Here is a 144,179-nt window from a genome sequence, read left to right as displayed (position 1 = left end):
GACTGATCTCCTTTAGGAAGGATGGTTGGATCTCCTTTCAGTCCAAGGGACTCTCAAGAGTCTTCTCCAACACCACAGTTCAAAAGCATCAATTCTTTGGTGCTCAGCTCTCTTCATAGTCCAACTCTCACATCCATAGATGACTACTGGAAAAACCATAGCCTTACCTAGATGGGCCTTTGTTGACAAAGTAATGCCTCTTTTTAATATGCTATCTAGGTTGTTCATAATTTTCCTTCCAAAGAGTAAGTGTCTTTTAATTTCATGGCTGCAACCACCATCTGCAGTGATTTTGGAGCCCCCCAAAATAAACTCAGCCATTTTATTTTTATAAGCAATTTCCCCATCTATTTGCCATGAAGTGATGGGACCAGATGACATGATCTTAGGTTTCTGAATGTTGAGTTTTAAGCCAATTTTCTCACTCTCCTCTTTCACTTTCTTCAAGAGGTTCTTCAGATCTTTAATTTCTGCCATAAGGGTGGTGTCATCTGCATATCTGAGGTTATTGGTATTTCTCCCAGCAATCTTGATTCCAGCTTGTGCTCCATCCAGCCCAGCATTTCTACTGATGTACTGTGATATAAGTTAAATAAGCAGGGTGACAATATACAGCCCTGACATATTCCTTTTCCTATTTGGAACCAGTCTGTTGTTCAATGTCCAGTTCTAACTGTTGCTTCCTGACTTGCATACAGATTTCTCAAGAGGCAGATCAGGTGGTCTGCTATTCCCATCTCTTTCAGAAATTTCCACAGTTTATTGTGATCCACACAGTCAAAGGCTTTGGCATAGTCAATAAAGCAGGAATAGATGTTTTTCTCGAACTCTCTTGCTTTTTCAATGATCCAGCAGATGTTGGCAATTTGATCTCTGGTTCCTCTGCCTTTTCTAAAACCAACTTGAACATCTGGAAGTTCACAGTTCATGTATTGTTGAAGCATGGCTTGAAGACTTTTAAGCATTACTTTACTAGCATGTGAGATGAGTGCAATTGTGAGGTAGTTTGAGCATTCTTTGGCATTGCCTTTCCTTGAGATTGGAATGAAAACTGACCTTTTCCAGTCCTGTGGCCACTGCTGAGTTTTCCAAATTTGCTGGCATATTGAGTCCAGCACTTTCACAGCATCATCTTTTAGGATTTGAAACAGCTCAACTGGAATTCCATCACCTCCACTAGCTTTGTTCGTAGTGATGCTTCCTAAGGCCCACTTGACTTCACACTCCAGGATGTCTGGCTCTAGGTGAGTGATCACACCATTGTGATCATCTGGGTCATGAAGATGTTTTTTGTACAGTTCTTCTGTGTATTCTTGCCACCTCTTATCAATATCTTCTGCTTCTGTTAGGTCCATACCATTTCTGTTCTTTATTGAGCCCATCTTTGCCTGAAATGTTCCCTTGCTATCTCTAATTTTCTTGAAGAGATCTCTACTCTTTCCCATTCTATTGTTTTCCTCTATTTCTTTGCACTGATCACTGAGGAAGGCTTTTTTATCTCTCCTTGCTATTCTTTGGAACTCTGCATTCAAATGGGAATATCTTTCCTTTTCTCCTTTGCTTTTCACTTCTCTTCTTTTCACAGCTATTTGTAAGGCCTCCTCGGACAGCCATTTTGCTTTATTGCATTTCTTTTTCTTGGGGATGGTCTTGCTCCCTGCCTCCCCTACAATGTCACGAATCTCTGCCCATAGTTCATCAGGCACTCTGTCTATCAGATCTAGTCCCTTAAATCTATTTCTCACTTCCACTGTATAATCGTAAGGGATTTGATTTAGGTCATACCTGAATGGTCTAGTGGTTTTCCCCACTTTCTCCAGTTTAAGTCTGAATTTGGCACTAAGGAGTTCACGATCTGAGCCACAGTCAGCTCCCGGTCTTGTTTTTGCTGACTGTATAGGGCTTCTCCATCTTTGGCTGCAAAGAATATAATCAATCTGATTTCAGTGTTGACCATCTGGTGATGGCCACAGGTAGAGAATTCTCTTGTGTTGTTGGAAGAGGGTGTTTGCTATGACCAGAGCATTCTCTTGGCAGAACTCTATTATCCTTTGCCCTGCTTCATTCTGTACTCCAAGGACAAATTCGCCTGTTACTCCAGGTGTTTCCTGACTTCCTACTTTTGCATTCCAGTCCCCTATAATGAAAAGGACATCTTTTTGGGGTGTTAATTCTAGAAGGTCTTGTAGGTCTTCATAGAACTGTTCAACTTCAGCTTCTTCAGCGTTACTGGTCAGGGCATAGACTTGGATTACCTTGATACTGAATGGTTTGCCTTGGAAACGAACAGAGATCATTCTGTCATTTTTGAGATTGCATCCAGGTACTGTATTTTGGACTCTTGTTGACTATGATGGCTACTCCATTTCTTCTAAGGGTTTCTTGCTCACGGTAGTAGATATAATGGTCATCTGATTTAAATTCACCCATTCCAGTCCATTTTAGTTCGCTGATTCTTAAAATGTCAGCGTTCATGCTTGCCATCTCCTGTTTGACCACTTCCAATTTGCCTTGATTCATGGACCTGCATTCCTATGCAGTATTGCTCTTTACAGCATCAGACCTTGCTTCCATCACCAGTCTCATCCACAACTGGGTGTTGTTTTTGCTTTGGCTCCATCCCTTCATCTTTTTGGAGTTATTTCTCCACTGATCTCCAGTAGCACATTGGGCACCTACCCCCCACCCCACACACACATGTGTATATATATATATATATATATATATATATATATATATAAAACTTTATATATACATATATATATAAAACTTTAAAAAATCAGGTATTTTGTATATTTTTATATAAGATACTTCCTGTTGCTGCTGCTGCTAAGTTGTTTCAGTTGTGTCTGACTCTGTGCGACCCCATAGATGACAGCCCACCAGGCTCCCCTGTCCCTGGGATTCTCCAGGCAAGAATACTGGAGTGGGTTGCCATTTCCTTCTCCAATGCATGAAAGTGAAAAGTGAAAGTGAAGTCACTCAGTCCTGTCTGACTCCTAGTGACCCCATGGACTGCAGCCTACCAGGCTCCTCCATCCATGGGAGTTTCCAGGCAAGAGTACTGGAGTGGGTTGCCATTTCCTTCTCCAATAAGATACTTAATTTCTTTGTAATTCTTAGTACAGAAATATGTCCTGTTCCTGGGCCTTTTGCTTATGATTCTCAAACTGTGTGTCATGACATGTTTAAGTCCCACAGTTTTGACAGCTTTTAGTGACAGTTAACTTGAGGCTATTTCCACCTGAGATGACTGAGAATTGAAAAACACAGTCTTCAAGTTTCAAGCATATGAGGCTTCCAGATAAGATATTTTCCCTGGATTGACAAATAATACATTCGTATTATTTCAGTACCATCTGACTCCGATTGACTGGTGGTTTATGTTTGTAATCACCTCTTTTCAGAAAAGGGAAATTTACGTGACTTCCTTCTTCCTTCCTACACTTAATTCCATGAGAGGAAGAATTTGCCAGTTTCCTGTTTCTCTATTTGTTCTAATGCTCGATTGGGTGGAAGACAAGAATAGGTGTCAATAATCGCTAATATCAGATTAAAGGAATTAAAAGCCAAAGCAGCTAGGATTCTAAGGAATATCATAGAACTAAAGGAAAGCACAGACTGCCTGTCAAGTGATGAAGACTCCCTGGGCCTTAAAACAAGAGGGGAAGGCATCACCCAAGTGTAGGATTACCAGCCTTCAAGAAAGTGGAAAAAGAGATGTGTGTATTTTTTTTTACTCTCAAATGGCCCATGAAGTTGATATAGGTTTTAATCTGAGGATCATTTCACTTTTTCAGTTAGCAGAGCTTCGGAGAAAACTGAAAACCAGTAGCAGAAAGGTAAGTGAATACTTTAGACAACGGCCTACAGAGGAAATTAGATGTTATCTCTATCAGAAGGAAGTGTTAACACTGGTAGAAGTAGATATAAGATGCTCAGATCATCACATAAGATGCTAATCAAGGAGGACACTGGACATGTCTGCAATGAAAGGGCTATATCCTTAGTATTCTCTTCTCTCTGCATCCTCATCTCCCACCCCCTCATCCATTCCCACCACAGTGCAAGGGATTGTATATAGAACACAACCCAGGGAACCACAGGAAGCAAAAGCTAATTGGCATGCATTTTCCTTTACACAAGATAACCAATAGAAAAAAAAGAACTGGTTGGTTTGTTTCAAAAGGTTTGACCTGGAGTACTATTTTATGCCATAAAAAAATCTGACACTTCGCCTTGCTGATCTAGAACCATTGGTGCTGCTACAAGGGTTACTACCATAGTCCCCTGGAGTATCTTTGTAGAAAGGCAGCCCTGTTCTCTGTGAAGGAACTTCATAATGCAACACTAAGTTTTCTCATATTATCTGCCAGGTCTTCCGTATTTAAATTCATTTGGGGTTCTCTGCATGAGGTTCTTTCAGCACAGTTTCTGGCAAACTCATGACCTAAAGCAGAAAATAAAATTCAGTGTCTCTTAGGTTGTTTTTTTTTTTTTTTTTGCTTGTTTGTTTAAAGTCTGTTGAATTTGTTACAGTATTGTTTCTGTTTTTATGTTTTGGTTTTTTTGTCTAGGAGGCATGTGGGATCTCAGCTCCCCCACCAGGGATCAAACCCACACCCCCTGCATTGGAAGGTGAAGCCCTAACCACTGGACCAGGAGGGAAGTCCCTTTTTCTTAGTTTTAAAGAAAGGCCCTCTCCCAATCTGGCATCACTCAGGCCCACACAGAACTGGAGGCAGGGGAGGAGTTGGAATCATTTCAACCATCACAGAGCTCCTGATTCCTAGCCTATAAGGTAGGATATTGCAGCCTCACCCTCTGGGTTTCAAAATCAGGTATAGAAAGAAGCATATCTAATCTAAATCTAGGGAATTGTAAGAGGCTTACCAACACTGTGTTATTTCCTTCAATATCTTCCTTGAATTTGATCATTCACTCTTTCACTGTGCCTACTTATTTATCTCTCTGGTTCGACTCACCTCTTACTTCTCATCAACTATTCGGTAATCCCGCTAGTCATCTTACTGGAAACAAAGTGTTCTAGTTTACTTGGATTGAATGGGAGCATAAGGTACTCAGATTGTAGATTGCTTCCAAAAAGAACTTTGCTTTTTAACTGACCTAAATATGAGGCCTAAGGTCTTCAGATCTAGAGATGTTTTATCTTGCTTTTCCGGGTCCTGCTAAACATTCTGCAGGTCTGTAAACACCTGGGGTGGTGACAGCCTTCTATGCATGGAGACTAAGGTCTGTAGAGGATTTAAAAGCAGTAATAAAAACAACTAAAAATTAGTCTTCTTTAAATCATTATCACACAGCAACACTCTACAATGATTGTACGGGAACGGGGATGGCCACCTCTCTAGTCCTGCTCTTGCTAAGCCATTCCTCTTGGGTCCTGAACCAAGATCCTTGGGAGAGAATGGCATTTTCTTTGATGGTTTTCCAAAACTTCTTTCTGGTGTCTAGCCCTTGGCATTCACCTTTCAGATCCTCTGATGACCTATTTGAAAGTCTCCATACCTCTCTCTGTGGGACTTGGTATCCTCTGTCCAGACATGTTTTCTTTCCTCTGTCTTAGTTATCTTATTGAAAAGGCGAGGTTCAAACTGGCTTCCCCTTTAGTTGAGCAAGCCTTCTTGCTCTTTGTTCCAAACGAGCTTGGGACTTACTTTGCCCTTAAGCCAGTGGCTTCAAGTGTGAATTTCGTATAAAAAAAGCCTACTCATATTTGACCAGTCCCCTTCCATCATACCAAATGCACCTTGACCTTGCCCTCTTTGCAAGCTATTATTTTCAAAATTGCTACGAAGATCCTATTTTGGTCACTTTTTCCTCCGTGGAAATCATCTTTGATTATTTAAAAATAACTAATGAGAACACACCGCATAGCCCAGGAAACTCTACTCAGAGCTTGGTGTTGACCTAACTGGGAAGGAAACTCAAGGAAGAGGGGATATGTATATACATATACCTAGTTCACTTTGCGGTGCTGCAGAAGCTAATGCAACACTGTAAACCAACTTTACTCCAATAAAAAAGAATCATCAAATACAAAAATCCAGCTACATGTTTAACCAGAAGTTTAAATTTATTTATAGTTATAAATTTAAATGCTTATAGTTATCTAGTCATGGTATCAATAAACCTAAGAGTCTGGAAATGCAAAAGCAAATTTTTAGGAATTATTATTCGTGAAAGTACATATTTCCTCACATTTTATCTCTATAAAGCATAGTAAAATTGTTTTACTTTCAAAATTGGTACAACATAAAGACAAATATTAAGAGATGATAATAAAAAAGAACCAGAATCAAGCAATCATTCAATAAAAATACCTAAACCAGAGTTTCTCAGATGGTAGTCATTCACATACCACCTTCACAAACTTTCTTGTATTTAATTTCCACTTAAATAATTGTTCACTTAGTAACTGTCATAATCTTGGTGCTTTCTGTCAGTAGGTCACATGCCATATTTTGGAAAATCTAGCCTAATCTAAATCTACAGTATCAATAATAGACATTGTTCCACCAAGAAAGAGAAAACTTCTTTCAACATACAATATCGTTTTATAGAGAAATAATTTTTCTAGAGAAAAAAATTATATTGATGTATTCATTTTGTCGTGACTAATATATACTTAATATTGGTATTCATGAATGCCTTTCTGACAATTAATAGGGAACTGGTGAATGAAGGAATATATTATAAAGAACAAAAGACTAAATTAGCAATGTGTCTTCTCATGGAACCCTTCTGATTTTTTTCCCTTTCCTCAATACAAAATTTCTAGGAGACTCAAGCCTCTGAAACACCTAGTCTTCTGATTAAATTATCAACTAAACCCTCTGCATGACATAAGTGATTTTTTAATCACTTAATACTTTCACTTTTGATTCACTTTGTTGGTATGGTTTTGAGTAAACTCTCAATGACCCAAAGATAAAGTTGAATAATTTGTCAGAGGATCATTGAGTAGTATGTAGAGAATAACTATATATAGAATGCTTCTGAACTGTGGTGCTGGAGAAGACTCTTGAGAGTCCCTTGGACTGCAAGGAGATCCAACCAGTCCATCCTAAAGGAAATCAACCCTGAATATTCACTGGAAGGACTGATGCTGAAGCTGAAGCTCCAGTACTTTGGCCACCTGATGCGAAGAGCTGACTCATTAGAAAAGACCCTGATGCTGGGAAAGATTGAGGGCAGGAAGAGAAGGGGACGACAGAGGATGAGATGGTTGGATGGCATCACCGACTCCATGGACATGAGTTTGAGCAAGCTCCTGGAGTTGGTGATGGACAGGGAGGCCTGGCGTGCTGCAGTCCATGGGGTTGCAAAGCGTTGAACACAACTGAGCAACTGAGCAATATATAGAATGTTCCATTTTGCTGAGTATCACTTACTGACATGCTTATTTGTGTTTTATGCTTTCAAAATGTTTCTTTTCATGAACTCTAAATGGTAAAAATAAAATTCTCTCATCTGTTCTTATATATATATAACCTTATATATATATATATAACTATATATATATATAAATAACCTTATATATATATAAATAATCTTTTCTATATGTATAACCTTTGAATCAAAGAATGATCGTGGGAGATTTTCAGAAAGTGGTAGCCTTCAGTAACTATTGCAAAAGGTAGGAAATTGAGTTTTTCAGGTGTTCAGTAACCTGAGTCAAGATCAAACCATGAAATAGTCCATTCTAGTTATCTTGCTCTTCAGAATCCATGTAATGTGTTTCAAAGACCCAGGAGAGTTGAATAGCTTTTGAGGCAAAATGACTAGATTTTTTGATTCCCCAAACTGTATTAGGTTTCTCATCACTCTCATGAGAAAGGGTAATGCGGACCGTTGGCAATGAAGCCAAAGAGGGAACGAACAATGTCCTGACTGTCTTTTCACCTGAATAGTGAGATGACACACAGGAATCCCTGGGTTAATATGGTTTCTCAAGCTATAGCCTCTCAACTTTGAGAAAGCAACTTTACTTCACTATTTTTATTGCTCAGTTGTGCCCTTACTACCCAAACATTGTCAAGGTTAGACTCAAAATCAGTTACACTACATGGGAGGCACATAATCCCATTACTTAGAATGTACTTTCAACCTGGTTGTAAAAAGTGAGAGAGATTTTTGTGTAATGAGTAAAATAGTCTTTTGCCATTATTAAATCATAAAGGTTAAAAAATGCAGTGATGTTATATGAAGACAGAACTGAATAGAGAATTACATTACAATGATTACATTTGACACCAGCAAAAATGCATGTAATAGGTAAGCATAAAGCATTCCAAGAAATACTGCAGCTTTGTAAATTGAACTGGAAAATGCTTGCTCAAATGATATGATTAATTCTGATTTTTAACCCTGATGAAAATTATAGATTTGTAAGGCAAACTGAACAATGACTCTAGTATAGAACCTGGAGTAGAAGGTACCGTATTACTAAGGTGATCCAGATTTCTGAGGATTTCAAGATTGTGTTCTAAAAGATTCAGTAGACTAGAAGCTGAACTCCAGGTAACTAGGTGGCATTCTCTAATATAGTGTTGCATCCATATATGAGGGCTAGAGGTAAACGTTTACCCTTTGTTTGTCATATACTAACTTTAAATCTTCATTTTTAATGTAGAAAATAATATAAAACTTAACAAAAAAAATAAGTGAAATAAGAATTGAATAGCTACAAAAATTTAGAAATCTTGGAAATGAAAACAATAGCATTATGGAAATGGAAACCTTGAGAGGTGGGGAAAACTAGAATGAAGAGAGACCAGTGAATTAGAAGATGGCATCGGGAACTCATTCATAACTCAAAGAAACAAAAACACATAAAAGGGATGAATTAGAAAATAAGAAGCTCTAAAATGTGTTCAATAGGTGTTATAGAAGAACAGAAGGAAGTAGCAGAGAAGTCAATTTGTGAAGAGAATACTGAGAATTTTCCTAAACTGAGGAAAAATTAAAAGTACTCTGAGGGTCAAAGTGATACCCTGCAGGGCCCTTTGGACACAAAGCCTTTCTGGGTCTCCCATTTCTTTGATTATAGGAAATAACCTTCATTCAGCCTCTATGATCTCCCGATTGCTCCAGTGCGCAGATTCAAGCAGTTTACTTGGAAAAGGAGGAGACTCGAGACCAAGAAGAAACAAACAGACAAGAGCAGCCTTAGCTCAAGGTCCTATTTCTCCATCAATGGATATGCACAACAGTATCTTTGAGCTATTTTGCAGACACTGAAACCCCCTTCCAGGTGGGAGAAGTCAAAGATTAATAATGGTAGACTGCTCACAAGCATGTAGAACCCAGACCAGTCAGACCTGAAGGTTGATGAGGCTGACTCCCACTTATCTCACCACCAACCCATCAGAAGAATGTCCACAGGCTGATCACGCCCTCTTTGAACAAATACTGTAAAAACTTCTCACTATTTTCCCCAAGTTGGGATACGTGGTTTTGAGGGCATTATCATGCTGGGTCTCCTTTGCCTGACAAGGCAATAAAGCTATTCTTTTCTACTTCACCTAAAACTCCGCCTCTGAGATTTTATTTGGCACCCCTGTACAGAGAAGCTGAGCTTTCGGCATCAAAAGTACAAATAAAAGTTAAATTTATGCCTAGGTATTTTCTAATGGAACTGCATATCCGTTAAAGAGAAAAATCTGAAACTGGATGCCATGATCATAGTATTCTGAATGTTGAGCTTTAAGCCAACTTTTTCACTCTCCTCTTTCACTTTCAAGAGGCTCTTTAGTTCTTCTTCTCATTCTGCCATAAGGGTGGTGTCATCTGCAGATCTGAGGTTATTGATATTTCTCCCGGCAACCCTAATTCCAGCTTGTGCTTCATCTAGCCCAGCATTTCTCATGATGTACCCTACATATAAGTTAAATAAGCAGGGTGACAATATACAGCCCTGACATATTCCTTTTCCTATTTGGAACCAGTCTGTTACTCCATGTCCAGTTCTAACTGTTGCTTCCTAACCTGCATACAGATTTCTCAAGAGGCAGGTCAGGTGGTCTGCTATTCCCATCTCTTTCAGAAATTTCCACAGTTTATTGTGATCCACACAGTCAAAGGCTTTGGCATAGTCAATAAAGCAGGAATAGATGTTTTTCTCGAACTCTCTTACTTTTTGATGATCCAGCGAATGTTGGCAATTTGATCTCTGGTTCCTCTGCCTTTTCTAAAACCAACTTGAACATCTGGAAGTTCACGGTTCATGTATTGTTGAAGCCTGGCTTGGATAACTTTGAGCATTACTTTGGTAGCATGTGAGATGAGTACAATTGTGTGGTAGTTTGAGCACTCTTAGGCATTGCCTTTCTTTGGGACTGGAATGAAAATGGACCTTTTCCAGTCCTGTGGCCACTGCTGAGTTTTCCAAATTTGCTGGCATATTGAGTCCAGCACTTTCACAGCATCATCTTTTAGGATTTGAAATAGCTCAACTGGAATTCCATCACCTTCACTAGCTTTGTTCGTAGTGATGCTTCCTAAGGCCCACTTGACTTCACACTCCAGGATGTCTGGCTCTTGGTGAGTGATCAAACCATTGTGATTATCTGGGTCATGAAGATGTTTTTTCCACAGTTCCTCTGTGTATTCTTGCCACCTCTTATCAATATCTTCTGCTTCTGTTAGGTCCATACCATTTCTGTCCTTTATTGAGCCCATCTTTGCCTGAAATGTTCCCTTGCTATCTCTAATTTTCTTGAAGAGATCTCTACTCTTTCCCATTCTATTGTTTTCCTCTATTTCTTTGCATTGATCATTGAGGAAGGCTTTCTTATCTCTTCTTTCTATTCTTTGGAACTCTGCATTCAAATGAGTATATCTTTCCTTTTCTCCTTTGCTTTTCGCTTCTCTTCTTTTCACAGCTATTTGTAAGGCCTCCTCAGACAGCCATTTTGCTTTATTGCATTTTTTTTCTTGGGGATGGTCTTGATCCCTGTCTCCTGTACAATGTCACGAATCTCTGCCCATAGTTCATCAGGCACTCTGTCTATCAGATCTAGTCCCTTAAATCTATTTCTCACTTCCACTGTATAATCGTAAGGGATTTGATTTAGGTCATACCTGAAAGGTCCAGTGGTTTTCCCTACTTTCTTCAATTTAAGTCTTCATGATCTGAGCCCCAGTCCACCCGCTGTCTTGTTTTTGCTGAATGTATAGAGCTTCTCCATCTTTGGCTGCAAAGAATATAATCAATCTGATTTCAGTGTTGACCATCTGGTGATGTCCATGCATTGAGTCTTCTCTTGTGTTGTTGGAAGAGGGTGTTTGCTATGACCAGAGCATTCTCTTGGCAGAACTCTATTATCCTTTGCCCTGCTTCATTCTGTACTCCAAGGACAAATTTGCCTGTTACTCCAGGTGTTTCTTGACTTCCTACTTTTGCATTCCAGTCCCCTGTAATGAAAAGGACATCTTTTTGGGGTGTTAATTCTAGAAGGTCTTGTAGGTATTCATAGAACTGTTCAATTTCAGCTTCTTCATTATTGCTGGTCAGGGCCTAGACTTGGATTACCGTGATATTGAAGGTTCACCTTGGAAACGAACAGAGATCATTCTGTCATTTTGGAGATTGCGTCCAAGTACTGCATTTCAGACTCTCTTGCTGACTATGATGGCTACTCCATTTCTTCTAAGGGTTTTTGTTCACAGTAGTAGATATAATGGTCATCTGACTTAAATTCACCCATTCCAGTCCATTTTAGTTCGCTGATTTTTAAAATGTCAGCGTTCATGCTTGCCATCTCCTATTTGACCACTTCCAATTTGCCTTGATTCCTGGACCTGACTTCAAGGTTTCTATGCAATATTGCTCTTTACAGCATTAGACTTACTTCCATCACCAGTCTCATCCACAACTGGGTGTTGTTTTTGCTTTGGCTCTGTCTCTTCATTCTTCCTGGAGTTATTTCTCCGCTGATCTCCAGTAGCATATTGGGCACCTACCAACCTGGGGAGTTCATCTTTCAGTGTCCTATCTTTTTGCCTTTTCATACTGTTCATGGGGTTCTTAAGGCAAGAATACTGAAGTGGTTTGCCATTCCCTTCTCCAATAGATCACATTTTGTCACAACTCTCCACCATGACCCGTATGTCTTGGGTGGTTCATAGTTTCATTGAGTTAGACAAGGCTGTGGTCCATGTGATTAGATTGGTTGGTTTTCTGTGATTGTGGTTTTCAGTCTGTCTGTCCTATGATGGAGAAAGATAAGAGGCTTATGGAAGCTTCCTGTTGAAGAGACTGACTAAGAGGGAAACTGGGTCTTGTTCTGATGGGCAGGGCCAAGCTCAGTAAATCGTTAATCCAATTTTCTGTTGATGGGTGGAGCTGTGTTCCCTCCCTGGTATTTACCTGGGGCCAAACTACGGTGGAGGTAATGCAGATAATGGTGACCTCCCAGGCATGGACTGCTACACTCAGTGTTCCTAACCCTGCAGCAGGCCACCGCCGACCCACGCCTCCACTGGAGACTCCTGGACACTCACAGGCAAGTCTGGGTCAATCTCTTGTGGGGTCACTGCTCCTTTCTCCTGGGTCCTGGAGTGCACAAGGTTCTGTTTGTGCCCTCCAAGAGGCTTAAAGCTTAGTTGTTGATAAGAAACCTGAATGCATTTTAAAACTGCATTTGATTAGAGGAGAAAGCAACAGTCATCACATTTTTTATAAACACAACAGTCTTGCCAGAGCTTCTTCTTTGCCCTTGGATGTAGGGTATCTCCTCACAGCCGCTCCAGCGACTACCGTCTTACTGGGGATTCTCTGACCTTGGACGTGGGGTGTCTCCTCACGGCCCGTCCAGCCATTATTCAGTCATTAAAAAGATCAAATTAAAATCATGTCAGTTTCTGTTATATTTCCACCTAAAAGAGAATATCAAAATCAGAGAGGTAGATACAAAATGATACTAATATTTAAACCTAAAATGATTCTGTGAAAAACAATGCCCACTCCATTCTTATGTGATTGTATGCAATTATAGGAGAAAGAACCCTTCATGGATCATAACCTTGTCATGGTGAAGGGGCTTATAGAACTCAATGAAGCTATGAGCCATGCCATGCAGGGTTACCCAAGATGGTCGGGTCCTAGTGAAGAGTTCTGACAAATCATGGTCCACTGGAGGAGGCCTGGCAAATCACTCCAGTATTCTTGCCTCAAGAACCCCATGAACAGTATGAAAAAGCAAAAAGATATGACACTGGAAGATGAACCCCGCAGGTCAGACAGTGTCCAATATGCACAGGGATGAAATGGTTAGATAGCACCACCAATTCAATGGACATGAATTTGAGCAAACTCTGGGAGATAGTGGAGGACAGAGGATCCTGGTCTGCTGCAGTCCATGGGGTTGCAAAGAGTCGGACATGACTGTGACTGAACAATAACAACTAGAAGAAAATTATGGAAAAATATATACAACATTAATTAGTAAATAGTTGAAGGAGGTGTGATAGGTACAGAAACAGTGAAGGAGATGAAAGTGTTAGTTCATTTCAATTATTACACAAAAAAATAATTTTGATCCGAGTTCCTCAGGAAAGGCTAAAATTCCTCAGGAAAGGCTCTGAAGCAAGAACACAAACTAGTAGGAAGGGCCCCTATGGGGCACAAAGAAAAGGATCTTTTGTTGTATTTATATAAGGTGACAGAAGGGTCTATCTGGTCCCCACGAACAGACAGACAGGCAAACATCATTTGTCTAATATGTTAGATGGTCCAACTCTGCCACACCTTCCTGTGAAGAATGCGTATGTTTTCATTTCTTCCTGTTATTTTACCTTTGTTTTTAATATGCATTTCTGATTAGAAACATTTACTTCCTTTTATAAGTTGATCAATAAATAGGAAGAAAGTCATTAAATGATTCCTGTCGATGTACAGTTTTGTTTTTTTAAAAGAAAAAAGGCAAAAAATTTAAAAATGCACATTTTTCCAAATAAAATCTTAATTCTCATGTGTCAAAGGTTGAGAATAGAAAGTGAGAAGGTAGAGTCATTGACTCTAGAGAACTCTTTTATCAAATTTTGTTATGAAATGAAGCAGAGATATGAGTCAATGGCTGGAGATATTGGAATTAAGTCGGACACGACTAAAGTGACTTAGCACACCTGTACGCATTTATACATACATAAATGAGGCTGCTTTATTTTGAAAAGGAAATAAAACTGTATTTATCTGTGGTTATCAGGGCCCAGAAAGGGGGCGGAGGGGAGGCATAGAAGATCAAAGCTCTCTACGGCGGGGAGTTTCCAACCTCACTACTTCTTTCTAGTTTGCTTACTCCTGGTTTTTGAGATGCTTTAAAAGCTAAACTCAGCAAGAAATGCAACCCAAAGATGTGACTAAAGTTTAACTGAACTGGTCAAGTTTCATGTTATGTATATACTTTAATATAACCTTTTTATGCCAATAAATGTGTCATGCGTAAATGAAATGTTATGCTGGCCGAAGGCTTAGCAGTATTGGTCTGGGTCTCAGATGGGTGGTTAGAACTCAGCCTCTCATGATTTCTTTGTCCAAACATGCTTATTCACATCTAGGCGCCCCATGGTTTTGTTGCTATGCTTATGTAAATTTATTCGAGAATATAGGTATTGTTCAAGGCAAAGAGCTAAGTATCTAATAATCTATTTCTGAAAAGTAAAAGCAAGTGAAAGTGAAAGTTGCTCAGTCATGTCTGACTACAGTCCATGGAATTCTCCAGGCCAGAATACTGGAGTGGGTAGCCTTTCCCTTCTCCAGGGAATCTTCTCAACCCAGGGATCGAACCCAGGTCTCTCTCATTGCAGGCAGATTCTTTACCAACTAAGCCACAAGGAAAGCCCAGGAATACTGGAGCGGGTAGCGTATCCCTTCTCCAGCAGATCTTCCCAACCGAGGAGTTGAACCAGGATCTCCTGCATTGCAGGCAGATTCTTTACCAACTGAGCTATCAGGGAAGCCCAAATTCATAAAAAGGAACATGATGGGAAAACACTGGGATTCCACTAAGATGCTTTTCACCCATCAAATTCTTCCTAAATGGTGAAGATCCACCAAAGCATCTCATGCTTTTATCTCAGAAACCAGTTTAGTTTAAATCAAGACTTAGGGATGGTCAGCGCTTGCCACCAGCCACAGGTCACTATTCAAATTTGGATTTAAATGTTAAGGTTAAATAAAAGGAAAAATTCTGCTCCTCAGTTGCACTAGCCATGTGTGAGTGAATAGCACAGACATTTCATCATCGCGGAAAAGTTCTATTGAAAGTGCTCATTCAACCATGGAAAGCTCCTGTAATCCTCAAGATAATGGCAACCCACTCCAGTATCCTTGCCTGGAGAATCCCATGGACAGAGGAGCCTGGTGGGCTACAATCCACAGGGTCGCAGAGAGTCAGACATGACTGAGAGACTTCACTTTCACTTTCAAGATTGTTTCTGGTCCAAGGGATGCATAAAGAAACAGGAAATTTTGATGCAGCCTCAGAACCACGTTGGACTTCAAACAGACCCCAAACTAGAACTCTGAGCTTTCCCAATCTGGCCCTCACTCAGTGTAGACCCACATCAACCGTCAGAGTTGAGAAGGAGGATACACCGAACTTTATGCCTCAAATGACATAATAGTGTCTGGGAAAATCTTTTTAAAACTATGAAGTGCTATGCAAAAAATATTCTATTTCCCTAAGCAATTGCATTTACTTTGTTGTGGGAATCTCCCTAGGTTATTATATTCAGTGTTGGACTCTACAGCTTGAGACAAATGCAGAAAAGTTGGAGGCAGTTCAGAGGAGACCCACAAAGATGATGAAAGGTTTGGAAAATAAAATATTGTGGTTAAAGACAAAAATCATTTATCCTAGGAGAAAATTTTACAATTATCTCCAAGCATGTATTGTTTATTATATGAAGAATGTTGTCCAGCTACATTTAAGAGATATTATGGGCAGAATAGAAGAACTAGAGCAAATTAAGAGTGCAAGGGAAATTTCCTGATGGTGGCTGAGCTGGAGCAGGCTACTGAGAAGGTTTAAGGAATCTTTTCTGGAAATATTTAAAAGCAGAAAACTCCATATAAAACATTTTTTGGTTACTGACTCCTGAGGAAAGCAGTCAGAGATAATTCATGATGCATATACTGTAACGTTTTATACCATGTGCAAATCTGGTCCCATTTGGGTTGGCCCAGGACTTGAGTCTGGCTCATACCAAGTCAGACTTCCCTTGTGCCTTCGGCTTCCCTTGTGGCTCAGCTGGTAAAGAATCCACCTGCAATGCGGGAGACCTGGGTTCAATCCCTGGGTTGGAAAGATCCCCTGGAGAAGGAAAGGCTACCCACTCCAGTATTCTGACCTGGGGAATTCCATGGACTGCAGTCGGATACGACTGAGCAACTTTCTCTTTCATACCAGGCCACCTACAGCCAGATCAATAACTACAATGAGGGCCCCATTCCACTGGGGGACTTTATCCTGGGAATGATGGAGAGGATAGTTTATTGCCTCCCCAGAATCCTTTTCTTATAACGTAACTCATTATTTTTACTGTGGAATCATCTCTGACCTGCCCCATAGAACCCAGGTCCATTTAATCATCTGGTTAACTCCCCCTGGCCACAGTGATTTATTCAGAAATAACAAGCATCACAAGTAAATCCAACGAGACTCAATTCCAGGATTTTTTTTTTCTCCTAAACTGTTGGGAGTAGAGAATCTCTTTATTGTCTTGTTTGGGGGTGTGAGACGATGAGCCTCTTTCTGCTGCTGCATGGAGAGTAGAACTGTAGTGCTCCTGAGAAGCACTTACATTCCATTTCTCCCGAGCAGAAGCATTTGAGCTCCTGCCGGGGAACAAGCAGCTAGAGACACTGAGCGAACCCTTAGCAATGGAACCAGGGAAGGAAGGGGGACGGAAGGGGCAGGCCAGCTGCTCTTCAATGCACGGACTTTCCATCCATCCCTCTCTTTACGGCAACTCACTCTCTCACATTCAAGGATCCTTGACCTCATCAAAGTTCTTTGGAACAAATATGTGCTCATAACTATGTGCTCTTCTCCTCCTAAACAGTTTCCTCTGCCCCTTAATTCAGTTACTACTGCACCCTCCTTTCCCTCAGCCAAACATTTACTGAAATTTCCCAGCCATGGATGTCCACTCCCTTGTCTTTTGAGTATTTATTTTTCTTTGCCATCCTTTTTTGAGTATTCTTATCCCTTACCATCATTGTAGTGTGGTCTTAGGAAGGAGATAGGTGTTCTTTTGTCCATTCACCATCTTCAAAGAATTTTTATGGTGACCGCAAACCAAAATATCTAAAAAGAAGCAAAACAGAATGAGGATAAAGAAGGAGAATTAAAGTTAAGACAGTGTTTGTTAGTTGTTGTCCTGACAAAATGACAGGGGGTTAAGATGGTCTTACTCAAGTGGCTCCAAAAACCCACCATGTCCTTGCATATCCTCAGAATAACAGCTAACAAACACTTTGGAGAGGTTGGAGAGCAAATCCTTCTGGATTCTGGCAGAGACCTTGTCTGTAGATGTTTGTAACTACAATTTTCCCCTGGCCCAGTGAGAGTCTTATGTAAGTTAATTTGGTTGTCTGGGTTTTTTCCCTCTACTTCTGGATTAATTTCAGTTCTTTTCTCTTAGGCAGTTTTTTTACTTTACTTAACCCATGTTTAATCACTAACAAGTTCAAAGCACTGTGTTTTGTCCTGAAGAACAATGATGAAGACTTAAATCTTGCTTCAATTTTTTGTTCACTCTTTTGGAGAAAATTAGTCTGTATATTGCAAAATACAAGAAGAGAAGTCTTTCTGAAAGAAGAGGGCATGGCAGAGCAGGAACTGGAGATGAGGTGGATAAGTCTTTCTGAAAGAAGAGGGCATGGCAGAGCAGGAACTAGAGATGAGGTGGATAAGGCAGTGGTTAAAGGCAGTAAGAGGAAATATTTGGAACTAGTCAGTCCTTTGGTGTCAAAAGGGAACATTGGTGTTTCCAGATTCCTTTTTAAAAGTTCATCTCAGTAGCAGGATTAGTATTAGGGAGACTTACCCAGATATGTGCTACTGTGCTCAGTCGTGTCCGGCTCTTTGTAACTCTAGGGACTGCAGCCCGCCAGGCTCCTCTGTCCGTGGAATTCCCAGACAAAGAGTACTGGAGTGGGTTGCCATGCCCTCCTCCAGGGGATCTTTACCCGGGGATCGAACTTACATCTCTTATGTCTCCTGTGTTGGCAGGTGGGTTCTTTACCACTGATGCCACCTGGGAAACCCACCCAGATATGAGGGTGGAGACTTTGTCTGGTGAAGGTATTATTGCTGAAAGACACACTTTCATTCTATTTTTGATCGATCATCTACAATCTTTCATGACCTTCAGTTTCTTATTTAAAAATCTTAAGGTTGTCCTAAAATTTTATTGTTTGAACCCAAATTCTGGCTTCTGAATAATCTTCCCACAGTCTTCCTATTTCTACCACATCCTATTCCCTGAACCATCAAATTCTTTTACTTTAACCTTGATTTGGATTTCTGCCCTACTTATTTCAGTGCACACCTTAATCACATTTCTTTCTACCAATTTATTTCTAAGGTTGAAGTAAAGTTCAAATTAAATGTAGCAACGCAAAAACTTACAAAAAAGGAAGAAGACTGCAATTTCTTATTGGTGTAAAAGATACTATTTGCAGATCAAAGCATACCAAATATGCCCTAATCCATGAGTGGATTTATATTAATTTTATTTTTTCAAGGATATCCTAAAATGGGATGTTTTTTTTACCTAAATGAATCATTCTACTGTTATGATAATAATAGCCCTCCCAAGCTGAGAAAGCCCAGGTTTTTTGATACTATAATGTACTGCAGAGTCATCCCTCTATCATATAATTTGGACAACAAACTTTAATTTTGTTTTCCTTTATGATTAAAAAGACTGTCTTAAAATTGGCTGACTTTTTGAAATGGTCGAGAATTCTTCATTTTTGTTCTCTATCAGAATCATCCAAATTTGTGCCCAAAGAAACCTTAATTATAATGATATAAAGTTTACTGAAAAAAAAATAATACTATGCAAGCAGTATTTTCTCCTATTTCACATTATGAAAAGTGGTAATATTAGTGTGGCATGCAAGGGTAAGCTGTTGAGGCTGCTGTCAGTCAGAAGCAATAAACTGAGTAGTGAAAGGAATCCTACAGACTGATGGGACCTGTATTTCAGGATTCAGGTTCAACACCAAGGATCCCCAAAGGGAAGCTTGGGGTGCACCATAGGCTTTGGTACAATCGTTGCCTAAAACTCCATCCATTCTTTTCTATTGCTGCTGCCCACAATGCATGACATACAGGATCTTAGTTCCCTGATCAAGGATCTAACCTGCATCCCTGCACTGGAAGTGTGGAGAGTGGAGTCCTAACCACTGGATCACCAGGGAAGTCCTCATTCAGCCTTCTAAATCAGCACATCTGTCTACCCCACCTCACATCCTCAAAACCTTGTGTTTTTGCTCAAAATGGACCAGGCATATGTGATGTCTTTTTCATATCGGTTTAATAATTTTTAAAAATCAAAAGGAAATAACAGGTGAAAACAGAATTTTACTATTTTACATCAGGGTACTATTACTGCATTATGCATTGTGACTTTAGAGTTAGGCCTGCTGTGAGGGGTCGGTGATAAAATTGTTGGGTATTTAACAGTGATCATATCAACCGTTAAAAGTACACATTAGTTCTCATTGTGGTATCACCCTTGTGACTTAAGTTGTATGAATCATCAAAAGCCCAGCAAAAGGCACTATGAATTCCAGAAGTGTCTCCTCTATTACCCAGGAGACCAATAAAATTCCTTAAAATTTTTGTTCATTACCTTCTACTGACTTAGGTTTGTAAAAGATGCTATCAGTTCAGTTCAGTTCAGTTCAGTCACTCAGTCGTGTCTGACTCTTTGAGACCCCACGAATCGCAGCACGCCAGGCCTCCCTGTCCATCACCAACTCCCAGAGTTTACTCATACGAGTTGGTGATGCCATCCAGCCATCTCATCCTCTGTTGTACCCTTCTCCTCCTGCCCCCAATCCCTCCCAGCATCAGGGTCTTTTCCAGTGAGTCCTCTTCGCATCAGGTGGCCAAAGTATTGGAGTTTCAGCTTCAACATCAGTCCTTCCAATGAACACCCAGGACTGATCTCCTTCAGGATGGACTGGTTGGATCTCCTTGCAGTCCAAGGGACTCTCAAGAGTCTTCTCCAACACCACAGTTCAAAAGCATCAATTTTTTGGTGCTCAGCTTTCTTCACAGTCCAACTCTCACATCCATACATGACCACTGGAAAACTCATAGCCTTGACTAGACGGACCTTTGTTGGCAAAGTAATGTCTCTGCTTTTTAATATGCTGTCTAGGTTGTTCATAACTTTCCTTCCAAGGAGTAAGTGTCTTTTAATTTCATGGCTGCAGTCACCATCTGCAGTGATTTTGGAGCCCCCAAAAATAAAGTCTGACACTGTTTCCACTGTTTGCCCATCTATTTGCCATGAAGTTATGGGACCGGTTGCCATGATCTTAGTTTTCTGAATGTTGAGCTTTAAGCCAACTTTTTCACTCTCCTCTTTCACTTTCATCAAGAGGCTTTATATATATGCTATAAAGACAATGAAAATGTATGCTAGTTTGAATCTGCCTGCAATGCAGGAGACCTGAGTTCGATCCCTGGGTTGGAAAGTTCCTCTGGAGAAGGGAATGACAACCCACTCCAGTATTCTTGCCTGGGGAATTCTGTGAACAGAAAAGTCTGGTGGGCTACAGTCCCTGGGGTCGCAAAGAGTTGGACATGACTGATCCACCAACACTTGTGATTGCAGTTGGACAGTTCTGTCACAAAATAACTCCCATTTCATTGGACAAAAGAAAAGAAGGGAAAATGACGAAGGAGAGGAGAGTCATAGTGGTAGAAGAAAGGGATATCTTTTTTCCCTTTTCAAAAATTAATTATGTAATAGAAAAGAAATGCATACTCATTATGAAATCTTTAGATAATAAGTAAAGGGAGACTTGTTTCAGGTCAAATACTGAAAAGGCTCAAAGACTTTTTTTTTAAATAAACAAATAAGAAACATAGATGCAAAATTCTAAGAAAATAGAATGATGGCTAGAATGCATCAAGTTTTGGATCCTAGACTCAGTGCAAAGCAGTTTTCCCAAACGTTCCAAGCCTATCTAATCCTCAGAACAATCCAGTGAGGCAAGCATGTTATCTTCATCAGATAAATGAGAAGACTGAAAGTAAACAAAATTAATTGGCCAGTCTGAGGATGCACAGAGCCAAAAAAAGATAGAGCAAGATTAGAAAGTTGGAAGGACCAATGTAAGTGCCCTTCGTCTTGACTGCATTGCTATAGGCCCATCATTGCAGGAAATATATGGCAGAGAAGTCAAATCAGCTCACTATACTAACTTAACAAGAGAGTGAACGAATGCCAGCAATCCCCACACTATGTTTCACACTGGACTCTCCTGGGGAGATTTTAAGACTCCTAACACCCAAGCTTCATCCCATATTCTTTAAGGCATAGTGTCTGATGGATGGAGGAAACCCAGTGTCAGTACTTTTAAAGATTCCCAAGCTTGCATGCTTAGTTGCTCACCATGTCCGACTCTTTGCAACCCCATGAAATGTAGCCAATCAGACTTCTCTGTCCATGGAATTCTCCAGGCAAGAATACTGGAGTGGGTAGCCTTTCCCTTCTCCAGGAGATCATCCTGACCCAGGAATTGAACCTGGATCTCCCACATTGCAAGTGGATTCTTTACCCTCTGAGCCACCAGGTGACCTCTGAACACAGAAAAATTTAGAAATTACTAACTAATGCTGATTCTGGAGGTTTTGACCTAAAACTCTTCCTGCTGTTCTAAGTGTCACATAGGAAAACCACTGGACTGAAAATTCTGGAGCTGGACATTCAGCTCCAGACTAAGACCGCTTCCCAATTGTGGAAACCTCCCCTTCCAACTCCACTTTCAAAAACATTGATATACATTATTCAAGCAATGAGCTATGCCCAGGCGAACTGAGCATATTTCACAGCAAGAAATTTCTCATACACTAGAGCAGTGATGGCTAAGTGTATAGAAAAGTGTGAGAAAACATTTGACAATTAACAGTTATTTTGATACTGCTAGACAGCCAAAAGGTTAAATGAGGCCCCAAACTCTACGTGGGGATCTAATTATCCCAGTGGATGTCTCCCATGAACAAATTAGTCATCAAATGGCCTCTTGTCTTGTTTCATGAACTCCAGTATATTATAAATGAAACACTTATTTAGGAAACTTCTTTTTGCTATCTTTTGTAGAAGGCAGGGACTGAAGAAGACCTTACAAATAATCCAGGCCAATGATTTCAGTGTACAACCAAGGAAAATGAGGCCCCAGATTGCTGCTTTCTTCTCCTATCAAAGCAACAGGGCCCTCGGGACTTCATGCTCCAGTTAATATTATCTTGGGGAAATAATGTGGGGTTGGCACAGTGCCAAAAAGGGAGTGTCAAAAGGCTTGGCAATGGCAGTCTGTCTGGGGAGGGATGAGGAAGTAAAACTATGTGTTTTGCTTCCCTGGGCAGGTGATGCATTCTGCCCGGTATGACCTGAACATAGAATTTTTTTGCTTTTTAATGTTACAAACATTGTCTATCAGAGCTCTCGCTCTCAGAAGAGGCTGTGCTACAGATTTTGGGATTTTCTGTAGCAATGCAGCAACTTGCCTACTCTAGGGCTTTCAGAGGAGATGACAAGGAGTCCAAAGCCCTTGCTTTGTGACAATTCTCCCCTCACCCCCCCCCCCCCCCCCCCCCCCCCCCCCACCAGCCATTATCCTCCCACAGATCTTGAGGTCTCAGGAGGGTGGGCTCCTTCCTCAGCCTCAGTTCCTACAGATCTGGAGTGCCTACCAAGGCCGGGACGACTTGTGACCTCAGAACTGCTGTGGGCCCTGGGCCTTTGTTTGCTCTGCATCCTTCTCAAGAACCCAGACGACTGAGAAAGGAAGGGAAGAAAAACTCAGCCTTGGGGTGGTTTCCGAGGATTCTCACCCCGATCCTTCCACACAATTATCATTACCTGGGGCTTCCTTGGTGGCTCAGACAGTAAAGAATCTGCCTGCAATGAGGAAGACTCGGGTTCGATCTCTGGGTCAGGAAGATCCCTGCAGAAGGAAATGGCAGCCCACTCCAGTATTCTTGCCTGGAGAATCCCTTGGACAGAGGAGCCTGGCGATCTATAATCATGGGGTGGCAAAGAGTCAGACATGACTGAGCAACTAACACTTTCACTTTTTTCATATCATTACCTATATCCACACTGGTCTCCTAACTTTAATAACTCAAATTTTTTAAACTACATTTATTCTCTTAAGAAGATCTCTATAGAGGAGGAGAAGAAGGAACATAGCTTTTCCCTTGAATTACTGAAAAAAGTATAAAGAATAGATACTTTATAGAAGTAAAATCTGTGCCTTAACATGGCCAGATAAAATGTATCCTGGCAAACCAGTTCATTAATGTCTGTCCTGTGTGTGTTAGTCGCTCAGTTGTGTCCAACTCTTTGTGACCCCGTGGACTATAGTTCTCCAGGCTCCTCTGTCCATGGCATTCTCCAGGCAAGACTATTGGTGTGGGTTGCCATTTCTTTCTCCAGGGGATTTTCCCTGCCCAGGGATCAAACCCAGGTCTCCTGCAATACAAGCAGGTTCTTTACCATCTGAGCCACAAGGGAAGCCCACCAGTAGATTATTTCATTACAGTGTTAGAAATGCTTCATTTACTCCCCATAAAATACTGTGGAAGAAGATTACACTGTTAGAGAGAGGGTAACTGCAGGAGAGTGGTCTAAAATAATAGCAGTTTTAGAAGTCAAATCTCAGATTGTGTTTGCACTGAATGTATGAATGAAATTTCTGGCCTCTTTTCCACATGTAATGTCAGTCAAAATGGCTCTTCCAAAATATATCAAATTTAATTGGTTTTATTTGTGTACATTTTGCATTGATTCCACCCATATGTGGTCTTTAGGATGCGAGAATCAAGTAGGTTCTCTTTTCTGTGTCTGTATTTAAGCATTTCTAAAACTTGTAGGTAAAGTGTCCTCTCTTTTAATTCCCATATCTCCCTCCCCCTCGAGCCACAAATAGAAAATTTATCCATCTGCAGCTGAAAAACTCCCATATCTCTTGTTCTCCATTCCTACTGCTCTAGGCAAATGTCCATCACCCCCAAAATCTTCTGAAATTTTAGATTCATCTATCCCAAACCCATCTTTCCTCATGCCAAAACCTTCCCACTGTTATTCCCTTTGGCTACAATGCATTTGTAACAGGAACGAAAATTTGCTGTAGAAAAAGATGACTCAAACTTGCTTTCATAATATAGGACAGCTGGATGAATTATGACTTTTTTGTTCAGAATCGTTTACTTATATGAAGGCAGGCCCTGGAGCTCAGTCAGGATTAGAATAATTGACATGATAAAGACAAAATGCTCAGTAATTAAGGATGTAAAAGAAAAATTTTTCCTTGGAAGCCAGGGGAGATAAAGAGGTAGGAGTCCTGCAACTAGAAAAGAGGCCTTAGAAAAAAGATTTAAGTAGAAGGTAAGAAAAGACTAGGGAAAGGAAGAGCAAGTGAGAACATTGTTTTGGTGAGGATGTCTGTGGATCTTGAGGAAAAGTGACATGTGTGATTGAGAGGGGCTTGGAGAACTCTCTTTACCTGGTCAGAGAACCTCTTTTTTTTTGTACCATATATTATGAAATGTATAAGATTCAAGGCTACCTGTGTAAACTATAACACAGAAAAAAGTTCACCTCTGTAAATTACTATGTTAATTAAAAGGAAGGACATTCACTAAAAACATTAATCATGAGTTGGGAACTGAGAGAAAAGAGCTATCATATTAGTAATAAAAACCATTTATTAGTGCAACATGTGGTAGAGGATTTTCAATAGAGAAGATGGAAAGAAACTTCACTCTGGAGGAAGGTTCCACATAGTACTAATGGGGGGATATGTCAGACTACACTTCTTGTAGGAGATTGAAAACCTGGAACAAATTGCCCCAAGGTTAGACTATATCCACAGACACTTTTCTGAATTTTGTGAGGGGTGCCTTTCTCCCCCACTCATCAATGTGTCAGAACTGGAAAGTTCCTTGGAGTAGTCCAGTTACATTAGGAATCTGTCATATTGACTTCTCTCTCCTCCCTCTTTTCTTTGTTCTTTCATTCTTTAGAGAAACATAGGGCAGTGGGAAAGAATAAGCCACTCTTTAAAGAAATCGAGCCCAATTTCCCCTCTGGATTCTTAAATAGTATTGAAATCACTTCTTTAATGAAGTAAGTGAATTGAAACCTTGATATGATTTTGTTTTGGGTTTTTTTTTTTTTTTTCTTTGGGTAGGGTTTTAAAAATTACTTATTTGGGGGGTCTCAAGTGAAATAGAGGCAACATAAAGACACGGATTTTTGTCTCATTGTTCAATACTCAGCATCTAGAAAAATGTTTAGAAGATAGATGGTGCTAAACTCTGCGTGCTGAGTGGAATAAATGAATGTTCATATGGCCCCATTATCCTCAAAGCCTGTGCAGATGGCTGTTACATAGGACAGCCCTGTGTTACGGATGCTTCAGTGACTATAAGAGGCAGAGCAGCGACGTTATACGGTGTGATTCAGGGCGAAGGTGACAGTTGCAAGAGCTAAGAGCATAAGCAGGGATTAAGAGGGAGCAGAAATGATGTGGAATAGGAGATCAGGAAGACTTGGGGAGGAGGAGAGACCTTCCTTCCTCCAGAACATAGATGGTGATCTAAGCCAACTGCTTGGGTTGGAGGGAAAGGTGACCCAGAAAGGCAGGCGAGGTAAGCTGAATGAATAAATTGTGAAACCATTTTTTCCCTGTGGACAAACTCCCGGTCAGTCTAGATCTTTATCTAAGCATGAGATTTGGAATCAGGGACAGAAACCTCAATCACGTCAGATAAAGGACCAAGGGTAAGTTGCACCTTATCCCACTGTCAGTTTTTAGCCCTAGACCAACACACCTATACCCCAGGGATTAATGATGATGAGCTAACGCGTCATCTAGCCTGCCTGAACCCGCCTTACTTTTTCCCTGAATTGTTCTCTATCCCTGGTCCAGGCTCTGCCTAGCTCTTGACACAGTAGAACTAATTTCAAGCCTACTTTGGTCTTTTTAATTTGATACCAAAGACAAAAACAGTAAAAATAAACAAGTGGGGCTATGCCAAACAAAATTACTTTTTAAAAATTATCTGTGCATTTTATTTTGTGGTTGTGTTGGGTCTTCACTGCTGCTCATGGGCTTTCGCTAGTTGCTTTGATCAAGGGCTATTCTTCTTTGAGGTTCATATGTTTCTGATTGTGGTGGCTCCTCTTGTTGCAGAGCAGATGTTCTAGGTGGGCAGTATCCCAACCTTCCCCCTGGTAACCATAAGTTCTTTCTCTAAGTCTGTGAATCTGTTTCTGTTCAGTAACTCATTTCACTTGTATCATTTCTTTTTAGATTCTGTGTATAAGCTATACCATACAATATATCTCTTTCTCTGTCTGACTTACTTCACTCAGTATGACAATCTCTAGGTCCATTTATGTTGCTGCAAATTCTTTTTAATATTCTATTGTAAATATGTGCCATATCTTCTTTATCCATTCCTCTTTTGATGGACATTTAGATTGTTTGCATGTCTTGATTATCATAAACGTACATGTAGAATCTTTTTTTTAAAAAAGTCAAACTCATAGAAACAGGGAGTAGAAAAGTGGTTGCCAGAAGCTAGGGATGGGGGAAATAGAGAGAGGATGGCAAAGGGGTACCAACATTCAGTTATAAGATGAATAATGTCTGTGATTCAAATGTTTAACAAGGTAACTATCAAAACACTGTACTACATGATTGAAACTTTTTAACAGAGTAGAACTATTGTTCTCACATAACAAAAAAATGTAAATATATAAGGTGATGGACGGATGTGTTAACTAACTTGAGGGGAGGAATCCTTTCATTATATATATATGTGTGTCAAATCACCTTGCTGTGATTGATCAACTTATTGATTTCTCAAAAAAATATGCTTGATATTATTGTTAATTGTGAAACCAACCCAATGTAGAATTAGAATGCCCCTTGGAGATCATTCAGACTAATACTCTTACTCTATAGATGAAGAAACATGTAGAGAAGCTGGGTGACTTTCAAAAGCCATGAAATGAGCTGGTAGATGACCCAAGACTAGAACCCAGTCACCTAACCCCTAGTCCAACATTCTTTCTGCTTTATCATGCTAATTTTCTGAGAGAACTGTGAAAGTGAAAGTTGCTCAGTAGTGTCCAACTCTTTGAGACCCCATGGACTATACAGTCCATGGAATTCTGCAGGCCAGAATACTGGAGTGGGTAGCTGTTCCCTTCTCCAGGGGATCTTCCCAACCCAGGAATCGAACCCAGGTCTCCCGAATTGCAGATGGATTCTTTACCCGCTGAGCCGCAAGGGAAGCTCAGAGAGAACTGTAGTAGCTCACAATAGAAAAATACTTTTTAAAGCCTTATTGACAGCATTCTGCAGTTAGAATGGCTTAGCTGATTCTTTTTCTACCCTGAGCACCAAAACTTTTGATGTAATATTAAAAATTATTTTTAAGCATTTACTAAACTAATGTGCTAAGAACTTTATATTCTGCTCTTTGGTTACAAGCAATGGACAATGGCAAACTTTCCAGGTGGCGCCGGTGGTAAAGATTCCGCTTGCTAGTGCAGGAGACATAATGAGACATGGCTTCGATCACTGGGTCCAGAACATCCCCTGGAAGAGGTCACGGCAACCCTCTCTAGTATTCTTGCCTAGAGAATCCCATGTACAGAGGATCCTGGTGGGCTATGGTCCCTAGGGAGGCAAAGAATCAGACATGACTGAAGCGACTTCTCTCTCTCTGTCTCACACACACACATAATAGACCATGACATGGCCATTTAAGCAAGAACAGTGCTCCTAACAATCAAACAAAACAAAGCAAAAGTTGAAAAATCAGGTCTTAGAAAGGGCAAGAAATAGAATGCCTCCCAAGATCTAAGTAGCAACAATTCTCCTAGAAGGCACACTTCTCAATGTGTCTCTATTCAAAAATCAAATTTTTGGAAAGAGATTATGGTCACCCTAGCCTTGATAATATGCCCCTACTTGACATTACAGGGTGGGGTCCTATGATTGACAGCCCTCCAAAATCACAGGTAGTAGTAAAGAAGCGGAGCCTCAAAGGTGAGATGCTGCATGACCAAAAACAAAAGTTCCCCATTCTCTTGTTTAATCCTGCCAACATGATGCAGTAGGTTATATTATCCCAGTTTTACTAAGAAGGAACTTGAGTGTCAAGAAAGTTCATACGTGCCCACTAGCAAGTGTCTAGGAAGTGGCTCTCATATGTCTAATATTTCTCTTGGCTCAGTCCTGAAGCTCTGTCTCTTTTTTGAGCACTGTCTCCTACATTTTTGTTCCCCTCTCTGGATGGCATTCCCTGTTGCTGAGTTAAGGAGTTAGGGTAAGATAGAATAGGATCCATTTATAGGAAAGGTCACTTACAGATTGAAAATTCTGGGGTGAAAATGGTATGCACGACCATGATGCTCTATTTCTATTTCTGAAACAATCAAGTCTTCCCTCATGGCAGGATTATGATTTAACCCCTTCACATCCACTGCAGGGTGGGTATGGTAATGTGCAATTTACCTTGGATTTGCACAACTCATTTCTGTCACTGGATGTGTTCCTACCTATCACTTCAACAGAAGGTGGTAAAATTTGATAGAGATAAAATTCTGTGCTTTTATACATTCAGAGTGATCGTTAACAGCTCCTCTGGGACAAAAATAAAAAGAGCGTAGGTTGGGGGAAAATATAGGTCTACCCACAGTTTTGCAAGAATTTTTCTGTTTCTTCCCAAATGGTGATAATAATCAGCTCAGAATTGATTAGGTTTAATAGATTTTTTAAAAAATCTCATCTAGCAAAAAATCACTTTCTTTTAAGGAGTTCTGTGCTTCAAATTTTAATGGCATAGCCTTTTAGCTGTTTACTTTGGATTATGTAAAGACTAAAAATGTATGCTAGTTTTTTAAATCTCTAATTACTTGGTTTAATTAATAGAGACAATTTCACAGCATAGATGAAAACCAAAGTTTTTATGAATAACTAATTTATTTATCATGGGAATTAATTTAATTGCCTTTTTCATGCTTAAAACAGCTTTATAATCTTGGTTAAGTAAGTTGCGATATAACCCATGGTATATATTGCAAATGATGCTCACTTATTTTTTGTTATTTTTGGCCTTAGTCAGAAATTGTACAATACTTCCATTGTAAGGGCAATTTTCTACATATAGCTTCCATGCTGATGAGGATGGCCTCTCATGAGAGAAAAGCTCTTTAAAGGGTATTTAACCTGGAAATTTAGAATGAAGTGTTTGAATAGCAATTGTGTTGTCATCTCCAACTGTACTTTCTTTGTTTATGTGCTTATCCTCCAGGGAAGATGTTACGTTAGTCATGGTAGTCTTTTCTTTAATGATTCTTTGGACAAATATTTATTGAGTGCCACTTGGTGTATTCCATCTCCAGTGGACCATGTTCTGTCAGAATTCTTCACTATGACCCATCTGTCTTAGGTGGCCCTACAGGGCATGATTCATAGCTTCATTGAGTTAGGCAAGCCCCTTCACTACTACAAAATTGTGATCCAGAGAGGGGAAGTGGAAGCAGTGACATATTTTATTTTCTTGGGGCTCCAAAATCATCGTGAACAGTGACTGCAGCCATGAAATTAAGAGATACTTGCTCCTTGGAAGAAAAGCAATGACAAACTTAGATACTATATCAAAAAGTAGAGACATCACTTTGCCGACAAAGGTCTGTCTAGTCAAAGCTATGGTTTTTCCAATAGTCATGTGTGGATGTGAGAGTTGGACCAAAGAAGAAGAACTGATGCTGAGCACCAAAGAACTGATGCTTTTGAACTGTAGTGCTGGAGAAGACTCTTGAGAATCCCTTGGGTTGCAAGGAGGTCAAACCAGTCAATTCTAAAGGAAATCAACTGTGGCTATTCATTGGAAGGACTGATACTGAAGCTGAAGCTTCAATAGTTTGGCCACCTGTTGTGAAGAGCAGACTCTTTGGAAAAGACCCTGATGCTAGGAAAGGTTGACGGCAGAAGGGGAAGGAGGCAGCAGAGAATGAGATAGATAGATAACATCACCGACTCAATGGACATGAATTTGAGCAAACTCTGGGAGATAGTAGAGGACAGGGAAGCCTGACAGGCTACAGTTCTTGGGGTCACAGAGAGTCGGACACAATTTAGGGACTAAACAACAACAACACTTGGTTTATGGCACTATTCTATGTCCTAAGAAAATGGTGATTGAACCAGGCTAAGTGGAGCTTAAATTCTTATAGCAGATAAACAAAAAACGAGCAAACAAATAAGTACTATAAACTTACTATTAGTACCATGAAGAAAACAGAGTAAGGAACTAGTGAGTTCTTAAGTGGTAGGTCAGGCAAAGACTCCCTATTGAAAACCGAGCAGAAAACTGAATGATGAGATAAAGCAAAGATCTGAGGGAAGAAAATGCCAGGTAGAGATAAGAGTATGTGCACAGACCCTGTGGCAGGAGCCAGCCTGGCTGGTTGAGGGACAGCAAGAAGGTCAATACACCTGGGGCCAAGTAAACAGGGAAGAGGAAGAAACGAAGTCAGGGAGATAGAAAAGTACCTGACTTTGCTGACTATGTGAACTTTGTACAGGAGTTTGGTTAGAATGGAAATGAAATGTGTATAGACTATGAAAAGCAAACATTCTGTGATTATCATAGTGTATTAGTCAATCTGGAACAGAATTTCTTAGTCTGGAACACCACAGCTACACTTCAGGCTCCCAGTCAGCATTTCCATGGCCTGCCGTTAAATAAGCCCACAGCCAAGGGTACTCAGGCACCTAAGGAAAACCTGCTAGAGAGGCAGAGATCAAAGCAAAAACAGACGAGAAGACAGTGCAGAAGCAGGAGAAATGCTCTTTTGAAACACCTCATTAGAATCTTGAGGATGGTGGGGAAGTAAAGTCCTACAACAGAACCACAGCAACCTAGGGCAGAAGCATAGATGGCATAGGTGGCAGAAATGGAGATTCTAGTTTAAAAAATGAGAATTGATACATTATCTAATGTGATGTACAATATTGATCAGAGATTCACACTTCTCTAGGAAAGTTTGAGAATGAATTAATTATGAATACATAGAAAACTAAGCAAATGAGAAAACAAGACAACTGTTTTAAAAGAAAAAATAAAATTTGGCTCAGCTTCAAACAGAATTTACTTACTCAAATGAACTAAATATTGATTTAATTCTTAGTATTGTAGGAAGTATCCTGTATTTTAATGAGTTTTGTCTTGAACAGTTGGGAAAACTGATACTAAATTAAAACAACCAAACTAGTGTATCAATAAAAGAATGACATTGAAAACTGAATTCTGTGTATATGTGTGTGTGTATGTGTTTGCATTTATGTGTGTGGTGTGCATTTATGTGGGTATATGTGGTGTCATCTGCATATCTGAGGTTATTGATATTTCTCCTGGCAATCTTGATTCCAGCTTGTGCTTCTTTCAGCCCAGCATTTCTCATGATGTACTCTGCATATAAGTTAAATAAGCAGGGTGACAGTATACAGCCTTGATGTACTCCTTTTCCTATTTGGAACCAGTCTGTTGGTCCATGTCCAGTTCTAACTGTTGCTTCCTCACCTGCATATAGGCTTCTCTAGAGGCAGGTCAGGTGGTCTGGTATTCCCGTCTCTTTCAGAATTTTCCACAGTTTATTGTGATCCACACAGTCGAAGGCTTTGGCATAGTCAATAAAGCAGAAGTAGATGTTTTTCTGGAACTCTCTTGCTTTTTCGATGATCCAGTGGATGTTGGCAATTTGATCTCTGGTTCCTCTGCCTTTTCTAAAACCAGCTTGAACATCTGGAAGTTCACAGTTCATGCATTGCTGAAGCCTGGCTTTATTTTTAATCACTGCAGATGGTAATTGCAGCCATGAAATGAAAAGACGCTTACTCCTTGGAAGGAAAGTTATGACCAACCTAGATAGCATATTAAAAAGCAGAGGCATTACTTTGCCAACAAAGGTCCGTCTGGTCAAGGCTATGGTTTTTCCAGTGGTCATGTATGGATGTGAGAGTTGGACTGTGAAGAAAGCTGAGCACTGAAGAATTGATGCTTTTGAACTATGGTATTGGAGAAGACTCTTGAGAGTCCCTTGGACTACAAGGAGATCCAACCAGTCCATCCTAAAGGAGATCAGTCCTGGGTGTTCATTGCAAGAACTGATGCTGAGGCTGAAACTCCAGTACTTTGGCCACCTCATGAGAAGAGTTGACTCAATGGAAAAGACCCTGATGCTGGGAGGAATTGGGGGTAGGAGGAGAAGGGGACGACAGAGGATGAGATGGTTGGATGGCGTCACCGACTCGATGGGCATGAGTTTGAGTAAATTCCAGGAGTTGGTGATGGACAGGGAGGCCTCGCGTGCTGCAGTTCATGGGGTCCCAGAGAGTCGGACATGACTGAGTGACTGAACTGAACTGACTGATGAGTGTATGTGTGTATATATGTGTCTATGTGTGTATGCATATGTTTGTGTGTGTATGTGTGTGTTTATGTGTGTGAGTGTGTGTGTGTGTGTGTGTGTATGTGTTCTGGGTGGGATGAGTTTCATATACCAAAAAAACTAGCAAAAAGAGTTGAAAATTTAAGTTAGTGGTGACAATATCTGTAAGAAAAATTTGTTATTTTTAAATTGCATTTGAACTCTAGACTGTGCCAAGTTTGTCAAAAATGTTTTCTGACAAAATAAAAACTCAAGGTCACGGGCCAAACAAACCTGAAAACTAGCTAAGGTGGTCACTGTGTGCTCCTCCCTGGGAGTACTAAGAGCATCAGTAAACACAGAGACTACAGGTCTATATATTTTTTTTTAATTTTTAAAAAATTGACCCTTAAAAGAAAAAAAAAGCTAAAGTACAGCATCCACAAAATTGAGAGCAGTCATTGACAACTGCCAAGAGTCTAAGGTGCGGAGTCTCTTACTCCATGAAAAGCAAATCTTTACTGTAGATTAGAATTTTTAATTTAAAATTTGACTCTAAGATACTTAATGGAAAGTTCAAGGTATATCTGTGAAACAAAAACTTGAATAGATATTAAAGTTTAGAGGGTTGAATGGAAGCTCCCAAAATGATACATCCAAGACCTAATTCCCAGAATCTGTGAATGTTACCTTATTTGGAAAAAGAGTTTTGCAGATATGATTAAGGATCTTGAGATGAGGAAATCAAATATCCAATTATCTATCCAATTAGGCTCAAAAGTCAATGATGAGTATCCTTATAAGAGACATACAGAGAAGAAGGCAGACACAAAGAAGAAGGTGATGTGAAGATGGAGGCAGAGGTTAGATGGATAACACATGTAAACACAATTTGTAATTCTTCTCTTAGCATTAAGTGAAAGCAATTGATAAATGCCTGATTGTTCCTCCACCAAACACCAAACCTGCATACCCATCCAATCTATAACCCCTTATTTTTTCCTCTTTTTCTCTTCAAAATTAAAGTTCTCCTTTGGTTCTCAAGCTTTATCTTCTCTTTACCATATTTCATGTATACAGACATCAATGTGTGGTTGTATGACGAAGTACTTTATTGAGAATGGTGTGGGTTCCACACTGTTTAGAGAGAATCTAAGTGGAAAAACCTGCTTGTGCACTGAATTAGCCAAATAAACTCTCCTAGGTGGCTACCTGGTCATCATGCACATGCGGGGTTCCTTTAGGTTGGTGCAAGTTATGGAGCTTAGTTGCTCAGTCATGTCTGACTCTTTGCAACGCATGGACTGTAGACCGTAGACTGTAGCTCTTCTGCCATGGGGATTCTCCAGGCAAGAATACTGGAGTGGGTTGCCATGCCCTCCTCCGGGTATCTTCCCAATCCAGGGATCAGACACAGGTCTCCCATATTGCAGACAGATTCTTGACCGTCTGAGCTACCAGGGAAGCCCAAGATACTGGAGTGGAGCCTATCCCTTCTCCAGGGGATCTTCCCAACCCAGGAATCAAACCGGGTCTCCTACATTGCAGGTGGATTCTTTACCAGCTGAGCTACCCAGGAAGCCCGCAAGTTATGGTGAGTAAATAAACAATTAGAGCAAGAAAACAGAAGATTTACTTTACTTCCATAAGTAAATGCCAAGTATTTCCCTAAGCAAATGCTTTTAGGAAGAGAGCCAATATTGTATAACTATAATGATGAATCTAGTAAATAGGAATGAAAAATATACAACCTACAAAAATTAATTAGCTTTTAAATTGGAGGATAAAAGTTTACCCCCTTTCAATGGGATCTAATGAAACTTAAAAGCTTTTGCACTACAAAAGAAACTATAAGTAAGGTGAAAAGACAGCCGTCAGATTGGGAGAAAATAATAGCAAATGAAGAAACAGACAAAGGATTAATCTCAAAAATATACAAGCAACTCCTGCAGCTCAATTCCAGAAAAATAAATGACCCAATCAAAAAATGGGCCAGAGAACTAAACAGACATTTCTCCAAAGAAGACATACAGATGGCTAACAAACACATGAAAAGGTGCTCAACATCACTCATTATTAGAGAAATGCAAATCAAAACCACAATGAGGTACCATTACACACCAGTCAGGATGGCTGCTATCCAAAAGTCTACAAGCAATAAATGCTGGAGAGGCTGTGGAGAAAAGGGAACCCTCTTACACTGTTGGTGGGAATGCAAACTAGTACAGCCACTATGGAAAACAGTGTGGAGATTCCTTAAAAAACTGGAAATAGAAAAAAAAAAAAAAAACTGGAAATAGAACTGCCATATGACCCAGCAATACCACTTCTGGGCATACACACTGAGGAAACCAGATCTGAAAGAGACACGTGCACCCCAATGTTCATCGCAGCACTGTTTATAATAGCCAGGACATGGAAGCAACCTAGATGCCCATCAGCAGATGAATGGATAAGGAAGCTGTGGTACATATACACCATGGAATTTTACTCAGCCATCAAAAAGAATTCATTTGAACCAGTCCTAATGAGATGGATGAAACTGGAGCCCCTTATACAGAGTGAAGTAAGCCAGAAAGATAAAGAACATTACAGCATACTAACACATATATATGGAATTTAGAAAGATGGTAACGATAACCCTATATGCAAAACAGAAAAAGAGACACAGAAATACAGAACAGACTTTTGAACTCTGTGGGAGAAGGTGAGGGTGGGATGTTTCAAAAGAACAGCATGTATACTATCTATGGTGAAACAGATCACCAGCCCAGGTGGGATGCATGAGACAAGTGCTTGAGCCTGGTGCACTGGGAAGACCCAGAGGAATCGGGTGGAGAGGGAGATGGGAGGGGGGATCGGGATGGGGAATAAGTGTAAATCTATGGCTGATTCATATCAATGTATGACAAAACCCACTGAAAAAAAAAAAAAAAAAAAGTTTAGCCCCTTTCATTTCTGTTGAACTTCGAAACAAACTTCACATGCATAATTGACAACAAAAACTGTTGAAACATGAGAAACTATCAAGAATATAAATATTAACATATCTTTACTTTGTTCAAAGTCTTAGTGATATAGGTGTGTTTGGTTAATCCTGTACAGATTGTATAAAATGAGAGTTAGGTCAGGTCCAATATGTCTATTTTCCAGATCCTATTGACAAAGATGAATTCATCTCATTCATCTCATTCACTTCCTCATGAATTATGGGATCAGGAGTTAAACATATTTATTGAAATATATTAATAGTCAATTGAAAGACATAATTAAAAGGAAAAAGTAGATGTTATTAACCTTTCTTATTCTCCTTCCTTTAAAATTTCTCCCATGTGGAAATAGGAAAAAAACAAAACAAAACATAGCTTTAAGCAATTATAATAAATTAGCATAGTTCATGATTTGAGTAACCTTCTGATTGATTATATGCTTTAAACTTAATTCCATCTTTTAAGTGCACAGATGCTGTGAGATAGCAATCTCCATTTCTTTTTATTTCTAAAAATCTATTATTTTCTGATATTGTGTAATCTCTCAATTTTGATCTATGATGAGTAGGAAGATACATAGATTTTACTTAATTGATTACCTTTTAAAAAAATTCTAATGATGGCAAATAGAGTTGTATTAGAGGCTGATACAAACTCATATTCACTATTTCCTGAGGGTACACTTCAGTCAATGCCAAGTTCACTTTCCTGGAGTGACTGGAAGGCTTGTCCCTCCCTGAGCTATCCTTTCTCCTTCCTTTTCTATTACATTTCCTTCAGGTGTTGGCTTTGGCCTCTGCTCTTGAACTTGCAAAGTTGATCAAAATTTCCTGCCTTGAAAATTACAATCTCAAGTCCCCTCTTACCTCAAATCTTCCCCCATCATATTGTAAGCTTTTTGAGGACTTTGATTTTTACATGTTCTTCTCCGAATTCCCAATTGCTTCAGCTGTACTTGGTACAAATAGATATCAAATAAACATATATTCAGTAAATGAATTCTCACAGGCATTATTAGGGTAACTAAAAGAACTTTCTCTTGCTAACATTTAACAATTTGCTTAAAGACCATGGGGAGCCCAAATGGAAAAGACAAAGAAGATGAAGAAACAGAAAAACCCATCCTAGTAGAATAATAAACCACTTCTGAAAAAGGCGTCATCAACCAGCATCTGGGAAGATAGGTTAGGTGCTTACTGGGTGTGGGTATATTGATTGATCACAAATATATCACAGACCAACTAAGATAAAGTAACATATATGAAATTTGAAACCAGAACTCAGTGGAAATGCTTTAGGGTATGAGTACTTGGAAAGAAAATTGACAGGCGAGAGATAGTCTTTCAAAAAGATGGCATCACCAGAAGCCATGTGGCTGCCAAAATATTAGGCCAAGATATTTTCCTAGGTAAGTAGTGAAGAAGCTACATCCTGGAAAGCTGAGCTCATCTTAATGTCTGACAGTCTTCCTAAACAAGGGCTCCTTCTCTTCCTAAGCTCTGGATTAATTTTCATGTAGGAGAAATATTTTGGTATTGAGAGGGAGAAATCACTAAAATAAGGTAAAAACATTTAGATGTAGTTATAGTAAAGAAGAAAAGGTGGGGGAAAGCCAAGGCAGTCTAAAGTCACCTGGTAGAAGATTTCTTTATCAGTTGGCACAGAGCTCTTAGGAAAGTGAGAGTTGCACACAGTTGGAGACCAGCCCAGTGCCGGGTGACAGACAAGAGCATCAATTCAAAAAGAAAATGAAAAAGCAGGCTCCTGGAGGGACAGAGATCTCCACTGACTCACCTACCTTATCTAGCTATGGGGACAACACAAAGACATCAGCGGCGGGCTTTCTCTGGTTGTGAACAGTGGGATATTCTCTAGTTGCGGTGCACAAGTTTTTCACTGTGCTAACTTTTCTTGTTGCTGAGCACAGCTCTAGGGCATGCAGGCTTCAGTAGTTGTGACACAGGGGCTCAACGGTTGTGGCACCTGGCCTCTAGGGCAGGAACTCAGTAGTTGTAGTACCCAGTCTTGGTTGCTCTGAGGCCTGTGGGATCTTCCCTGATCAGCAATCAAACGCTTGTCTCCTGCATAGGTAGGTGGCTTCTTCACCACTGACCACCAGGGGAAGCTCTTTATTTGCTTGCTTTAAAATCTGCCATTTTACTCTGTGACACCCATTCCCTGACTGTTTCTCTGTTACTTTTCTTTATTTCAATTTTTCTCTTAGCCTCTTAACGAAGTCATTTTATCATATTATAATAAAACTTGCTCAGAAGTTGCGCAGGATGAAAGAATTTTTTCTTCTCCTGCCTAGATCAGAAGAAGCAGGGAGTAAAAATAGCCTAAAGGTTGGTTTATGGTGGTGGCAATATGTATGGGATTCACAGAGGGAAATGATGGATGGGATCTATGGAGGAAGCAGAAGTTAACTGTGGTAGAATGAGCCTCAGGATCTAGATTTTAATGGTGGTGTGTGCTGGGGGGCGGGGGTGGGTGTTATTGTCAGATTGTGTCTTTCTATCTACATTCTCCTTTTGTTTTTCCTTAAAGGACATGTTAAGAGCAATAGAGAGTTGAAGTATAACTTATTAAATGTAACTCCAGTGCCTATTTAAGGTCACTGAACCTTGACAATGGAAAGTGACTATGCAAAACATACAAAGATGTCAAGGATTGACTTTTAATAGTCTGGAGGCTTATCAAAATGATTAAACCAAACCTAAACATATCAGGTATGCTTAGTAATATTTTTTTCAATACAATCGGTCAAATGTGTGTTAATAACCAACCACTTAGCCTTTGCAGTATGGCCTTTATGAAGCTTTCATAAAATGTTAACTCTATAAAATGAAATTCTGAACATGATATCCTTTGCACTGTAAGTTGTGGAGAAGTATTTTAAGAGTGTTATATGAGAAGCAGTCTTACTTCCAGTCCACCAAATTCATCTTACCTCAAGGATGCTCATTGGAACCTGGAAAGGAAGTAGGATATACAGTGGGAAATCTGGCCAGTGGGGTGATTTGCTTAGCAGTCTGTTGGTAATTGAGAGAGTTGTGCAGGTGACTGCAGTCTGATGTTTATGGATGGGCTTCAGGAGGTCCCTATATCTTCTGAAATGATAGGCATGTCAAACAGGGAAAATGCCATTTTTAAACCATAACTTCCTTCTAAGGAGATTGAAAGAAGTCAAAGGAAACCACAAGTTCTCAGAAAATGCTTGATTGCTGCTTACAGAGCAGGTGGTCCCTTTGTTGGGCTAAGCACCTGTACAATTTCTTTCAATATTTTTTCAAGGGAAAAAGATCTATGGTTTTCATCAGATACTCATCTGTACAGAGAGGCAAAGAATTTGACAAGGAAAGGAACTAAGAAAGAGGACAACTTGATTTTACAGAGTATTTCTGGACTCTCCTGATACATTTTTTTTAAATCTCCATGTGTGTGTCTCTCTCTCTACTTTTTTTTTTTCTTTACAAAGATCAACATCTCCAGGAAATTAAGATTCTTTTTTGTCATTTCCCCTTTTTCTTCTTTCTAGATATTTGTGCTTTGACATTGCTGAAAAGATCTTTTCAAAACCAAGATGACTCATTCCTTTCCTTTAATTTTTCAGTTTTGAAAGATTCTCAGCCTTTTCTTTTTGAAGCTCTCTTCACAAATTTCCATTAGACTCTGGACTCATGAAATCCAACTGGATAACCTGTGTCCCTTGAATGTCTGCATGTGGCTGATACATGAGTTTATGAAGGGTTTAAGCCTGTCTTAAGCCAATTTGCTCATTACATCATTTAGATTATCTGTTATAGTTACTGATAGTTGCCAAGACAGGTGATTGAAGGCTAATATCTACAAATTTGTCAACAGTGCATAATGAAAGTGAGCCTTAGACCGAAATCTGCCATATATACATTTATTAAACAAAGATTTATTAGCGACATGGGCACAAAACAAGATAAAACTGTTGACACAAACGCTTCTATAAACTCTGTGAAATATCAGTTCTCTGTACTCTGAAGCAGTATGAACACAACTTGCTTAAGAGATTCATTTGATTCTGACACAAAATTCTGGAGACAGAAACATTCTAGAGGCGGTAACTTTAGGGACCATCTTTCAGAATACAAGTTGTATGCGTGTGTACTCAGTCACTTCAATTGGGTCTGACTCTTTGTGACCCTATATACCCCATGAGGCTCCTCTGTCGGTGGGATTCTCCAGGCAAGAATACTGGGGTGAGTTGCCATTTCCTCCTTCAGAGGCTCTTCCCAACCCAGGAATCGAACCCACATCTCTCATGTCTCCTGCACTGGCAGGCAGGTTCTTGACCTCTAGCGCCACCCAGGAAGCCCAGAATACAAGTTACTAGAGCCTTATATCTTGTTCATACAATGGGAATGGAATGGCCCAAAATGTTTCTTCTAATACATATGTCACAGAGCCACTAATTCTGCCAATGAGTGAATACAGTTTATAAGATTTGTTGTACTGATCAGCAAAGTCTTTGGTGTTGATGGGAAATAAACACATCTGTCATCTTTGCAGTACAGCTGCTTCTAGGGAACTACCTTTCATAAATGTGAACAGGTAACTCCAAGCTTGTCTATTTCTGATTAAGGCACTGATTACTCTAGAGTCCAGCTCAAATTTAAACATGTGTGTGGTAACAAACATGTTAGCGCGTTGTCAAATCTGAAGTGCTTTACAGTAACAGACAGATGTCACAGCAGCCGCTTAAGCTTTCCCCTCATTCCTGAGATGCCCACACACGACCTCTTCTAAGCTAAATCGGCTTCGCTGCGCCTCATGCAAAGAGGAGCTTTGGGGAAGTTGGGAGATGAGAAGATTTCGTGGAAGGAGGGGTGCCCAGGTTAGGAAAGGTTACCACAGCTTGAGAGCCAAGAACAAGGAACCTATCAAGGACCACTTAGCAAGAAGTGTCCCAAATCTCAGCCCTGGAGGCTTACCATCCACTCAAGTTCACATTGCAATATATTGGGTTGGCCAAAAAGATGGAAAAACCGAATGAACTTTGTGGACAACCCAATACCTAACGTGTCTGATCGCCTTCCTCTCGGATTAGCTTCATTTCTAACTGGTAAATTCTGGCAACAGAGCTTTCCAACTTCTCTGTCATCTAAAATCATAATCTTGGTACATTTCATCTTTGCAAGTTTTCACATCCATTCAATCCTGAAGGTTGTCTGGTCTCTATTTATGGTATTTCTCAACCTACAACATCATTTGTGCAAAATAAAAAAGTTGTGCCTTGTTCAAAAAGCAAAAAAAAGCTACTCTGAAAGGAACTAAGAAGTCTTTCTCTTTCTCTCTGTCCTGGTGTTATTTTCATTTGTGATTCAATGAAGCACTCCCTCAACATAGGGTCACTTGGGCCCTGGCTCTTGACTACTAGCAGCCAGGTCCACTGTCCCATTAGCTGCTGGATCACATTCCAGGCCCCAGTTGAGATGAGGGAAGCCCTCTGCCCAAATCCTCAGTGGACGATGACCCATGAGATTGTAGCCTCTGTGCCAGGACACGCTTAGGGCCTGAATTGGAGGAATGAGAGAGCTTGCTCCAGTGGGGCTGCCCACTGAAATCACCATGCCCCTGCCAGCTAGGGGCTGGGCCTCCAGGCCCCCTGTGAGATGTGGTGGAGCACGCATACGCATATGTAATGCTCTCTGTGCCAGCAGGAGGCCCCACTGGGGCAGAGGGTGTAGTGATCACTTTGCCAGGGCAGGACGAGAAAGCTAGGTACAGCCTAGGCCGCCAAGGGTAGGGGTAAGTCTGGTGGGAGAAAATCCACTCTGGGGCAATAAGGAGGCTTGGGGACGTGGGTGGTATTACAAGTGAAACTTGCTTCCTTGCCCCGTCAGATTTCACTTACAAAACACAGATTCAAAGATAAAATCGTTAAGAAGCCACACTGAGGAAACCAGAATTAAAAGAGACATGTGTACCCCAATGTTCATCACAGCACTGTTTATAATAGCCAGGACCTGGAAGGAACCTAGATGTCCATCAGCAGACAAATGGATAAGAAAGCTGTGGTACATATACACAATGGAGTATTACTCTGCCATTAAAAAGAATATATTTGAATCAGTTCTAATGAGGTGGATGAAACTGGAGCCTATTATTCAGAGAGAAGCAAGTCAGAAAGAAAAAAACCAATACAGCATACTAACGCATATATATGGAATTTAGGAAGATGGTAACGATAACCCTGTATGCAAGACAGCAAAAGAGACACAGATGTATAGAACAGTCTTTTGGACTTTGTGGGAGAGGGCGAGGGTGGGATGGTTTGGGAGAATGGCATTGAAACATGTATATTACCATATGTGAAACGAATCTCCAGTCCAGGTTTGATGCATGAGACAGGGTGCTCGGGGCTGGTGCACTGGGATGACCCTGAGGGATGGGATGGGGAGGGAGGTGGGAGGGGGTTCAGGATGGGGAACACATGTACACCCATGGCAGATTCATGTCAATGTATGGCAAAACCAATACAATATTGTAAAGTAATTAGCCTCCAATTAAAATAAATAAATTAAAAAAATTATAAACAAACAAAAAAAGAATTTAAAGACAGTGACCACAGAGCATTAAATTGCAAGCAGGTCCTTGTGACTGTGGGGCCCTATGATGCTTAGTCGTATATATTGAGCATGTCAATTTGACTGGGTCAGTTGGGTGCCCAGATATTTGATGAAACATTATTCTGGGTGTTAGCATGAGAGTGTTTTAGGATGAAATTAATATTTAAGGGATTTCCCTGGTGGTCCAGTGGGTCCATGCAGGGAAACCATTTCAATCCCTGGTCGAGGAACTAAGATCCAACACTGTGTTTTTATTTTGTATCTAAGTCGTGTCTGACTCTTTTGTGACCCCCTGGACTATAGCCCACCAGGCTCCTCTGTCCATGGGATTGTCCAGGCAAGCATACTGGAGTGGGTTGCCATTTCCTTCTCCAGGTATCTTCCCGACCCAGGGATTGAACCTGTGTCTCCTGCATTGGCAGGCAGATTCTTTACCAGTGAACCAGCAGGGAAGCCCAAGAGCCCACATGTCACGGGGCAACACGGGGCTTAGTTGCAACTAGAGAAACACCCTCTCTCCACAATGGAAAGCCAACCCAGCCAAAAAAAAGGAAAAGAAAAAGAAATTAACATTCAAATCTCTGTGTGTGTGCTCAGTCATGTCTGACTCTTCGCAACTCCATGGGCTATAGCCTGCAAGGCTCCTCCATCTATGGAATTTTCCAGGCAAGAATACTGGAGTGGGTTGCCATTTCCTTCTCCGGAGGATCCTCCTAACCCAAGAATCAAACCCATGTCTCTAGTGTCTCTTTCAAGTCTTTACCACTGTGCCACCTGGGAAGCCCCACTGTAATCTGTAGATAGGAGTAAAGCAGATTGCCCTCTCTGATGTAAATGGGTTTTATCCACTAGGTTGAAATTTGGTTAGAACAAAAGGTTAACCCTTCACTGAGTAAGAGGTTTCATCTTGCTTGACTTCCTCCAAACTGGGAAAGCAGCATTTTTCTGCCTTCAGGTTCTGCCCAGGGCTTAAATCTTCTGGCCTTGGGCCCGGAAATACACTAGTGGCTCTTCTGGGTGCCTAGCTGGCCAGCTCACCCTGCAGATTTGGGGACTTAGCCTCCATAAAAACATGAGCCAGTTACATATATTATCCTATTGGCTCTGTTTCTGGGAGAACCCTGACTAATAGAGGCTCTATGTGCCTGAGTGGTCCCCTGTAAAGCCTGCCTTGGGTATCTTCCATAACCTTCAGTTTCTTTTGATTCCCACCTTTGCCAGGTAAGCTCAGAACTTTGTCTCTTCTTGTGAGTTTCATGCCAAAGCTCCCAGCTACTCTCATTTGGGGCACTTTCCTGGCAGAGTCTCACAAATAAAATCAATCACTGTCACCCTCTTTCAAGAAACATCCATGGTTCTCCCTTGTCATAAACTTCCTTTATTACATTCACAATCCTTTGAGATCTAACCTCAATGTAAAACTTCCCTCAATATCAGCCATTTCCCCTCATTAATTTTACCTCCTTCATACTTACATTTGGGTACTGAGGTCATTTCTACCACAATACTTTTGCCCACATTTTTCTTCAACCCTGAAATGAAGCCCACTGCCCTTTAAGGCCCAGTTTAAGCTATTTGGGCTTCTCTGATAGCTCAGTTGGGAAAGAATCCTCCTGCAATGCAGGAGACCCTGGTTCAATTCCTGGGTTAGGAGGATCCTCTGGAGAAGGGAAAAGCTACCCACTCCAGTATTCTTGGGCTTCCCCCGTGGCTCAGCTGGTAAAGAATCCAACTGCAATGCAGGAGACCTGGGTTCAATCCCTGGGTTGGGAAAATCCCCTGGAGAAGGGAAAGGGTACCCACTCCAGTATTCTGGCCTGCAGAATTCCATGGACTGTATAGTCCATGGGGTCACAAAGAGTTGGACACAACTGAGTGACTTTCACTCACTTAAGCTATTTTTATTTATTTCATATAGTTCATGAGAAATCTACCTAATGCCAGTTTACAATGGACTAGCTTTCTTGAATCTCTTGTACTTGATTCCTCTTCTCACTTGTATTTATGCACTTCTTGAACTACTGTTGTTAAGCTTTGGCAAGTGTTCTCCCTATAATGTGACTACAAGTTATTCACAGATACCATGGTACATGGATCATCTTTCCTAGGATAATGTTATATTCCTATTAGGAGCTCAAGGAATATTCTTCAAAGAATGAATGGATAAGTTAACTATGGCTCATAGGTTGAATGGTGCCCCCCTGAAAATATATCCACATCCCAAACAACCCGTGCACTTACGAAGGTGAGTTATTTGGGAAAAGTCTGGAAAAAGTTCCTTTGTAAATGTCTTATTAGACTGATGCAAAAGCAAAAGCAATTGAGGTACAAACATAATTGTGGTTGACTTTTGCACCAGCTACAATTACTTTTGCACCAACCTAATAAATTAAGGATCTTGAGATAAGAACATACTGAATTATTCGGCCCTAAACCCAAAGACAAGTATCCTTATAAGACACAGAAGAGAAAACACAGGGAAAAAAAAAGAAAGGGACAGGTGAAGATAGACACATTGATTAGACCGATACATTCACAAGCCAAGGAATACCGGAAGCCACTAGAAGCTGAAAGAAGAAAGGAATTCTCCCCTGGATCCTTCAGAGCGAGCTCAACCCTGTTGGCCCTGATTTCTGAATTCCAGCCTCTGGAACTGTGAGATAATCAATTTCTGTGGTTAAACCACCTAGGTTTTGGTCATTTGTTACGGGCAGCCCTAGGAAACTAACATGTTCATCTTTCCCGTGGGGTGTTTGTCGAATTCATCTCCATGATGTCTGTGTATAATAGTAGAACCATTTTTATCTCAGAAGCTAAAGATACAATTGCCCTAGGCACCTCACATAATGTGTACTACTTGAAATCTTTAAAACGACAGGTGCAAAATTCTTCCAGCTCTTTCAAAAACTGACATTCAAATTACATGATTTTTCAAGAATGCTGTCTAAATGACTCATGTGTATTCTAAAACCTTTTATTTTGAGATCATTTTAGATTCACATGTAGTAGTAAGAAATAAAGGAGAGAGCTGGTGTACCCCCTACCCAGTTGGTAAAATCAAATGGTAACATCTTACAAAATCTTAGTGCAATGTCACAACCAGGGTATCAGTGTGGATACCTGATCTTATTCGGATTTCCCCAATTTTAATGATAATCCCTTGTGTGTGTATTTAGTTTATGTAATTTGGTCACCTGTGTTGGTTCATGTATCTAACACTTCAGTCAAGAAACAAAACTCTTCTGCTACAAGGATTCCTCAGACTGCCCTTTTTTAACCACACTGGCCTCCATATGTCTCTGCCCCCCTTATGTCTCTGCCCCCACCTATCCTATCTTTAGTTAGTTAGTTAGTTCAGTCACTCATTCGTGTCCATTTCTTTGCGACCCCAAGGACTGCAGCATGCCAGACTTCCCCGTCCATCACCAACTCCTGGAGCTTGCTCAAACTCATATCCATTGAGTTGGTGATGCCATCCACCTATCCTTAAGGATAACAAATTGGTGAATCTCAAGGGCATTAAGCTGAGTGAAAAAGCCAGTTCCAAAAGGCTAGATACCATATGATTCCATTTATATAACATTCTTGAAATGATATAATTATAGCAGTAGATAATAGGTTAGTGTTTGCCAGGCAGTGTGTATTCTCTTGAAAGTAAAAGTTATTCAAAATCTCTCAGAAGACTTAGTTATCCAATACAGCAAAGTAATTCTGAGACTTAATAAAATATTTGGGGAAATCTTTTGTTTGCTTGTCATTATTTTGATACTGGGTATACTCAGTTCTTGCTTTGGGAAGTGCACTAAAATGCCCAATAAGAAGCCTCTGAAATGGATTATATGTTAAGCCCTTTGGTAGGGAAAATGACCCACCTTGTATGAGAGGTTTTCAGAGAGATATGATAGAACTAAACAACAACAAACAAATGAACAAACTGTGGATGGAGATAATCAGTAAATAATCTATAATAAGAATAGAAAAGTATTTTATTCTAGCCAAACTGGGAGCTACAGCCCAGGAGATACAGATTCAAGAAGCACGTTAGTGTTCTATCAGACTGCAAATTGGGTAGCAGGGAGAGTTGTAAAGGCAAAAATCACAAGGTTACAGTTACTTACAAGAGTTATAATTGGAGCTGGCAAGAAGTAAGAGTGCTTATTAAGTAAGGATTGGTGGGGGTCTGAGACAGTTGCTTGGTTACAAAGGGAGACCTTGAGACCTTAAGGTTGTAGCTGGTGACTATTGGCAGATATAATTTTGAGAACAGCTGGTGATGTCCTTGATACAGTTTGGAAAATTCATGTTCTCAGTGATGTAGGAACATGGCTGAACTCACATCCACAATGGGCACCTGGCTCCATTTTGAATGCCTGAATTGAAGTTATTCTATTTTGATTTTTAAATACATTCTTTTCTTTAATGGTTACAGTAGATGAGCAATGCATGTTCAACAGAACAGAAGACAGGCTATTCTAGGCAGCATAAAGTTCAAGCCAACACATGTATAAGCCAGAATGACTTCCTTATACCTCAACATGTAAAAATATCTTCCATCAAAACAAAACAAAAGGCAGAGACTTCCCAGGTCCAGTGATTAAGATTCTGCCTTCCAAGGTAGGAGGTGCGGGTTCTATCCCAGTTACGCAACTTAGATCCCATATGCTGCCAGGTGTGGCCAAAAAGTAAAACAACAGCAACAAACACCAAAAATGGACAAGATTGCAGAGCAGGTACAATAGTGATTACATAAGAAATAAAGTTATGTCTCCAGTAAAGAACTGAGAGAGAAAATTTGGCAGATGAATTAAGGATTTGAGAGAGTAAGTAATTTAGGTTAAGATAGAGGTACAGACAGCTAATGACAAGCCATGTGGCCTCTGGATTTCTGGAGGAAGTTAAATAGACCTGCGATGAGCTTAACTACTTAGGTCTATCGTTGGTGATGGAGAGATGACCGTTCTGCTGGGTTGGATAGTGGCAAGGGGGTGAGGAGATACAAGGTGTCATCTCCTATGAGTCAGAAAAGCTGTACGTGAAGCAGTAGTACAGAAAATAACAACAGAGGCTTGAAAAGATGAGTCCCAAGAGTTTCAGGGAGAACCAAACTAAGGCCATGCAAAGTTCCAGGACAATTGGCAGTCTGAACTGATAAGCACATATGCTGCGTGCTAAACCACTTCAATTGTCTGACTCCATGCGACCCTATGGGCTGTAGCCTGCCAGGCTCCTCTGTCCATTGGATTGTCCAGGCAAGCAAACTGGAGTGGGTTGCCATGTTCTTCTCCAGGGGATCTTCCCAACCCAGGAATCGAACATGCATCTCTTATGTCTCCTGCATTGGCAGGCAGGCTCTTTACCACTAGCGGCACCTGGGAAGCCCTGGGAACTTAAAAGCGATCTCCTCAAAGTATTGCAATCAGATAAGTGGGACAGTGGGGCATTTAAGAATTCTCTGAGACCATATATGGCAAATGAGTTTTATCTCCTATACTAAAAACCATACTAAATATTTTCCACTACTAAACAAACAAAAATACAAACTTTGTCAGGGAATGGCTATTGTTTTCACTTATGGGGTGGAAAGTGGCTTTGACAGAGGAAGCAACTTGCCTAAGGTCACTTAGCAGCTAGTGACAGACAGAGTCAGCAACTATTAATAAATTCATCTGTCTGACTCCAAATCCAACCCAACTACCCCATCTCAATGATGGGGTCAGGGAGGGGTGTCCTGGAGGTACAGAAGAGAAAGGGAATTTAGGAAGGTGATTTTATTTTGGAATCTATGGAGACTAAATCCTAAGGAAATCAGTCCTGGGTGTTCATTGGAAGGACTGATGCTGAAGCTGAAACTCCAATACTTTGGCCACCTGACGTGAAGAACTGACTCCTTGGAAAAGACCCTGATACTGGGAAAGATTGAAGGCAGGAGGAGAAGGGGACGACAGAGGATGAGATGGTTGGATGGCATCACTGACTCTATGGACATGAGTTTGAGTAAACTCCAGGAGTTGGTGATGGACAGGGAAGCCTGGCGTGCTGCAGTCCATGAGGATGCAAAGAGTCGGACACAACTGAGCGACTGAACTGAACTGAACCTGATAGAAACTGAAGGTTAAATCCCCCACTCCTGTCCTTTTCAAAGTGAAGTGAGCAATTTCCCTGGCTTTTGCTTCATGAATAGAGATGGAAATTTTGACTATTGGATAGAACTCTACAAAATACCAGATGCTATATTTGAGCAGAACTTCTCTGGGTAAATAAATTACACTTAAAAATATGTACCAAACCTCATTGAGGCCGCAGCAATTCTACAAGAAACATTTCAAAATAAAAGTGCAAGAAATGAGGAGGTTAGGGACTCATAAGTGTCCTTTGATACTTAATCAGGATACAAGTTCAGAATAGCTCAGATGTAACATATTTGGGTGGGTGGGTGGGGGGTTCGGGACTGAAGAAACTGCAATAGAAAATGACCTAAAATTATATCAAGTTCATGAACTTGTACCATGTTCACTTGGGTAAGTAGATAGATTCCCTTCCCTATCTATGTCACAGGTGTGCCAAGGAAAGGCTTTTGGCACATACAACCTTGCACAGATCACACAGGCTGGAGGATTTGAAAGTCAGTGGCATCGTCTGGGATTCTAACATTTCTAACTTATTCTGTGGATAGGTGATGTTGAAGTAGTACACGTTAGGGAAAAGGTTCAACGAATTTAAGAGAGCACGTGTTGTCGTTCAGTTGCTAAGTCATATCTGACTCTTTGCGACTCCATGGACTGTAACACGTCAGGCTTCCCTGTCCTCTATCTCCCAGAGTTTGCTCAAATTCATGTCCACTGAGTCGGTGATGCTCCCTAACCATCTCAAAAGATGAGGACTCTCATCTTTTGGAATCTTCTACAAAAAGAACACACAAAAATGGCAACAATGCATGGAGTAGGTTTTATTTCATTTTATTCTGCTTGGTTTGCTACTTGTATGTCTGTAGACATCCTGTAGTTACATGGGAATTTTGGCCTCCCGGAGTGTTGCTGAATTATCTTTAGTGACCACTAAATCCACTAGAAAACAGGTCTTAATGCAATACTAACCATTGGTTGATATTTTGTTACCCATATTCCTGTGGCTTGGCTCAAATCAGAGCAAACAATGCATTTCAATTTAATGGAAACTAGAGATCTTAATGCTTAATAAAAATACCACAGTCACAGTGAATCCTTTCGTGCTTGGACTAAAGGATTTTTTTATTCGGTTCTTAATCAAATATTGAAGTTACAGACTGAAGCAATTATGTTTTAGGAAAATATAAAATTTGCTCAGTATTAATTTAGTTCCTTATTCTCAGAGGATTTTTCTGGTGGACATTTTTTTTTTAATGAGACTTAGAAGTGTTTTTAGATGACTTAATATGAGGATTATTCATTCATTTACTTAGAATTATATGAATGTTAGGGGTGCAGTCACATTTTTCCATTTTCTCTGTGGCTGTAAAAAAATTATTTTCTCCCAAGGTCTGATAAATATATTTTAAAAATATCTCATAGACATGTGTATCATGTTCATGTAAGATATGTGGGGGGTGTGTATGTGTGTGTGTGTGTGTGTGTGTTTAAGTTGATTTCTGACTTCTGTATTTTTACTTGGCAGTACAAATAGGTAACCTTGCCATATTAGACTTTAAAAAAGTATTTTTTAGATTATGATGCTGAGTCAGAAGTTTTTCTAGCCAGTAATACTTTATAAGACAGAATAATAAGCTATTTTTCTGAAGAACCACTAATAATCTTAATAATTGTTTACAATACACACTTGTACATACTTTCAGGGAAAGAGAAAGTTTTTTGGCAGTCATGAGTCCATCACATATTTTAGATGTGGGTTACCATATTCAGTATATTATTTAATATGATTTATAACCAAGACAAAAGTGCCAAATTTTCCCACACTGAAAGAGCTATTAAAAGACCTAGTTCAAACCAGAACTTCCTAGGGAGTAGAATAAAGACATCATTAAAAAATTCAAAATTTTATGGTATCTATAATTTTCTTACATGTTGCTAGAAAAGTAGTAATAGATGGAAAACTAGAGTCCTTCTTTATGTAAAAATACATTTGTTATAATGATTGCATTGTATTTTACATATGTTTCATGGTAAATTAAACAGCTCATTTTGTATAGATGGTGTTTCTTATGTATCAAATGTACATCACCTACACAAAATGAAGACAGTCCACCAGGCTCCTCTGTCCATGGGATTCTCCAAGCAAGAATACTGGAATGGGTAGCCACTTCCTTCTTCAAGGGATCTTCCAATCCAGGAATCGAACCTGGATCTCCTGCACTGCAGGCAGATTGTTTAGGATCTGAGCCACCAGGGAAGCCCTATGGATCAAATGCAGTGTCTCAAAATCTGTGGGCATGCCAGCTTTTTAAATGATACTATTTTGCTTATATAAGGTTTTAAAGTGATCAGACTCATAGAAACAGAATACAGAAGAGTTGCAATGGACCAGAGAGAGATAGGAGGATGTGGAGTTATTGTTCAATGGGTACAGAGTTTCAGTTTTTCAAAATGAAAAGAGTTCTGGAGGTGGAAGACTGTGCTGGTTACACAACAATGTGAATGTACTTAAAATCACCAGAGGTACACTTAAAAAAGCTTAAAAGGGTAAATGTATCTAAGGAAAGGAAAGGAGGGGAGTTTAGGGTGAGGCATTTAGGCAAAAGTCCATGTCACTCACTAGGCCAACACAGGCTGTGAAAAAGAGAAGTCGGGAAATTTGGCTTCTTTACAGAGACACCTAGGAGTAAACCTGGCTCCAACGGATGGCCGGTCCCACTTAGGGGGAAAGGAGTTGGTGGGATGAGAGGAGGAACACGCGTGTCTTGTGGATTTACCCACAGGCTGGAGGAAGTTTGAGAGGTTTGGGTCTTTTTTTTTTTTTAATTGTATATTTATTTATGGCTGTTCTGGGTTTTCATTGCTGTCTGGGCTTTTCTCCAGTTGCGGCAAGTGGGGACTACTCTTAGTTGAGGGGCGTGGGCTTCTCTGCTGGCTTCTCGCGTTGCGGAGCATGGGCCCTAGGGCACTCAGGACCCAGTAGCTGCGGCAGGTGGGCTCAATGGTTGCAGTTCCCGGGCTCTAGGGCACAGACTCAGTGTGTGTGTTTGCGACCAACAATAGCAACAACCGGCATGTGGGATCCTCCCTGACCTGTTTCTCCTGCATTGGCAGGCGGATTCTTTACCACTCAGCCACCAGAGAAGCTCGGTTTGAGCGTTCTAAATACACATTTTTGTGACTATTCTGAACAACACTTTCTAAGCCACGTCTGAATGTGGTATTTAACTCAGTGTGTAGGTATCGCATTTGACACTTTTTATTATTTTTTGCTTTTATTATTCTACCTCTGTGTTTTTCCCCCACGTGATAGTCTTTAAAAGCTTGTAGAGTTTCTGGCCATCCCTCTACAAGTTTGGGGTGACAATCCAATATGAGCATGCTCTAATATTTTAATGTAATCCCTCTCCTAGGACTAGGCAGCTTGCATTTATGTATGTGTTTATTTTTATTTTTTGTTTTTTTTTTTACAAACCTTTCCCTCCATGTTTCAGGGACCTATTACTACATTAAAAAAAAAAAAAAAAAAAGACTACCAGGAACTTAGCAACTGATAGCAGCAACAGTGATTTCTCAAGACTGTGTGGGCTGGCTGGTTTGGACGGGGTGGTTCCCACATGTTGTTGTTTGGGGTCATTCCTGGTGCATTCAGCAAGGAGCTCCACTCAGGCTGGACCACGCAGATGACTTCACTCATCTGCTGACTCAGCTGAGTGGTTGGATGGTTTGGCCCTAACCAGGCCTCTCTTTCTCTCCACGGAGTTTCTTCTCATTCAATAGCCTGATCTGAGTTTCTTTATGTGGTGACAGGATCCTAAAAATAATGGAAGCTTCAAGGCCATTCAAGGGAAGTTACCCAGCATCATTTCAGCTGCATTCTATGGGTTAAAACAAGTCCCAGGGCCAGCCCAGTTTCCAGAGGAGGGTCACAGATTCTACATCTTGATGGTAAACATGGCAGGAATTTACGGAAATGGGAGGAATCATTGGTTGCTGTATTTGCAGGCAATCTCTACTCCGTATACAGATCGTTGTTGTTGTTTAGTCACTAACTTGTGTCTGTCTCTTTTTGCGACCCCATGGATTGTAGCCCATTAGGCTCCTCTGTCCATGGGATTTTCCAGGCAAGAATATTGGAGTGGGTTGCCATTTCCTTCTCCAGGGATCTTCCCAATCCAGGGATCGAACCTGCAATTCCTTCATTGGCAGACTGAATCTTTACCACTGAGCCACCTGGGAAGCCCGCATATACAGATAACTGATGCCAAATGAAATATTCTGCTTGAGAATGGGTCCAATTAATATTCTGAGGCTTTGCATCAAGCTTAACCTTTTGCAATATTATGTAATTCTTATGTGGGAAATTGTACATACAGTATAAGCTACAGTTTTATGTAAAACCTTGCAGCCATTGAAGAGGGAATGAATTTTCTTTTCCAAGCATAGACAAAGGTGAGTTTTGAGGCTTGAAATTTTGGGCATGGGGGTTTGAATCTTGGCCCTGTCACATATGAACACAGGATCCTGGACAACATTCCCTTTCTGTTATGCACTTTTCTCCTTGGTAGTTAGGATTTAGGTATAATAGGATTATTGTGAGGATTAAATGAGTAAATATATATAAAGAGTTTAGGAAAGAGCCTGGAACATAGCAAATACATAATAAACACTGGCTTTCAAAATAAAAATTATCATAAAAATGTGAATTATCATTACCTATTATTATAACGTAATGTATTATTATAATGTAACACAAAAACATTTGTTTGGATTAAGCCTCTCAGAGCCACAGTTTTGTGTAGTCTTATTAACTTTATCATTAATCCTGACTATTTTTCCTGCTTTCCTGCCTCTTGCCAAGTAAAACAGTAGGTAAAAACACAGTTGATTAACAGCTGTGCTAAAGAAATGATTTATCAACTTTTAAACAATGCAATCCATATGAAAAGATATAATTTACATTGTAGACCAGGATGGTGTAACCTACTCACCTACACTTAATATTGTACAAATATTTCATGAAACAGTATGTATTTTCAAGTTGTGCTAGGAACTCTGATTTTTTTGGTTCTATTTCAGTGAATCAATAACAAAATGTCGATTGTGACCCACTATTATTCATTTCATTACCTACTGAAGGGTTTGAAGCTATATATTATGGTCATTGGTTATTCAGCACACGTTCAATCCAGAAATTGTTTCAAGTGTCATGCTATAATACTATGCCATATGTCCTTTCCAAACAGGCCAATTTGATTATGGAGCAAAAAGCTTTTTTTCACAAATATGGCCTGACCTCTCTAATCAAGAGGTGTCTAAATTCTCTCTTTGGCCACCTGATGCGGAGAGCTGACTCATTTGAAAAGATCCTAATGGTGGGAAAGATTGAGGGCAGGAGGAGACGGGGGCAAAAGAGGATGAGATGGTTGGATGGCATCACTGACACAATGGACGTGGGTTTGGTTGGACTCCAGGAGTTGGTGATGGACAGAGAGGCCATGAGTGCTGCGGTTCATGGGGTCACAAAGAGTCGGACACGACTGAGCGACTGAACTGAACTGAAATTCTCTCAGTGGGACCTAGGGATCAAGGGAAGGTGTGTACATGTTGTATTTTTGTATCATAAGAAACGAAGTGCCTTATTTCTTTGAGGCTAGATGGACCAGGCTAGAATTCCAACTTCACAACTTACTCCCTTATATTTTCAAACAAGTGATTTAAACTCAACTTTGTAGTCTTGGTTTTTTTAATCTGTTAAAGCAAACACATCTATTATCCTTCACTTCAGTCTGAGTTGTGAGCATTAAATGAGAACACATTCCCGAAGGCCCAGCAAGGTGCAAGCAAAGAAGGCTCTAAATGCATTTATTGCTTCTTCATCCTAGGATGGAACACAAACTTCCAAATTCATAGCTATTATTTAAGTTCTGTATTTTCTATTTTTCCAGGTATGTTAAGACTTGGTAGAATACTATGATTAAACTCTATTATTTCTTTAATGCAATTTAATTTCTACAATCATGTATTGTCCTGATATTCTACCTAATACTGCTAAGAAGCGTTATAGTTATTATTATTTGGGAATATGGATCGGAATTAAGAAACAATTTTACGTTTGCAGGTTTTGGTCTGACCTCCCAGTTAACGAAAAGATGTGTACAGGAGATAAACATCTCTGTTATGTTGCTAAATACATTAAACGAAAGTGAGGTGCAAAATACAAGAACTGCCTTTCTCCTTGAGTCCAACATTTAAGGTTACCAGCGTTCTAGTGCTCGTCAGGTAGTATCTTTGCCATAGGTGAGCTAGTTTGGAAGGAGTCAGGAGGAAATAACGATCATCTCGAATACGCTAGCTGATGGATCTCTAAAATAGGACCGATTATTTCAAAATTTCTTCCTTTAAGGCGGGGATTACGGAAGTGTGACTGAAGGCAGGCTAGGGGACGCGGGAGGGCGGGGAGAGGCAGTGACACTTCTGCCCCGTCCAGGGGTGCGGACGGCCGCCGCCCCTCCGCTCCCACGTGGCAGGTCCAGACAGCCCGGCGCGGACAGGGGCGGGGCCGCAGAGCCCTCCCTTTGCTCTCCGGCCCTTCCTCAGGCCTGCACGGCGCCAGCTCGGTCCTCCACCGCCAGGGGGCGGGCGCGGCTTCCCGGAGGCGGGGGCCCATTGGTTGCGCCGGGGAAGCGGGGGAGGCGGCCCAGCGGCGAGCTGGCTTCCTCCTGGCCACTCGAAAGGGTGAGGGGAAGCCGGAGGAACCCGGGAGGAAGCGGAGGAGCCAGTGGGAGGCGGCGGCGGCGGCTCCCGTCGGCCTCCGGCAAGACTGACCGCAGGGAGGCCGGAAAGCGGGCGCGCGCGGCGCAGAGGCGGGCGGGAGGCCGGTGAGACGGACGGGGAGGCGGACAGAGCCGCGGCCGAAGGCTGGGAGGCTGGAGGGAGGCTGGGGGGAGCCGGGCACCCACCTTCACCTTCATCCTCCGCTAACCCCGCGATCGCCGGCCCGGGGCGTGCCCGGGTGGTCGGGGAGCGTCCCACCGGGGGCAGGGCGCGACAGGAGCGGGGTACCGGAGCGTGGTGGGCTGGGGGTCCAGGCCGCCGCCGCCGCGTGGGTATCCTCAGCCGGGCGGCGAGTCTCCGGGCTCCGCGGAGGGCGGGGCGGCGCCTGCACCTGGCGCTCCGGCCTGGGGCTGGCACCTGGGGCGCGTGTCCGGCGCTCGGTCTCCAGCTCGGGTCGGAAATGGGGCCGAGTGCTCTAAAGAGGCGGGGATGGAGTTGGATGTTGCATTAGAACTCTGTGGAGGGAGACCTTGGCTCAGTTGTAAAGTTTTACTGTCTTCTGAGCTGGAGGTACTTTTTATTTTTTAAACCTATCCAGCCCATTGGTATTCAGTAACACGGATGGATGTACTATTCTTTTTTCTTTGCTTTTTTTCCCACTTGTTTGCCGCTAAGCCCACAGTTTCTACAATATGTTACAATTTGTGACCCTAGATCTAAATAATGAGTGATGGACTGACGTTTAAGATCTCCAGCTGTATTTTTTTTGTTTTCATCATTCTCTTTTTTTTTTTTTAAATTTTTTATCATACAAGACTGTTTAATTCACAGAACCTTTTCTTTGTTTCTTTCTATTTGGCCAAAAAGAATATGAATACAATTGCTTACTAGGCGCTGTGCCAGCTGCTTTCAGATGCACATTTATTTCTTAACGACCCATAGAGTAGGTCCATTTGTGTATTTTCCCAATTTTACTCAGAAAATATGAACTCCCCTAGAGGTTAGGTTCAAAAAGATAGAGACTAGCAGGAGATCCCAGACCCCTTGAACGCTTATTTACCTTTCAGGGCTAGTGATATCCTGTCAAATTTTATAGGTTTGGGGGAGACCTTAATGTTATTCATACAGTGCATTATTGAATACAATGGGATCTCCATTTAACTTAGAAAATTCAAGTTATTAACACCAGCAAGAGATTGGCAGAATCAGCAACTGGTTGTGGTCATATCCATATCATTAACTATACCTCTTTTTAAAGGCTGTCAGTCTCAAGTTCTTTGGCAGTTTACTAATTAAATCACAGGGTCTCTGCCCCCCACTTTATACAGGTGTGAGAAGCTTTAGTCTGTGTAATGTTTTCTAAACTCATTTTTCTTGATAGCAAGAAATAAAGAGAGTTTGATGCAGTGATACTCTCCTGGGAGATCTCTCAGAATCACCTGTAAATGAGGCTTCAAAAAAGGACACAGGTCAGGTTCCTCCCCAAGACCCCAATGGAGGGATCTTCTATTTAAAAGGGAGTCAAAGTAAGACTGAGCACCAGTAGATTAAAGTGACGTTTTAAATAAACTTAATAGCTGTTACAATTTTAAAAAGAATTACTAAGTAGCTAAATCTTTTTGTAATTAATGAAGATACCTTAAAAAGGAAAATATCATTGGAGAGAATGTCAGAGGATAAAGAGATTGTTGTTGAATGGTGATAAGTAGTCCTTGTGGGGCATCAGAAGAGTCTGACTTTTATTTAATCACATATTTTAAGTCTTAAATGGTCAGCCTCAGCATTTGAAAACTTGTATATTCATAATTAGACATACCAGAGTACTTATTTGTGCCTGCTGGTAATTATAGGTAACATGGATACTGTGAATAGGGCAACCTTGGCTCTCAAAGCTACTTTACTTTCTCTGAGGTAGTGAGTCTTCCCCACCCCCCACTCTTTACTTTTATAACTCCTTTCTCAAAGCTGAAAGGTCCAAGACCTAAGAAGTAAGAGATTTTGGTCTTATGTATTACAGAAAGGCACCTAGCTGAGAATTTAGTAAATAGCAAACATTTGGCTTAAACTTAGTCCAGAAGAGTTCCTGAACTTGGGATCAGAAAATTGGGATTCTAAGCAGTAATTCTGCAATTAGTTCATTGCCCAATAGAGGGCATTGACCAACTTATTTAATATCATATTTTGCCTAATTTCCTTAATCTGATTGGGGTGATTGCACATGACTCCCAAGCTCTTTAAACTTGAAAAGGTTTTGTGAATTTTATTCTGCTCTTAAAATAGAGTCAGCTGATATTTTCTCAGGGGAGAAAATTATGTTCCACTATCTCTATAAGTTTCCACAGTTTCACCCATCAGTATTCTTCCATTGTCTTCCTCACTGGCCTGTTTATTTGATTCAAGCTGTTTTTATTACTTATACCTCCCTTATTTCTAATCTAATTAATTTTCATCTGTTCTTTATTTTTCTAGCTTCACTGTGGTGAGTTTTTCAGTTGCCTTTAACAATTAAATTTAATCTACATAACGTAAAATTTACTATTTTTAGGTGTACAATTCCATGACATTTAGTGCATTCATAGTATTGGGAGGTCATCACATCTTTTTTTTTTTAATTAATTAATTTATTTTAATTGGAGGCTAATTACACTATTGTAGTGGTTCTTACCATACATTGACATGAATCCACCATGGGTGTACATGTGTTCCCCATCCTGAACCCCCCTCCCACCTCCCTTCCCATCCCATCCCTCAGGATCATCCCAGTGCACCAGCCCCGAGCACCCTGTCTCATGCATGGAACCTGGACTGACGATCTGTTTCACATATGGTAATATACATGTTTCAATGCTATTCTCTTAAATCATCCCACCTTTGCCGTCTGCCACAGAGTCCAAAAGTCTGTTCTTTACACCTGTGTTTCTTTTGCTGTTTCACATATAGGGTCATCGTTACCATCTTTCTAAATTCCATAAATATGTGTTAATATACTGTATTGGTGTTTTTCTTTCTGACTTACTTCACTCTGTATAATAGGCTCCAGTTTCATCCATCTTATTAGAACTGATTCAAATGCATTGTTTTTAATAGCTGAGTAATATTCCATTGTGTATATGTACCACAGCTTTCTTATCCATTCGTTTGCCGATGGACATCTAGGTTCCTTCTATGTCCTAGCTGTTGTAAACAGTGCTGCGATGAACATTGGGGTACATGTGTCTCTTTCAATTCTGGTTTCCTTGGTGTGTATGCCCAGCAGTGGGATTGCTGGGTCATATGGCAGTTCTATTTCCAGTTTTTTAAGGAATCTCCACACTGTTCTCCATAGTGGCTACACTAGTTTGCATTCCCACCAACACATCTTTTTAATTCTACATTTTCATCACCCCAAAAGGAAACCTAATGTTCATTAAGCAATTACTCCCCATTCCCCAACCTGTGGCAACCACTAGTCTGCTTTAGCTACAGATTTATCTGTTCTGAATATTCCATGTAAATAGTCATAAGATAGGTGATCTTTGTGTCTAGCTTCTTTTACTTCTTATGTTTTAAAGGTTCATCCATGTTGTAACCTGTATCAGCATTTTGTTCCTTTCTGTGGCTGAATAATATTCCATGTGTAGGTACATACCACGTTTTGTTTAGTATTTCATCCATTGATGGACCCTCATGAGTTTTTGTGTGCTAGTAAGAAAAAGTTATATGGATGTTTGTAGCTGTGAGTCTGAGTTGATTTTCATTATGAGTTCTGCATGGCTTGTTTAGGTAGTAATCATGGTTATCAGATCTACTGCCTAGCTATCCATGCACTATGCTATGCTAAGGTGCTTCAGTCCTGTCCAGCTCTTTGTGACCTCGTGAACTGTAGCCCATTAAGCTCCTCTGTTTATGGGATTTCCCAGGCAAGAATACTGGAGTAGGTTGCCATTTTTTCCTCCAGGGGATCTTCCTGACCCAGGATCCAACCTGTGTCTCCTATTGTTTCCTGCTTTGGCAGGGGATTCTTTACCACTGTGCTATCTGCAGTTAGGTGATCATTAAATGTGTCTTGAAGGACCTGTGATTGACAGAAAATGAATTTTTAATTGGTTCAGAAAATTTCACACTAGAAGCTTCTTACTATCTGTTCTTTGCAAATGGCTGCTAACTTGCATTCTTGATTTTGTGATAGAAATGATACACTCTCCAGGCCTTTGGGCAGATGGAATCTCTTTGCTCCTCCATTTCTTCACATAAGTAAATTTGACTAACAGAATTATGTCTGCCCTAGTGCAGTGAAATTCAGAAGACTAACTTAAAGACTGTATAAATGAAGGGAATATATAGAGGACTTCTAAAACATTCAGAATAGGTACCTGTAACATCCCATCTGATACAGTGTAAAATACTGGAATTATAGGAAATGAAGATAGTTATACTGTATGGAAATTTGTACCTTTCTCCTGTCTCTTTTTGTAGCGATTTGTGAACTAGACACTTCTTTACTTATGTTCAACTTATAGTTAAAATGTATTTAGTTTTATTTTGGCTATTGATAATCTCTCTCCCTCCCTCCTTCCCCTTGTGTCTGTCAATCCATTCATCCATCTCTCTTTCTCCTCTTGGATGGTATAGTGTAAGATTAAAGTAGGTTACATTACAGCCATTTAGTCAGCAATTGTGGAACTCTGCAGGAGCTGACAGAACAAATGTCATTTTGTCCTGTTTTCTGTTCGGGATATGTTTGTACTCTTAGTCACAGAAATCTGATCCCCACTTCATTTCTTCAGTTGGATTATGAATTTTTAAGCAAAATTCTGATTTGGTAGAGAGGAAGACTGCAAGAAATATTGGGATGATTCTAATTTTACACTCTGTTGTAAGCGCTGCAAACAGGAGTTCTCTTTGCTCTGTTCCTCAGCACAGTGTTTCCAGGTTTATTCGCTGCCCTTCTCTCCCTGACTCTCACGGGAGACCTGGCCCAGAGTCTAGCTGATTTCCATTGTTAAGGAAAGAATGAAGATTCTTGTCTTGTGAATTTTACCTTTGGGCTTTTTTGGCCTAGATCTGACTCACTCCCCAGCCCTACTCTAGACTTCTCTGTGTGTTTGGATTGATGTACTGTTGGGCCGAAGTTCTCACATCTGAGCTTGACTGAGGGTCACCTGGGGAGTTTATTAACCATGCAGGAGTTTTAATCCTCTGTCCAAGAGATTCTGGGCTCAGGAATGTGCCTTGTATTGGGTTGGCCAAAAAGTTCATTTGGATTTTTTCGTAAGATGTTACAGAAAAACCCTGATAAACTTTTTGACCAACCCAATAACAAGCCTACCAGTAATTGTGGTGCCCAGGATGATGTTGTTTAGTCGCTAAGTTGTGTCTGACTCTTTGTGACCCCATGGACTGTAGCCCACCAGGCTCCTCGGTCCACGGGGATTCTCCAGGCAAGAATACTGGGGTGGGCTGCCATTTCCTTCTCCAGGGGATCTTCCCGACCCAGGGACTGAAGCCAAGTTCTCCTGCATGGGCAGGTGAATTCTTTACTGCCGAGCCGCCAGGGAAGCCCTGTGTGCACATGATGTGGGCTATTTTATTGTTTGGACTTCAAGGAACCAGATATGGTATTTCATTGAATCTAAGCTGTTTGTAAGGTACACCATTATTTTATAAACTAATAAGAGGAAGAAATGTGGTTGTAAACCTCATCCTGATTTAAGACTTGTTAAAAGAAAGGAGATAGTGTGCATCTTAGAATCGGTAAAGTAGAATGTGAGGTGCTTGGGAAACCACAAGCCCCTCTTGTTACAGTGAAGGGTTATAATGAAGCCATGGGTTAAAAGAATTATAATGGAACAGTCCTTTAGACCTTATACTTGGTAAAATTTGTTTATAATAGAGTTTAACATACGATGCCTGTACTTGACATGTGTTTGTAATGAAGATGACACTGATGACTTTGTTTTAAAATGCAATGTAACTGTATCAGAGTGTAACGCACTCTAGTCTGGCCCCATGTTGTTTTCAGCGTACCCGTTTCCAGTCTTTTATATGTGGGTGTTGCAGATCAGTTCAGAAATCTTATTTTTAAGCTTCTGTGTACTTTAGTGATGTCCATTTTGTGCAGTCCATTAAAATTTGTACTGTACGCCACAGTGACATTGGTGTGGCTTCCTCATTTGAGTTCTTTTTTGTCACCCTTTCTTCTGTTAGAGAGTTCATAACCCCTGATGCCAGCTAGCCAGTTACATGCATATATACCAGCCACCTATTATCCTGTGTTGAGTAGTTTTAGGATATTGTGTAGTAATCGGTGTCAGCACCAAGTTTGGTGTTGACTTAAAAAAATAGTCACAAGCTAAAAGTTGAGGGTTATGTTTTACTTGGTGGAATTTTTAGGACTTTAAGCCCAGGAGACTGCATCTCAAGTGGCCCTATGAGAACTGCTCCGGTGGGGGGGGGCAAGGGACAGGTTATATAGAAGTTTTGTAACAAGGGACAGGTAGTCCGAACATCAAAAGATTATTGTTAATTAAAGGAAGCCAGATAACTCAAGGAATTTATTGCAAGAGTCTGGGCTCACTGAAATCATTCCTTTCATATGTATCTCAGCTATCTGGGTCCAGTATCCTGTGTTTTCCACATCTTGAACTTTCTTGGGACTCACTGTAGGGAGGGGCTATAGTTTGATTGCTGCTAGATCACAGGCATTCTCTTTCCTGAGTGCCCTTAGGGCTTAGGAACTCACATTGGAGTGCTGGGATCTCTGTGACTGAGACATTCTTGTTTACTGATGTGACAAGAAATACTCCATTTCTTAGTGAAGGTCTCTCAGTCATGTCTGACTCTTTACGACCCCATGGACTGTCCTGCCAGGCTCCTCTGTCCATGGAATTCTCCAGGCAAGAATACTGGAGTGGGTAGCCATTCCTTTTTCCAGGGAATCTTCCCATCCTAGGGATCGAACCCAGGTCTCCTGCATTGCAAGCGGAGTCTTTACATCTGAGCTACCAGGGAAGCCCACGAATACTGGAGTAGGTAGCCTATCCTTTCTCCAAGGGGATCTTCCTGACCCAGGAATCGAACCGGGGTGTCCTGCATTGCAGGCAGATTCTTTTCCAGCTGAGCTACCAGGAAAGCCCATTTCTCAATGGGTCACAATGAACCAGAACTCTGGCTACCAACTTCAAAAGAAACACCGCAGTGGAACACTGGGGCCTGAAAGAGAGAATAGGTTAAAACATAGGTTAAAATGAATCTTTCTTCACCAATGAGAATTCAGTGAAGAACAGCCCCTCCTGCTATGGTGCTTCCTTCAGTGGCATCATTTTGGCAAATGGAATATTTTTTGTCTGTAGAAAGCTGCTTAGATTTGGGGTGGGGCGGGGGGGATACGTGTCCACTTAGTGTCTAATCACTTGGAGTATTTACAGAAAACATGGTTAAATGCTTGTTGATCAACTGCAGTATTTCAGATATCTAATGTCTCAACTATCTGAAGAGGAAAGAATTTTAGGTCTCTAGCTGATTGATGTTGGTGGAAGGAGTTGTCCTGTGGAATTCTCGGTGTTGGATGAACAGTGTTGAAATAGTTTTGCGCTTAGAGGGTGGTGTGTGTGGTCTGGCAGGCTCTGTTCCCCCTCCTTCCCTCCGCTCGTCACTGGGGCCGAGTCAGGACAGGCAGGGCAGTTGCATGGTTAGCACGACTGCTTGTAACTGGTTTTTAACTGGAGGGACAAGACGGGATGACAGTTATAGTTTGTCTCGACTCATTCTTAAAAGAATGGAGTTTTATCCAGCTGCTGCAGATCAGATGGGGTATCTTTAAAGTGTTACTTTGTCCAGGCACTGCCAGAAGAAGCAAATAAAAGCAAAGGGTAGCAATTTATGGTGGGTGGACTGTGCAGGAAAGCTGAGTGCATCCAGAATATTTCAGGGAGAGGGGTGCCCTCTGGCTCATTTGTGCTTTTACATAGTATGCTTTTAATTCTGTTTCTGAGGCCCAGTTAGATACTAATTCTCTTTTTAATGTAATTTCAATGTGTGCTATTAAGAAAATAAGTAAAACCATATGATGATAGTTCAGAAAACTTTTAAATCCAGGATTAGATCATTTGTATCCCTCTCTTCTTGAGGTTTTCAGTAGAACATTACCATTTCCTTCTAAAGAAACTCACTTATTGGATCTATTGAATCATTATTTTAAAGTGTTTGGTCTGTTGCTTTGTAGTCTCATCTTTTTGAAGGCCATTTTGCAGGAGAGTGGATACACTTACATTTTCCTCAATGATCTTTGGAAAAAGTGAATATATTCTTGGCACTGTAGAATTATACAGATGTCCTCCTTTCCTTCCCAAATACTTTGTTTTTAGCTCTTTTTTCTTTTCTTTTTCCTTCTAGTAAGATTAGTTTGATCATTTAAAAACCTAGGATACTTTTCCAGTTGTAATGCAGACGTCTAAAATTTTCCCTTTAATCATTTTCAGGTCATACTTCCACTTAGGTGTCTTGACACGTGTGTGTATTAAAATGGTAGATTTTAGAAACATCCATTCTCTAGGATTCTGTATCAGAGTCTCCTGTGAGAACTAAACTACTTTCAAGGTAGTAATTGGGTTTTTTTTTTTCTGTGGCTTAACAGAAAACAGCAAATTCTATTAAATTCACAATACTTATGGTGATAGCAACTCACATATCATACGGAGTGTTTGAATGTTAAGATTCTTTTTAAATGAATACAACCTTCTCACGCTCTCCATTTTGTTAAGAATGTATCCCTCTTGGTGAAGATGTGTGCACAGTGACATCTGGATGAGACGAGTACTTGAGAACAGTCTGCACCTGATATAGTGACAGCTTTCTGTTAAAGCAACGGTTCCTTAAAACTAAATATTTGAAATTTAAAAAATTGATCAGACACAGTTACCCATATCCCTTCACCCTTTTTAAGTCCATCACACACACACACACAAAAGCAGTCACTTTTAAACACTTACCAAAGCAGTTAAGCTCTCCTCACCATCATTCTTACAGTTAATGAAAGGAGATATAATGAGATTAATTTTTCTCCATTTTTTTAATGTCTCCTGGGATCCTTTGAAAAACATTCCAGAGTCTATAGATTTATTCCTGTCTTTACTGTAGGTGGACAGCTTCGTCTGTAGGAAAGGAAAGACGCCTTCCTTTCTTTTGAAGAGGATGTGTGATGTTGCTTCTCGTTGGGTAGATGCTTCTTATGTGGAGAGCAGTTGATTGTGAAAATGTGTGGTGAACACAGATGGAACACAGAATTCAGGATTGTTTGATCTGTCCTACTTCTCTACTGGTACTTCTCAGAGGTCCCATAGAAGCCGTATGGGAATTGTATATCCTGCAAGTAGTCCCCCAAGAAATGTTGGAATATTAGAGCATGGTCAGGAAGGTTTTTAATTCCTCTATTTTAAAAGATTTTTAAATTTCAATTTCATTTTTTATTCCTTTACCTCAGGTGGCAAATTATGACTGATGGGTCTAATGGGTCACGAGCTAAGATTGGCTTTTGTATTTTTAAGTGATTGAAAAGAAAAAAAGCAAAAGCAGACTTAATAGCTTATAATGTGAAATTTTTAATTAGTAATTTTTTTTTTTATAACACAACTGGGCCCATTTGTTTCAGTATTGTGAACAACTGCTCTCCAGTTACAGCCACAGAGCAGAGTAGGTTTGAAGAGACTCTGTGGTCCGCTGGTGGCTCAGCTGGTAAAGAATCTGCCTGCAATGGGGGAGACCCGGCTGTGATCCCTGGGTCCAGAAGATCCCCTGGAGAAGGGAATGGCAACCCACTCCTGTATTCTTGCCTGGAGAATCCCAAGGACGGAGGAGCCTGGCCAGCAACATTGCATGGGGTTGCAAAGAGTCGGACCTGACTGAGGGACTCACACTTTCACTCTGACTGTGGTCCACAGAACTAAAGCATTTTATTTACCCTCTGGCCCTTTTACAGAAAGTTGCCAACACTTGCTCTGTTTTATTTACATAAATACAAGTATTTTTTGCAAATACTTTTCTTTAAATACCATACTTTTATTTGTAAACATTAGAATAACTTCCCCTTGTGACTTTTAGCTGTAACATTCTTTAGATTTCAGCATTGTGTCATTTTCCTCTTTTACTGCTCTGGGACTAAAAATTTCATCTATTACATTCTGATCTTGAGGGGATCTGGGTTCTCCAGAGAAACAGAACCAATAGGAGACCATCTGTCCATCTATCTATCTACCTGTCTGTTAATATCTACCTTATGTGTGTATACTCAATTGCTCAGTCATGTCTGACTCTTTGAGACCCTGTGGAGTGTAACCCACCCGACTCCTCTTTCCATGGGATTCTCCAGGCAAGAACACTGGACTGGCTTGCCGTGCCTTCCTCCAGGGGATCTTTCCGACCCAGGAACTGAACTCAAGTCTCCTGTACTTGCAGATGTGTTCTTTACCTCTGCACCACCTGGGAAGCTCACGTATCTACCTACCTAAGATAAGTAACTATCAGAAGGAATCGGCTTGTGCAGTTGTGGAGGCTGAGATGTTGCAGGATCTGCAGTCGGCAGACAGGAGACCCAGGAGAGCCAGTGATATGGTTCCAGTCTGAGGCCACAGGCCTGAGAGCCGGGAGAATTCAGTGGTGTAAGTTTCAGTCCAAATCTGGAGGCAGGTGAAGACCTGAATATTCATTGGAAGGACTGATGCTGAAGCTGAAACTCCAATACTTTAGCCACCTGATGCAAAGTACTGACTCATTGGAAAAGACTCTGATGCTGGGAAAGATTGAGAGCAGGAGGAGAAGGGGACAACAGAGGATGAGATGGTTGGATGGCATCACCAACTCGATGGACATGAGTTTGAGCAAGCTCCGGTAGTTGATGATGCACAGGGAAGCCTGGTGTGCTGTGGTCCATGGGGTCGCAAAGAGTTGGACACAACTGAGCGACTGAACTGAAACTGAAGATCGATATCCTAGCTTGAAGACTGTAGGCAGAAAGAGTGAATGCTGCTCTATTCAGTACTTTTTGTTCTCTTCGGATCTCCCAACTGATTGAACAAGGCTCACTCACTTGGGGAAGGCAAATTGTTTTACTCTAATGCTAATCGCCTTTTCCTATTTGGAACCAGTCTGTTGTTCCATGTCCAGTTCTAACTGTTGCTTTCTGACCTGCATATAGGTTTCTTAAGAGGCAGGTCGCGTGGTCTGGTATTCCCATCTCATTCATAATTTTCCACAGTTTATGGTGATCCACACAGTCAAAGGCTTTGACATAGTCAATAAAGCAGAAATAGATGTTTTTCTGGAACTCTCTTGCTTTTTCTATGATCCAGTGGATGTTGGCAATTTGATCTCTGGTTCCTCTGCCTTTTCTAAAACCAGCTTGAACATCTGGAAGCTCACAGTTCACGTATTGCTGAAGCCTGGCTTGGAGAATTTTGAGCATTACTTTACTAGCATGTGAGATGAGTGCAATTGTGCGGTCGTTTGAGCATTCTTTGGGATTGCCTTTCTATGGGATTGGGATGAAAACGGACCTTTTCCAGTCCTGTGGCCACTGCTGAGTTTTCCAAATTTGCTGGCATATTGAGTGCAGCACTTTCACAGCATCATCTTTTAGGATTTGAAACAGCTCAACTGGAATTCCATCACCTTCACTAGCTTTGTTTGTAGTGATGCTTTCTAAGACCCACTTGACTTCACACTCCAGGATGTCTGGCTCTAGGTAGTGGTCACACCATTGTGATCATCTGGGTCATGAAGATCTTTTTTGTACAGTTCTTCTGAGTATTCTTGCCACCTCTTAATATCTTCTGCTTCTGTTAGGTCCATAACTTTTCTGTCCTTTATTGAGCCCATCTTTGCATGAAATGTTCCCTTGGTATCTCTAATATGCAGAGTACATCATGAGAAACGCTGGGCTAGAAGAAGCACAAGCTGGAATCAAGATTGCCGGGAGAAATATCAATAACCTCAGATAGGCAGATGACACCATCCTTATGGCAGAAAGTGAAGAGGAACCTAAAAAGCCTCTTGATGATAGTGAAAGAAGAGAGTGAAAAAGTTGGCTTAAAGCTCAACATTCAGAAAACTAAGATCATGGCATCTGGTCCCATCACTTCATGGGAAATAGATGGGGAAACAGTGGAAACAGTGTCAGACTTAATTTTTTGGGCTCCAAAATCATTGCAGATGGTGATTGCAGCCATGAAATGAAAAGACACTTACTCCTTGGAAGGAAAGGTATAAACAACCTAGATAGCATATTAAAAAACAGAAACATTACTTTGCCAACAAAGGTCCGTCTAGTCAAGGCTATGATTTTTCCAGTGGTCATATATGGATGTGAGAGTTGGACTGTGAAGAAAGCTGAACGCCGAAAAAAAAAATTGATGCTTTTGAACTGTGGTATTGGAGAAGACTCTTGAGAGTCCCTTGGACTGCAAGGAGATCCAACCAGTCCATCCTAAAGGAGATCAGTCCTGGGTGTTCATTGGAAGGACTGATGCTGAAGCTGAAATTCCAATACTTTGGCCACCTCATGCAAAGAGTTGACTCACTGGAAAAGACGCTGCTGCTGGGAGGGATTGGGGGCAGGAGGAGAAGGGGACGACTGAGGATGAGATAGTTGGGTGGCATCACCGACTCGATGGACATGAGTTTGGGTGGACTGCGGGAGTTGGTGATGGACAGAGAGCCCTGGCGTGCTGCGATTCATGGGGTCACAAAGAGTCGGACACGACTGAGCGACTGAACTGAACTGAATGGTGATCTCATCCAGTAAGATTCTCAGAGACAGACCCTGAATGTTTAACCAAGTACAGTGTCTGGGCACCCAGTGGCCCAGTGGAGTGGACACATAAATTAGCCATCACAAGGCCTAAATGTACTTCAAATCTATTTTTTAGACTTCGCCTTCTTGAAAAGCCTCAGTTCACATGGATATTAGAATCGTCTATTGATTCTCAGTTGATTCATTTAAAATTGCCATCTGGGAGGAAGCATTTTCCTCTACCCTTTTAGTTTCTTTTGGCTGGTCTAAAATTAACATGAAACGAATTAACAGAAAATCAGAAGTTTAATAACATGTATACATGGTGGAGACCAGGGAAAACTGAGTTGCCAAAATGGTGGAAGCTCTCACTTTAAATACTATCTTCAGCTAAAGACAGAAGGAATATGAGGGATAGTGGTTTGGGATTTCAAAGGGGAGGAAGGGCCAGTTCCTTTGGAGGCAGAAGAACAAATGTTTGGTAAATGTTTTCTGGGCCTTGCAGTGACAATGGGATACCTAGAGGAATTTTAGCAAGCAGATTTTGCTGAGTTCCTCCCTATCTATGCATCTGGTTCATACTACTGTTATATATGGTAATAGCTCCTTCTGAATAGACCCCCTGTAAATTCTTCAGGCAGCAAAGGGGGAAGATCAGGATCTTTTGCCCTTGACTGTTTCCAGCTGGAAATAATTAACACACCAAAGAGACCTTTGGGGTCACAAATTTTGTTTCCTTATATTGCCATTTGGCCATAACTGAGTTAAAAGTGGATTGAATGGAGCGGTAGTTTCTTTATACTTTTGGTATATAATTGGTAGTATTTTCTTCTGGTTTAATTAAGTGATTGTTGTTTGTTGGTATACTTCATTCTCCTGTGGCCTTTCTGTCTTACATGGAGTGTTCTAATACACAGGCTTAGTCATTTTGACAAACCATCAGAGCCCTAGAGTGGCTAGTTGGCAGCAGGGATTAGTGATTCCCAGAGCAATTTGCAAAAGCCAGATTGATTGGCATGGAATTTTGTCAACAAGCTTCTTAGAGCATGTCAGAGAGCTGCTGGGGTGAAAGGGAGGTGGAATTGTTTATAGTATCAGCTTCTTTCTTACCTTTTATATGACCTTGAACATATCTCTTGACTTCATCTATAATGCTGTAGGGCTATTGGGAAGATTACATGAAATAAGAATGTGTGTGACTTACTCAGCTGTTTGCCTTATTACCTAGTTTTTGCTAACTGGCACAGCCTTACACAGATGGTGAATAATTGTTCCTATGGCTTATTTTGTTGATGTAGAATGGTGCTCTTCTAATTCACCGGGATGTAGCTTGGGTTCACTTCTCAAGGAAAGAGTGACAGTATCATTTGACCTGTGTTTTTATCCATCATCCTACAGTTGACTGATTCTTAGACAAGGTCTGTTTATTTAGGCTTGATTTTAGCAAAACTCCATAAATTAAACCAAAGTAGATGGTTGGGCTAAATGAAATGTTTAAATTACAAGAAATTTGAAGAAATGTGGTGTGTCAATCAGAAATCCTAATTCAGGCACCCTCCTTCAGTCTAGGTTACTTACTTAATTAGTGTTTATCCAGAATGATGTTTCATTGGTCAGAGCAAGCACAGTGGCCCTGCCTGCAGTGGACTCTAATTGTTATGCACTTTACACATTAGCAACCGATGATATGGGTAATCATTGATCTAATACACGGGAACTTGTTTTGACCTAGACTACACTTTTGGGTGGCAGGGGGGAGAGAAAAATGTATTTCACAAATATACTATTTTTTTTTTAATCTTTAAAAATACTCTCCTCCCACCCATATTCCTGTTTTGGTAAATGGCTCTAATTTTTATATCTCTACTTTTTAATGAGTATGTAAGAACAGTTATAAAATTCTCACCTCTTACTCTGAATTAAAGAGCTCTGAATTTCTAGCAGAGGCCCTGTTCCCCCTTTTGATGTGTTGTTCATTTTCTCTGGATCTGTTTTACCTGCATTTGATTGTTGGAGATTCAGCCTGAGGTATATACCAGACTCCATTAAGATGTTCCTCCCCCGGGACAATTCTGTGTAAATGTTTTGTTTGTTTTTAATGTCCTTCTAAGAAGACAAGTTACGAATGGTTTGGAATTAGCACATTGTAAACAGATGCTCCTTGATTTGCTCTCAAATATTTTCAGTATTCTTTCCTTATGCCGATCTACACTCTTGCATCATTAATTTGCTTCGTAAGCAAACTAAAAATGTGTTTGTGGCTGAGATTTTATGAGGTTTTAGAGATTTTATTAAATGTTATTCTCTGAGAAATTCAATGGAAAACATGAATTCAGCTAGACTACTGTAGTTGCTTGTATTGTGGTTTTACTAGTGGGAAGTTTAGAAGCAGGCTGGTTAGGCAGACCAAATGAGGGGCAGTACATGAGGCAGTGATTGTAATGTACAGGTGTGACCTCCTTGGCAGGTAATGGAAACCAAGAAATAGAACAGCAGATGTCTGCTCAACTGCTTATCATACTCCGTAGAAATTATCCCAGGCCACATTCAGATAAGAGTGAGGATATTTTGCAGTATTAGTGTGTGTGTTGTGAACATAGTGTTCTATCTTGCTGGAAGTCAAAAGAGGATTTATAACTAGTTGGGGTTTTCATTTGAGAAGCCAAGTTTCCCCACCCGCTGCTTTTATGTGGTAGCTTGTGGCTACTTGTATCTGTTTGCTTTTAATGTTTTCCTGGCCTGTGGCTAAGTTGTTTAAACAGATATATAACATTGACTTTTCCTATTATATAGAAGGTATTCAGATAACTCATAAAGGAAAAGAAATCAATAATGCTTAGTTCAGTACTAGTATAAATGTTGATATTTTCTTCAGGGTAGATTGAGCAGAAACAAGTGAATTCACATAAGAAACACTGGTTCTTTTTTTATGCTCACCATCCCCACCCCGGATAATTCCTTATTGGTGAATAAGGAAACTGGATGTTTCACTTCATTTCAGCATCCTTCAGGGATCTGCTGTTGTTTTTATTTGAGCCATTCTATGAATTACATGATCAGACAGCAACATTGAAACATCCGGGTTAAAATACAATCCAAAATAAAGACATATATATTTTTTATGGGTGTACTTCATTAATCAAAATTTTCTTTTGAATTCCTTTCCTGTACAAGAGATTGAGTAAACTGTGGAAGGTGTCTAGCTGACCTTGAGCACGGATTTCCTATCAAACTCATATACTTGCTTTCCTAATTTAAAAAAAAATTTTTTTGCCTATCTTGAGTTACTTCTTAGGGGAGAAACACACAAACCTATACACAGATTTTTCTTTCAGTACCTACTTCTTGTTGTTATTAGAATAATATAAAATTAGAGTTTGTTTATTTGATGTATAATGAACACTGTCGATCATCATAATTGCTGGGGATATTTAAAATGGCAGTTCTATATGTCTAAATATGTTCTTCCACAAACTTATATTGAAAACATGAAGAGGAAGAGGACCCTGGTACTAAGATAAGGTGCCTTTCCTATAAGTGCTTATCATAGTGACACCTGAACTGTGTCCTACTAAAAATGAAATGGGATCATATACTGGAGTGAGCCCTGGAGCAGGAGCGAGCAGACATAAATCCTCGCCCCATCTCTCAAGTAATTTGTCCCTGACTAGATAAGCAGCTTAAGTTCTTTGGATCTCAACTGAAAACTGAAGGTTTGGAACTAAATATCAAAAGTTTGTTACAGATGGGTAATCACTGAAAACAACAAGGCATTATCTTCTGTCCACATGCCTGATGGCAGGTTTTTCAGCGATCCTTCAGTTAGGGAGCAATTTTAGATACACCCTCCTCTCAGGAGCTTTTATGGTCCAGTGGAAGGAGACAGGCTAAAGTTTTTTCCATTAAATTTTAACATTGGTAGAATACTTAGAAATATCATGACATCTATTTAGTTTAATATATACACTCCAAGGGCTTCCCAGGTGGCGCTGTGGTAAAGAACCTGCCTACCAATGCAGGAGGCATAAGAGACTGAGGTTCAGTCCTTGGGGCAGGAAGATCCCCTGGAGGAGGGCGTGGCAACCCACTCCAGTATTCTTCCCTGGAGAATCCCATGGACAGAGGAGCCTGGAGGACTACAGTCCATGAGGTGACAAAGAGTTGGACATGACTGAAGCGACTTAGCATGCACACACACTCACTCCAAATTAAACTCAATCCAGGGAGGAAGGCTCATTCTAGACCTAATGATATTTGCCTTTTCTTTTGACTTTAGGAGCGTATTGAATGAAAAGTGCCAGAGACTGAAAAACCAAACATGAGGGTAGCAGGTAAGATACCTAATTCAGTAGGAATGATTTTGCTTCTTGTGTAACCTGTTTGTTTTGTAATGATTGAATGAGATTGTAAAAAAATAATCATTTTCTATATTGAGTGCAACTGAATGTAACAAACTAAATCATCATTTAGCCTTTTTACCTTTTCGCGTAGTTGGCAAATCACAAATGGAACGCTTAGTGGATTCTGTATAAGTTTTGGGGGGGTACTTTTGTTGAAATTATTTATGCTAAATATTTTAAGTTGGGTTTTTTAATGTTTATGTCCTTATACATTAAGCTTATTTGCCTAGTTTTATGTATATGTGTGTGTGTATGTGCACCCCATCAAAGCCACTGCCATAGAAGACATTCACATTTTACATAGACATTTCCACTAAGTAGTGTGTGTCCATCCTAGGAGAGACCTTGTCATTTCTCAGAATCAAGATAGTCTTTCTTTTGATTATCATCTCATCAATAAACAAAATATTCTTACTGGAACATCTCTAATAAGAGTATGGGTCTAAAAGTACATTACTTAAACCCAGAATAAAGCAAGTTTCTCTCTCTCATATAATTCTGCATTCATTCTAGTTGAAATTAGCTTTGTCATCTAGTCCATTTTTCTGATTCTAACAAATAATACCGAGGTTAATTGATGCATAATTATTCACTGAATGCTGATTTTGTTTGGCATGCTTCCTAGTATTGGTCTCAAGGGGACTACTGTTAATGAAGGAATAGGAAGATTAGCTATTAGTTTATTGATTTTAGACTAATTAATCTCTTCTAATTAAAAAAGAAAAAGATCCTGGTTGCTTTGAAATGTCCTTATAGCCATTATTCTTACAGTGAGACATTAGTAAATATCTCAAGTTTATGTTTCTTGGTTTATGAAAAACAGGGACACTCTTGGACTAGAGTAATCCATGGCTGGAGGGAAGAGGGATTCTCGTGGGTGGAGTGGGAACTGTGGTGTGCTGTGGGTAGGCCCTTCCAAGTCCAGAGGTGGACGGTGACCGCTCTGGAGGAGCCCCTCTGCAATAGAAGGTCCATAACTCTGTCATCACGGAGGTGCTGCTGGTGTTCCCCTGCCTGCCTCTCTCAGAGATCTTTTGCTTATTCTCTTACCAGTTAGTTTCTCCACCTCCAACTTCTCTGTCTCTTAGAGCTTTTGTTTTCTCCTAGCTCCCTTAATGGTTTCTTATAATTGGGTAGGTCTTGATTTAAAATTAAGTTCTGTCACTAACTAGTTATGTGACCTTAGTAGGCAAGTGATCTAGATTTTTCACCTTGGTTTCCTTATTTGTAAAATGAAAACAGTATCTTGAAAGGCTGTGCAAATGATATTGTGCTTATAAAGCATTTAGCTCTGTAGTAGGCCCTCAGTAAATGGTGTGTGTATATGTATTATATTTATGTATGTATATATAAATATGATGTAGATAGTTTGTTTAACATAGGCTTATGTTTAGTTTGGTATGGAATTTAGTCTAGAATGTTTATATATTATGAAGTTGGTGTTTTAATCGTTCTAATATTTCAGTTGTGAACAGCCAAGGTTTCATATATCTACTTTAAGGAATGGGGAAAGATTATTTGCACATGCCCCTGATGCTTAGAAAATGAGATGTTTAGACCATCACGTGACATATAATCTTCCAGCCCTTGGTCTTAAATGATCAGGAAGAAACATGCCACCTGTTAATCATGCATCTGTTTAGCAAACATATGTTGAGAGTATTACATATGTTGAGAGTATGTTCAAGGCACTCTGCTAGACCCCGTGAGGGAAGAGTTGAAAGCCCAGTGGAATTTTACTTCCTCACATAGATGACCCGTAGTCAGTCTTCAAAACAGGAGGCAGTTTTGGGAGGGGGAGAAGGTAAAGCTTAGGAGGCAGGGATGGGAACTGATTAGTAGTTAGGCTTCCTCCTTGCCATCTCATTTCTATGTTTATGGAGCATCATAAGCCCTTCTGATTACCATCAGTTCATTCACTTCCCTCCCCTGTAAGGATGCATTCCCAGTCATTTCAGGTGTGTAAAATTAGAATGAACACAGCTCTTTTTTCCTCTTCTTAACCCATTAAGTTGAGTTTGGCTAGTTTCTCCGAAGAACGTGGTGCTTTGGTGTTAGTGACAAAGTGCTGGGCTGTGTCTGGACCCCCGGGCTCCTGTTTTTGTGCTGCTGCTAAGAGAGCGGTAATCTTGGGCATTTGCCTCGGTTGGGGACTTTGTTTCCTCAAGGACTGCTGATCCTTCACATCAGTGTATGAAATTTTTAGTAACCTGAGAGGGGAATGGAGATTATACAGACAAATATTAATATTGTTTCTGAGTAACCTAATGAGATGTCTCTGAAATTCTAAGAGTAAGAAGATGCTGTTTCTTTCCAGTCATTTTCGCTTCTGTTCCTTTCTCATACTTTCACTTGCCAAGATTTGCCTAGCTGTGGAGGAGAAAGACAAGTGATGATTCCTATTAAGCAGTTAATTAGTTAGTAGCAGTGCTGTTTGTAAGGCACTCAGAAATGGTTAAAGATAGGTATGGAAGGCTCAGAGTGTTCACAAAGCTTGCCATGTAACCATTTTATGAAGCAAATGAAGTAGGTGCTGAATTAAGTCCTGCAGGAGTGGGGAAGGCACGTCTTAAACTTCGGTGTTAAGTGTGAGTGGAGATATTATTGTTCACCATGCCAGGAGTACTTGTGTGCTCCACGAGATACGTGGGTTGGTGAGGACAGTGAACACTTTACAGTTCACTTGAGAACTCCCTGCCGAGTGGACATCCCGTCTGTCGCCTTAGTGTTTCCAGAAGGTTCAGTGTTCTTGCGTCCTCTGCGTCCAGCACTGCCCTTTATAATTGGAAAGCACTGGAAGTGAGTCATCCCACATACTTGGTGTTGGTATTCCACTAGTCATGAAACTTTTGTGTAGTCAGTCAGAAGTTGATAGCAGGTCATTTTTTTTTACATGTGAAAACTAAGCAGATGACTTTAAACAGTCCTGTGTCTAGGTTGCTAGCCAATCTCTTACTTCCTTGATTAGCAAGTCAATCACATTGACTGTTGGTACACTTTTTGTTGTAACTCAAGTAAAATTAAAATCCAATAATAAGTATTATTAGATATTTAATAGTCAGGAAGTTTTAATATACACTTATACTTTTTCGTGGTAATGCGTAATACAAAGTTCTGTGGGCTTCTAAGTTCATTTTTAATTGTTTCTGCCCTCTATATAGGTGCTGCAAAGTTGGTGGTTGCTGTGGCAGTATTTTTACTGACATTCTATGTTATTTCTCAAGTATTCGAAATAAAAATGGATGCAAGTTTAGGAAATCTATTTGGTAAGTTTTTATTTTTTTCCCCCTTGAATTTCATTTGTGATGAGATTGTCTTTAAATTTTTATGAGTTATCAACATTGAGTCACTGCTGTTTAGTCTGTCTAGAAAAGAAAATGTAATTATATTGGTAAGTGCTATTCATTAGAATATTCTAAAATATGCAATAGAAAATCTTACAATTAATTTGATATAAAGCATGAATCTTCTATTCAACATTTTGAATGTATTTAATGGGGCCTATTTTATGTGTGCCTAGGGGGTGGGGGAGCCTGGCAGGCTGCTGTCTGTGGGGTTGCACAGAGTTGGACACAACTGAAGTGACTTAGCAGCAGCAGCAGGGATATTAATCATGGCATTTTAAATGCACATTCTAGAAGATATTTGAATTGGCTGCTTAAAAACTTGGAGCCAATTCTAACCCTCAATTAGCAAGTGATTAGGAGTCATGATAAAACATTTTAAATACCAGCCATTGACATCCATCTTGCTTTTCCTACCCTTGTTTTCTTTCTGCAATTTTTTCGACATTTTTCTTTTTACCAATTTATTTGATGCTGTGTTGTAAATGTCCCACTATAAGCTGCCTTACTTCAGTTTTAAACAAAATCTTTCGAGCTGATAAAATAAGTTAACATTTGAAATATTTGAATATGCTTTGGCTGAGCACTGTTTAAAGTATTAAAAAATTACTAATGAAAGGTCAGACTGTGAAACAGAAACAGTGTTTTAACCTAGTAGGCAGAGATCAGATGAAACAGCCTTGAGCTCTCTGGAGTAGTGGATGAGTTTTGCTTTCTATAAGTTAGTATTTGGAAGGGATCCCCAAGACCTAATACACTCCCTCTCACATCTAGTTTCAAGACTCCCTTAAACCACTGTTTTTCCAATTTTTTGATGTCAGAAGAATCTCTAGGGAATCTTGATAAATGCAGGTTCTGCTTCACTGTCTGGGATGGGGCCTGAGAGTCTGCATTTCAAGCTTCCAGGTGATGGCTGACTTTCTATCCAGAGACCATGTACTGGGTATTGGACTTTAGACAGTTCTGACATATAGTCCTTAATTTCTGTACATATTTGTTTATATATATATTGGGTTTTAGACGGTTCTGACATGTAGTCCATAATTTCTGTACATATTTGTTTTTATACATTTTCAGGTGACTTTTCTTACAATGACTACTTAAAAGTGCTTCCTTGTATTGCACTGAATTCTACCTTTTATACTCCCAAGTAATTTTAGTCCATTGGTCTTCCTTCTACCTGTTGAATCTCTCACATAGTTAAGCTGTGGTCCTTCTCCACCCAAGTCATCTTTGTCTAAGGTTTTATCTTATCAATTTATGAAATCCTCCCTTTGAACCATTCTTCTTAATGTGCTGGTTGTTTTCCTCCTAACCATCTATTTTTTGGTACTGAAAAAATAGGTGAGGTATCCAGGATCAAGCACAGAATAGCTGTTGCAAAGTGTAGTGAGACATGTCTTGACTTCTGGGCCATGTTCTGTTACTGCAGAGGGCCAGCCTGGCTCCTTTGAGAGCACAGCTGGTTTCAATTGAAGGGTGGGGTGAAAACAGGGAAGGCATTTAGGACTTGTTCAGTGTTGCTGTGGAAACAGTGTGTTGTAGCTAGTTCTTCTAAGAAAGGTTATGGTAAAGGAAGATGGTTATGGAATCCTAGCTCAAGGCCAAAGGAAGTTGAACATTTTTTTTTTTCCTTTTTGATGTAATGGAGAGGTTTTGGCTTGTCTGTAGTCCTTGGGTAAAAAGTCAGTGAATTACAAATCAACGGGAAGAGACTGAACATTCAGAAAAGGAGGATCCTTAAGAGAACGCGGCAGTGGGATCATTGGTACAAATGAAAAATTACTTTGGGAAAAAACCCACTGTTTTCAGAGAGAAGAGATTGGGTGAGGTCACAGTGTTTCCCTGGTTTGGATCATCATCTCTAGTTTGGATGGTTTATTTGGGCATCTCAGAGATTTTCCTGTGTCTATTTCTCATCTTTGATATCTGCCTGTGTCAACACTGCCATGGGGATTCTCTCAAAATTCTTGAACCTTCAGTATTTCCAGCTACTGGAGAGTAAAACCTAAACTCCCTACCAGGATAGCACTCAGTCCCAGCCTACTTCTATCTTCCTGACCTGTACTTCCCCTTACCCACCTGCCACATCCATGTGCATGTGACCTACAGACACAGACCCTCGGCCTTTGTTCATGCTGATTCCTTGTTGTTCAGTCTCGAAGTCATATCCAGCTCTTTGCAACCCCATGAACTGTATGTAGCCTGCGAAGCTCCTCTGTCCTCCATTATCTCTTAGAGTTTGCTCAAATTCATGTCCGTTGAGTCGGTGATGCTCTCTAATCCTCTCAATTTCTGCCTTCCCTTTCTTCTTTTGCCTTCAATCTTTTCCAGCATCAGGGTCTTTTCCAATGAGTCGGCTCTTTGCATCAGGTGGCCAAAGTATTGGAGCTTCAGTATCAGTCCTGCCAATGAATATTCAGGGTTGACTTCCTTTAGGATTGACTGTCCTTAGGACTCTCAAGGGTCTTCTCCAGCACCACAGTTCGAAAGCATCAATTTGTTGGTGCTCAGCCTTCCTTATGGCCCACCTCTCATATCCATACATGACTACTGGAAAAACCATAGCTTTGACTCTGCTGATTCTTTACCCACACATCTTTCTTTCTCTCTCCCCTTCATCTGTTAATTGTTCTCGTTTTTCAAAACCGCACAAATGCCCTTTCTTGGGAGAAATGGTATTTGAGTCTCCCTGTTTTCCCTGTTAAGAGTGTTGCTCCTTTTTCTAAACTGTCAGTTCTAATGCTTAGAACTTATATCTCAATTTGACCTGATTTTATTCTGCCATAAATTATAGAATTTCTTTTCTTTTATTCTTTATCATGTATTTGGCTTTCCTTACTGGAGAACAGATGTTGGGAGCAGTAATGTCTTGCTGACTCACCCGGCATATAGCACCAGATCCTGTAGATAGTACATGCTGATTGAATGGAAAATGAATGTAGATAATTGAAGATTAGGACTTTTGTGTAGAGAAAGAGCATTTTCAAAGTAGTATTTGTTTAAAGCTGTGTTAGTTGACAAGCCGCTGATCATCAGCTGTGAAAACACTGAGCTGCTTTAACTAAGGCAGTTGTCTTTATTCATTTTCATTTCGCTTAATGTTAGGAACCTGCAAGTTTTTATTGTATGTGTTTTAGCTATTTAGTTTAGTCATTGTTTGAGCAGATGGTTTATTTTGTTATCATAATTGAAGTTGTACTCTGTATCCATCTACACAACCTTATTGGATTCCAATCTATTGAATTGGTGAGAATTTAATTTGTGCAGTTATTTTTAATTCTCATTTCAGAATAATTGAGCAAAAATGGAGATGTGGTTGTATTTGTCATTTGTTGAGCATCTAACTTAAATTTAGCTTGACATTGTTTCTATAATCAGTATTTTAGAGGGCCTCTTTGGGTGGTGAATTTTTCCCATTTGTCAATTTGTTGATTTAATAACTTACTTGATAGTTTATATAAATTTACATTTGATTATATAGTACTGTTTTAAAAAAATAAGACAAACATTTCTAGAAAAGACAAATGAAATTTTGCCTAAAATTAGTTGAATATGCAAATATAAATTGATGTTTTTAAGCAACCTTTAACAAAACTTTTTAAGATAATTTTAGATTCTTGTGCATTTGTAAGAAGTAATATGGGGAGATTCTGTATACCCTTTACTCAGTTTCCCATTGGTAGCATCTTAAATTCCATCCGGTATCACACCAGGGCATCAACGTGGGTACAGTCTACAAGTCTTAGTTATGATTGTGGCTTAATACAGGATTAGTTTTCTACTTAAAAAAGGATACTTAACAAAAATGGGCTGAAAGTAATCCACATTATTTTTACATATATTGTTGCAGTCAATCCTTACTATTCTATTGAGTTAATTTATTTTTACCTTTTAAATTTAAACCATTGAAATAATACATATGTAAATCACTTGAGCTATTATTAAAAGCTAAAGTACAAAATAATTATATTAGATTTATTTAGCCTGACTCATTGAAAGACATTCACTGAAAAAAACAAATCAGAAGTGTTTGTTGTTTCCTTGAAGTGAAAAACTGGGTATATTGAAAGACCTTAAGAATTAAAGCCATCAAAGTAGTTTGAGGAATTAAAGTTGCAGAAAAGGAGGTGTTTTTGTGTTTGTATGCTGTGTCCATTGTCTATAACCATCCTGTTTGATTTATGAAATTTTATCTGTTTACCCTCCAGGTGTTAAAAATTCTCAGAACTGAAGGCCAGATAGAGGGCTTTTGCTTATACATATTGGATAAAATTAGTTTTAATCTGAAAAGATTTTCACAAAGGTTTTTTTTTTCCTCCTTTGAGCATCTTCTCCCATTACTCTTACACAAATTAAATGGAGGTAATTTGCCCAAAAGTTATTTGCTCAAAAGTCTGATGATTAAGAAACATTTACTCCAGATTGTGTCCCAGTAAAGTTTTTAAATTGAATAACATTATTTTTTATTTATTAATCTCTCTCAAGTTTCTCAGTCAAACCAGTTTAATCATTTTAGAGGCTCATCTGTGATTTTCCTTCTACCTCCTTTTCATCAGCCACACTCTTCCTTTGAAAGTTAGCAGATTATTGATGTCTCTAAGGTTTCTCTCATCAGCCCTCTGCTCATTTTAAATCCTCTCTTTGCACGACCTCATCATTTGCCAGTTTTCCAGTTTATATCTTCGTCCCCGGTCTCATTTACAGCTGGCTCTTAGACTTCCACCCAGATCATCTCAAAGTACCTTAAAATGAACAGAGCCACAGGGAACTCAAGCACCCATCCCACACCCTATCTCCTCGCTAGACAACAAACATCATGAGTGAGAGATGATGTTTTTTTTCCCTTTGGCTCATGTGAATGGATGAAGGAATGCTTCTAAAGGTGGATGTCTGAGAAGTAAACTTGATTCCTCCCTTTCCTTCATGCCTTCTTCGGGTCTGTTCCGCAGTCTCATCAGTGTTGCTACCTTAGTTGTTCTGAGCCCGTCGACTACTTTCAAACCTACAGTCACTACCTTTGTTTCAGCCGCTACCTGTTTTTTCCTGGATTACTTTAGCAGCATCCCTGTCCTTGTGGACTCATCTCGAATCTTGAACCCTCTGATGTCTGTTCTCCACTCTGCAGTCAAAAGAATGGTCCTGAAAGCTCCCTATCCTGGCTTCCGGCTCCTCGAAGGACCACTGGATTTTGTACCTCCTGTGATCACTAGACCTCAGACAGTCCCATCTGGGGGGGATGCAATATGAGTTTGGGTGCTCGAATGAGATATGGCTTTGAAAACTGATTCTTATCAATGACTGATTATGGATAGGACAAATTCAATCGGTGAACCTATCTGATGTCAGTTTCTTTCTCTTTAAAACAGAAGTGTTAGTGTTAGTTGGTCAGTAGTGTCCGACTCCTTGCAACCCCTGGCTCCTCTGTCCGTGGAATTCTCCAGGCAAGAATAGTGGAGTGGGTTGCTATTCCCTCCTCCAGGGGATCTTCCCAACCCAGGGATTGAACCCCCAGGTCTCCTGAACTGCAGACAGATTCTTTATGTTTTAACCACCAGGGAAGCCCCAAGGTGATGAGCAAATCAAAGTACATGATAAAGTACTTGACAGAGTGCCCCACGTATGGGAATGAGCTGTTATATTACCTGTGTTCTGATCCCACTGTCTTCCACGTATCTTTCTGTCATAAGTTAGGTATACAAGCATTCCTGATTTGAACAGTGTTCTAACACCTGAGCCTGATAGTATGTGTTTGTTTAGGTCTAAGTGAAATTGAGACTTTCTAGTCTACATGCTATTAATCACTGGTTGCTAGTTTCTCTCTGGTTTTCATTTTCTTATTTACAGAAGTGAGAGCTTTGGACCAGATGATGTCTAGAATTTATTTTTCCCTTTTATGATATAATTAAGGAAATTGAAAAATGAGCCCCAGCACCTTCATTTACCAATTGATTGTTTTTTATTTCCTTCAAGTCTTTGTCCTTATCCATGCGTGTTCTTAGTACTCACAAATAAAGTTTATCTTTTGCTTTATTCCATGCATTAAACTTTTCCCATGTGACTGCATTGCCTTTATGACTTCAGTGGTGCATAGTATTCTGAGTATTCTGTAGAGTTGATGACCTTCAGTTACTTAGTCATCTTCCTGTTTTTAAACATTTACATATTATTTTTAGTCTTAGCATTCTGTTCTATTCTCTCTTTCAGAACTGGTTTTTACAGGAAATTCAGTTACCGAAACAGTACAGAACTAAAAACTAAATGTCTATTTATAATCAGACAGCTGGCAAGCATTTATGACACCACATGCTTATTAGCCACATCCGGAAATGGCTATCCACAATACTATTGATTATCTGTATTGTATTCTCAGGTGGCTTCAGTGGTAAGGAACCTGCCTGCCAATGCAAGAGACTCGGGTTCAACCCCTGAGTCAGGAAAACCCCCTGGAGGAGGTCACAGCAACCTGCTCCAGTATTCTTGCCTGGAGAATCCCATGGACAGAGGAACCTGGAGGGCCCCAGTCCATAGGGTCTCAAAGAGTCGAACACGACTAAAGCAACTTAGCACATATAGCATGGGCTAGGATCAAATGTTAGTGCTTTTAAGAAGCTCTAAGTGTAGATTTCTAGGTTAAGATCTACTGCATTCAGGTTAAGATTGACCAGGAAATTCTGGCTTCCTTTAACTGATAAATGATTAAAAAAAAAACCCTCTTAGTAATGACCTTTTTTTTTTCCCCCTAATTACACCTAGTACATTGCAATTTTAGGGAAATTAAACCTTCCTACCACCACTGGCCCTCTTGTGTTCTTCCCACCAAATCTCTCAGCCTAACCTCTGAGATAGATTCATGTATATTATCCAGGACTTTGTGTGCACATGTATACAACACCATACAGCAGCAACAACTTTTAAATACCCTAATAGTCACCAAATATATATTTGAGGCCATATAAAGGGAACTTTGAAATACTTCATGATATCACTTACATGTGGAAAAAAGATTAGCTCAGAGAAACAGAGGTGAAATGGTGGTTACCAAGAATTGGGAGAGGATGGAAGTCATGAGGAGATGTTGCTCAAAGGATACAAACTCCCAGTTGTAAGATTATCAAGTTTGGCAATTGAATGGACAGTTCAGTTCAGTTTAGTTCAGTCGCTCAATCATGTCCGACTCTTTGCAACCCCACGGACTGCAGCATGCCAGGCTTCCCTGTCCATCACCGACTCCTGGAGCCTACTCAAACTCATGTCCATCACATTGGTGATGCCATCCAAGCATCTCATCCTCTGTTGTCCCCTTCTCCTCCCGCCTTCAGTCTTTCCCAGCATCAGGGTCTTTTCCAATGAGTCGGTTCTTCGCATCAGGTGGCTAAAGAATTGGAGTTTCAGCTTCAACATCAGTCCTTCCAATGAATATTCAGGACTGATTTCCTTTAGGATGGACTGGTTGGATCTCTTTGCAGTCCAAGGGACTCTCAAGAGTCTTCTCCAACACCACAGTTCAAAAGCATCAATTCTTTGGTACTCAGCTTTCTTTATAGTCCAACTCTCACTCCATACATGACTACTGGAAAAACCATAGCTTTGACTAGACAGACCTTTGTTGGCAAAGTAATGTCTCTGCTTTTTAATATGCTGTCTAGGTTGATCATAGCTTTTCTTCCAAGGAGCAGGAGTCTTTAATTTCATGGCTGCAGTCACTGTCTGCAGTGATTTTGAAGCCATCCAAAATAAAGTCTGTCACTGTTTCCATTGTTTCCCCATCTATTTGCCATGAAGTGATGGGACCTGATGCCTTGATCTTAGTTTTCTGGATATTGAGTTTTAAGCCAACTTTTTCACTCTCCTCTTTCACTTTCCTTAAGAGGCTCTTTAGTTCTTTGTTGCTTGCTACCATAAGGGTGGTGTCATCTGTGTATCTGAGGTTATTGATATTTCTCCTGGCAATCTTGATTCTAGCTTGTACTTCATCCAGCCTGGCATTTGTACAGTGTGGTAATTATAGCTAGTAATATGATTGGGATTTACATTTATAATAACTAAAACTAAAAACAAAATGTAAAGGTAAAAGCAAAATGCTCTGTCAGTAATAAAATAATGCTCCCATAATTTCTCATGATTGTTTATGGTAATTTATGTAGCCTAAAATTACTTTCTCACTTTTCCTCTAAAGTAATATTCATGTTTTATTTATTGTATGCTAAGTAATAATTCAAACACATTTAATAGACCTATTACCTCTATACATGTTTAAAAGTGATACTTGCCAATAGCCTTATTCTTTCTAACAAAAATAACTTTTTTTTTCCTTAGCAAGGTCAGCATTGGATGCCGTTGTACGTTGTAAGTATTCCCTCTCAATATTTTGCATATAGTTTATTCTTTTTCTCTTGTTATAAGGAAACTATTTGATTGGACAGCTCAATATTTTGGGTGTTTATTTATAATGGATATTTTGTTCCATTAATGTTTTTTAGCTTCAGTATTTTAAGAATAGAAAGTACGTAAAAGGAGAATTCCTAGTTAGACTTAGTTTGTGAGCAGATATTTGGTGATGCATCAGGCATATGTGGAGTGGAAATGGAGAGTAACAATCCTACACCTCCACATCCTGGATTTGTAAAATAAACCTTAAAAATAATTAGATACATTATATTTGCCCTCAGTGACGATCATATTACTTGTTCCATTTATATTCATTTTTTCATTTTTAGTTTGTTTCCTAGGAGGTTCTGTTTGGTTTGTTTGTGGTTTTCTTTTTCTTTCTTTCTTTTTTTTTTTTTTTTTGAGATTCTTTGAAACTCTCAGGAAAATAAAAAACCTAGCATGTAGTTTAAAAAAAAAATATATATATATGTATACACACACACACATATATATATCTTGGTGTTTGCATAATGCCCTTTGTGGTTTGAGATCTGAAGCAAACTAAACACAGAATCTGTTAACAGTTTTTTCTTTGAAAAAAAATTTTTTTTTTTTTTCTCTCCAAAGCTACAAAACCTCCCAGATATAAATGTGGAATCTCAAAAGCTTGCCCTGAGAAGCATTTTGCTTTTAAAATGGCAAGTGGAGCAGCCAATGTGGTGGGACCCAAAATCTGCCTGGAGGACAATGTGTAAGTGCTTATCAGTTTGGAAGTATAAGGAGCACTATTAAATTTTAGCAAATTGAACCTGAGTTTACTGGATCTTTTGAAAATGTATTGAGCATACCTTTACTAAAGAAAAGTGATTTCCGTTTCCATCCTGCAATTTCCCCCACTCATTTAAGGAGTCTTAAAGTTCTTAAATTCTGCACTAGATTGCGGTAAGAACACTGCATTTATCCAGCTTCACGTATTGATGAGAGATTTCCTCTGAATGAATTTTCTGGATCCCATCTGATAGTCATAGACACAGATAGCTATTTAATTTTGGTTCCTAAGTAATAGGGGAAAAATTAATTCATTTAAATTAATTAAAATTAAAGTTCACTTCCTCAGTCATACCAGCCATATTTCAAGTGCTAATAGCCACATGCAGCTTGTGGCTACCCAGTGCAGCAGCACAGGTAGAAGGCATTTCCGTCACTGCAGAAAGTCCAAGTAGGATTATTTTCGTCAACTAGACTGCCCCAGATAATGAATGCTTTATCTTACAAACCAACATCTCACATTTTAAATGTTTGAATGCTGCCTGCTGAAGTGTGAAATAGCCCAGTAATAACCTCAAGTCCGTCGTGGCCCAGAACTGCTTGCCACTAAACTGAATGGTTTCCTTTATCGAGATGCTCTGCAAAGTATACCTTTTAGGCTTTTTTCGTCTCCTACTCCTGTGTCACTTGTTGTGAAGTTCTTGGATTAGAGAAACGTTTTTTGACCCACTCAGTCTAAAGTTGGACACCTCCCCCTCACTTCACTCACCCCCATCAGTATTCATCACACCCTTGCCATCACACATGCTCTGGACAGTGTGTGCCATATTTTCTAGTTATTCTAATTATCATTTCTAAGTTCCTAGCTCTGAAGTCACAAACCCTGCTTTTTGTTGGTTGCTTCTAATCGGGTCTTGTCTGAAAAATTAGATACATGATAGGCTTTACATAATAAATATATAATAAAATATATATAAATATATATTATATAATAATATATATTATATAATATATATTATATAATAATATATATTATATAAATATATATAATATATATATAATATATAATAAAATAATATATGTGCCATTTAATTATATAAAGAGTGAGGTAATTTTACAGATAGGAGGAAATGGGGCAGTATTTCCCAGCTTTTTGTCTTTTCTTTTTAATATAGAAGCGCTAACATTTTTATCCTTTCTTCTCTTTTCAGTTAGCCATGTGTAGGATTTAGCCTCTTAGAATAAAACTTTTACTGTAAAATTAAAAGCTTGAGCCAGGTGATCCTAAGGTTTCCTTTATTCTCAGGCAGATGATAATCCATTGTTCATCCATCGTCCTCTGATGTCTCATAACAGTCTTGCTTTACTGAATTGAAAGCCTATGGATTTTTGAAGTTTGTAGATTTTGCATTAAATAACATCCTTCCCATTACTTTAGAATGTTCCATTCCCCCTTTTCACCTTGTTTGGCTAAAGGGGCCAGATATTTGATCCTGAATAATAAGTAGAAAGTTCTCTTAGAATGCCCAGTCCATTCATAACAGGCTATCTTCATATATCTCTGCCCCCTTGAAGCATGTAAGGTTTAATTCAAAGAAGATATCAAACTAGTAAATAATAGCAGGTTGTCTATTCACAGATTATAATAAGTTAAAAAGAAGAGAGAAGTGTATTAAGCAGTGGAGTCTGGTAAAAATTAAAAAAAAGTATTGTCTCAGAGCCAGAGAATTTGGTTCTAGCATAGTGGGCGTGTCATGTAGAATTTATATTTCAGTTTGTTTAACCATAAAACTAAGACAGGCCAGCTGTCCATCTGCTTTTCAGGAATCATTCTGCCATTCGTGTGAGAGAGTGAATAATTGGTGGGATTTCATAGTTATGCCTCAGGCCCTGAAATCTAGTCCTTGAAAGGAGATTAAACTATTGACCAGGGATCCCTAGTGGAGAACCGGTAGGGACAATTCAGTCTAGTGCTTTCTTTCCAGTATGTTCTAATTCTGTATTGAAAGAGTTTTTCAACAAAAATTTTAAATAAATCTGAATTTTCTTAGCATCTTTCATTCCATTCACTTTTTCTTCAGCGGGTATTTACTGAGCACAGTTCCTGCTCTCATGGAACATACAGTCTGGTAGGGAGAAGGATATTTCAGAAATAAATGCAAATAAATAGTTAGAAATTGTTGCACATACTGCCCAGAGCAGCAGGGTGTGACAGATACTGATGGGGGCAGTGAGATGAGATCAAGGTGTCCAACTTTAGATTGAGTGGGTCAAGGAATGTTTTTCTAAGATAGTGATATTTAGTCTGAGAATTAAAGGATAAGAAGGAAGACTGCCAGGGGAAGACCATTCTAAACAGACAGAGGAACACGCTTGAAGGCCCATGGTGGGAAAGAGCTGGAGAGAAGTGGATAATGGCCAGCTCATTGGAACTTACAGGCCGTGCAGAAAAGGAGATGAGATCTTTTTTGGAGAGTGTTGAGAGGTTGTTGAAGGTTTTCAAACTCCGGCATGTCTTCACTTCATTTATATTGAAGAAAATGATCTGACTGCTGAGTAAAATGATGAGAGGAGTAAAAGTAGACAGCAATTGGCCTTTCCCAGGTGCTGGCACAGCCTTTCAATGCCCCCCCGCCACCCACAATTGGCAAGAGACTTGTTTGCATGTGTGCTCACTGAAATATGTAAGTGGATCCTAAGAATACATAAGTAGAAATTTTAATATTTTCCTACACATGCTCTAAGTATACGCAAACTCATTTTGCAGACTACTAGTCCAGATCAGTGCTTCTCAGTGGGGGCAGTTTTCTCCCCAGGAGAAACTTGTCAAGGTCTGTAGACATTTTGGGGCATCACAGCTCCAGAGGTGCTGCTTGTAGAGACCAAGGATGCTCTTAAATTTCCTACAGTGCACAGGACAGCCCTTCCTCATGAATTATCAAATCTATAATATCATTGTAGACTAAGATTTAGAAACCCTAATACAAACAAAGATTAAAACAGAGTCATGGTCATGGTTTATAGGACAAGTAGATGCAGTCAAGATATATTATGGAGATTAGATGGATTTCAAACTTCTCATTATTTAGAAATATTTAGAAAATCCCAGGTATAAATATGAGGTGTCACATAATACAGGAATTATAGCTTTTTTTTCTTTTGTATTAGAGAACCCCTAGGAGTTTGCTTATATTCAAGATCTAGCTTTTATTTCAGGCATATACTCTTATTTCAGTTTATAGGAAGTTGATATTGGGAATAATACTTCATCTTTTATTATAATCTTAATGTTTGGTACAGAAGTTATGTGGTGGACTATTTTGGGGGTTTTTTTTTTCCTTCACATTGACGAACAAGATAGGATTTTTGGCTGGGAGAACCAAAAGATAAAATCAAGGATATGATGTAGGTACTTACGTAATCATTTTAAATGTAACCATATAAAAATATAAGAACCATTTTAAGCTCATGAGTGGGAAAACAAAGCAGCCAGCCAGTCAGCTGGCTAGATTTGACCCGTAGGCTATAGTTTGTTAAACCCTTCTCTAAACCATTTTAAGGCGTAATAGCTGGAACATGTTGTAGGTATTTGAAACAAAACTGTATTCGAAGGTGTAGAATCTGTCTATAGAGGATATAATCATTTTCTTTAACTATTTGCCTGCATATGTGGAGTGGTGGGGGGAACCTTCATATTCATGAAAGAGAAAGAAAGTATTTCAGCTTGTGTTAGTACTGGGTGACTAACCTGTATAGATTTAAAATCTTTACTGATTTGTCCTTTGCTGGCTATAGGTTTCCCCTGATTGAAGTCTGGTTTTTAACTTGATAAGCTACTGCCCTCTTGTGGGAAGCCCATGTCACCATGTAGCTTTGCTGCCTTTCTTTGCTCTCTGATAGACACAGCAGAACACTCCAAATGATCTCTCCTGAAGAAGACACCATGATGCTTAATTATTACTTTAACAGTTAATTAGTCATCGCTGTGGCTTCTTCACATTAATGATGGCTATAACACATTTGCAAAAGGAGTAGACCAAATGTACTTCGAAACTTCCCTCTTTTATGCAACAGTCTTGTTTGGTACCTCTTACAGACCACCTTTCAAACCTGGTCTTGCACACATATAGGAAAGATCTATGTTTTATTTAACTATTCCTGGGTCAGGAAGATCTGGAGAAGGGATAGGCTACCCACTCCAGTATTCTTGGGCTTCCCTTGTGGCTCAGCTGGTAAAGAATTCGCCTGCAATGTGGGAGACCTGGGTTTGATCCCTGGGTTGGGAAGATCCCCTAGAGAAGGCAAAGGCTACCCACTCCAGTATTCTGGCCTGGAGAATTCCATGGACTCTATAGTCCTTGGGATCAGAAAGAGTTGGACACAACTGAGCAACTTTGACTTTGACTTTCACTTTTTCAGTTTTACAGAACAAGTGAAATTTTGAAGGCAGATTCACAAGTATGAGTAGATAGTTAAATGCTACTAAGTCGTGTCCGACTCTGTGTCCCCATGGACTGTAGCCCTCCAGGGTCCTCTGTTCATGGAATTCTCCAGGCAAGAATATTGGAGTGGGCTGCCGTTTCCTCTCCAGGGAATCTTCCTGACCCAGGGATGGAACTCTGCATTGCAGGCAGATTCTTTACCATTCCCTGAGCCACCAGGGACGCCAAGATTTTACAAATTAAAATTTTATGCTTTTCCTTTTTCAATAGATCTTGGAGTAGAGTTTTTCTTTTACTTTTCAGTTTTGAAACAATTACAGAAATTGCAGGCAGTTGCAAAGATAGTACAGAGAGATCCCATGTGCTGTTCACCCATTTTCCCCACGGTTAGGTCTTATGGAATTACAGTACAGTATCAGAATGGAAATTGGCAATTAGTACAGTGTGTCTATAGTTAGGACTAGAGATCTCTTCAAGAAAATTGGAGATATCAAGGGAATATTTCATGCAAGGATGAGCACGATAAAGGACAGAAACAGTAAGGACCTAACAGAAGCAGAAGAGATTAAGAAGAGGTGGCAAGAATACAAAGAAGAGGTATACAAGAAAGGTCTTAATGACCTGGATAAGCATGATGGTATGGTCACTCACACATCCCGGAGTACGAAGTCAAGTGAGCCTTAGGAAGCATTACTACAAACAAAGCTAATGGAGGTGACGAAATTCCAGCTGAGCTATTTACAATTCTAAAAGATGATGCTGGTAATGTGCTACACTCAGTGTTTCAGCAAATTTGGAGAACTCGGCAGTGGCCACAGGACTGGAAAAGGTCAGTTTTCATTACAGTCCTGAAGAAGGACAATGCAACGACTGTTCAAACTATTGTACAATTGTGCTTATTTCACATGCTAGCAAAGTAATGCTCAAAATCCTTCAAGTTAGGCTTTAGCAGTTTGTGAACCAAGAACTTCCAGATGTACAAGCTGGGTTTAGGAAAGGCAGAAGAACCAGAGATCAAATTGTCTACATTCATTGGGTCATGCAGAAACCAAGGGAATTCCAGAAGAACACCTACTTCTGCTTCATTGACTATGCTAAAGCCTTTGAATGTGTGGATCACAACAAACTGGAAAATTCTTCAAGAGATAGACCACCTTACCTGTCTCCTGAGAAACCTGTATGCAGGTCAAGAAGCAGCAGTTAGAACCAGACACAGAACAACTGACTGGTTCAAAATTGGGAAAGGAGTACTTCAAGGCTGTATATTGTCACCCTGCTTATTTAACTTATATTCAGAGTACATCATGCAAAATGCCAGACTGGATGAATCACAAGCTGGAATCAAGGTTAACCTCAAATACACAGATAATATCACTCTAATGGCAGGAAATGAAGAGGTACAAAGAACTTCTTGATGAGGGTCAAAAAGAAGAGTGAAAAAGCTGGCTTGAAACTCAATATTCAAAAAACTATGATCATGGCATCTGGTCCCGTCACTTCCTGGCAAATAGAAATGGAAAAAGTGGAAGCAGTGACAGATTTTATTTTCTTGCATTCCAAAATGACTGCAGATAGTGACTGCAGCCACAAAATTAAAAGATGCTTCCTCCTTAGAAGAAAAGCTATGACAAACCTAGACAGTGTATTAAAAAGCAGAGACATCACTTCGCTGACTTTGATGTTTTGAGAATATTGTATAAATAGAGTCATATAATATGTAAGCATTTGAGATTGGGTTTTTTTTTTTCATTCAGCATAATGGTCTTGAAATATTATTACGTATTAATAATTTGCTCCTATTTTAATTCTGAGTAGTACTCTATGGATATACCACAGTTTAGCTATGCCTCGCAAATTTTAATAAGCTGCATTTTCAGTGTGTTTTTTAATTTTTCACTTCAGGCTTCTTTGACCCATAGATTATTTAGAAGTATATTGTTTAGTTTCCAGATGTTTGGAGAATTACCTGTTATCTTTTATTATTGATTTCATTGTGGTTGGAGACACATTTGATATGATTTCAGTACTTTTAAATTTGTTGAGGTTTGCTTTATGGCCCATGATATGGTCTTTCTTAGTATATGCTGGAAGAATGGGTACTTGGAAAGAATGTATATTTGTCAGCGAGTAGAATATTCTTTAAATGTCAATTAGACCCTGATGGTTAATGCTGTTGTTGAATTCTTGTATACTCTTTTTAATTTCCTGTCTTTCAACTGTTGAGAGAGGGATATTGACATGTCCAACTGTAATTGTAGATTTGTCTTTTTCTCCTATCAGTTCTACCTAGGTTTGCTTCACATGTTTTATACCTTGATTGCTTGGTACACACACTTGGGATGGCTATGTCTTCTTGCTAGATTGACCCTTTGATCTTTATGCAAACCTCCTCTCTGTCTCTGATGTTTTTCTTTGCTCAGAAATCTATTTTAATTGATATTAATATAGCCATTCCTGTTTGCTTTTGTTTAAACAGCTTTATTGAGATATAGCTCATTTACCGTACATTCAGTTAAAATACACAGTCATTGGATTTTAGTGTATTCACAGATGTGTGCACCCATCACCACACTTAGTTTTAGAACATTATCATACCTCAGAAGGGCATGCTGTGTCCTTCAGCTGTTGTCCTGCTCCTTTCCTGTTGCACTCTACTCCATCTGCCCTCCCCCCAGCAGCCTGAAGTAACTACTGAGTGTACTTTCTGTCTCTATAGATTTGCCTGTTTTGGACTTTTTATGTATATATAAATAATATGTAGGGGTTTTTTTGTGATCAGCTTCTTCACTAAGCACCGTGTTTTCAGGGTTCATCCATGTTATAGTATATATCAGTACTTCACTTCTTTTTATGGCTGAAAGATAGTCCATTGTATAGATACGTCACATTTTGTTTAGTTTCACTAATTTCATTTCCATTCATTAGTTTGTAGACTTCTGGATTGTTTCTGCCTATTTCTGATAGACAGCATGTAGTCGAGTCCTATTTTAATCCACCATCCCAATTTCTATCTTCATTGGATATTTTTGAACTATTTATAATTATAATTATTGATGTGCTCAGGCTTAAGCCTGCCGTTTTATTACTTTCTGTTATCTTTTTTGTTTCTGTTTTCTTTTACTGCCTTCCTGTGAGTTATGTGAACATTTTTAAAAACTTCTTATTTATTTATTGAGTGTATATCTTTGTGTAGGTTTTTTAGTGCTTGCTTTTGATATTTACTTTCTGGCCCCTTACAGAAAAATTTTGCTGACTCAAGGTCCAGACTTAAGAAAATGAGGGAGAAAATGTTCATTGTCCAGAGTAAAATTAAAAGTATATTATGTTTGTAGGTATTTGGAACAGCACAAAAGTTGAGGAAGTTGCCTTTCAGTGAGTCAACAAAAACATCACTCACATCATTGACAGACAAGTGAAATTTTAGCATATGTCTTTATTGTTCACTGTTTCAAGTTTTTCTGACTTTGTTTTATTCTTTAAATGAACTAACATCCAACATTTGTGTTGGAATTTTACTTATTCATCACTTGCTACCATAGGTTAAGTAAAATGAGTTCCATGAAAATCATAACACATTCTGTGAGAATCAGTGGCTACGTGAAATTTATAATCAAGTATGTATTTTATTATTTGTGAAATTTGTGTGCTTCACATCCTTTCTGTCAGTAAAATTTATAATAAACTTACATTGTTGGTTGAGAATATAATTATTTCAAATAGGTAAGAGATAGAAAGTCTGAATATCTGTTAATAGATGGATAAAGGATAGATGTATCATGTATGAGTACAGAGTATGTATTCACATATATGCATACTCACTTCCCCACCACCTTAAACCACTTCTTAATCATTTAACATTACATCACTGTGATTTTTTAGAATAAAAGGTACCTACACTTTTAGTTTAATAATTTTAATTCAACAAACTGAACTGATAACAAGCAAATATTTTGCTCGTACCTTCCATTTCACAGTATTTATTATCTTTATGTAATGGTCTGTGAGCTGCCTGTGGAGGCTGATTACCACAGAATGACATTGCAAGTCTTGTGGTTCAATGCTGTAATTATATGAATACAATATTCCTTCTTCTGGGTATTGAGAAATTTTGCATCAGTAATCACTAAGAGAATGTTCACAATTAAGTTAATCTTCTTGCTTTTAGGTTATAAAAGATTTTGGTAGCATCTCACCTCTGTTTCATGTCACATTAACATTGTAGAAAGTACACTAGAGTTTATCCTTTTTATTCCTTTGAGAATGGTGCAGGCTGTGAGCATAGTGTCCATGTGTTTGATAGATTTTCTAAAATGGTCTTTCATAATCTGATGCAGGGCAGCAAGAAGGAGTCTAGTATTTTGACTGTAATACTTTTTAATATATATTTCTGTTTGTGAAATCTTAAAGTTGCTTTTAAATTATTCAGTGTTAGACAGTCTTCTCTGACTTAGAGACCTTTCAGTCTCCACTGTAGTACTAAACAGCTGTGTGTATATATAACATTCCCAACTGTATTTTTTTAGCATGAATGACTTTCCCTAATGGATGTTTATGTGCAATATCTAATTCTAAATTTGTCTTAACTTTTCCTCCTTCAGTTTAATGAGTGGTGTTAAGAATAATGTTGGAAGAGGAATCAATGTTGCCTTGGTAAATGGTAAGAATAGTTATTTTACCTTATGGGTATGGTGAATATAAGGGTATAGCGGTATATAGGCATATTTATATGGCCCAAAATAAAATATACTCTTATATCAAGAGATCAGGTAAGAAAGAGTCAAGCTTGACATTAAAGCTCTCCCCCCATCCTCCCACAACATCAGCTATGAGTAGAGATGAGACACTGCATTTCGGTGTTTACATCACGCTCTCTTGGAAGCATCCAGCTTGCTGTGCAGTGTATAGAGAGCCTCCCATGAGATTGTCAGGATACAACCAATCTAACATTATCTAACAATTGATGAATTCGTGCTGCAGATATTGGAATCCTAACGTAATGTATCAGAATGATCTCTGTTCGTTTCCAAGGCAAAACATTCAATATCATGGTAATCCAAGTCTATGCCCCAACCAGTAACACTGAAGAAGTTGAAGTTGAACGGTTCTATGAAGACCTATAAACCTTTTGCAACTAACACCCGAAAAAGATGTCCTTTTCATTATAGGGGACTGGAATGCAAAAGTAGGAAGTCAAACACCTGGAGTAACAGGCAAATTTGGCCTTGGAGTACAGAATGAAGCAGGGCAAAGGCTAATAGAGTTTGCCAAGAGAACGCACTGGTCATAGCAAACGCCCTCTTCCAACAACACAAGAGAAGACTCTACACATGGACATCACCAGACCGCCAACACCGAAATCAGATTGATTATATTCTTTGCAGCCAAAGATGGAGAAGTTCTATACAGTCAGCAAAAACAAGACCGGGAGCTGACTGTGGCTCAGACTATGAACTCCTTATTGCCAAATTCAGACTGAAATTGAAGAAAGTGGAGAAAACCACTAGACCATTCAGGTATGACCTAAATCAAATGCTTTATGATTATACAGTGGAAGTAAGAAATAGATTTAAGGGACTAGATCTGTTAGACAGAGTGCCTGAAGAAATATGGACAGAGGTTCGTGACAGTGTACAGGAGACAGGAATCAAGACCATCCCCAAGAAAAAGAAATGCAAAAAAGCAACATGGCGGTCTGAGGAGGCCTTACAAATAGCTGTGAAAAGAAGAGAAGTGAAAAGCAAAGGAGAAAAAGAAAGATATTCCCATTTGAATATAGAGTTCCAAAGAATAGCAAGGAGAGATAAGAAAGCCTTCCTCAGTGATCAGTGCAAAGAAATAGAGGAAAACAATAGAATGGGAAAGACTAGAGATCTCTTCAAGAAAGTTAGAGATACCAAGGGAGCATTTCAGGCAAAGATGGGCTCAATAAAGAACAGAAATGGTATGGACCTAACAGAAGCAGAAGATATTAAGAAGAGGTGGCAAGAATACACAGAAGAACTGTACAAAAAAGATCTTCATGACCCAGATGATCACAATGATGTGATCACTCACCTAGAGCCAGACATCCTGGAGTGTGAAGTCAAGTGGGCCTTAGGAAGCATCACACAAACAAAGCTAGTGGAGGTGATGGAATTCCAGTTGAGCTGTTTCAAATCCTGAAAGATGATGCTGTGAAAGTGCTGCACTCAATATGCCAGCAAATTTGGAAAACTCAGCAGTGGCCACAGGACTGGAAAAGGTCAGTTTTCATTCCAATCTCAAGGAAAGGCAATGCCAAAGAATGCTCAAACTGCTGCACAATTGCACTCATCTCTCATGCTAGTAAAGTAGTGCTCAAAATTTTCCAAGCCAGGCTTCAGCAATACATGAACCGTGAACTTCCAGATATACAAGCTGGTTTTAGAAAAGGCAGAGGAACCAGAGATCAAATTGCCAACATCCGCTGGATCATCAAAGAAACAAGAGAGTTCCAGAGAAACATCTATTTCTGCTTTACTGACTATGCCAAAGCCTTTGACTGTGTGGATCACAATAAACTGTGGAAAATTCTGAAAGAGATGGGAATAGCAGACCACCTGATCTGCCTCTTCAGAAATCTGTATGCAGGGTAGGAAGCAACAGTTAGAACTGGACATGAAATGACAGACTGGTTTCAAATAGGAAAAGGAATACATCAAGGATGTATATTGTCACTCTGCTTATTTAACTTATATTCAGAGTATATCATGAGAAACGCTGGGCTGGAGGAAGCACAAGCTGGAATCAAGATTGCTGGGAGAAATATCAGTAATCTCAGATCTGCAGATGACACCACCATTATGGCAGAAAGTGAAGAAGAACTAAAGAGCCTATTGATGAATGCGAAAGAGGGGAATGAAAAAGTTGGCTTAAAGCTCAACACTCAGAAAACAAAGATCATGACATCCAGCCCCATTACTTCATGGCAAATAGATGTGGCAACTGGAAACGGTGGCTGACTTGATTTTTGGGGGCTCCAAAATCAGTGCAGATGTTGATTGCAGCCATGAAATTAAAAGACATTTACTCCTTGGAAGGAAAGTTATGACCAACCTAAACAGCATATTAAAAAGCAGAGACCTTACTTTGCCAACAAAGGTCTGTGTAGTCAAGGCTGTGATTTTTCCAGTAGTTTTGTATGGATGTGAGAGTTGGACTATAAAGAAAGCTGAGCACTGAAGAATTGATGTTTTTGAACTGGGGTGTTGGAGAAGACCATTGAGAGTCCCTTGGACTGCAAAGAGATCCAACCAGTCCATCCTAAAGGAAATCAGTCCTGAGTGTTCATTGGAAGGACTGATGTTGAAGCTGAAACTGTAGTACTTTGGCTACCTGATGCAAAGACCTTGTCATTAGAAAAGACCCTGATGCTGGGAAAGATTGAGGGCAGGAGGAGAAGGGGATGACAGAGGATGAGATGGTTGGATGGCATCACCGACTCAATGGACATGAGTTTGAGTAAACTCCAGGAGTTGGTGATGGACAGGGAGGCCTTGCGTGCTGCGGTCCATGGGGTTGCAAAGCGTCAGACACGACTGACCGACTGAACTGAACTGAACGTGATATAGACTGACATGAATGCGGGTGTGTAGAATGACAGACGGTGGTGGACTGTTGCATGGGGTGTGGGGCTGAATGAAGAGTCAGAGTCAGTTGTAATTTTTCAGTATTGTCCACACTGAATCTTGAACATCTCAAGTGTTCTTGAAAAAGCACATCTGAAAATATGAACCTGTGAAGTGAGACCCAGCTGCATACTTCTCTTTTTGGTACAGTCACCCTCTCAAACTGTGTGGGGAGAAGAGAATCCACAGCCACCTTCTCTAGTTTATACTGTAGAAAATAATTTATATAGTTTTCACAATGAGAGATATTTTTGTTTCTAGTTTCTGCATTTTCCTATGTATAAAAGATTCTATGCATATTTGTCCAATTGATAGCAAAAAAAAGGTTTTTAAAAGGAAATTAAATACATTTTTTTTTTTGCAAGATTGCTTTAATAACAGAAAATATCATGGATTCATTTGTTTTTGTTTTTTTAAGGTTTATGTTTTTATGGGTTTTTAAATAAGGGAAGATGGTAACATATAAGGATGAAAAATATATAACTTTGAATTTGAATTATCTAAAGTTAGTAGTGAATTTTTGTTTGCTACTCTTCAGCTTACAAAATTAGTGAGAAGTCCTATTCAAAAATTACCCTTTTAGAAAAAAATTTTAGATGCATGCAATTCAAATTCTAAATATTTGTCATAATAATTCTCTGCTAATGGATTCACATTGGACAAGATCATATGTCTTATACAATGTAGAGTATATTTCAGTTGCATAATTTGCTATGAATTCAATCTCTTTTAGGCAAAACGGGAGAGCTAATAGACACCAGATATTTTGACATGTGGGGAGGAAGTAAGTATGATTTACGTATAACTGTTCCGTTGCTGGCACTGAATCATACCAATATAATGTAGTTCATTGATGAGAAAATAATGGTACTATTTTGTTTTCATTTTGTTTCTTTTCACTGAATGTCCAGCTCATATTTAAATGATTAGTCATACTGCATACACTTCGCTTTTTTATAAAAATTATTGGTGATGTGTAATTAAGAGCAGTGATAATCACACTTGAGATTTGTTAAAGTCTTAGTCCTGTTTTCTGCAGGACCACTAATTGAAAGCTTTAGGCTGCGTTGGGTTTCTGTCTGAAATTTCTAAAAAAAAAAAAAATAAGTAGTTTGAAGAAGGGCTTAACCAGTGTAATCGTGTTTACCATACTGAATTGATTTTTTTGCATAAAATTTTTCAGTCTCAAAAACTAAGTTCATAACCAGGATTATCATTCAAAAAGATGAATATTTGAGAGAAGGAGTAGAATTTTCTTTCCAGTTTATTGTACTTAGAGAAGTCCACAGATAATCTTCCTAATTTGGCAGTTCCAAGGAGCAGGTGGAAATTAGTCACCAGCCTGCAGAGGGAAAGACCTGGCACCTCAAAGATGGTGCCTGAAAGAGAGAGATTTCTTCCTCAAGTCTGAAGGAAGGCCAACACTGATTTAACTGTTGATTCTTTTCTAAGTTGAGGCTCTCCCCTGCACCTCCTCATCCACTTTATGAATTCCCTGGAAGCCAGCAGTTGTTAGGCTTCCCAATTTTATCTTGTTCTCAGACCATTGAGCTTTTCTAATACTTCTTCAGCTTGTGATGAGATGCCATGTATTATTTATTTTTTAAATGAGATCAGAACTTTTCATTTTATCAAAACGTGTATCAACTCTAAATGTGCCATCAGTTTTAGATTTTAAAGGAATAATTGGTTCTACCAAAATTTATTACATGGAAAACGTCTGACAAAACTGTTGTTGAAATCAGTCATGTGACCAGAAGCTCTGGTATTTCATCTCAGGTCAGCAAACTACTGCTAAAAATAGCCCTCAAATTTAGAAGTAGTTGCAGTTTACTGCCATCTTTGGATTTAAATGGAAGTGATTTGTTAGCTGCTCTTTTACATTTTTTTCTGAATTAAAAATGCTATTATTTTAAGATAGAATGCAGTTTTAGAGAAGTCTTTGTAATATTTGCTGTAGAAAGAAACTGAATAGTTTTGAAGTAGTATTAGACTTGGGCACTTAGGAATCTGACATTGTAAGGAGTTCAAGATGTAGAATGATTTGTATGGATAGTTCCCAGTCAGCCTCTTTGATATCACCAGTTTATAGTCACTGACATGGTTTAATCCTTTGTGAATCTTAATACTGCACACGAAGCAGGTAGTGACTGCAGTATTTGCCTTAATTAGTTTGACTTTTAGTGATAACTAGCTTACATTTCTTCCCCTAGTTTATAGTAAGTAGATATTCCCAGAAGATTCTTTAAATCACTATGGATGTATGTACACTTGTCCCACGTTATCTGCAGGGGACTGGTTCCAGGACCCTCTACAGATAGCCCGTAATCTTCAGGTGCTCAAGTTCCATAATTGGCCTCCATGCCTGCAGTTCTGCATCCTCAGATTCAACTAAATGAGGATCACATGGTACTGTAGGATTAATTGAAAACAAATCTGTGTATAAGTGGACTCCTGAGCTCAAACCCCTGTTGTTCAAGGATCAGCTGTGTACGTATTTATATAATTTTTTTAAATTACAGATCCTTTTGTGCAGTAAATAAAAATTCTCTTTTTTAGAAAAGTATCTATGCAAACAACTTTACATATACTCAGGGAGTCCATGAACCTTTCTCCTGTCTCCTAAATTTCTTACTTGAAATCATGTCATACTTCAATACACTATGGCTTTTTCATTTAGCCCCTGGAGTATCAATACGAAACACACACAGGGTGAATCAGAATTGGGAAATTTTAAGTTGATGTGAAACTTAATTTTTATCCTGTTCACAAAATTTGTCTCTCTTTTGGTTTCTCTGCATTAGAAATTATCAATTTACAAACACCTCATTTTTTGTACTGTTAAGTTCTAAAAAATTATCATGATGGTTAGTCATTTAAAAAAAAAAAACACTTAACCCTTTTTGGTTTTTTTCAGATGTGGCCCCATTTATTGAGTTTCTGAAGGCCATACAAGATGGAACAATAGTCTTAATGGGAACATATGATGATGGTGCAACCAAGTATGTAAATTTCAAAATTTACACAACTTTGCAGATCTATAATATATAGTAACATAAGCAATACATTTTCAATGAAAAAATTTATATAACAGTCAAGTAATCCAACTTTCAGATAAACACTGTTTACTTTTAAAAATTTTTCTTTCTGTGTATTTATCATTCATCTATGATTGTGAAATTAGAATCACATTGTACATAAAGTTTGTTATACTCTTTTATGTTCTGTTTTTAACAACTGTAAATTATTTTCTCTGACAATAATATTCTTCAGTACCATTTTCTTATGGCATTTCCCAAAGTGTGTCTGTCCTGTGAAACCCCAGTCCTTTAAAACTGTAATGGCTCTTCTAATCTTTTATCCTGTGAAGTTTCTACGTCATTTTACCCTCCTGGTTGCATTTCTTGGGCATTCTCTAGATGATAATTGTCCCTCCTAAAATGAAGCCCCGAGTTGGACATAGTGTTCCCGAAGCGGTCTGGCCAGTACGGAGTGCCTTGGAGGTGCTCACTCACCATGTTTGAGAAATTGCGGTTAATGTTCACGATGACGAGCGTCGCGCTCCTGTTCTTCCGTCTGCCACATCACAGTGTTTCAGCTTGAATTCTCAGATCTCTTCATTTGATCTCAGAGGTTTTTTTGTTTGTTTTTTTTTTTAATCACTGGCAAGTCAGGTCTTTCTCCCCATTCAGAACTTGGTTTTGTTCAATCTGAATGAAGACTTCATATTCATATACCCTTGTTAAATTTAATTTTGCTGTTATTGGCCCACTTGGTCTTGATGCTGACATTTGTCCTATGAGATTTCCATTGTCTGGGCTTTGTACTCTCTCCAGAGTCATTCAGATTTCTAAATCTAAGTCCTCAATGATAAACATGGTTACTACAGGCAGTGTGCCACCAACTGGAGACCACTTCTGAGGGATTCATCTATTAATCAGCTGCAGAAACTACTTTTCAGTTTCTAGTGTGCTCTAATAGGCATACTGTCCAGTTGCTGTTTAATTATTTCATTTTCTGAGACTGTCAGATGCCTGCTTGAAATTGGTGGATGATCCTAATTATAATACCCTGGCTTACTGCCCCCAAACTGCTTTTAAAGCTGAAAGTATGAGATGATGTTTACTTAGCTTTATTAATCCAGCCTCCTTCCTACTACTCTTTCTCTTTATTTTCTTATTCTTTCCTTAATACTCACAGGATCTCCTTCTTGTAATCCATTCTAAAATTTTGCTAGGAGTTAGGTTTAGTTTTATTGAACTGTTGTTTTTAAAATTTTCCTTGTTTTTTTTTTAAAAACTGGAATATTTAACTTTTAACGTATTAACATCTTCACTTTCCATGTTGCTTCTAAAATAACTCACATTACCTTGAAGATTATATTAACAAGTTCCTTAAGAATTTAAGTGTGTGACGTGTGTGCCTTGAGGCTTAAATTTACTTTAAAGTACTTAATATGAACATTGCTGAGCCACTGTTCCCTTTTTATATTGATTAAAGAGTGTTTGCCTCCCTGGAAAAGACAGTTGTGTTTTGATCTCGATATCCTATCATTCTGAAACAGTGGATCCCTTCATTATTTATACTTGGTAGCAAAATTTCCCTCTGTGGCCTTTAGTAGTTTTATGAACCTCATCTCATTTTGAGCACTCAGGTCTTCCTGGTAGTAGTAATAAAAATGTTGTTATTAGTAGCATGGTTTGCCTTGTATTTTTGTACACTTCCTTTTCTTAATTTGAACCCATCATGGAATAGAAGTGGACTCTGGCAGTTCAAGCCCAGGTTGTTCAAGAGCCAGTTATATATCTCCAGAATTAATGCTGTGTGTAAATGTATTAGTTACACTGCACTGCCTTTTAAAGAAATGGAATATTTTGACATCTGCTATGTCAAGCACTCAAAATATTGGCTGTGTTGCATGGTTTTCAACTTTTCTTTGAACCATGAAATCATCTTTTACTTAGTTACATAGAAGATAGCAAAAAAGAATAATAAAACTTCCCAAATTCTACATAAGCAGATTAGGAAACTTCAGAAATTGTTGGAGAAGTTGTCTGGTTATAAACTTGTAGTTAGCTAGACACAGGGACATGTGGCATGGGTGCCCAAGCCCACCCCCAGGTTTGATTATTCACTGGGAGGAATCCAGGACTCAGTTTATAGACCTGCTCACTCAGGGCTATGATTTGTCACAGCAAAAGGTTCCAAAGCAGAATCCACGAAGGGCAGCTAGTTCAGAGCAGAGTCTGGAGGGAACCAGGGCACCAGACCTGAGTTTCCAAGAGTCCTCTCCCAAGCGGAGTGACACAGAACATGCTTAATTCCTCTGGCAACAGATTGTGACGACACTGGGGCTGCTGTCCACCCGGGAAGCTGACTGGAGCTCACGGCCCAGGGTTTTTACTGGGAGCTGGTCCTGAGGCACCGTCTGCCTCATACATCCCCAGATTCCAGATTCCCAGCCAGAAAGGAGGTGTTCGGCATAAACTACTTTGTTTGCACAGTTTATACACACGAGAGCCATTCTGATCAGTTCTGGGAATGGGGGGAGCCTCCCCAAATCCAAGCTTCCAGAGCCAGCCAAGGACCAGTCTTGCTCTTAGGCCTTTCTAAGCCCTGCTGTATTAATCCTTTTCTGCTTAGGACCTAAGGGTATTCTCAAAGGAAAGTAAGGAAAGATGAGCGGAATCAAAATGGAAAGCTCAGTTTCATGTTGCTGCTAGATTGGCTAGTTTATTCATGCAGATCAAAACAACAACTTCTGAAATTTGGAAATCCAGAAGGAAAAGTGACTGCCCTTCATTATATTTCTTAATTGTAAAATTTTTTTAGATAAGAAAAAATTGCATGTACTTCTGGCAGGGGCCAGGCCTGCATTTGGATAACCACCTACTATGAAGGCATTTTTTGTGTATGAAGCAATCTCTTGGCATTTGTGAACCTAAGATTCAGCTATTTACAAGCAGCCCTGAAGCCTGCACCCTGAGGTGTAATTTGTGATTTTTCTTAGATGTAACTGACTGAAGCCCGTAGGCCTTCCTCCAGGAGGCTGTCCCTAGGCTGCCCAGTAAGCACGACCTCTGTTCTGCACCATTTATTCTAGATAAAGCAGCAAAACTCACTACTACTGCTGATGATTCCAGTAAAATGTTCTAATTAAGGGGCCAGCGGTAGAACATTTGAATAAACTAAAGAGTGGAATGTAATAGTCTGCAGATCCATGACATGCTAACACTGTTCAGAAACAAGAAAACAGTTCAGACAATACTTTCAGGGGATGTCCATCTACTACAGAAATTGCTTACCAAGTAAGCAGATGAATGAAAGTGATAGCAATTCATGTAAGGATGATTACAAGAAACACAGCTACAGACCCACTTTGGGGAGAAAGCCAGACGCAAGTACGTGTACTTGTGTGTGAAGGTGTCAGAATCTTCAGAGGCTGAGACTTCACTGGTCCTTTTGCACAGCCATTTCATTTATTTTAATTTCTCTTGGTTATAAATGCATCACTTGATATAGATATGAATCTGAAAGACTAAGTATTCTAGGGCTGCCCCTGATTTTCTCACTGATTCTTATGACCTTTCCCAGGAGGGCAGCAGTGCCCAAGCTGTGGTTAAAACAGCTTCACTGCCCCCTGGATGTGACTAATTGTGAAAAGCTAATGACATATATAGCTCTGTCCTGTTCATGAAGCTTTTTTTTTTTTTTTTTAACATAAAATCTCCTGTTTATCTTCAGGTTAGTTACATGAGAACTGCCTTGCCAGTTTCACCTACTTCACATAAAATACTTAATGCCCTAAAAATATTTGAAAAACTTGAGTCATTTTGCGAACATTTGAAGTTAACAAAAAAAGTCAGATCTCTTATATTTTCATGTAGAATTGAGTATAAACTCATTGTGGGTCAAATAAAATTATTTTTTAAATGTTATCAGTCCCAATCAGTAATTAGGACTTTCCTGTTGATAAACGTGTTATTATCTCTTCAGGCAAAAATTACTGTTATGAAGTTAGATATAAGTAAACATAGTGTTAGAAACATCCAGATTTCTATTAGCATTTAACTTAATTCTATTCAAATGTAATTTACAAAGAGTTTAGTGGAGATTCAAAGTGATTTTTAATTTTACGAAGATATTGACTACTTAAGATCTTATATTAACCTGAATAGGTACCTACAGACTGCAGTTTCCCATTTTTATTTGATGGAATGTAGATGAAAATGAACTGTTGTTATGAAATTAAGACACCTAAAAGGTACTTCTAAATTGCATAAGCTAGAAACTTATTTGCTAGATTTCATAACTTTCATCATTAAAGAATTCAAATAGTAGGAATGTTACTCTGATAAAATTTATTTTTTTATGTTCTCTTATTTAAGCCAGGATTTTCTCATTTATTTCATGGTTGTATGTTAAATGCTGTATGTGTATCAGTATTCCTTAGACTACATACAGTACACTACATTTATTGTGCCATTCTTTTTCTCTTTCTTCAAGACTCAATGATGAGGCCCGCCGGCTGATTGCTGAATTGGGGAGTACATCTATTACTCATCTTGGTTTCAGAGACAACTGGGTCTTCTGTGGTGGAAAAGGCATTAAGACAAAAAGCCCTTTTGAACAGGTTAGTGTCTCAGACGTCATAATTAATGGGCAACAGCAATTGTGTGAAACTGTACAGTACGTATTCCTATCCCAGTTATTTGCAACTTAGATAAAGCAGACATTAAGTATGTTTCCATAATATGTTTCCATATTTTTCATAGGTTCCTGGCAATCAATTATTTGAAATAACCATGACACTATTTTAATTTTAAAATTTAAAAAATAGTCAAATTCTACATGAAATTTTTTTTCCTACATGACAATGCATTGGCCTATGATTACTTGTATCATAAGACCTTTAGGAAGTTGGTTATTAAAAATTTTAGCTGAACTTTTGATATTAGAATCAATGAAGTACAGAAATACTTTATTTATTTTTTTGTGTGTGTAATAAAGTTTTATTAAAGTATAAAGGAGATAGAGAAAGCTTCTGACATAGGCATCAGAAGGGGGCAAAAGAGTACCCCCTTTGCTAGTATTAGCAATGGAGTTATATACTCTCCAATGAATCCAAAGAATGTCTGGAGGCTGCAAAGACCTTACCAGACCCACTCCCATAATTTACATTTTAAGATAACAGAGTTGGCTGGAAGGTTTAATCCAAAGATTGTCCTCAGGCAGGATACATCCTTGTAAACTTATTAGAATGTAAACTTATTTTTGACTTACAAAGGATCTTTAAAGACCATCTGCAGTGTTTTGTTCTTTCCGCTCCTCTTTGAAGGTCTGCCACTATATGCCAGACCCTTTTCTCATTTAATATCTTGAACACTAATTTATATGTTGATAGAAGTGTTACTGAAATGAGTATGCTTAATTATGTTATTGCAGATATGCAGTTTGCTAAAGTACTATACTGTGGTTGTGTTCCAACAGCACATAAAGAACAATAAGGACACAAATAAATATGAAGGATGGCCTGAAGTTGTAGAAATGGAAGGATGCATTCCCCAGAAGCAAGACTGACATGGAGAAAACTGAAGGGAGCACACTTTCACTGTCAATGGGAAAGCCCTACCAGAAAAACGACATGTAAATATTTTAAGAGCATGCAGCCATCTCGGTGTGTGCATGTCCATTATCTCTTTTGATATCAGAATTATTTATTGCTAACGTAAATAGCTGTCTTTGTAAATAGTCATCATAATGAGCAAATCACTGAACCATTTTCAAGCACATCTGTCTAATGGTACAATGTTCAGACCTTGATGCTAATGGCATCTTTTAATTCTAAAAGCATACCAATGGATAACTGAACAGATATGAAAAATATATTGATATATACTAGTCGCTGTGAAAATCTATCATGGAATGATATGGATTTTAGGGAGCAGACTTTGTTTTCTTTTACGTATATATATGTATATTGCCTTCTGATGATAGTATCTTTTAAATTAAAAAGATATTGGGCATAGTTGTGTGTGTAATGTTACTTTACAGTCTGACTCCCCTGTTGTATTTTTTTCCTTAGTCTTTCTCTTACCTTCCCAAGAAACCTATAAATAAAATAAGAAAACATATCAAATACATGAAAAGCACAACAGAATTGTTTGTTTAATGTACACTTTAATGTACACAGTACAAAGTAAATATATAAACGTAGATGGCATTCAGGACTGTAGCTTGATGGATTTTGTGTTAGCAGTGTGAATAACTTGATTTTGCATAAGCTATTCAGAGTGAGGCAGGAGGGGGCAACTCCCCAGAGCTGAGGAATCTGGCCAAGTCCCTTCCCCAGCCTTAGTAAGTCATTCAGGACAGCATGTCAGTACAGTTAGAACCTTACTGGCCTAAGTTTTCCTTATTTAATTGTTCTCAGCCTTGACCAAGTGGTTTGGAAAGAGGCATGCTTTAATGTCACAATGATTTTAGATTGTAAACCCAGAGATTTTGTATTTACTTTCATCTGACTTCCTAATAGTAATTTTTGCCTGAAAAGATAACAACATATTTATTTATCAATAGAAAAGTCCTAATGAACTGATCAGGACTGATAACAGTTAAGAAATATTTGATACACAGTGACTTCATACCCAATTCTATCTAAAAATATAAGAAATCTAACTTTTTTGTTAGCTTCAGATGTTCACAAAATGACTCAAGTTTCTTAAAATATTTTTAGGGCATTAAATATGTGTTCCAGTATCTTAAACTGGAACATAAAAAATGTAATGAACAAACTGCCACTCACAGTAAAAGGCAGCACTTCAATTTTTGATCTAAATTTTAGATGCCTTACATAAAGAAAAACTAAAAGCAGTGTTTTTTATTTTGCTATAAACTGAGTTGGAAGTTATTAAATATCAATGAGTTTTGGGGTACTGTTTCTTCCCTCAAATTGAATGTAATTCGTGAATCAATGCACCTTACACATCTAAACAATTTTTGTAAACTTTTCAGATTTTTGGTGCTGATACGCTAAATCACTTTCAGCATGTGTATTTTAACATTTCGAATACTTCCCTTGATTCTGTAAATTAAAAGAATAGCTATTTTACAGTTTCAGGGATTGTGAAATAAGTGTTGCTTTTTCTTTTTTAAGTAATGAGAATAAATATTCTTGGTTTTGCATTGTGAATTTCTTTTTTGTATTATCTGGCAAAGTAATATACCTACAGAACTTCACATTGAGGTTTGTCAAGCATTTATTGTCCTGCTTAACATGCAAAATTTAAGTCATTCCTATGGTTAAACACACTAATATCCTCAGGATATATCTTAACATGGATAGAATTTAAGTATCTAGATGACAACACTTCTGTTTCAAGATAAGGACTAACATGACAGCTTTATAGAGGTGTGTAAAATGCCAAAAGATTGGTTATTTAATTGCTTTCATGTAGTTTGCTATTATGTCAATTCTGTCTTGTATGGTTTATGTCAACATAACTTTGAAAGCAATAATTTTACTGTATTTTACTTTCAGATAGGTTTTAAAAATCAGCATTGTAAATGCAACAATGCTCATCTAATGTTCAGAATTTTCATTAAAATCAGAAATTTGGCATTGACACTTTGGTCTTTTAAATGGTATTTAAGGACTCTTGGATGTGTATTTTTTATTTGTAATCATAGATGCAGTCGCAAGACAAGTTTATTATGATATGCCTGTTAAAATACAGCAATGACCATAGGAAAAAAAGTGTTATCTGGGAAATTAAAGAAAAATTGAGCCAGAATCTTTATATTCCTGACTTTGATTAAAATTTATCATTGTTCTTTCTATGTTGTATTCATTTTGAAATGAATTATCTGATATTTTGTAATTTTTTTTGCCAGATGAAGCTCAATGCCTTTAGCCTGAAATGCACTTTATACTTAGTTTATACATATTATAAATAAAGTGACCCCTCCAAAAAGATGATAGTTTCATTCAATTTGGTTGACATACCCCATTTTTAAATGAAAGAATGAGAAATGTGCTGTGTTCAGTTAGGAAAGCAGTTGAAAGTAGAAATGCATTTAGAATATTTTAAAAAATGAACATGAAAGGGGAAAAATTGCTTGTGTTGATCAGGAAAAAGATTTGCCACTCAGCCTCTTCAGTTGGGCCTTCTAAAGCAGCAATAAGTGCATGTAAACGAGGAGTTGTAGGATAAAGTACCAGAATTTACTTTTTCTAACACATTCCTCAGAATCATTCCTTTGCTGTCTGTTCCCAGGGTGACTCTTCTGTTGCATACCTGGTTTTTGATGGTTACATGCCAGTAGCTAGTTAATTTCTGTTTCCCCCAAAGCTCCCTTGATTTTTTTTAATTTACTTATTTTAAATTGAAGAATAATTGCCACTGATGAAAGAAATCAAAGGTGACACAAATAGATGGAGAAATATGGATCAGAAGAATCAATATAGTGAAAATGAGTATACTACCCAAAGCAATGTATAGATTCAATGCAATCCCTATCAAGCTACCAACAGTATTTTTCAGAGAACTAGAACAAATAATTTGGCAGTTTGTATGGAGATACAAAAAACCTCAAATAGCCAAAACAATCTTGAGAAAGAAGAATGGAACTGGAGGAATCAACCTTCCTGACTTCAGGCTATACTCCAAAGCAACAGTCATCAAGACAGTGTGGTACTGGTACAAAGACAGAAACATAGATCAATGGAACAAAATAGAAAGCCCAGAGATAAATCCACGCACCTATGGACACCTTATCTTTGACAAAGGAGGTAAGAATGTACAATGGAGAAAAGATGATTTCTTTAACAAGTGGTGCTGGGAAAACTGGTCAACCACTTGTAAAAGAATGAAACTAGAACACTTTCTCACACCATACACGAATATAAACTCAAAGTGGATTAAAGATTTAAATGTAAGACCAGAAACTATAAAACTCCTAGAGGAAAACATAGGCAAAACACTCTCTGATGTAAATCATAGCAGGATCCTCTATGACCTGCCTCCAAGAATAATGGAAATAAAAGAAAAAATAAATGGGACCTAATTAAACTTAAAATCTTTTGCACAATGAAGGAAATTATAAGCAAGGTGAAAAGACAGTCTTCAGAATGGGAGAAAATAATAGCAAATGAAGCAATTGACAAAGAATCTCAAAAATATACAAGCAACTCCTGCAGTTCAATTCCAGAAAAATAAGCGACCCAATCAAAAAATGCGTCAAAGAACTAAACACATTTCTCCAAAGAAGACATACAGATGGCTAACAAACACATGAAAAGATGCTCAACGTCACTCATTATCAGAGAAATGCAAATCAAAACCACAATGAGGTACCATCTCACGCTGGTCAGAATGGCTGCTATCCAAAAGTCTACAAACAATAAATGCTGGAGAGGGTGCAGAGAAAAAAGAACCCTCTCACACTGTTGGTGGGAATGCAAACTAGTACAGCCACTATGGAGAACAGTGTGGAGATTCCTTAAAAAACTGGAAATAGAACTGCCATATGACCCAGCAATCCAACTGCTGGGCATACACACCGAGGAAACTAGATCTGAGAGACCCCAATGTTCATTGCAGCACTGTTTATAATAGCCAGGACATGGATGCAACCTAGATGCCCATCAGCAGATGAATGGATAAGGAAGCTATGGTACATATATATACACAATGGAATATTACTCAGCCACCAAAAAGAATGCATTTGAATCAGTTCTAATAAGGTGGATGAAACTGGAGCCTATTATTCAGAGTGAAGTAAGTCAAAAAGGAAAACACCAGTACAATATATGAGCACATATATATGGAATTTAGAAAGATGATAATGAGGACCCTATATGTGAGACAGCAAAAGAGACACAGATGTAAAGAACAGACTTTTGGACTGTGTGGGAGAAGGCGAGGGTGGGATGATTTGAGAGAATAGCATTGAAACGTGTATATTATCATATGTGAAATAGATAGCCAGTCCAGGTTCAGTGCATGAGACAGGATGCTCTGGGTTGGTGAACTGGGATGACCCTGAGGGATGGGATGGGAAGGGAGGTGGGAGGGGGGTTCAGGATGGGGAAAAATAATTTAAAAAAGAAAAAAAAAGAATAATTGCTTTACAATATTGGTTTCTGCTTATACATCATCATGAATCAGCCATAGGTACACATATGTCCCCTCCCTCTTGAACCTCCCTCCCATCTCCCATCGGATCCCACCCCTCTAGATTGTCATAGAGCATTCAGTTTGAAAGCTTCCTCAATTTAACCTGGCCTCAACCTCTCCTATTGTTCCTCTCCCTGCCCCCATCTCCTTTCTTGAGGTTCCAGTAAAATCAAGGATTCTTGTTGTGGTTTAGTCACTAAGTCGTGTCTGACTCTTGTAACCCCGTGGACTGTAGCCCACCAGGCTGCTCTATCCATGGGGTTTCCCATATAAGAATACTGGAGTGGGTTGACATTTCCTTCACCAGTAGATCTTCCCGACCCAGGGATCGAACCCACATCTCCTGCATTGGCAAGCGGATTCTTTACCAGAGACTAGATGGAGCAAAAAGCAGGCAGACCTAGCCTGGAAGTATCCGGGAGCAGCAAAGGATGGTGCAGCCAGCCTGGTGAGAGCCCATGTGAAATCTTCATCGTGCCCCAGAGCCTTCCCCCAGGGAGGGTTAGAGTACCAAGGGCAGCTGAATTAAGGACACACTTTCAACACTACAATGTCCCAGATTGTAAGAGTGCTCAGAAAGGAATAGGAACTGTCAGCCCTTCATTTAGAAACAGAAGTGAGGTTTCTCTGGGGTTTGTTCCACAGGTAGTTTATAAGCAAACAACACAGCCAAGACATACAGCTACTTCACAGGCACATCGGGCTGCCATTGCTAAGCTCAGTGTTCAGCTCTATAGAAATCATGCCTGTCACTGGGGTGCATCAACTATTGAAAGAACAAGTTGAAACTCAATTGGCAAAAGATATTCCCTTTATTGTAAGCTCCTAGTTTCCATATAATCAGCCCATAGTGTGACCGCAGCCGTGAAGTTAAAAGATGCTTGCTCCTTGGAAGAAAAGCTATGACAAACCTAGAAAGCATAGTAAAAAGCAGAGACATTACTTTGCCAACAAGGGTCCATCTAGTCAAAGCTATGGTTTTTCCAGTAGTAGTGTACTGGTGTGAGAGGTGGACCATAAAGAAGGCTGAGTGCCAACGCATCGATGCTTTTGAACTGTGGTGTTAGAGAAGACTCTTGAGATTCCCCTGGACTGCAAGAAGATCCAACCACTCAATAATAAAGGAAATCAGTCCTGAATATTCATTGGAAGGACTGATGCTGAAGCTGAAGCTCCAATACTTTGGCCACCTGATGGGAAGATCCGACTCATTGGGAAAAGACCCTGATGCTGGGGAAAATTGAGGGCAGGAGGAGAAGAGGATGACAGAGGATGAGATGGTTGGATGGCATCACCGACTCAATGGACGTGAGTTTGAGCAAGCTCCGGGAGTTGGTGATGGACAGGGAAGCCTGGCATGCTGCAGTCCATGGGGTTTCAAAGAGTCAGTGATACTTTAAATGAAGCTGCTAGGTTTGTTACTGTTGACCCTGTCCTCTACATGCTAGTCATGTTTTAGCCATAGAGGAAAGTTAAGTCCGCCTCTTTTTTTTTTTTTTTTCCAACCCGATCATATCAAGTGTTATGGTATGAATATTTGTGTCCCCTCAGAATTCACATGTTGAAACCTAATCCCCAATGTGATGGTATTTAAAGGTGGGGCTTTTGGAAGGGGATTAAATCATGAGGGTGGAGCCCTAACAAATGGGATTATTGTCCTTATAAAACAGACCCCAGAGAGCTCCTTGGCTGGGCTTCTCTGTCATGTGAGGACACAATGAGGAGATGGTCATCTGTGAATCAAGACATAGACCTTTCCAGACACTGAATCTGTTGTCACCTTGATCTTGGACTCCCCAGTCTTCAGAACTGTAAGAAATATACGTGCTGTTTATAAGCCACCCAGTTTGTGGTGTTTGGTTATAGCAGCCCGTACAGACCAAGCCAGAAGGGAATAATTAAATGACTAGGATAGCAAGATCATGAGACAGGACACAGCTATTCACCTGAGGTTCTCCTTGACCTCAAAACTCCTGACTATATACTACCTACCCTTCCACTCTAGGGCTTCCCTGGTGGCTCAGATGGTAAAGAATTTCCCTGCAATGCAGGAGACCTGGGTTCTATCCCTGAATTGGGAAGGTTCCCCAAGAGAAAGGAATGGCTACCCACTCAGAATTCTTGCTTGGAGAATTCCATGGACAGAGGAGCCTGGTGGGCTCTCAAAGAGTTGGACACAACTGAGCAACTAACACTTTCACTTCCACTCTACCCACACCAACACCAAACTGCCTTTCATAGGCAGAACTTAAGCTTTTGTGTATTTCCATGCAACTTTACTTTCAGATGATCACATGATACAGTTCCACATGCTGGCCCCCATGAGTATGTGAAATTATGTGACTTCAGCCAGAGGCAAGGCATGTTTTCTGATTCCTTCCTGTGGCAGCAGCTGAGTCGCAGAGGACAGTCTGCTGAAGCCCCAGGACGGGATACACAAAAACCTTCAAACACTCCACTCATCTCCTGGAACTGTCATCAGGTCAGAGGAGATGCTGAGACCTGGCAGACCCCCTTGACCCCAGCATTGGCTTCTTGTGAAGGTTCCTACCACACACAGCAGTTCCTGGACAAGAAAGGAATCTTGAAACCTTTTTTTTTTTTTTTGGGGGGGGGGTAGGTTCTGGGATCAACACTTTGCTCACAAGTCTGTTGTTTGAAATTTATTCATTTGACTCTCAGACACATTTTCAGCCATGCATCATGTGTTCAAACACAGCCTTGCTTGTCTACCTACCACACAAGTGCTGTTGCTACTGCTTAGATGTCACCTCTTCAGATGAACTAGCTGGGGCCAGGAATTCCCTGCTTGTCTTAGCCCTCTGCATCACCAGTGGGATGAGATGGCCACCTGGCAACTGGTTTCTGGTACCCCCATGCAGTGGGAACTTTATTAGAGGAGTGTCTGCTTTGTTCGACAAGAACAGAATGAATTTCAAAGAAAATACCTCCAGGTCAAGCTCGGAGCAGAGGAGAGATGTGAAAGCAAATGATGCTGAGGAGTAGTTAGAATTATGTTCAGTCGTGGGGAAATGGTACCCGGAGGGTTGTAGTTAAGAGCTGACAGTGAGGATTTCCTGAGGTGTGAGGAATGAGGCTGTGTCCCCTTGACCAAGGGGAGTGCACCTTTCCCAGATTCTGTTCTCCCTCAAGTGTAAGGACCTGAGATTTAAGATCAGTAAATGAACTGATACCTGACTCATAGAAACCTTTGGCCTGGGAATGGAGTTGAAAGCCAATTCTTATGGAACTGTTAACACCTTGCAAAGAAGTGTTAAAATCCCATTATTAAGAAAAACAAACCCCATTATGAAAATACCCTGGAGACATTTCCCTGTAGTTCTTGAGCCCTGGGAGAGTGGGTCACGGGCATGGTTACAGGCGTTTGTGACAATTAAAATTCTGAGACAGTAGTTCCTATATTTATTTAGTTAATGAATTTTAGATGTAGTTTCTCAAGGAATGATAAATTGGGCATTTGAGGGAAGAAAAAGTGCTCAGACTAGCAGAAGGGAGAATTTTTTCTTAGAAATTTATCTTTCAGCTTGTAAAAGTGTTAAACCTGTATCTATTACATATCAGAAATGTGAAAGGGGATCTGTCGCATTCACTTTTCAGTCCGCCCTTTTGGTATTATGCCATATGCTACCTCTTGTCTGGCTTGCATAGAGCCTTGTGAAGAGCAAAAATGTGTAAATGTGTTACGTGCCAGAGAGTTTGAGATCAAATTGAAATGGATAGAACTTTAAGCTTACCCAAAATTATATGTCAATTTTGTCTCAATAAAGCTGGAGAAAATATAAAAATAAAACTGCCAAAATTTTTTAAAGATTTTTTAAAAAGTAAAGTGTAGATGTACTAGAAATAAAAAGGTAATTACTGACTTACGTTTTGTTTATTTATATCTTTCCCTGGCTTATGAAGACATCAAGGTATGTTTAAATATGCAGTTAAATTTAGTGATATCCCCCCTTTACACTCGAGCATGCTTAGTCACTTCAGTAGTGTCTGACTCTTTGTGACCCTGAGGACTATAGCCTGCCAAGCTTAGAGAATCCCTGTCCATGGGATTGTACAGGAAACAATCCTGGAGTGGGTTGCCATTTCTTCCTACAGGGGATTGGCTCAACCCAGGAATTGAACCCGAGTCTCTTATAACTCTTGCATTCGGGTGGGTTCTTTACAACTAGCACCACGTGGGAAGCCCATTCTTCTTTTATCAAAGACATCCTGGAATGTGAAGTCAAGTGGGCCTTAGAAAGCATCACTACGAACAAAATTAGTGGAGGTGATGGAATTCCAGTTGAGCTATTTCAAATCCTAAAAGATGATGCTGTGAAAGTGCTGCACTCAATATGCCAGCAAATTTGGAAAACTCAGCAGTGGCCACAGGACTGGAAAAGGTCAATTTTCATTCCAATCCCTAAGAAAGTCAAATAATGATCAAATGACCGCACAATTACACTCATCTCACACGCTAGTAAAGTAATGCTCAAAATTCTCCAAGCCAGACTTCAGCAATACGTGAACCGTGAACTTCCAGATGTTCAAGCTGGTTTTAGAAAAGGCAGAGGAACCAGAGATCAAATTGCCAATATCCGCTGGATCATCGAAAAAGCAAGAGAGTTCCAGAAAAACATCTATTTCTGCTTTATTGATTATGCCAAAGCCTTTGACTGTGTGGATCACAATAAACTGTGGAAAATTCTTCAAGAGATGGGCATACCAGACCACCTGACCGACCTCTTGAGAAACCTGTATGCAGGTCAGGAAGCAACAGTTAAAACTGGACATGGAGTAACAGACTGGTTCCAAATAGGAAAAGGAGTACGTCAAGGCTGTATATTGTCACCATGCTTATTTAACTTATATGCAGAGTATATCATGAGAAATGCTGGGCTGGAGGAAGCACAAGCTGGAATCAAGATTGCCGGGAGAAATATCAATAACCTCAGATACGCAGATGACACCACCCTTATGGCAGAAAGTGAAGAAGAACTAAAAAGCCTCTTGATGAAAGTGAAAGAAGAGAGTAAAAAAGTTGGCTTAAAGCTCAACATTCAGAAAACTAAGATCATGGCATCTGGTCCCATCACTTCATGGGAAATAGATGGGGAACAGTGGAAACAGTGTCAGACTTTATTTTGGGGGGCTCCAAAATCAGTGCAGATGGTGATTGCAGCCATGAAATTAAAAGACACTTACTCTTTGGAAGGAAAGTTATGACCAACCTAGATAGCATATTAAAAAGCAGAGACATTACTTAGCCAACAAAGGTCTGTCTAGTCAAGGCTATGGTTTTTCCAGTGGTCATGTATGGATGTGAGAGTTGGATTGTGAAGAAAGCTGAGAGCCGAAAAATTGATGCTTTTGAACTGTGGTGTTGGAGAAGATTCTTGAGAGTCCCTTGGACTGCAAGGAGATCCAACCAGTCCATCCTAAAAGGGATCAGTCCTGGGTGTTCATTGGAAGAATTTGATGCTGAAGCTGAAATTCCAATACTTTGGCCACCTGATGTGAAGAGTTGACTCATTGGAAAAGACGCTGCTGCTGGGAGGGATTGGGGGCAGGAGGAGAAGGGGACGACAGAGGATGAGATGGTTGGATGGCATCACGGACTCAGTGGGCATGAGTTTGAGTAAACTCCGGGAGTTTGTGATGGACAGGGAGGCCTGGTGTGCTGAGATTCATGGGGTCGCAAAGAGTCAGACACGACTGAGCGTCTAAACTGACTGACTGACTGACTGACTGAATTAGGGGCTATCAGGTACCACCCTTCCTCTTTCTTGGTTAAACATGGCCAAGTGGATATGGGCCATGATCATGGACAGCTATTTGTTGCTGACACGCAGAAGAAAAAGCTTCTCAGTCTCTTTGAATCACCCAAGGGTTCAGAATGGCATTTTAACAGAAGGAAACAGGCAGCCCTATACTCCCCTTTCTCCCTGCTCTTCCAATTCTCATACACCAATCAGATCCTCTCACTTTTTCTGTAAATTTAAAAGTCACATGTGAGACTTTGTGTTGACTTTGTCCACATTTAATATTACTCTCCCTTTACAACCAGTGGGCGAGGCTGCTTTTTCTAGCATGATTTTGTTTCAAGGGATTTTAATCATGCAAACCATCTCTAGTGGTTTTTCTTTGGATGTGGATGTACACCATTACCAACAGTAAATTTCATCCATCTATTAAAAATAACACCTTATGTAACAATTGGCTGTAAGCACAACAATGAAAAGGATGCACGTATTTATTTAATGTCACACTAAATTAGTTTGATCTTCACCCCTAGTCATTTCCTTTGGAATGATTGTTAGGCTCTTGAAGCATAATCCAACTGTTAGCCACACTGGGATCTAAACTAGAGGGAAGTTTAAATCACTTAGAGCTTAGAAATCAAGAGGCAGTGTATTTTAATTACATTTCATGGTGAATTCTAAGACCTCAATTCTCCCATCACTTCTCTCCAGCTTCTCAACCAAGTTTATATAATCAAACCAGGGAGGAACATCCTGTAATTGTCATTATATTTACAAATCCCCAAACTCTTTAAATGATACACTGTAAACTCTGCACTGACTATTTTGTTGCTGTGAGAGGCACCATAATGATATGATGGTTAAGGAAACAGTCTCTGAAGCCAGCCTGTTCTGTGTGACCTGGGCCAGCTACTTACCTCACTATTACTATGTCTCTTTCTGTAAAGTGAGGACTACAAGAGTGGTACCTATTTTACGAAGTTATCATGAGGCTCAAATGTCTTAATACATACAATTTATTTTGAACAATGTCTGGTACATAATAAGTGCTATCTAAGTGTTTACTAATATTTTCTTTTTCAAAATAATTGAGTCCTTGGTGTCCCACTGTTTTTCCTTTCGTGCTGGACCACCCATCTGTCCTTCTCAGTTTACCTTATTATTCTACTCCAAGAAATGTTATGAATTATTACATCTGTTCTACACTGAAACTGAAATTTAAAAAAAAAATTAAGGCATCTTGGCCAACTTTCCTTAAGAAAGTCTTGTTTTGCAGGATATATATGGTTCCTGGAGATATGATTTGAATTTTTCTTCCCTCAAGACAGCTAAGTGGATTATAGTGTTCTCAATCACTAACTGGCTCCAAATGGTAGGTTTAATTCTCAGTATTTGATGAGGAATTTGGAAGGTGATGTAAAAAGTATCAGCAGCTCACCAAATTGACTATAAACAAATATTTTGATGGAAAGCTTTTCTGGTTCCACATCTGAAGTAAAACCAAACACACCAGTACTGACTATACTTCAGAAAATTAAAGTCTTTCCTAAACACATGACTAGAACTGAGAGAGAGTCTGGGCATAGAGGACCCTTTATGGTAATATGCACCCTGGGTTTTCTCTGTGGATTCATCCCTTTCCTATTCTCAAACTATGTGGGTTTAGTTGGAATGAACCCCACAGCCATTTCCCAGCATGGGTCTTGATTGCTTTAATATGACCAGTGTATTTATCATCAAAACCCAATTCCCAATGACCATTCTGATTGGCTCAAGGATAGGCACCGCAACCAATCAAAGTCAATGATGACTTTTGCTGGGCATTCTGGGAAATAAGCTTGCTTTCTCTCTTGTGTGCTGGAGCAACGAAAAAAAGAACCTCTCTCCTTAGAATGGGGAAGTGCCTGTGCCAATGCTCAGTCGTGTCTGACCCTTTGCCAGTGAATGGACTGTAGGCCGCCAGTCTTCTCTGTCCATGGGATTTTTTTCTAGCAAGAATACTGGAGCGGTTGCCATTTCCTTCTCCAGGAGATATTCCCCACGGAGGTTTCGAACCAGCGCCTCTTGTGTCTGCTGAATTGCAAGGGGATTTCTTGATCACTGGGCCATCAGGGAAGCCCCAGAAGAGTGTTATGTCTGTGCCAGCCATGTTTCTGAGAAAAGCAGAGAGCCTGGAGCTGCTGAGAGTAGGGTTTGGGGAGTTGGCACAGAACCCTGCAGAGCCTGCAGTAGAAGTCAGCTTCTCCAGGCTGGAGATGAAGAGATCTTAACTCTGGGAACGTTCAAACTTTTGGACCAAACTTAACCTGAGTCAATCACAACTCTATACCTTCCAGTCACTGAATCAGTATATTTCCTTTAATGTTTGTCAGTTTGGGTTGCTTTTTTTGTTGTTGTTACCTGCAAAATAAGGAGCCCAAGTTGGTGCTAGTGGTAAAGAAACTGCCAGCCAACGCAGGAGGCATAAAAGAGGAGGGTGGGGAAGATCCCTGGAGGAGGACAAGGCAGACTGCTGCAGAATTCTTGCCTGGAGAATCCCACGGACAGAGGAGCCTAGCGGGCTGCAGTCTGTAGGGCACAGTGTCCAACACAACTGAAGCAACGTAGCATGAACGCAAGAAACAGTGCAGCCACAACAGCCTGGACTGGATAGAATTGTTTGGGTCCCAGAACACGTATTTATTTCAAGAGCACCATGATGCTACCTGTACTATGATGGGGACTGTGAAGGGAATAGCCCAAAACTAGGCTGTCAGCTGGTAAAATAGACATGTGAGACGTTCACGGATGGCTTCCAAGCTGATGCCAGGGGGAAGGGAAAGAACCCAAAGACGCAGCTCGGGAGTTGGAAGTTATTACTCAGGCATGCAGGGGTGGGAAGAGGGGTGGGAGTGTCGAGTTGGCACCAGTTTTTCAGAAACGGCTGAATAGTAATCATGTTTTTGTGAATTAAAGGCTCCCCTGTTCTCACGATTGGTTCCTAAGGTAATTATGAAAAGTTTTCTAGTCAATAGAAAGAAATGGTCATTAATGGAAACTGCAGCCTTCATCGTTTAAGAGAGTGCTTATTTTCAATGCAGATAAAATATTTACTTAACAAAAAAAAAAAAAGAAGGCATACTAATAAATGTCTATTATTCAGGTTACTCTAATCAGTGGATGCTAAAGAATGGCAAACCACTCTTTTAAATAAGCACTATATTCATTCATTTGTCATTTTGGAGTCTCTTTTTCAGTAAATAGTAATTTTGTTAAACTTTAAGGGTCACAGTTAAATGTTTAGCCTTGATTTTAATATTAGATCAGAGTCATTTTCCATGGTTTGCTCTTTTTCACAAATTATTGCTCTGCCTTGGTAAATTAATTGAAAGGAAATAGAATGAGACTAGGGTGAGCAGGGAAAATTTTCTTTAGCTTATTTTAAGAAAAAGAATATTCTTTCTTTGTCCATTCTGAACTTAGAAAATCATTTTTTTTCTATATGATACTGAAATATTTAACAATTCATTAAAAAAACAGCATTTACATTAAAATACAACCTTAAATACAGCCCTGTAATTTTTACCAGGAACCTTGTAAAATAGGATGAATATACATGCACGAATACTAAAACAAAAAAGACCATTCAACATTCACATGAAAAAGCAGCATTAAACACAATGTAATAAATATCCAGGATATCAAATCCACAAATTGATCATTATTCTGATTTAGATCCTTTTTCCAGTTAAGCCTTTTACTGTATAATTTATTATAATAACCTTACAAGTTAAACATAACTAATTAAAAACAGAATTCAACTTAATCTGACTGCTGAAATAGCACAATTATCAATATATTGCAGCATATTTTAATTTATAACATATAAAACTGCCATTTTGGCAGGAAATACACATCCATATAACTAACTGCTCAATGAACTTCTGCAATGTATAAAAAATGTCAGAGTCAATAGTATGAAAGGAAACAGAAGCTAATATTATTTCTGAGATAATTTTATTGCCTTAGCTCTTGGGCTTTGGCAAAAAATATCTTAAGTTTCAATATATATCATATAATTAAATACAGTATTTACAAAATAGAAAAAATCCAGCAAAGTATTGTAAAAAACACTGTCTTTACATATTTAAAGTGTGCTTTTCCTTACAATGCATGAGAGCCCTTTAAATTTTTACTTCCAATTGTCCCATATGCTTTTAAAATCCCATCTTCCACCAATAATTCAGGGCTGAGTTTTTAAGAATGGAAACTGATCTATAGTAAGAGTGTAAAGTGAAAGGTAAAGGTTGCTATATACCTTCCTGATGTTTTTCTAGATAAATTCTCTGGGTTAAAAGTCATTTAAAATCCAAATCATACATTTTACTTTTTACATTTTGCTTCTTTTGTTTTGTCACTAAATAACTCTAATAAACATGCTTTAAGAGATGTTGTATCACTTAGGAAGATTCTTTCTTTTGAAATGAATGAAAGTTTAAGTAGGCATCTACCACTTCTGTTAACCTGTCACCATCTTCTGTTTCAATGCACAAACTATTATTTCTTCACAAAAAACTGCTGAAAGAATAAATGAGATTCATGTTTACTGTTCCTTGTTGCTACAATAGGTGTTTTAAAAAGTGACTAATATTCACCCACCACTACTGAGTTAAATAACTGAGTTCCATAGTCCAGGATCTTATCCTGAGTATGGACCAGGTCTCTTGGCATGAAGACTATTTTCCGTTCTTCCTTACGAGACAGATGATCTTCCTTGTATTTCAATTTATATTCCCTAAACCACCAAAATGTGAACCCAAACTTTTTCCATTTCAGAATCCCAAGAAATCCACATGCTTGGTGTGTGATTAGATATCAGATAAGAGGACCTCTGTGAGAGGCTGGAGGATCTGGGAATTCTGAGGAGGAGGCAGGAGTCAACTTCCCCAGCTCTGCACAGTGGGAGGCACCCTCTGGGTGGTATTCCCATTATACTTCTGTCAAGGAGGACTCTTGCCCAAGGCTGGATGGAGTGGTTATTTGCAAGTGTGGACATCAGTCATGCTTTCACACCTCCTGCAGCGGACATAACAGCACCAGATAAATTTGCATTCACATCTCTCCACGTGCCTGACCACATGGGTGTTGTAGCCTCGGCCACAGCAGAGGAGGTTGCAGCCATCGGCGCCCTCCGACGTGCGGTTGCACTCTCTGCCTTGAGTCCCTGGAATCCCGAGTTTCTTATCCTCAACACAGTAATTGGGAGACTTATTGACGTAGAGCAGATCATCCTTGCGGATTGGTATTTTCCTCTGATCTTTTTCTCTCCTGTGCATTTTCCTCTTTATTTTGTCTGAGATTTGGACACTGTTTTCATATTTATCCTTCAACAGATGGCCAATCTTTTCAAAAGAAGACATGGTTTTCCAGCATGTTTTCACAGCACAGGAGCCGGAAACTCCGTGACAACGGCAGTCTAAAGACATCAACTTGGCGACAGCCTGCAACCAACAGGAATTGAGTGAAACATCGTTCATGAACTGTTTTACCCAACAACAAAAGCACCACCCACCTAATCTGACTCTATTTCCTCCTATATAAAAGCAATGGTTATATATTTCAATGAAAATAATAAAATGATTTTTAAAATACTTTAATTAAATAAGAAAATAAAATAATTTTAAAATAAGGATGTTTTTGGACCTAAAAAATCTTTTGGATCGCTTAGAACCCAAATGTTTGGTCCTTCTCTTGACCCTACAGAGCAAACCTTTCTAGTTTAAAACTGCAGGCCAGGCTAATAATGTCATCAGAGATGAGCTGAGATAACAAAGGGAAGCTACTTTTATTTCTAATCTCTCACTTAATCTTGGGTGTCAGAGGATGTTCATTCATGCCTCCATGTTCCTGATACCATTCATTTTAGCATCTTGCTACTTGGAGTGTGGTTCATGGACCAACAGCACCAGCACAGACATGCAGACTCTGAGCCCCCCACCAAACCTGCAGAATCAAAATCTACATCTTTGTAAGATCCTCGGGTGACTTGTATACACGCAGAAATACCTGTGGAACTTTACAAATAACCCCTGAGATTCTCACTTAATTTGTCAGGGTGGGGTCAAGGCAATGACTTCTACAAGGCTACGCAGATGATTCCAAGAGCATCCGAGGATGAGATCTACCAAAGTGAGTGTGCTTGGTTTTTATCACTGCAAAAACCAGTTATATTCACAGGGGTTTGGAGGCGGGGCATGCTATCCCCTAGTCACAGACCACATGAGAAACCTAAATTGGTCCAAAAAAGATGAGGCTGGAGAGTGTGGCTGCTCCCAACCAATTCTTCCCCCTCTTCTGGAAAATTAATTCAAAACATATGTCCTATTCTTGACGGATAGGTAGCACCATTCTAACATGGAAAAGGAATAATATTTATATGATTTTTCACTTCTAAGTGCTGAGTTATTTTATTCAGACTGAGGAATTAAATGAGATTACATACATCGGTAAGAGCCCACTGCCTGACACACATTTATGTCAAAATAAATGCCCCTTCCCCTGAGGAGGAAAGTATAGGAAGAGATGAGATAAAATTTCAAATAGAGCTAACCAAGCGAAAACAATACAGAGATTTCTAAAACAGAAGTTTTAGAGTTCTAATTTCTTACATACCGGGCTAGTCGGCGTAACTTCCTTCAATCCCCAGAGGATGGCAGAGCAGATTAATAAATTGTTAGGACTAACTGGAGAGTTGACATTCTGTCAACATGCCGGGTAAAATAAAAAATGATCTATTCATTCAATAACTTAGAAATTATGTGTGTAATCCTCCAAAGAAAGAAAAAACCCCACAGCTTAAATTCCACTTACAGTTCTTATCAAAACTATACAAAATGACAGGGGTTTATACTTAGCAATTTTCTACCACACTTGACATTGACATGTATGTGGAATGTTACATTTCTTAACAAATTAACTAAAGTTTCTGTACTATCTAATGAGACAGAGTATTTCAAACAATTTATTATATTTGCAGACTTGAATGAGAGCATATAGTATTGATTTATGTAATATTCAATAGTTTTTATTAGTGTTTAAAATAATAAACCAAACAACATTTAAACATTGCCCTTTATAGAATGCAACACATATGATTTTTTGAATTTATAAAACTAAGGAGCAAATAGATATGTCTATTTCTTGTTATCTTCAGTAAAATTTATCTTTCAATAATATGAAAACAATTCATAGAGTATGGTACACAAACTGATTCAGTTAAATTGATGGCATTTGATATTCACAAAACCTTCAATTCTTTAAAATATCTCCAGGCAAATAAATGTTAAAATATTGTGATCTGCCAACTTTGTTCAGATTTTAAGTGTCCGAAGGATGTAAGAAAATGAGAGCTCAATCAATGCCAGGTAGCCATAAAACAAATTGTCCAAAGAAAACCAAAAATCTAAGAATGTAAGTTTATGCGTTGAAACCTGATCATCGTTCGTTACAGTCATCACTTGTGATTTAGGACTGCTTCTTGCTCAGATTCTTGACTGAGGAGCTCACTTTTTCTTTTTATTAAGCAGTTCAGGCATCATGTAAGGTGTTGCCAATTTGCAAGGCATGGAGGACAGAACGGATGCTCACCAAAACACTTTTGAACCATTTTAACTCTCTTCTATCGGTAAACTGCATCAAGAGGATGCAATAAAGACCAACTTCTTCAACAAATGAGACACTGCTAGGAACTCAATGATATTGGGAGACTCTGATCTGGCAGGTTTTCCCGCAATTCCTCAGCCCACAAAGTCCAAATCTGACACACTACCACCCAGGTTTGAAGGATAAAAGAGAAGACTGATTTTGAATATGGGGATAACACCTGCTGAATTTGTGCTGAAATTTGGGGTGAGTTTCCTGCCGTAGAAAACAAGATACTTTTAAATACCTGGAGTTAACTAAATTTTCCAAAGATATTTTTAAGGAATGTTATTCTACTATCTTTTAATTCCATTACTCTTTTGTCCTTAAAAATAAGTATAAGAAAAGAAAGCATTTTTATTATACATGTGAATATTATTCACATTTATATTCTAGAATAGAAAGACAAATAACGTGACACACAATTTAAATGATGATACCTTTGTAAGACTCCAAGGAAGAAACTTGGGCAAATACAGATAAGACAAAGCAATGCAATCACCACAAGGAGAATTTGATGAAATGCAGAGTTCAAGAGCAGATAACATGCAGACACACATACACACAGGATTTAACTCTACGGAGCTCAGTGTTCCTCAGAGCACATTTTCATAAATTATTTTACTTGATTTAGCTTAATAAGAAAAAAATCCCTTGCATATAGTAGGTAGTTAATGAAGAACATGTACCTGCTTATTATTCCAATTTGACAGAAAAATTAATAGCCTGGTTAAGACATTTGTCTTCCGTAAGGAAAACTGGAAATATATGATATGAAGTCTTTATATGCAGCAGGATAATTTCGGTAGAACAAAGAAAAATGAAAGTCGAAAATTCAAGTATATTTAAGAACACTCCAAAACACTCCAAAAATACATATTCTGAAGTTTTTCAGCTGGGAGTTTTAATTGATGTCAAATAGCCATTCTGAGCTGCAATGATAGCAGAGTGATTTTCTAACAGGAAAAGTAAGAGAATAGCAAGCGAATGAGTTGTGTGTGGTTATGAGAAAATTCCTTTCTCTACTTAGTTGAGTTGTTAAGGTTTATAACGATATTAACAGAGGAATGTTTTATTAACTATTGCAAACAGATGTGCACATTTTGGTATAATATTTTTAAACTAGGGGAGAGCAATTAGGAGCGTAGCATTTAATCTACTGGGCTCCCTGTGTTAAGTTTTGGTTTGATAAATTTATGATGAAGTGAAATAGGAAAGATGCATCATTAACACTTAATGTAAAAATAGAAACCGCTTGAGAAGTGGTCTAAGAAGTGACTGGCCCCACAACTTTGACTCAGAGGTAACACAGCTGGAGGTGACTGTTTTCCAGTATATTGCGTTATCCAAACTTCACAGAAATGACAAAAAAAAAAAAAAACCATTATGGAACATTTTGTGACATTTCATTTTGTCCACTATCAGATGATCTGTTTTAAGTTTTTATGAAAACGGTGACATAAATTGTATGACTATATGCAGAATTCCTATTTCTCTGATCCATTTTGTCCCTTTCAGTTCAAAAATATATTTGTATCTGCTGAAAAGCAAAACATTTGCATGTTATTCAAGTACTTATAAATATTCTTGAAACAGGTCAATGAAATTTGGGGGTGGGGCCCATGCCACTTTTTTGAGTTACTCATCATAAAACAAATTATGGGGTAGGGAAACTTAAAAGTTTATGAGGTGGACATGGGAAGAATGGAAATATTTTAAGCACACCAAAAGAAATACCCATAAATATTCCAAGTCACATTATTCCCAGAAGTTCTGCCCTTGGAAGACATCACATCATTCTGTTAGCCAATCACCATTCAGCAACATTATTCTTGGAGTCATAACTTTAGGAATGGTGTCAGAAACCAAGTGGGAATTAGAGTATTTAAGGTCAGCGGTTAGAAAATAATCTATTCTGCTCACAGCACTACTAAGCGCCAGTACCCACATTGCTCTGAACGCGTTCCTACATTTGGAGCTTGGGATTTTGAGATGAGGAAAATCAACTCAATTGAATGCAGACCTCAAAACCTTACACAGAAGAATATGCCTATTAGATTAAAATCCTAATGGCCAATATTGAAAATGCAGTTGTTTGTTCTTCCATGTTAGATAATATCTTGGAAACCTGGTTGATTTTTGTTGTTGCTGCGGTAATGGTGGTGATGGTGGTTTTTTTTTTTTGACCACCAATGGAAAGAAAAATATTAAAATGTTTTGAATTGTAATACTTCATGAGAAAAGACCAACAAAAACATCAATGTAGTACCCTCAAAATATCCAGGTAATATTTTGTAATATTTTAAGATTCCATGTTGACCAATGTGGAAAAAATGAGATTCAGTGAAAAAACTGAAATTTATCCAAAATGCATATATATCTATAAGCTGAATTTTTGCTTCATAATTAGAAAAATAGCAAAAACCTCAGTAAAGTGAGGAGATTGTTTTATTGCCAACAAACAGTGGATTTAAATTGATGCTGAATAGTTGTATGTTTTTAATAAAATCAGAATATAAATAGATCAGATCAAAGTTAATAGTTAGAGGCAAATATTACTACCTAATTAAAAAAAAAACACATAAGATGGAATAAGATTAAATAACTGCCTAATATCACTAATAAAAATACATTTTAGAATACTTTGGGACTTTTCATAAGGTTGGAGACAACTTTATTCAAAAGAATGAATTATCAAATGTATTTCCAAGTTTTGTGATCTGATTAAAGTCTTTTTTGTCTCTACCCAGCTATTCAAAGAATGACTAAAGAAGATTTAAGATCTAAGGTGACAATAAATATTCATTTAATTGTTTTCTTGTTTTTAAAACACACTAATTTGACCTGGAGTTTTTCTCTAGTTTAACTCTAGAGCTTTAAAGAACACATGTTAATTACATCTAATCTCTTTTACATCAATATGTTAGAAATAATAAAAATTCCTTTACTAGATATTATTTAAACTGAAGTGAAAACTCATTCATTTAATCTTTTTAAATGTAAGACTTTATCAAGAAGAGACATGGTGTCAGCAGGAGTAACTTTAGTGAAATAACTTAGAATTTCAAAACAAAAAAGTGAAAAGCTTACATAGCTATTTACTGATTTTCCTATTTCCTAATTTTCCATTTTGAATCAATATTCAAATTGAACTGAATATTCAAATTTGAATTTGAAATGTTATAGTGATATATTGAGTTTTCAGTTTTAGTATTTTAAACCAAAGTGGTTAAGTAAAGAAAACTGGCAGAAACTTGCAACTATTCCAAGCGGGTTCCATTTATTCACTTTCCAAAAATGTAAAACAAATGCAACATATACTTTAAATATTCCTGAGAGATACCGCAACTTACTTTAATTTATTGCAGGAGAATGTGGCAGATTGTAACGACTACTTTGGGACCGTTGCAGGTTATTGAATATTTACAATAATATAGGATATGTGGTGATATTCCCATCCTGAAAAGATTATTACAAAATAGGAAATATATATTCCTAAGAGAGGTTTTAACTGTTTTTGGAAAGTCACTATGAATTGCCAAGTAATTCAACTATGCTGTAGAACTCAAAGCTTATTGCATCAATATTCATTAAAATAAGTATATAAAAGTTAAATTAAGCTACAAATTACTCCCTCTTAAGAAAATTTAGTATTAAAAATTCATTTATAAGGTTAATTAGATGGTAGTTCTTCAAATTTTCCTCTCCTTGAAACTTTAATATATCTATATTTTAAAATACCCAAATATTTAATACATCTATAGTTTTTTACATTTATCGATACTTCTGTTTTTACAATGAATCTACATTGCTTTATAATAACTACTTCCTTTAAATAAATTTTGTTTTTTACAAAAATTATTGAGCTATGTATTCTGTAATGTATTTGAGAACATTTTGCTAGACAAAGGACAGACTGATAACTTCTTTAAGATGCCATTGCCAATGAAAAAATATATTTGAAAAAATATATTTAAAACAATAATGAAAATTCAAATTTGAGAAAATGAAATTTGATTCGGTCCCGTTAGAAAGGCAGATACTGTAAGTCTTATTTGGGTTTCTACAACTAATCATCTAAAGGGGTGGAATAAAACGACCCAGTAGGCACTAGTACTTCTATTATTTTATAATTGGCGTTTTAGGTATACGAATATACAATCACATATATTAATACATTCTATAACAAGATTCAAGTCACATCAGATGGAAACTTAAACTAAATCAATGTGGTCAGTACAGGCTCATGAAAGAAAAAAAATATATTTATATATATAGTTGCTGTTATACATATATAATAAAAATTTCATATATATATATATATATATATATTTTTTTTTGCCTGAAAGAGTTTTAGTTTTTAAATCATTCGACTATTTGGTCAGATTGATCCAGAAATGTAACCCTAGTGCTATTATGCCTAAAGGCACTGGATTTCTATTCCATTTTCTAATACATACCTGCCTTCCAGCTTCATTGTTATGTAGGTTCATTGCTAACAGTACTTTGCTTTCCTTTGCCGTGGTGTTTCTGATGGGGAAATCTAGGAACTTTCTGCTGAACCACATGCCATACTGGACATCATCGGAGCAGCCCCCCCAGTGCCAGCCTTCACTCGCTGAGCCGCCGTTCTGCAAGGTGGTGTCACAGGAACACTCGGTCATGTTGCCTGCGCTGCATGACCTGGTCACAGAATGCACCAGGCCTGCAGCCATCACAGCATAAATAAATGCCGTTTCCTTGGTGCCTAGAATAAGAAATAAGTTGCTAAATGAATGAGCCATACCACTCTCTGCTTATGTTCATAACAAAGCCGCCTCCTTACCCTCTTATCAGGAAAGCAACTTCTCAAGGGATGCTTTCATGAGTACACATTTACAAAGGACAATTTCATATTGTTCTCATGTTTTAAAAAAGCAACATTAATTTTCAGCATGATTTTCCTTTATTGTATGTCATTAATTGTCCTCATACTCTAAAATCATCTGTTTGTATTTTCAATTTGAGATGTCTGTCAGCACCCAGCTCAGCACTTAATAGACAATGAAAATTCAACAAATACACATTGAATTCAAAATCTCTTGCATGGACACCGTAAATAGTAAGACAACGCCCCAAGGAGCCCCGCTTACCTTTCTCTTTAAACTTAAAACATTATCACAAAACACAGGCTGAAAAATTGGTGTCACTTTTGTTTCTACAAAAAAAATACATGTCAAGATGCAAACTAAAATTAAGCAAATACTAAAGCAATTAGGAGATAAACGTTATAGTTTACTTTCACATCAAAGATGTTTTAATGATATACTGAATAACAATATTAATGTGAAAGTTAAATATTATATTCATATTCCTATATACAATGTTATATCCTCTCACACTACTAAGGGCAATTAAAGATAATTGAAATGTCATCAGCAAAAAAAAAAGAATTGTTATGGAAAACCGTTGAACACTGACTATGTATATAACACATCTGCAATAGGTTTCCAGCTAAAATCTTTGAAAATTGAAGTCCTATTAAAATATTAGTAAAATGGACCAGAAGGGACCCAGCAGGCGACTTTCCCCGTCCTTAGAGATGTACAGATTGAAGTAGAAACGTTATCACGCCGTTGTCCAATAAACCTTTTCAACAGCTGATGCCTCTACATTTCAGCAACTGTGAAGAACACATTCTCTTTTTTTCTTTTTGCAGGGAGTCGGTTCTCTTTCGAAAGGGTGTGACAGCCAAAGCGCAGCGGGGCAAAAGCGATGTTTGGCGGCGGTGAGTGTAGGGACCCGGCGGGGAAGGGTCAAAGGTGGAAGGGGAACGGAAATGAATATGAAAAACGACTAAGAATCTTTCAGAGCCCAGGTTCTGAAATTCTTTGAATCTGCTGACACCTCTGTACCTTTATCCTTACTAAGTCGCTAGGCACGTGGGAGTGGAACTTTGTTTTCCTGCGGATTCCCGCGCCTCGGATGTGCGCACAGGAGAAAGGGTGGAAGGAAAGGAATAGAGGGGAAAACCAAAGTCGTGCTCGAGTTAGCCTCACGAGGGTTGTCCGGGAAAGTCCCTTTAAAATCGCCATTATTCCGTCTACGCGGTGTTCCCGGGAACCAACCACCGTGGGGTTTCGCTGCAATTAGCCACTTGTCCAGGGCTCAGCGCGCAGCGGAGCTGCTTAAATCAAAGCAGATGCGGCCTCGGCATTCCCTGCAGCCGACATCATGTTTCTCCAGCTGGTCCCCCACGTAGGGGGGCGCTACGGGGTCCGAGGGGTCGGCGGGGTGGAGCGTCAGAGTTTTTCTTCCAGCTCCAGCCGGGGGCCGCGGGAAGGAGGAAGAGCTACACTTCCACGCGCTGCGCTCCGGACCTGGGGTGTCACCCCACCCCCACCCAGGACCGCACCTGCACCCGGATCTGGCTTCCGTCGCCCCCTAATTTCCTTCCACTAAAGGACCTCTCTGGGGAATTTAAAGAGCGACGGGACCGTCCGAGCACTGTTTAGTTTACAGGAACTGCCAGCCGCGAGAGTCCCGGGACTCACCGCTGCTCAGCTCGTAGCCAAAGAGAGGGCTGGCGCCCGGAGGGGCGGCGGCGGCCACCAGGCAGTTCCATCTCTCGTGCCTGAACTGGCTTCTGCACTCCTGAATGCCCAGCCGGGCGCCCTCGCGGATGCTGGGCAGCAGGTACGGTTTCCTCTTGCACAGCTCCTTCTGGCGGCTGTTCAGAGGCAAGTTGGCACAGCCCAGCTTCTCCGGAACCCCAAAGGAGGCGATGCCCAACCACCTGTAAGACACGGCCGCCCCTAGCGTAAGCCGCTGCCCTGCTCTCCTCCCCATGCCCAGATGTTTACCCGAAATTTAGGTCACCCGCCCTAGGGCTCCCGCCCCTTCTCCCCCGCCCCAGCTGAGAGTTCTCTGAGGCTGGGCACCCCCTTTTGCCACAAATCCCGTGCGCCCCTGCTGCCCCTATACTCACATCCAGTTTCCTTGGGCTCCGCAGGGGAACAGCGCGAACACGGCTGCCCACAGCGCGCACAGGCGGGACAGTCCCAGGAGCGCTGCTCTGTCCATGGCCCCCGCATGGAGTCCCCCAGCCCCAGCCACTCCTCTTCGACCCTCCCCACCCAGAGGCCGGCCAGGCCAGGTCAGTTCCCCCGCACCAAGTTGTCCCTCGCCTCCCTTGTCCCTGCAGACAACGTAAAAAGAAGGCCAGCCGTAGTAGGTGTTCAAAGCAGCTTTCCCCTCGCGAGCGGGGAGCAGCGTGAGGAAGTTGAGAAAGTAGCCTGGGGCCCTCCTCCGGCGCCAAGTTGGAGATGTGCAGGAGATGCGGGAGCGTCCGTCGCATTCCAAGGTGAGAAACTTCTGTTGATGTAGCTCTGTCTCCATCGCCCCCGGCCTCTCCTCCCATCTCCTCCCCCCACCCTGGCTGCGCCTGGAACCTGATTGGCCCAGCAGCAGCCCCTCATCTCATCATCCCCGGACTTCAGGCTCCCATTGGCTGAGAGCGGACTCCGCGGGGGGCGCTCGGGCCCGCTGCTTCCCGACAGCAGGTCCAGACCCCTGTGTTCCCGACCTTTCCTCCCGTCTCAGTCTCCGGAGAGTGGGTCTCTGCGGGAGGAATATTGATACAAGCCGAAGACTATAGGGGCGCTTCTGTCTTAATAAACCTGGGCGAAGGTGTGGGTTGAACGGGCGATGTTAGAGAGCCACCCACCCCAGTCGCATATGGATTAATTACACTCTGGGTGGAGCGGCTGGAAATTCTCACTGCTCACCTTTCTTTCCTCTCCTTTACCCCACAGAAGAATAATTTTTTGAGTCTGGGTTGGTACCAAAAAGTTGACTTGTCCACACCCTGACTGAGGTCTCAACATGTCAGCAGACTCGAGAATGAGAGAAATACTGTCAAGCTTGACATCTGTCGTCATCTGTGCAGACATTTACTTTTATCAAAAGGGAAGATTCTAGCCTAGCATTATTAATAATCTATCGTATTTAAATTGTGTTAGGTGATTTCATTTTGCCGATTTGTCTTTTTTTTCTGTGATCTTTGAGAGCACTGTCAGAGACGGAGGGCAGAGAGTGGATGTGAGTGAGAACTGTCTGGAGAGTTCTAAAAAAATTGACGGTCCTGTTCTCCTCAATGCACACTATGCCTTTCTCAGGGAATTTGGACATACTGAAGACAAATTTTAGAAACTTATTTATGAAACACCTACTGTGTGTCCAGTACTGTGGGAATTTCTGAAGATAAGATCTCTTTCCTTAGAGGCACAAACCAGCCATAGAGACAAGTCTGAAACAAATTAATTTGAGATTATTAATAAAGAAAAACATAGAATCCAGCAAGTTACTCTTCTGGAGGCAAAGAATTCAGATGCAGGAGAATGTTCTGGTGCCTGGCAGTTTAGAAAGATTAGCTAACCAGTGTTTTCCAGGATAGAAGATCTCTGGGGAGAACTCTGAAGTCAGGTGGCACATGCTTTTAGCTGTGATATCAGAAAACTCTGTCTCACCTAACTGGCAACAGGAAATGTGTATGAGAGGCATCACCTACTCCTCAGAGGACTTCTGAAATGTTAATGAAATCTCAGGCTATACCAACTTGTGTGTGTGTCATTCAGTCATGTCCGACTCTTTGTAACCTTATGGGCTTTAGCCCACCAGGCTCCTCTCTCCATGGAATTCTCCAGACAAGAATACTGGAGTGGGTAGCCATTCCCTTCTCCAGGGGATCTTCCTGACCCAGGGTTTGAACCCAGGTCTCCTGCTTGAAGCAGATTCTTCACCATCTGAGCCACCAGGGAAGCCCAGCTTAGTAGGTTCCAAATTCCAGACTTACTCAAAGTAAAGATTTACTTTATTTGCTCTATCAGCAAATAAAGTATTTTATTTGCTGTATATCCTATTGGCCCAGAACAATAAAAACTCACTGAAATTCCCATCTTCTCCCATTCATTCCTTTATCCAACAAATATTTATTGAGTGAACGCTATGTACCAGGTCCTAAAGCCACATTGTAATTTTTAGAGAGTCAAGTTGATGATAGGGTGCAGTTACGGATCCAGAAATATTTTGGCTAATGGCTAGTGGCCTCTCTGAGAATCAGAGCCTTCATCCAAGCTCACTTTATTCTGGGGGCCTCTCCAGGAGGCATCGTGGAGCACTCCCTGCTGAACCCCTGCCATGGGGCCCAGTACACCAGATTCTGGTTTTGAACACAACTTACTGAAGGGATTAACGTGGTGAGGAACATCCTGAGCAGATACCTAAGTGGCCGAGATGGTGTAATTAGAGAAGAGGCTTCCTCTGCAGGGGAACTGAGGGATTGGAGAACATGAATACTTGAGGGTGATTTTTCGAGCCAATTATGATACATGTTTTAAGGGAGTTGCTGGATTTTTTTCTTTTAGAAAGATATACTGAGCCTCTGTTATGGGTTAAAAAGTGGGGCTAGATAACACTGAGTTAAATAGTAGTGGAGTTCACAGCCCCATTGACAAGACTGACAGAGAGGCAGGGGGTCATAGCCAGTGTGGTGAGCGCACTAGGGACACATGGCGCGCCAGGAACACGCAGGGGGATTACTTAATCTAGTTTGGGAACGGGGTGACTTGAATGTTGCCTTTGTTGCTACTCTTGTGGTCAAGCACTGTCCAGGCATCCAGATAAACCATGAGAGGGCCACTCACAGCATTCTATTCTTAGAGTCACTGGGTCAACTATTTTCAAGTCCAAGACACAGTTTCAGGGCCTTATACCTCTTGTGTATAATCTGAGGCCTCAGGGATCATTCTGTCCATACCTTTAAAGCAAAGAAAACATTTCTAGAAGTTGGTCCAACTGAAGAATCAAGCTTATCATTCAATGAGCAGACATTTAAGTGCTTATTTTGCATCAGGCGTCTCGAATTCTCATGCACTGAGACCCTACATCTCCTCACCCCTTGCCCCTCTCGCCACCCTGGGTTTTCTCTTAACTCTCTGTCTTTCTCTTCTCACTCCACACAAAGATTCAAACTCCTCAAGTTGGTACTCATTTTATAGATAAAGAAATGAACTTAGAGAGATGAAGAAACTTGCTTAAGACCACTCAGTTAGAAAATAGTAGAGTCAAAAATAGATCTGATTTTGGAAGTTTTGCGCTTTCTACCACACCATACTGCTGCAGAACCTGATTTAAAAGTACTGATTGCTTGCTCTCTCTCTCTCTTTTTTTTTTTGGACCAAATCACAGGTATCTGGTCTCAAGGTCCGAATTCCTCTTCAGTGATCTTTATACCACAGTTCACTGGTCTCTCAGTCAAAAGAGTTGTTCTGTTCTCTGAAGATTAAAAAAAAAAACCCTCAATGGATAGGTGGGCCTCCTGAGGAGGTCTCCCCGAAGTCCAGTTTCTCAGAGGTGAATGGTGGTCTGCGTGGATGTCTTTCTGTTTCCCACTTTTTGCTGTTTGGATTGTGTGCACTGGGGGAAAGAGTGGAAACAGCATGGGGCTGAGTTGGGTGATGGGGCTTCCAGTCAGCAGGTTTTCATCTTGCACAGTCAATTTCAACTTTGAGTCTCAGTTTTCTCACTTGTAAAATGATGAAAAGCTCTTTCGGTTCTAAAACTCTAATTGGAGTTCCCACAGGGCTGGAGAGAGGGTTATGTGTGATTGTGTATGCCTGTGTGTGGGAGGGTGCGAGGGACTCGCTTTGCTAATGAATTTGCACTCCTAGGAGGAGGAGTTGGGTCTGGCAAACAGAGTTAGCTATTGGGTCTGGCAAACAGAGACGGGCCCCTGGTCTTAGGATGGCACAGGCTAGGGTGTTTTGCCTTCCATTTTTTACCTTCAGTTCCACTTTTCCTTGTGGATTTCAATTTAAACTAATTATTGACAGAAGTATTATGTATTATATAAGTGTACAATTTATGTTAAATTTATAATTATATAAATTATCATTTTCATATTTATAATTTATAATAATATAATTTTTGTAATCTGATCAGGTCACATGAAACTTTAGAAGATGTAAAAAGTTACAGATATCTTCTTTATCTTGAAATATGAAGATAAAGGGTTCCTTCAGAATCTAATTGGTACCTCTTATTAATTAGAAGTGGTTCATATCTAGTATCACTAGTGGAGATTATGCTCTCTTTAGCTTTAAATTAAAGCTAAAGAATAAAGTTAATGATGAGTCGAATCCAAACATATCCACAACTACATGTTTCAAATTGCTTATTTCTTTAGCAGTGAGAAGGAGTCTCATTTCCTATCTATTATTTTTGGTTTGTAATTGGGAGAGAGAATGCAATATTAACTGGTCAACAGGGTATAATATGGTGCTTATTGTCTTATGCAAGCTTTCTAGAAATGATATAAAGATAATGCCATTAATTGTTCATAAAATGGGAGCTGCAATTATATCATCTCGTGATCTGAGCCCAGCTATCTAAAATTTGATTAATGCCGTTAAGCAAAGCACAGTGTAATTCCAAGTTTGCACAGGTTACTGAAGCATCTGTAGTTTTTTGATGCAGCAAGGAAGTACTTGATTTGTTTCTGTAGCAGGAGTAAGGTGTTTTTAGCTACATTCTAGAAAAGAGGATGTAGGAGGGAGAGTCAGAGGAAATACTTCACTCAAAGAAGCTCTTCTGAGAAACTGAATCTCACCGGCCGGGCCAGTTGAACCAAGAGAAGTAGCTACATAGCAATAAATCCCACCTCCCGCCCAGGACAATTGTAGATTATTAGTTGTTGAACCCAGCGGAGTCTGTGCCTTCTGGTTGTTTTTCCCAGTCCCTGAGAAACTCAGCAAAAAGTCTGCCTGAACAGATATGCCTTGGACTCTGCCTTTGGCAGTCCATCAGAGAACGAGACTTCTAAGGGCCTTGTTGTAAGAATTTCTGCTGCAGATCACAGAGACTTATGTACTGGAAACTGATACCAGAAGCACCCCAGCTGGTCTTAACTCCCATGATGGAACAGAAGAGCAGAGGTGACTTTTGACATAACTGGGTCCTCATCCATTCTATTTTAAATTCCACCTGGATGCTACCAGTGTGGCTCGGAGCACAGGCTTGTGACCACTGGCTCTCAGGAGGGGGCGGGGAATGGCATTCTGGATGTCCTGCTGCCCTTTGGTGGCCTGAAAAGCCCGACTTGGAGCAGCAGAGGCGACACGAGTAATGAAACCAGGAGAAGGGGCAAGGGGTGGAGAAGGATGCTCTCTTGTCTTGCTTTTAAATTTTTCACAACTTTGAAAGTAAAAAAAAAAAAAAGGTTTTTTTGTTTACTTGTCCTAGAAATTAAGATTGAAGAAACCTCATTAAGTGTTTATTAGAAAGTGGCTTATCTCTAATGATATTTTGTACTGGTTATGCAGTCTTTCAGAATGAGGGAATAAAAGTAAAATACGATCCTTGACAAGCAGGACTGGTCACTATTTGTCAAAACTGAAATCCGTGGAGAACGTTAAATCTCTTCATACCCCTTTTCATTTTTTTTTTTTTCCTGAATTCTGCAAAACAAAGCAACTCAATTAATGAATTGTTATTGACCTTAATAAGTTATCATGAAAACTACTTCAGAAAATCTGGACTTTTATTTTTTTAAGGAGTACTGTTTATGGAGAGAGCACTGGGCTGTCTATAATGGAAAAAAATAAATTTTCTCTCTTTTTTCCTTTCTTTTTTACTAAAATTGAGCCGTCTCAAACTTTAAGGGAAAAAACTTCAAGGGAAAAGTAGTTTTAGAAAGAACTGACAGTGTCTATCTTATTCCAACTGTTGGTCTGCATAATACATTTAATTGTTGTGATGTAATAAATATCCTGCTGTCAACAAAATGCCAGTCAAAAATCAATAAATGCTGAAACTGTATATTGGAGGCTGTTCCTACATTTAACCATTGGATACTATCTTCATTATGATGGGCAGCGTGTGGAAGTGGGTTTGTTAAGTCTGGTCAACTGACAGTTATCATTTCGTGTTTACTCTTCTTCACCCAGTGGTGAATCACATTTAAATTTAGCTTTCATTTGTTCACTTTCCGGACTGAAACCTTTAATGACTTCTTATTTACTCTTTTAAACCCTTTGGTTTGACTTTTAAAAATCCTTCGCTCAGGATTTGTCCATAGCTGTCATTTTTTATTAAATTCACTCTATTTCCTCATGCTTATTCCCTCTAGGCAGCCCAGCTTCTTTCTTCCCTTTTCCACAAGCAAAGTCTGCATGTTTCTATTTCCATTACTTGAGAAACACTCTCTCTCCATGCCTAGAATTTTTTCCCTTTCCTCCCAAGCCCACCTACCCATTCTTTATGTCACATTTCTTCAGGAAGCCTTCCACAGTTCACCATATTAAAGCCTCTCTGTCTTCTACTTCACCCGAGGTACCTACCAGAAAATGTATCCTTTAATTTACTTCTGCTTTCTGAGGGTTTAACATGCCTTCATTGTAAGTCACCAATTAGATTATAAACCTCTTCAAATCAAAGAATACAAGAACTTGTTTTGCATCCGTCTCAATGCCTACAACCAGGCAAATGTGTAGTAGATACTTGATATTGGTTGTGTGGTTGTTGTTTTAATAGATAAAGCATCTCTTTTAATGCTGGAATAAGTGAAGCATAAAGTCAAAAACTGTCAGCTTTGATATCATCTACTAATTTGCCACTTTTCTATTGGAAATTCGCCATGATTTGTACCTAGGACGCTGCATTAGTGCGGGCCACGTGGTTTGCACAGTTTCCAAGGGGACCACCAGATTGCTAGGTCTAGAGTATTCACAGCTTCGGTTTCTGCTAGTGTTAAAATCAGTAAATAAACGGATACTCTTAAATCTTTCTGACAAATCTGTAGCCCTGCCATGTGCTCTTTCCAGGTATGTCTGTTGAGCTCTGCTAATAACTCCGACTCTTACTGGAGCTGTCTCCAGAGACGGCTTTTATTCCAGTCGGCAAGTGCTCAGAGCCCAGGAGATTTACAAGCGTTCAGAGACATAAACACGGATGGCGGAGAAGGTGCGAGGTGTGTTCCAACTGCAGCCCTCTCACCTTCTGTTAGTGATTACGGGAAGGGAGGCATCAATACAAAAACAGCCAGTTCGAGGGCTCTCAAGTTCGCAATCTGATGAAGTCTTCTGGTGCCAGACCAACTTCTGGGGTTGTCACATGGCTTAGGGAAGCAGCTTCCAAAATGTGCTAAAAACCACAATATTGATATGCTGGGCTGCATGCCAGAACAGAGCCTGAGTCCAGCCGACTGGGTAAAGGATTCCAGTTGCTACTTTAGCACCAGCGTGTTGTCTGCAGTCCCCGGGGCACACTCACGAAACCAGCACCAGACAAACACAGTGGAGCCACTTTTTAATGCTGTTTTGGGGAGAGAGCTAATATTTGCCTTATAGGTTAACTGAGTTATGGCAGGCTTCGGCAGAATGGAGTTTTCCTTCAGGAACTGATTTGGCCTTCAGCATATCTTAATCTTGGAGTGATTGTTGGCAGTCCAGGGTGGGGTTCGGCTCTGGAATCTTCCCCTTTGCTACTTCCCTCCTCTCCCTGCCCCAGGGGTTCTGATGAATAAAGCATGCACACAGAGAACAGAACCAGTTTGGGCAAAGTATCAGGTTTATTAGTCGAGCTTTGATTATGCAAAGTGAAGTTTTCTATTCCTTCCCCCTGAATTGAAGATAGCAAGGCAGAGCCCATAGATCCACCCAGTCTCACGCTGAGAAGCTGGCCTGAGAGAGGAGGCTGGCAGGAGGCCACTGGAAGTGGAGAGGGCAGCTCACTCTCCCAAAGCATGTCCACCAGGCCTGTGAAGAGAGCATGTGGGGCTATCTTGCTTTGGAGGGACCTCAGTGGTATCAGGGACCAATTGACTGGCCACTCTTTTCTCTGCAGGGGAGGAGTAACCATGAGATAGGAAATAAGGTACAGATTTCCTCATCATGGAAGAAAGAAATGAGAGTGCAGGTACTTGAAGGATGTTTTCACTTCCTGGGGCAGAGAGAGCAAGATAATCAGCTCTCTACCTACTGATAATCAGCGGATAATCAGTCTGCTGCCTTCTGTAAAATGTAGCATTGCAAGCCCTCAAGATAGATGCCCAGGCAGATGAAGAACTCTCATGGGAGCTATGGGCAGGAGAACTATAAAGGCTGTGGACTGTATTTTGAGAAAAGGCAAGCTATGCAGTGATGATTAGCATCGATGTAGGGAGCTGTGAGTCAGGGGCACAACAACGCTCATTGCAGCCCTAGCCCCCTGTGCTCTTGGAAGACACTCTTGATTGTGCTGACGAACCCAGAGGAGCAGATGGATGAATTCACCAAAAATCATAGTGTCCCTGAATAAGGCCATCCTCCTCCACTTATTTAACCTCAGAGCAAATTATTTGGTTTATTTTTTGGCTTGTAGTTTCCATTGGTAACTGTAAAATTAATTCATTGTCCCTCACAGGTTGTCTTCATCTCAGGGAAGTGGCCTAGAAACATGTTGGGTGGTCTACAGTAATCAATACAAGGTTAGAAAGGTAGACGAGGAGAAGTCACAAAATGGGTCATCAACAGGAGGCTTAACATGGGAGGATAAATTTGAAAACTATATTGTCCTATGGATGTAGATGGATGTTCATTAAAATGCTGAAGAAATATTTTGAATAATTTCATATGCATAATTGTTTGTTGATAAGTTGCATACAACTTTAGACCAGACAAAACACGTTAGAGCTGCTTATGATTGCATATAAAGAAATAAGCTATATTTTTTCAGGATAATTTAAGTCATTTGATAACACATAATGGAGGGTTATTTTTGTTAATTGTTTGCTTTAGGGTGTGTCTTGACTTGGAATTCCAAAGCAAAAGAAAGGAGTTGAAAATCATAAATATATTTCACAGCTAGAGAAAACAGAAGAACCACTTAGAAAGATTAAGGTCACACAGCATTATTTACCTTTCTGACTGAGTTCTATTCAGTAGCCTCTTGGACTCTTTCTTTCTTGTAATCTTTCTGTGCTTTTTTTCCTCATATTTAAACTATATCTATCATTGTGTAATCTAATCAAAATAGTACAATAGAAAATCAAGGGAACTTTGCAAAACAACTTAAATAAAATCATCCTTCTACTAAAATTCTCACACTACTACCGGTTTTTAAAAATTATTTGTATGACATAATTAAACAATTATCTAAGCCTTGTAACAACAACAAAAAAAAAACAGCAGTGTCCTACTTCCCCATTTGCCATATATCATTCTGTAAGAATAATAACTTTCAGCTCTTTTAGCTGAATTCTTTTGGTATTTTGCTCCAACTTGTTAAGTATCATCCTTGGACTGTTACTTCTTAATTTCGAAAATTTTAGGCATTGTCTGTAACTTTCCACTGTGGAAGTTGAGGATTTGCTCTGTTTCCCCAGCCCTACTCCCTCATACATATTTTTGTAGCCTTTATATTCCCAATACAGATGTCAAAAAATTGTGGTTAGATCAGCAGTCAGTTTTTCTATTATTGTGGCACATAATGTTATTGATGCTAAGCTATGTAGCATACCATGATTATTTCCTTTCTTTTCTTTACTTGCCTTTTCTCCCTATTTTCCTGTTTTGCTTTCGTTTTTTTAATTTGTTTTTTGACCATATCTTGCTCTTGTGGGATCTTAGTTCCTGGACAAGGGATCTAACTCTCACCCCCTATAGTGAAAGCCCCGAGACTTAACCCTGGACCACCGAGGAAGGCCCCTATTTTCCTGGCTTCTATGTGCTTATCACAAATCTAACCCCAAGCCTCCCAATTTTCTAAATGTCCTCAGATGAGTCAGTGCATGTGTGTGCTTGCTGAGTCCCTTCAATAGTGTCTGACTCTTTGGAACCCTATGGAATGTAGCCCATCAGCCTCCTCTTTCCATGGGATTCTCCAGGCAAGAATACAGGAGTGGGTTACCATGCCCTCCTCCAGGGGATCTTCTTGACCCAGGAATTGAAACTGAATCGCCTGCGGCTTCTGCACTGGGGGCGGATTCTTTACCACTGAGCCACCAGAGCAGCCCCAGATGAATCAGAAGTTTCATCAGTTCTATATTTTTGGCAGTGTGTCCCCATGTCCTGTGACCTGCCCCCACCTGGATTGGTTGCCTCCACATCTGTGATCTGCTTCACCATCATCACAGAGATCACATTTTTCTTGTGTCTTTGTAGAAACCTCAGTTTCTGAATCTTATCTATTTCCCATTATTGTTATATTCCTCTATTCTAGGGGAGCACATACTCCTGTAGCTTCCGAAGAAAGAGTGAATGGGAGATAAACTAAGCTTTATGAGAACTTGCCTGTCTTAGAATAGCTGTTTCCCATTCTAGCAGTTTGACTAGTATTACATTCTAGGTTAGGGATAATTTCCTTTCAGAATTTTGAACACACTTGTCCATTGTTTTCTAGCTCCCATTTTTACTATCAAAATACCAGAATGTACTATAATTCCAGATCCTTTTGTATATGAATTAATTTTTTCCTTTGATATCTTTTAAAATCTCTTTCTGTATGATGTTTGAAAATTTCATGATGGTGTGGCTAGATTTTGGTGTCTTTTCACCTACTCTAGACTCTCAGTAGACCATCTCAATGTGAAAATTAGGTTTTTATAGGAAAAACATTTTAAAATTGTTTCATTGATGATTTTCTTTCCTCTGTGTCCTTTCTCCTTTTTTAGAACTTTTATTTTGTGAGGGTTGGAGCAACTTTCTGGTTCTGTAAATTTTGTAACTACTCTGTTCTAATGTCATATCTTTTTTTCCCTCTGATTTCTACGAGAGTTTCTCAGTTGTATCATTTTTTGCTTCTATTGAATTTTTCATTTCTGCTAGTATACATGTGGATATGTGAATATGTGCATGTGTGTGATTTCCAAGAGATCGTCTTTACATTCTCTGCATGTTTCATTTCAAAATTAATTAATATCCTGTGGTGATTTTAAGGGTGTGGTATCTTCTTGCCATTTTTAGTATATGTATTAGTTTCTTATTACTGCTGTAGAAATTCTCACAATTTTAGTGACTTAAAATAACATCTATTTATTATGTTACAGGGGCTTTCCTGGTGGCTCAGTGGTAAAGAATCTGCCTACCAATGCAGGAGATGCAAGTTCCATCCCTGGATCAAGAAGATCCCCTGGAGGAGGAAATGGAAACCCACTCCAGTATTCTTTACTGGGAAAATTCCATGGACAGAGGAGCCTTGCAGGCTACAGTCCACGGGGTCACAAAGAGTTGGACATGACTGAAGCAACCGAGCATACATTATATTACAGTACATCTCCTCAGATGTCTATAGGGTTGATCTGTGGGTCAGCAGGGTGGCGCTCCTTCTGAAGGCTCAAGGGGAAAATCTCTTTCTTGCCATTTCTAGCTTCTAGAGGCTGCCTGCATTCTTTGGCTGCCTCAAGTCACTCTGACCTCTGGTTCTATGACCTCTGACCTCCTTCCCTGACTATGACCCTCCTGTCTCCCTCTCATAAGGACTTTGCTGATTATGTTGGGATCATGTGGAAAACCTAGGAATATCTCTCCCTTTCAAGATTCTGACCTTAATTACACCTGCAAAATCTCTTTTGTCACGTAAGGTAACACACAAATACATCCTAAGACTCAGAACATTGCAGTGGGTTGAGTGGTGTCCCCTCCAAAAAATACCTCCACTGCCTCATACCCAGGACCTGTGAATATGATCTTATTTGGATTTTTCTGAATTATATTTCTTTGCAGACGTAATTAAATTCAGAATCTTAAATGATATTGTCATGGGTAATCTGGTTGGGCCCCAAACCCAATGACAAGAGCCCTCATGAAAGATGGCAGAGAAGACAAAGAGGAAAGGGAGGAGGCTGTGTGAAGACAGAGGAGGACCTTGGAGCAGTGCGACAGGGAACATCTGGAGCCACCAGCAGCTGGAGGAGGGGGACTTCCCTGGTGGTTCAGTGGTTAAGAATCCACATTCCAATGCAGGGGACACGGGTTCAATCCCTGGTTGGGCAACTAAGATCCTGTGTGCTTCAGGGCAACTAAGCCTGGGCACCACTATGAGAAAGAAGCAGATCTCATGTGCTACAGCTAAGATTTGATGCAGCCAAAAATAAATAAATAAATATTAAAAAAAAAAAAAAAAAAGCTGGAGGCAAGGAAGTATTCTCCTCTAGAGCCTGCACTGGGACTCTAGCCCTACTGACATCATTTTTTTTCGGATTTCTGGTCTGCAAAACTGTGAGCGAACAAAGTTCTGCTGTTTTTAAGGCACTCTGTGGTATTTTGTTATGACAACTCTGAAAAACCAGTACAGATGTGGACATATTTGGGGGGCCATTATTCTGTCTAACATAGTATATTAATGATATTATTTGCAATTTTCTTACCCCTGCTTATTGCTTTCTTCAGTCTGTTTTGTCTCTATCTGTCATTATAGAAGCTTGCCTCAGATGCTCAGGCTTACGAGTGGTGTAGTCAGTTAGCTCTGAGCATATGGGTAGGGCTTACTGATTTTGGATTTTCTGTTAGAGTGATCTCAATGGGTCGTTTTGGTAGCGAATCTTTAATACCAGTATGTTTGTCTTGTCTCTTAGACTAGTCAGGAGCCCCCCAAAAGACTATCCCAGTCTCCTGTTTTGGTGATATTGGCTAATGTTTTTCAGTCTAGCAGAGGGGAGGACTTGAGAGGTTCGCCATTTAAATATTGTGTGGGTTTGTTTGTTTCAGTATGACTAGCCTTGTACAGAAAATCTAATAAAGACCTCACTGAAATATCTTGGTAACTTAAAGGGTTAAGCTTCCACACTGGAATCACTTGACTCAAAATAAAGGACAATTTTTATTACTAGGAAATGTTAAGAAGTACAGTTAGCAAAGGAGTGACCATGGTTAGGTTTATTCTCAAAACAAGAAAACTCTCATGATTCTGAAGACTAAGCTAAGAAAAGGATTAGTCCTTTTCAAAAGTACCACTAATCAGATTAGTCAGTAAAAAATATGACATTTTTCTTTTTCGACTATAATTAGCCTCTCTCTGATTAAGAGCATCTCTGTATATTGTTAGCAATGCAGTTACCTAATGGCTATAAAACCAAACACACATCTGGATAATTGAAAATGTTAGCTTCTAATTGGAGACGATGACCCATTGTTGCCTGTTTGTGGCACAGCCTCTAAGTTCCATTTGCTGAATTTGTGGTTAACTTTTAGAGCATTTTGGCTGACGGATAATCATGACACCAAATGACATCTGCTACCACTTCACAAGGTTTCTAAACCCCCTCTTTCTTTCTTGCTCCCATTCCTTTCTTTCCTTTATTCTCATGTTCTCTTGCTCCCTCTTTTTAGTTTTCTTTCCTTCTTGTAACCTGATGACCAAAACTGGCTTGCCTTCCCAAATGGTGTACTAGCCAAAAAACAAAACAAAACAACCCTGATCTTTCTGGAACTGCAAGAATTGGTGGTTTAAGTGTTTGAATCCTGTTCCCCCAAGAAAACTTTGGCCAGTGGTCATCTTTCAGTGCAATGTAGAAATAAACACTGCAAAGTCGAGCATACTCTGTTTAGGCTAACAGCTATGCTTTGTATTTGCAGGGGAGAGA

At 39.6% G+C, this 144,179-nt stretch overlaps 2 protein-coding genes across 2 annotated transcripts; one reads left to right on the top strand and one right to left on the bottom strand.

Annotated features, from left to right (window-relative positions):
* Window positions 1–55,168: 55,168 nt before the first annotated feature.
* On the top strand, window positions 55,169–107,938 carry FAM3C (FAM3 metabolism regulating signaling molecule C). The gene is made up of 10 exons (XM_043872177.1): window positions 55,169–55,331; window positions 72,267–72,321; window positions 75,552–75,656; window positions 84,054–84,083; window positions 84,735–84,858; window positions 93,916–93,974; window positions 97,697–97,747; window positions 99,881–99,965; window positions 104,470–104,596; window positions 105,454–107,938. Exons 2-10 carry the CDS (start codon window positions 72,309–72,311, stop codon window positions 105,541–105,543), a joined length of 684 nt encoding a protein of 227 aa, XP_043728112.1. The 5' UTR covers window positions 55,169–55,331; window positions 72,267–72,308; the 3' UTR covers window positions 105,544–107,938.
* Window positions 107,939–118,984: 11,046 nt separating this feature from the next.
* WNT16 (Wnt family member 16) lies at window positions 118,985–130,973 on the bottom strand. Its single transcript, XM_043872164.1, has 4 exons — window positions 130,551–130,973; window positions 130,117–130,358; window positions 128,044–128,330; window positions 118,985–121,383 (listed from the first exon to the last, which is right to left on the bottom strand). Exons 1-4 carry the CDS (start codon window positions 130,958–130,960, stop codon window positions 120,919–120,921), a joined length of 1,404 nt encoding a protein of 467 aa, XP_043728099.1. The 5' UTR covers window positions 130,961–130,973; the 3' UTR covers window positions 118,985–120,918.
* Between the last annotated feature and the right edge of the window lie 13,206 nt (window positions 130,974–144,179).

This window comes from Cervus elaphus, chromosome 18, assembly GCF_910594005.1.
Source record: "Cervus elaphus chromosome 18, mCerEla1.1, whole genome shotgun sequence".
Classification (NCBI taxonomy): domain Eukaryota; kingdom Metazoa; phylum Chordata; class Mammalia; order Artiodactyla; family Cervidae; genus Cervus; species Cervus elaphus.
The sequence above is the reverse complement of the archived record's forward strand: the minus strand, read 5'-3'. Positions and strand labels throughout refer to the sequence as shown.

What these genes read in the sequence shown, in the direction of transcription:
- WNT16 (XM_043872164.1), bottom strand. Translation starts at nt 130,960, where the DNA reads ATGGAGACAGAGCTACATCAACAGAAGTTTCTCACCTTGGAATGCGAC. An exon ending in GGAGCCCAAGGAAACTGGAT is followed by an intron (nt 130,359 to 130,550) that starts GTGAGTATAGGG and finishes CGTGTCTTACAG; the next exon opens with GTGGTTGGGCATCGCCTCCT. An exon ending in ACAATGAAGCTGGAAGGCAG is followed by an intron (nt 121,384 to 128,043) that starts GTATGTATTAGA and finishes TGTTGGTTGCAG; the next exon opens with GCTGTCGCCAAGTTGATGTC.
- FAM3C (XM_043872177.1), top strand. An exon ending in CAATGTTGCCTTGGTAAATG is followed by an intron (nt 93,975 to 97,696) that starts GTAAGAATAGTT and finishes AATCTCTTTTAG; the next exon opens with GCAAAACGGGAGAGCTAATA. An exon ending in CAAAAAGCCCTTTTGAACAG is followed by an intron (nt 104,597 to 105,453) that starts GTTAGTGTCTCA and finishes GTGTTCCAACAG; the next exon opens with CACATAAAGAACAATAAGGA.